The sequence below is a fragment of the Magallana gigas genome, chromosome 1, assembly GCF_963853765.1.
Source record: "Magallana gigas chromosome 1, xbMagGiga1.1, whole genome shotgun sequence".
Lineage (NCBI taxonomy): Eukaryota > Metazoa > Mollusca > Bivalvia > Ostreida > Ostreidae > Magallana > Magallana gigas.
In genome coordinates, this window is record NC_088853.1 from 39690437 (window position 1) to 39814733 (window position 124297).

General features: G+C 33.2%; 9 protein-coding genes across 14 annotated transcripts; 6 read left to right on the forward strand and 3 right to left on the reverse strand.

Moving 5' to 3' along the window:
* The first annotated feature begins 2567 nt into the window (after nucleotides 1-2567).
* On the forward strand, nucleotides 2568-7130 carry LOC105331848 (uncharacterized). Its single transcript, XM_066086279.1, has one exon. It carries the CDS (start codon nucleotides 2568-2570, stop codon nucleotides 7128-7130), a length of 4563 nt encoding a protein of 1520 aa, XP_065942351.1.
* Nucleotides 7131-13659: 6529 nt separating this feature from the next.
* Nucleotides 13660-21776, reverse strand: LOC105327052 (uncharacterized). The gene is made up of 3 exons (XM_066086282.1): nucleotides 21418-21776; nucleotides 18440-18527; nucleotides 13660-13922 (listed from the first exon to the last, which is right to left on the reverse strand). The coding sequence occupies exons 1-3, from the start codon at nucleotides 21715-21717 to the stop codon at nucleotides 13660-13662; spliced, it is 651 nt and encodes a 216-aa protein (XP_065942354.1). The 5' UTR covers nucleotides 21718-21776.
* Nucleotides 21777-32400: 10624 nt separating this feature from the next.
* On the reverse strand, nucleotides 32401-46118 carry LOC105327050 (uncharacterized). Its single transcript, XM_066066969.1, has 6 exons — nucleotides 45741-46118; nucleotides 42436-42535; nucleotides 41277-41450; nucleotides 38940-39053; nucleotides 37104-37328; nucleotides 32401-32795 (listed from the first exon to the last, which is right to left on the reverse strand). Exons 1-6 carry the CDS (start codon nucleotides 46047-46049, stop codon nucleotides 32581-32583), a joined length of 1137 nt encoding a protein of 378 aa, XP_065923041.1. The 5' UTR covers nucleotides 46050-46118; the 3' UTR covers nucleotides 32401-32580.
* A 12219-nt stretch (nucleotides 46119-58337) lies between these two features.
* LOC105322823 (perlucin-like protein) lies at nucleotides 58338-60685 on the forward strand. The gene is made up of 6 exons (XM_011421724.4): nucleotides 58338-58431; nucleotides 58576-58736; nucleotides 58881-58943; nucleotides 59722-59789; nucleotides 59873-59963; nucleotides 60322-60685. Exons 2-6 carry the CDS (start codon nucleotides 58613-58615, stop codon nucleotides 60552-60554), a joined length of 579 nt encoding a protein of 192 aa, XP_011420026.3. The 5' UTR covers nucleotides 58338-58431; nucleotides 58576-58612; the 3' UTR covers nucleotides 60555-60685.
* A 3195-nt stretch (nucleotides 60686-63880) lies between these two features.
* LOC105322824 (hepatic lectin) lies at nucleotides 63881-72637 on the forward strand. 4 transcript variants are annotated; one of them, XM_066067089.1, is made up of 7 exons: nucleotides 63881-64043; nucleotides 64228-64290; nucleotides 66179-66241; nucleotides 67101-67154; nucleotides 67341-67411; nucleotides 68631-68706; nucleotides 69160-72636. In XM_066067089.1, exons 1-7 carry the CDS (start codon nucleotides 63920-63922, stop codon nucleotides 69372-69374), a joined length of 666 nt encoding a protein of 221 aa, XP_065923161.1. In that variant the 5' UTR covers nucleotides 63881-63919; the 3' UTR covers nucleotides 69375-72636. The 4 variants fall into 4 exon arrangements, with proteins under 4 accessions (XP_065923161.1, XP_065923164.1, XP_065923177.1 ...); XM_066067092.1 differs by lacking the exon at nucleotides 67101-67154 and having other exon boundaries at nucleotides 69160-72637; XM_066067105.1 differs by lacking the exon at nucleotides 66179-66241 and having other exon boundaries at nucleotides 69160-72637.
* Nucleotides 72638-82569: 9932 nt separating this feature from the next.
* Nucleotides 82570-86705, forward strand: LOC105339708 (hepatic lectin). 2 transcript variants are annotated; one of them, XM_011445415.4, is made up of 7 exons: nucleotides 82570-82668; nucleotides 82819-82978; nucleotides 83892-83954; nucleotides 84093-84146; nucleotides 84544-84614; nucleotides 84908-84983; nucleotides 85437-86697. In XM_011445415.4, the coding sequence occupies exons 2-7, from the start codon at nucleotides 82858-82860 to the stop codon at nucleotides 85655-85657; spliced, it is 606 nt and encodes a 201-aa protein (XP_011443717.3). In that variant the 5' UTR covers nucleotides 82570-82668; nucleotides 82819-82857; the 3' UTR covers nucleotides 85658-86697. The 2 variants fall into 2 exon arrangements, with proteins under 2 accessions (XP_011443717.3, XP_019927563.3); XM_020072004.3 differs by lacking the exon at nucleotides 83892-83954 and having other exon boundaries at nucleotides 85437-86705.
* A 3939-nt stretch (nucleotides 86706-90644) lies between these two features.
* LOC105339710 (perlucin-like protein) lies at nucleotides 90645-101528 on the forward strand. Of its 2 annotated transcripts, none has more exons than XM_066066996.1 (7): nucleotides 90645-91775; nucleotides 94643-94726; nucleotides 95038-95106; nucleotides 96160-96213; nucleotides 97113-97183; nucleotides 99103-99178; nucleotides 101055-101528. In XM_066066996.1, the coding sequence occupies exons 3-7, from the start codon at nucleotides 95046-95048 to the stop codon at nucleotides 101285-101287; spliced, it is 495 nt and encodes a 164-aa protein (XP_065923068.1). In that variant the 5' UTR covers nucleotides 90645-91775; nucleotides 94643-94726; nucleotides 95038-95045; the 3' UTR covers nucleotides 101288-101528. The 2 variants fall into 2 exon arrangements, with proteins under 2 accessions (XP_065923068.1, XP_065923057.1); XM_066066985.1 differs by having other exon boundaries at nucleotides 90651-91775; nucleotides 94643-94826.
* Nucleotides 101529-102364: 836 nt separating this feature from the next.
* LOC136270186 (perlucin-like) lies at nucleotides 102365-104616 on the forward strand. Its single transcript, XM_066067004.1, has 5 exons — nucleotides 102365-102997; nucleotides 103386-103448; nucleotides 103692-103759; nucleotides 103844-103934; nucleotides 104267-104616. Exons 1-5 carry the CDS (start codon nucleotides 102874-102876, stop codon nucleotides 104494-104496), a joined length of 576 nt encoding a protein of 191 aa, XP_065923076.1. The 5' UTR covers nucleotides 102365-102873; the 3' UTR covers nucleotides 104497-104616.
* Nucleotides 104617-108037: 3421 nt separating this feature from the next.
* LOC136273778 (uncharacterized) lies at nucleotides 108038-114069 on the reverse strand. The gene is made up of 3 exons (XM_066079176.1): nucleotides 113929-114069; nucleotides 111595-111736; nucleotides 108038-110741 (listed from the first exon to the last, which is right to left on the reverse strand). Exons 1-3 carry the CDS (start codon nucleotides 113941-113943, stop codon nucleotides 109702-109704), a joined length of 1197 nt encoding a protein of 398 aa, XP_065935248.1. The 5' UTR covers nucleotides 113944-114069; the 3' UTR covers nucleotides 108038-109701.
* Between the last annotated feature and the right edge of the window lie 10228 nt (nucleotides 114070-124297).

Sequence of the window (124297 nt, forward strand, 5' to 3'; positions counted from 1 at the left end):
ACAAAACAAAGAGTTTGTAGTCCACAAAGCAGTTTGGTTTAAATTAGTAAAATAACGATAACTTCTCGTGAGAAATCATAGATGAAACCAATTTTATGATACAGAATTCCCGGAGAAGGCATACGCTTGGAACAAGTTCGTCCCAGCACACGTTAGTCCAAACGTTTAACCTTCTACTGTTCTTACCATCAGTTCTCCTCCGTACACAGGAATTATTCTAATATGAAAATCATGCATGGAATAAATATTAGATACGATTTTCTCATACATAATAGTGTATGCGTTAACTGTTTTTTCGTTAATACGGAGTGAGTTAATGGCATTTCCTTTCATCACTATCGTATTCAGATGTAAAAGGAACCATGATCTTGTAGTAATTTCGGTAATGGTGGATTCCAGGTACGATTGACATAGACAGTTCGCCCACGTTTTCAAATGAAGAGGATAATTCGAAACTCGCAACCATGATCGGTTTACCCGATTCAATATAACATGATTCGTTGTTCGAAATAACAATATCAACATATTCCAAACGGTTATATAACTTACTCACATAGATTTATATGTACAATTGTAGAAAATAATTGAAAACTCCGTTGCTATAATGCGTATTTTTGTATCGCTGTTCATATGGGGTGTGCTGCTCTCATAACGGAATAATATGTTCCGTCCGGTTTGGTTTTTTGTTTTATCGGTAATGGCAGCCATGACCCTGGCCTGCTGTTTTTGTTTGCATCATTTTTTGGAATTCGGCCTATCTAAGGAGTAAGTTTTATTTTATTCATGTCAGTTTATGTCCATTATGATCTTGTGTATCTAACGATGTCATGCAATATCTCTTACTTTGTTTATATTCTGCAACTGCATTGTTTTGTGTAAGCGCGTGTTCGCAATGTAGGATAGGCATAGGCCTGTTTAGCTAGCATGTTCTAGTCACACATTTATCTGTGTATATGTCGTCGGGTAAAGTTTTGTCATATAAAATTCAGTATTGTCACAGCTTAATTACTGCCATATTTTTGGAAATTGTTATATTAGACAAAATCTGACTTTTATTATTGTACTTTTCAGTTTTTCACCCTCTCACGAGGTCTGGATTTTAGTAATAAATAGCCGATATACATCACAGTGAAAAATCTTTTAATTCGGGCTATATCCTATGGATCTTCGCCAGACTAGGAAGATGACTGATCTTGGATTTCAGCAATATGAACAAAGTGTTTCAAACTTTACATCAAAGTTGTTAGACATTAAAAGAAACATTGACTCTATCATTGCAAATACAAAACATGTGGACTTAGCACAGGGTCAAAATATCATTGACAATATCCATAAGCACTTGGAGTATTACGAGCTTCTTAGTGACAAGTATCTAACTTATTTAAGGGGTCACAGAACCGTGGAGAGTTCAAATGAAGAGGCCTCTCACAGACTAGTCCGCTCATCTCTATGTGACAAGACAGCAGCCTTTGTCAATCAGTTGCAGTCTGCACTGCCGAAGATGGAATCATCCAAGGCCCCATCGCTTGTTCCCTCAGTCATATCGGGAAAATCAGGATCAAGTCAACTTACTGCTGTCTGGATGCAACATTCTGCCAATGTTGAGAAAGCAAAAGCACGTTTGAAGTATGCTGCCGAGGAGGCTGAGCTCATCAAACAGGAAGCTGCCTTGAAAGCCAGCAGGAATTTGTTGACGGTGAAGCGTGAACTGGAAGAAGCTGAATCCGGGTTGAGTGCTATCTGTAAAGTGTTGGACTTTTCCCAGTCTGCCACAAAATCCATGGAGAGTGATCATGGCAGTTACAAACCCCCTGTGTCATCCAAGTTTCATGTGCTTCGTTATATGGATGATAACAGAGATGATTGTACCCCCCCTCCAGATGTTCCTCCTGAAGTGAACGTTCATGAACATGATAATGACAAACCTCTTCCTCAAAAACCTACACATCCATGTACCGAGCCCTCCTTGTGTGCACCAGAAAATAAGACAGATGAAACAAACCCAAGTGTCGTTTTATCCACTCCTAAGCAGAATCCGACTGAAGCCGCTGACTTGGCAAAATTAGTTGCCAAGAACCAGTTACTGCCTAGGAGACTCTGGAACTTTAATGATGATTCCGGTCGATACCTGACATGGAAATACAGTTTCATGAATGTCATGAGTGAAATCAGTGCAACAACTCTGGAACACTTGGACCTGTTAGTGAATCACCTTGGACCAGAGTCCAAAATCACAGCTGAAAATATACGAGCAACAAATTCGCGGAACCCAGAGAAAGCAGTCAATAATATATGGGAGCGTCTGGACCGTGAATATGGTAGTGCAGAGACTATTGAACTGTCACTTAAGCAGCGCATTAGCAGTTTTTCTGCTCTTTCAGATGGTGACCGCAAGAAAGTTTCTGGACTTGTCTGATCTAGCTGCAGAAGTGGAATCAGTGAAGTGCGATCCTGTGTTTAGCACAGCATTTTCATACTATGACACATCCAGTGGCATCAACGAATTTGTACGTAAACTGCCAAAGCGTTTCCGTGAAAAGTGGGCTTCAGAATGTGACAGATATAAGATGAACAATCATGTTTCGCAAGTACCATTCTCTGTGTTTACGAAATTTCTGAGTGATCTCGCCCGTGTGCGCAACGATCCTAGTCTTCTGTTTGAGAGTTTCTCTACCCATACTGGCCATGGAAACACACACCCAGCTCAGCAGAGGAGCAAGAGTGGACTACACAATGCTTATCGTCAAATGGCTGTGTCAGCTAAGAAGACGGATGTTACGACAGATGTGAACTCTAACATTGTCAGTGTGAAATGCCCCATCCATGGAACTAGTTCAAGTCATTCGCTTAAAGACTGTATGAAATTCCGCGGAAAAACGTTCAAGGAACGCAAGGACTACCTTTTCAAGAACGGCTACTGTTTGAAGTGCTGTGGCTCAAGACGTCACCTTCGTAAAAACTGTAAAGAAAGTGTGAAATGTGACATGTGTGGATCTACAGAGCATGTTACAATCCTTCACCCGGAACCTGAGTCCAGAAGTGAGCATGAGGGGGAGCAGCCTAGAGTGAGTCACGAGGGGGAGAGTCTCCATTTAGGCACCTACTGTACTGAAGTATGTGGAACTAAGTACAGCACCAGCAAGTCATGCGCAAAGATTGTACCAGTATATGTGTACCCAGTTGGTGAACAATACCGTGCGCGCAAGGTGTACTGCATGATAGATGACCAGAGCAACAAATCGTTAGCCACATCTGCCTTTTTTGATGCCTTTAGGGAGTGTGGTGGGCAAACTGAATATGTTTTATCTTCATGTGCCGGAAAGTTTGTTTCCTCAGGACGCAAGGCATCTGGATATTTCGTCCAATCGTTTGATGGATCATGTACTCTAAGTTTACCTTGTTTGATAGAGTGTAATGACATTCCGAACAATCGGCATGAAATACCGTCTCCTGCAGTGGCAGATAACTATACGCACCTTCGTGACATTGCACCCTTCATACCTGATCTTGATGACGGTGCTGAAATTGAACTCCTGATCGGAAGGGATCTAGTTACTGCACACCACGTGTTGGATCAACGTGTTGGAGAAGAGGGACTTCCTTATGGCCAGAAGTTACCCCTTGGTTGGGTTGTCATTGGAGATGTGTGTCTGGGCAAAGTGCATCAACCAGATGTGATAAGTGTAAATAAGACTTCAATTCTCATGAATGGAAGATCCACGTATTTACAGCCCTGTGAAAGTGAATTTATTGTGGAAGAGGAGCCTATCTTTCAACGTATACCAGGGGATGAGAAACCAGGGTTATCGATAGAAGATCGTAAGTTCCTACATATCATGGATGCTGGTTTCCAAAGAACGTCTGATGGCAAGTGGCAAGCTCCGTTACCCTTTCGCCATTGTAGACCTGTCTTACCTGACAACAGGTCACTTGCTCTTCGAAGAGCCAGATCATTGGACATTAGCTTGAGATGTAATCACCTCAAATATGAACAAGTTAAGGAATTCATGGAGAGACTACTCATGAACCAGCATGCTGAGTTAGCACCTGAGTTACCTATGTCAGTGGAGCGATGGTACCTACCTATGTTTGCAGTGTATCATCCCAAGAAACCAGACAGTGTGCGTATTGTATTCGACTCATCTGCCAAGTTTCAAGATGTGTCCTTGAACAGTGTTTTGTTTCAAGGCCCTGATTTGTGCAATAGCCTGCTTGGTGTCTTGCTAAGATTCCGAAGAGAAAAGATAGCAGTCACCATGGACGTTGAGCAGATGTTTCACAATTTCAAGGTCCCAGAAGACCAGCGTCGTTACTTACGATTCCTGTGGCACATGGACAGTGACTTAGACCAGCCATTGGTGGACTTTCAGATGACGGTTCACGTTTTCGGCAATAGCCCGTCACCGGCCGTGGCAACGTTTGGTCTCAGGAGGGCAGTTGAGGGATCCCCAGAAGATGTGAGGGATTTAGTATGTAACAACTTCTATGTGGATGATGGCCTTTTATCCTGCGCAACTGAAGAGGAGGCCATTAGCCTTGTGCATCGTACCAAGGAAGCACTACAAGATGGCGGAAACATTCGACTTCACAAGTTTTGCTCCAATAGCAGGAGAGTGTTAGATTCATTTGCCCCAGAAGACCTGGCAAAGAACTTGAAAAACCTTGACTTTGTGTCGAATACCCTTCCAGTACAACGCAGCTTGGGATTATTATGGAACACAGAGATGGATGAATTTACCTTTAAAGTCAACACAGTAGAAAAAGCATACACTAGACGAGGCTTGTTGTCTACTATAAACTGTTTATATGACCCGATTGGCTTTGCCCAGCCTGTCGTCATCAGAGGCAAGTTACTGTTACGAGAGATGATGTCTGTGACGACAAATACGGACTGGGATGAACCGTTGCCTGCATTTCTGCATGATGAATGGTCATCATGGGTTGATTCCCTGAGTCATCTGGAAAGCTTTTGTGTGCCGAGGAGTTACAGCAGTTCGTTTGTCAACGCCACCAGACGTGAAGTGCTTGTGTTCTGTGATGCTTCGAAGGACATTATTGCTGCTGTGGCATATCTCAAACTTCAGGAAAATGAGACGTCAAGCATCAGTTTCTTGCTTGGAAAAGCCAAGGTTGCCCCCGCCCATGGGCACACTATCCCTCGGCTCGAACTGTGTGCGGCAGTTTTAGCAACCGAAATTGCCGAGATTGTGAGAGATCAGCTGAACATCCCACCACAGGACTTTCATTTCTTTTCGGACAGTCAGATAGTACTTGGCTATATCTCAAACGAAAGTCGTAGATTCTATGTGTACGTGGGCAACAGAGTGGCACGCATTCGTCTCTTCAGTATGCCAACCCAATGGAAGTTTGTTCAATCTGAACTTAATCCAGCAGACGTTGCCACCAGGCCTGTACACCCTTCTATGCTGCAAGATACAAGCTGGATATGTGGACCAACCAGCCCGCTCAGTGCTCCAATTGAACACTTTGAATTAGTGGACCCAGGGTGTGATATGGAAATTAGCCCATTGTTAATCAGCAACAAGACAGACATAATAGATGTAGCACAGTCAAATCATGAGACAAAGCCACCAACTTGTCAGACAGAAGTATTCTCTGAGAGGTTCACTAGATTTTCCAAGTGGGACAGGCTTATACGTGCAGTCGCCCGTCTGAAATTTATGATTCGACAGTCTCAGAAAAACATTGACAACTTACCTGATAGTCCCAGTGATTCGGAACTCTTGAAGGAGAGTGAACGTTCCATCATTGCGTCAGTTCAGAGAGATGTATTCAGCACAGAATTTCGATGCATTGAAAACTGCCTGGACATTCCACATTCTAGTACTATCAGAACTTTATGCCCAAAAATTGGTGCAAATGGACTGTTACGTGTTGGTGGACGGTTGAACAATGTGTCTGTTGATGTGCTAAACGATAACATGCGCAACCCTATTATCCTACCAAAGAACCATCATGTTAGTTATCTCATCATACGTCATTTACATCAGAAGGTATTCCATCAAGGTAGACTTTTTACAGAGGGAGCTGTACGTTCTGCCGGATTCTGGGTAGTGAATTCAAAACGGATGACCACTTCAGTGATAAGGACTTGCGTTGTATGTCGTAAACTTCGGGGACAGCCAGGATGGCAGCATATGGCGGATCTTCCAGAGGATCGTTGTGAACCGTGCCCCCCATTTTCGTATGTGGGAGTTGACACTTTTGGCCCATGGCCAGTTGTGCATCGTAAAACAAGGGGTGGAAGTTCAAATCAGAAACGTTGGGCAATATTGTTTACCTGCCTTGTAACTCGAGCTATTCATATTGAGGTCATCGATGAACTTACCAGTGCTGCATTCATAAATGCATTGAGACGTTTTATTGCAATTCGTGGTCAAGTCACACAATTCCGCTCCGACAGGGGAACGAACTTCGTTGGCGCTGTAAGCGATCTCTCCATAAATGCAGAATTCATCGAGAATGGTCCTGTTTCCAAGTTCCTGTCAGATTCCCGGATTGTGTGGAAATTCAACCCTCCTCACGCTCCACACATGGGAGGAGCATGGGAGAGACTCATCGGTGTTTCAAAAAGAGTTTTGAATGCCATGTTACTTGATCACCAGCAAAGAGACATCACACATGATGTACTGACCACATTGATGGCAGAAGTGTGTGCTATTGTTAACAATAGACCATTAACAGATGTTTCTAGTGATCCAGAAGCACCTACTCTACTTACCCCGTCGATGCTGTTGACAATGAAGACAAAACATGATGTTCAACCTTTCCCTTCATTTGGTTCCAAGGATGCCTTAAAATCTACCTGGAAACGTGTGCAAGTGATGGCAGATGAATTCTGGCATAGATGGAAAACTGAGTACCTCCATAACCTACAATATCGCAGGAAGTGGCAGGGCCATGCTGTGGATTTGAAACACGGAGACTTAGTTCTATTGATTGAAGATGATTCCCCGCGAAACGAGTGGCCCACCGGTATCATACAAAGAACATTCCCTAGCCAAGACGGAATGGTCCGCAAAGCTGAGGTTGCAGTTTTTAAGGACAATAAACGTGTCACTTATGTGAGACCAGTCACCCGACTCATAACCCTTTTGGAGACTGATTGACATTTTGTGTACTTATAATTTGAGTTTTGTTAAGTCAAGACTTGTGTACCGCTACATGAAGTTAGCTCAGTATATGTAGCATCGGATTATGTAATTACAGAAGTATGTAATGCAGAGTTAATTCTATCTTGTATATTTTTGGGAGCTAAGTGATTTCTGGTAGAAATCAGAGGGGGAGTGTGCTGCTCTCATAACGGAATAATATGTTCCGTCCGGTTTGGTTTTTTGTTTTATCGGTAATGGCAGCCATGACCCTGGCCTGCTGTTTTTGTTTGCATCATTTTTTGGAATTCGGCCTATCTAAGGAGTAAGTTTCATTTTATTCATGTCAGTTTATGTCCATTATGATCTTGTGTATCTAACGATGTCATGCAATATCTCTTACTTTGTTTATATTCTGCAACTGCATTGTTTTGTGTAAGCGCGTGTTCGCAATGTAGGATAGGCATAGGCCTGTTTAGCTAGCATGTTCTAGTCACACATTTATCTGTGTATATGTCGTCGGGTAAAGTTTTGTCATATAAAATTCAGTATTGTCACAGCTTAATTACTGCCATATTTTTGGAAATTGTTATATTAGACAAAATCTGACTTTTATTATTGTACTTTTCAGTTTTTCACCCTCTCACGAGGTCTGGATTTTAGTAATAAATAGCCGATATACATCACATGGGGAGTGACGACATATGCTGTATCAATACTTGATGTCGCTGGTAGTTGTTCAAACATGTGATCACAAACACCGTGACCAGCGACAGGGTTGCAATCGTTACCGAGAAAACAGCTATAGGTGACGATGATTCAACGACTGTTCCTGTCATGTCTACAGTATGTTCAATTTGGTAAGTCTCTAAATGGTTGAGTTTCAATATTAAAACATCCCCATTCTGATATGTTTCCCCGTCAATTTGTAGTCCTTCTTTCATTTTTAAAGTTATCCATATGTTTGTGTTTTTATGAAGTGATGCAATCGCAAATTGACTGAAATATTTCACAGGATTAGACAAAATAATTATATATTCAACTGCGAGTTTATGAACAGGGATGAGAGTTGCAGTCCCGACTGATGAAGACCCATGGGTTTGACTAAAAATCATAGCATCACCAGACGTTTCAATTGATATGCATTTCCTTTCCTTTGTATAGCTTTCTAATTCCATTGAACTTGAAATGGAAAATTTTTCAGCAGAGGATGTGAAGACACTTCTGTCAACTAATGCTTTGAAAGAATTATTCAGATGCCCAGAAGTTGTCACGTTCATTTTGACCCCGTGGACTGATGTGACGTATAAAGTATTTGTCGTGTTTATGGCAATTTTCATGAACAGAACGATAAACTGTCTACCCAAGCTTCCTTGAATAGACAAAATTTAGAAAACGATAAATTTCAATTCAAATCGAACATTTATGTATAAGGACATACATTCATATATTTAATTTTAATATATAGACATAATGAGTTATTAATAATTCAAAATATGAACATTTTTTTAATTGATCAGATATACCAAAAAATTATTTTTAAGCTCTTGTAAATGTGTAGAAAATTAACAAAAAGCAAAACAAACCTGTGAATGGTTCAGGGGTAGGAAATCGCAAATTTGAGTCATCTTTTGAAGAAAAAAAATATAATATTCAGTATAGTACAATATGTATATTATATTATACCAACGTAAAGTGCAACAGTTTATAGTGATTTGTTGTTCCATTTTATAAAATGATTGCAATAAATACCACTAACAACAAACGAAACTGGTATAAAATTCATTTGAGTTCTCTAGTCTAAAAGGAACAAAATGAAAATTAAATTCCAACAATATATCATTTTATCTAAGACAAGGTTAACATCACTATATTGTGTTGCCACCAATAACTGAAAATTTACATTTCATTTTGTGTTTTACAACGTTTTTTGATTTATATTTTGAGCATTTCAAAATCATATGGATCAAACTTGCAATCTTTTACCTTATCCTGTTCTATTTAAAACAAAATTTAAGTAGCTGTGTTATAGTAAATTTTCTATAAAGTTAATTTATGAATTATGAATTGCAAATGTATACGTAATCGTATTTAAACAACTGAAGTTTTCTATGTTATCATATAGATGTTTGTGTAGGTATAAGTCATTTTTATAAAGACCCTTGGGTAAAAAATAGATTTTTTCTCTTAAATTTCCTTTTTTTCTATCTACCAGCTTTTAGTAACTGCTTTTATTATATTTGTTTAAGTCAATACTATAAGACGACTGACATTAATTTGGCTAAATTTCCCTCTTGCTCAGTTACGTTTATATGCTCGTTTTGTTAAAAAAGTAATGCTAATCATATATATGAATTTACCTTTGTATTTAAAACGTACTTGATATCCAACTTCTATGGCAGCAATGGACACAGTGATTAGAATAACTGCACAGATTATGTAACATCTGGTTTTTCTCTTTGTCTTCCTTGATTCATCATTCATTGATTGAACTTTTAGATAATAGTAAAACACCTTGATGAATATTATAAAAGATACGAAAACAGTAAAATGGTTCCGTTTAAAAATTTTAAAACAAAACACAAATACAGTGAATTTACAACAATTGAATTTTTTTCTCACAAAGAAGCGACTAATCTAATGTGGATCTTTTGTTTTAAGTAAATGAAATGCCAAGTGACCACCTCACATTAGTAAGAGCCGCTTTATTATTCAAAGCAATGACATGCATACATAATTTAATTTAGCTGCGTCTTTAATTATAATGTTACACTTAAATCGTATAAAAAAGAGTATATGTCTCAGATACGCCTCCTTTTTGAAATACATATATGTTCATGTAATTAAGACAAATAAAAAAAAATCATTCTATAGTATTGTCAGCTACATAAAAGATAATATATAACTCATTTTTTTTTAATGAAAAAGGATTATTTTTAAAATCTATTATTTTCATAAGGTTACCTTAGTATTGTGGAACACTTGGTAATTGTCTTATTGATTTTTTTTGGAATAACTAAAGTGGCTGAATAAACAAAATGCTTACTTATGAACATTTGGAATTGGAATTTTCAAACATATGCAGTTGTCATCACTTTATTATAGCTTCGCTGTATATTTTGTGACTTTCTCTTCGAGATGATTGCAAATTTGTGTATACTTGTTCTCTGGAAATTGAAGACCGCCTTCCAAACAAGGAATCGTATGTCTAAAACAAATACAATTACAGTAATAAATTTCCCTATGTTTAACCATAATACGATGCTCTTATAAAAACTGTTCATTTGTGGTAAACTCACCGGTGGTCGTGAATCCCCAGGAATTGGTGCCGACCTTCCAGATAAACTAGAAAAGTATATCTGTTTTAAGAAAAAAAAATATTAAACGTTCCTTCATTAAATTCCCTACCATGTTACTGCTTGACTTGTTTCAATTATTTAGGGCGTCTGGACGAAAGGAATGACACCGTTATTATGAACATTGTGTCAGGACTAATTTCGTTGAGACATATATGACCCGCATTAACACCTACTTGAACCCAAAAGAACACTATTTACACTTTACATTTACTGTTGTCATTACTATTACAATTACTGTTGGTTTATCAGGCAATAACAAATCGATCCATATCTTTTACAATTTCATTTACATTAGGCATATAGGGAAAAACGTTCGGTTTATCAAGTACAAACAATTGTGAATATATCAGATATAGTGGTTTATAAATGATCACTGGTTTTATTTTTTAGCTGACTACTAGTATTTCGGGAGTACAACATCACCGAACCAAATGAACAACATGAAGTTCACTACATTGGATCAAGACAACGACCTTCGGTCAGGAGTAAACTGTGCTATCAGGACAAACGCAGGGTGGTGGCACAAAAGCTGTAGCTGTGCTAATCCAAATGGTCTCTACCTAAGAGGGGAAAACTCATTGGGTAATGAAGGTGTCACCTATGTACCGTGGCGAGGTACTCTTTATTCGATGAAAGCGACCCAGATGATGTTCAGAAGAGTAAGTAAGGTGATGGAGCTATGTGGGTCCGACGGACTGCAGTCAGTACTAACTCATTTTTACGCTTACTTTTACTATAAACATTTTTATATCCTGAAAAAACATTTCGTTTGTATATCAGAAACGTTCACGTATAATCAGTGTAACGATGTATTTGAATTGTTTAAAATTTCGTTTTCAAATTATCATTTATCTTTTTGTTGTGAATATTTATCAAAAATTGTTCTGACACGAGTTGGTTTTATTAACTATCATATATTTTGGGGTGATATTGGACACCTCCGTATTGTGACGTACTTCATGTAGAAATAAATAAAAGAACTAGAATATAATTTTAAAATGCTTTCTTTCCTAAAACTGCGCGAAAACTGCTATTCGTTTATACAGTCCAAGGTCAGACGACACGTTCCTCGAGCATCTTTTTAGTATCTCCTCGTAATAAAGAGTTCCACAAAAATTATCATTTTTATAATTATTTTTAAAATGATTAAAATTTACTTGTAAATGATTGTGTGCCTAGATGGCCGAGTGGTTAGAGCCATGGCAGGTCGCTGCCAGGTGCGTAAGTTCTGCAGGTCGTAAGTTCAAAGCCCGGGCCTGGCCGAGATAGAGCTTTAAAAAAAAAATAAACAAACGCTTGTTTTTCCGGGGATTATATTTAGGGACTAGTCGTCACTCAAACATCATAGCTACTTATAGCAAGGCACGTCAATATATTTAACAGTCGGCATAAAAAAAACAATGGTGTTGTGTTGTGCATGTACTATGCCTAAATAGTAGTCAGGGTTTGATTACTCTTTAGTCATAGTGCATGCACAACACAACACTATTACATTACAAAATATCTGTGAGCCAATGCTTACTAGTGATATCCCCGCTCTGATGTTAATATGCAAAATAAGCAAAGTCGACATTTAACAGAAAGCTGGCATCCGATTGGTACAGAAATATATCCCACAATATGGCATGCCTAAACAAATAGTGTGTTAAATTTTCAAGCATCTGCGATAAATAGTTGCTGTGAAATCTTTGACGGAAATTTGTTTGAAAATTTTGGCTAAGAATAAACAAATTACTCATTTAACAGGAAGTTGACGTCCGATTGGTACAAAAATATATCCCACGATATGGCATGCCTTAACAAACACTTTGTAAAAATTTTAAACATCTGCGATAAACAGTTGCTGACAGAATTTTTTGTTACGGACGGACAGACAGACAGACACACAAGGGTAAAACAGTATACCCCCTCTCAACTCAACTCGGATGCAGCTCAGTCTGAACAGACCACTATGATGCCCAAATGTTCAAGGAAGTTAAGGCAGACACTCTGATGCCAAGGGTTGTCAAGGAAGTTAAGACCGAAACAAAAGGTTAGTCAACGAGAATGGCCTTTTTTTACTGTCATATACATGTAAAACATCTGCCTGATTTAAAGCAATTTTGCAACAGGAATGAGTATTAAAATATTATATTATTTATATATTACAGCACCAAACTAACTCAACTCGGATACAACTCAGGATGGACGGAAAGACTGATTACTATGGGTACATATTCTTCAACTGGGGAGTTTCTGATGCCTTTTTTTACGTGATGTACGCGTACATATTTTCAGTAGTATAGATATAAATAACAAGCACTTTAATTTTGTTGTCATTAATATTTGTGGTGATCAGCTAAAGGAATTTGTAATGCGTATATATTGGACTAACGTTACAATGTTATCAATACAGGTGTATGTACATTACTAGTTTTTATGTAACCTCATCAGCACACACACAAAAAGACTTTAAGCTTCAACATGTCTTCATTTGCAAGCTAAACGGCACATCAGAAATATATATATATATATATATATATATATATATATATATATATATATATATATATATATATATATATATATATATAGAAATTTCTCTCAACTGTTCTGTTCAAAAGATAAATAAGAAAACCCCCTTATTTTTTTAATTTAAGTGGTAAGCGACACCTCCACGAGTGTTTATCGAAATAAATAATAAAATGAAGTGTAATTATAAAAGTAGTTTCTTTCCCTATATTGTCACCTAACAGCGTAGCGCAGCGCAGTTGGTTAGAGGGTTTAATAAGAATCTGTAAATCCTGAGTTCGAATCCCGCTGTGGGTTTTAGATTTTTTACCTCTGTTATTTACCTCTAATATTTTTGAAAGCTATTTTTTGATTAAATATTGTAAAATTTAAAAATTCAAAACCGGTAAAAGTATTGTTAGTATAATGTACTTTAATCTACATAAATATCAACAGATGTCCTATACAACCTTAATAACTACATAGTTATAAAACAAAATGTTATTGCACATATGCTACATGCTAACTAGAATGGGTTTTTTTCTCAAACGCTGTATAAAATATGAAGATACACAATTAATATATATACTGCATGGACTATTACATATGAAAAAAGGGGAAAAAAAAGAAAGGAAATTCAATGAGCAACTTTTACAAAATAATTGTCAATATTACATGTAAGAAACAACTAGAACAATTTAATCTGACGCGATAAGATCATTTAATGGTGCAATGCCTCCACTATAGTCTATCCCTCTGTTGAGTATTCTGACAGATTTGATGGAATACACAGTCAGTAGATCCACCCTCCACCAGGGATTTGTGTCGCCGTCCCCGGTGTGTGTACACTTGTCTTGGTAAATGTCTGTACCTCTGTTGCCGTCTACTGCATGTTCAGCCCCATAGGCCCCATGTGTTGACGACTGTTTCGTTTGTTTACCCAATGCAAGACCTAGCAGAGCTGTCAACGATATTACAGATTGTGTGAGTAGAGAAGATGATTTTTAAACATATTAATAAACACTATACATCCACCCCCATCCCCAAAGTCAAAACCCATACCCCCTAGGACATAAAATATACAATTTTGAGCTTCCTAGTTTACATAATTATGAATTTAGTTATTATGAATTCTTAGAAGTAGAGAAGATGTTTTTAAACATTATATGCATTCACATAGGTGACCATTTTAACCCAACATTACAGTCAACACCCATATCCGGAGGAAAATGAAATATATAACTTTAATAGAGCTCGTCCTGGTCTGCATATTTATGAATTCAGTTTTTAAGTCGTGGAACTACAGTACCGATCAGACCCAACCTAACAGAAAGTAAACCCCAACTAAACCGTGGGTTTACTTTCTGGGTTTACTTCGGGTTTACTAGAGTGGACCCAGAGTAAACCCAAAGTAAACCCAGAGTGGACACAGAGAGTAAACCCGGTCAGAAGTATACCCCTGAAAGCAGACGCTAACTGTGTATTCGGAATATACATGGGTTAGGAATTACAGGCAATAGGATAGTAAGATTAAAATACTAGTCTGCTTCACACTTCAGTGCATACAGTTGACCTCAAAAGCAATTTCAAAATACCCAAAGTAAACCCCGAGTAAACCCAAACTAAACCCCGAGTGGACCCAAATTTTCACAAAGTAAACCCAGAGTAAACCCCAAGTAAACTCAAAAAGTAAACCCGGGGTTTAATTGGGGTTTACTTTGGTGTTAGGTTGGGTCTGATCGGTACTGTAATAATCGGCAGTCTACTCGCGATTATCTGGATTGGAATTGTCAGATTTTTCTTCTTCACCTCCTTCTAAATGCGCATAAGATATAAGTTCTTCAAAGTATTAAAAGTATTACGAGATTTTCGTTCAATTTATTCAGCTGATGTGTACAAATATCCAACTTTGCCTCCCTGGTTATTGACAACTCATTTCATAAGTAATCAAGAAATGGCGGTTGAATACAATTAGGTATAAAAATTCACTAAATATTATTTTAATTTATCGCTTACAATCTAATTGGAGACCGTGCCCGATCGAAATGAAATTTAATATGTAAATGTATTTGTTATCGGGCACGGTATCCAAATAAAATATAAGCGATTAAGATATCAAGTGATTTTATTTCACTACGTAAACATAAATATGCAGTTGGTTTGGTCCATCATTATCGATAGCAAGTGGTGTGGATTTGTAGGTAAACAAAAACACCAATGATAATCTTGTTCAAACGGGAATAGGATTTAATACAATTAGGTTTTATTATTATAATAAGGGACACACTGGTAATGTGTTGTATCCTCGTTTTCAAATTATAAACATGTGAAAATTGCTGAAAGGCTGTTTAAAGAAGAAAGAAAATAATTTAAAATTTCTTCGTTTTTGTATCCATGATGGGTTATTGTATTATTAATGCAACACTTCGTATCTTATAAGAAAATATACTGAGTTTTTTACAAAGCAGTTATGTAGATGTATGTAGTATCGAAATTATTATTTTTTTTATAAATCAACAATTGACCGCTTAAATATTTAGTTAATATATTTTACGTCAAACCTTTCAATCTGTGTCAAATAGAGTTAAGTGAAAATGATAGGTTCACTTTAATGACCATATTTGTCATAAACCTCAATGGAATTGGCAATATGTGGAATGCTTTTTTCTTAAAATTGCAAAAGTGTTTTAATTCCAAAACAAAATGTCTTTTCAGTGTAAGTTAAAGAAGGCAAAGGACAGCTTCAAAAACGTACCTGTCAATATTTTTGTAAAATTGAGAGTTGTTACACTCATAAGCCTATGAGTGTTGCAAAAATTAATGAAATGATTTTTTGGAGTTGATTTTAAATCAACTCTCCTATGCAGTTACTCAGGCAAACCGAAAGTGAAAAAGTGTTTGCTACTAAGCACAAAATAACACCGCTGATAACATTTAGTCCTTGAAAATAATCAATAAATTCGATGTAATGTATTCTAAACCATTGTTTTTCAAGGAAACTTATTCATAGATGCCTTGTAAATTGTCAAATTTTAAATGGTACGAACAATTTAGATATTTGTTGTAGTCGTACATTGTATGTATTCCTACGCCAGAGTTCAATACATCCGTAAATCTCCGACAAGCAGAGTCTCTCTTGCTTATCGTAGATTAACGGAGAGAGCCGAGCGTCTGGTTGAACGAGACTAGAGTTCAATATTACTTGGATCTATACCATTTCTTTGAAATATCGATTATTGATACGTAGTTTGATGGAATTAATTCTTTGAATATTACACAACATGATTCATATGGGGTTTTCGCGAAATTCTTGTCGGAAAATAATTCATTTCTTAAAAAAATGTGCATAATTCAAATACATATAGGAAACTATACTTGCCGTGCAAAATAATATATCGTTGATTCTAAAATAAATAATAATCAATAAACTCAACTCCGGTCAGTTCTTCAGTACTTTGATTAATACATGTAATCAACCTTAGTGAGAAGGATGTCTCTTGTTCAAATTGATATACAATATGTAGACCCCTAATACTAAATACATGAGAATCACAGGTTAAATGCGAAAATCTCAGAAAAACAACTATGTAGAAAAATTTACTCATCCTGACGAGGAATTTTCCTCAAAATTTGGTGATTGGCGTTATGTTGGGTGAATTAAAGGTATTTTTCCTGAATGGAAATTAAGGAAATTCTAGGTACACAGTTCTGAAGACACACATCACCTGGCTACAGTGAATATAAAAAAAAATTCTGTCTCCTAAATGAAATGATACAATTACCCAGTACTCTGACTAAAATCTTTTACTATTGTATTGAACATACATGTTAATCTATTAAGGAATTGGATTTTGTACCTAATAAATGAAAGGTCCTATATTCTTAATCATGATATCATTTTGAAGGTGTTATCATAAAAAGATACCCATCCAAAGGAATTTTCAAAATTTTGATTATGGTCCAACTAATTGCATCTTGAATTTTGCATTGAAGTCTATGGGAAACGTATGTTTTATTAAGATATCGTAAAAAGTCTGCCTACTCCAAAAGGGGGACGATTTTATACCTATATAAATGTATCTTTGAATTTTTGTGGAAATCTAAGGTAGATAGAGTTAAGAGATCAATTATAACACAAGACTATTTTTCAGGGGGTATGAAAATGGTTGATATAAACAACTTTATTACAGCCCTTAAATGTTCAAGGATAAAAGGTTAACAAAATCATATAAACCTTGGATGGATATTTTTTACACCATCAATGGACATGATTTTTTACAGAAATTATATGATTTTGGAGACACTTGTGTATTGGAATGTCAACATAAAGAAAACAATGCTTTTTGGAAAGATGTTCTCTATTCTTAATCATGTTACATAAAAACTATTAATAACCACCAAACCATTAAAGACAACATTGTAAATGTTCCAGTATGGTGTAATTCCAATAAAGAAGTAGCCAACAAAACAATCTTTTATAAATCCTGGTATAAAAGTGGGGTAAAGGTAGTGCAAGATTTCCTTGATGAGGATTGTAATCTTTTAGCTTTTGATGTATTTAAACGCATATATAACCTCAATGGCATATTAGTATGCAATATAATAGCATTACAACATCAATTTTTAAATATTTGAAATTATTATCTATTGACAGGAGTTCTGTCAAAAGAATTCCTAATCCATGTATGCCAGTTTTTTTCGCAACCTGTTTTAATATCAGAAAAATGTACCAAAATTATTTACAACTATTTGAACGAGAAAGAGGATGTCCCAACTGCTATAAATAAATGGATGACAGAACTAACTCCATATGGTGTTGATGATATTTCAGTAAATGATGTTTTTAAGATTTGTTTCAAAACAACTCATGATTCTTCTGTTCAGTGGTTACAGTTTAGAATTTTACACAGGATTCTTCCAGTTGGGTATAACCTTAAAAAAATTAATATCAAGTCTTTAGACAGCTGTTTTTACTTTTTTTTTTCAATCAAGTAACCACTGCTTAGCGCTATTAATAAAGTTAATTATTTAAAATATGATGGCGAGGGTGTGAGTTGGTGTGTTTGTGTGTGGTTTTTGTGGGTGTAATTGTGTGTATGCTTGTATTTCAAAAATAAATAAAAAAGTATCATAAAATTCGTAAAACTTTCTTGGTTAATAAATGCATCAACTTTCTCTTTATCAAAATATGAAATAAAATGAATCATTTATCGCAGATACTTTGACGAATTTAATTTTTTTTCCATAAAGGGGAGATAATTCTTTTAAAAATTTTAAGGTGCAAAATGACCGGCTTCTAATATGTTGTCAGTCATGTGAATTTGGTTTATCCTGCCCTGTCATCTAGCAATATCTACTTAACTAGTTTTAAATGATTCACAATTGGTCAATATCCCTTCATTATACATTGAATACCTTAATACGGCTATATAATTGTGATATAAATATAATGCAATGGTATATAACAAGTAAGACTACCTCGAATACAGTGGACTTTCTTACTGGAGAGCGTCACACACAGATCGTCAGTAGAACATGACAGGCATTCATCTGGAATATGGCCAGTCTACAAGAGAATGAGGGTGTATGATTTTTGGGGGAAAAGATAAGAGAGGGACCTTGTTCAGATATGCATGGCAGGGGCGGATCCAGGATTTAAAGTGAGAGTTGTGCCAGTATTAGGCAGGGGGTTTTGTATGGTTAAAAAAAAGTAATCAAATAATATATTATCTCTCAAGATTTGTAGATAAAAAACAATTAGTAATCTCATCAAAACACTGTGCCTTGCAGAAATATAAGAAATATTTCCTTCTTTTCATCTAACGAGTAGCTGTACATGTACATTAGTCAGTAAAGAAAAAGTTTAATGAGATGATTATTTAAAAGGTAACAACGCTAACGTGTACTATAATAAATGTAGGAGTCGTTAATAATACTAGCTAGTATAACCGATATTACTAAGAGGTGATTGACAAGTCATATGTGAACCTGATGAAAGGGCCCTGTAACTTAAACGAGTTCTTATGTACTTTACACCACTGAGCATGTCTTATGTTAAGACATTCACCAAGGGCCTGAGTTCCCCTTCTTGAGTCCGCAGTTGTACAGTGTGTTCTTTAGAGACAACATCAGCATATGAAACATTTATGAAGGACTGTGAACGCTAACGCCCGTTGCACGCCTACATTTTGCATCCAAATATTTCAGAATTTCTCTCATATATTCAAAAAACAAATTTATCTACTAAAACGTATGTTCAAATCCTAATTGACTTATATCAAAATAAAATTTGTAATCAAATTATTAATTTTTAAACAAAAAATTTGCTTCCGAGGGGTCTAGAAAATTTTCATTGAAATCGGTTTCGTTGAGTGAGGAAAATATTTAGCGGCGTTATATGCATAAAACCTTAATTATCACATGTTTACGTTAGATATTAAAGTAAATTTCAATTTAATTTATATCTGTTAATCATTTATCAAAAATTTACAAAGCAAAATTCTTTTTTGGAATGTATTTCGGTCTGTAGACATATGCCCCCTCCCCTGTGAAACAACAAATCCTTTGGTATAAATATGCTAAATAACAATATACAAAACCCCTCAAAAGGAATTTTTGTTTGTTTCACGGGGGGGGGGGGGGGGGGGAGGGTATTTTAACATTTCCGTTTTTTCGTTATTTTCTATTAATATGAGGTATCTTTAAGAAAAATACAAGGTAAGCTCTCCTTGTTTTACCAAATCATTCATTTTCAATTAAAATATACATGTATACATGTTTACATTATTATAAAAAAAAATAAATTTAACTAAAACAAAGCAACGAGTGGGTCTTCCGTTAATGTGGAGAGTAAAGCTAGATGTTCTTAAGTCAATAACATAGGTAACTTAAAACAAAAAGAAATGAATAATTCTTGGTGCAATTTAAAAAAATCCGAATGATTCTGAGTACGAAATAACAAAAATCTTTACGATTTCAAGAACGACTTAACAAAAAAATCCGAACGTTTAAAAGTAAGACTTAACAAAAATCGAACCTTAGATGGGAGGGGACAGTTTTTTTGATACAATTCATTGTAGCCAAGGGATGCATGTCTTCCGAACTCTGTAACTAGAATTTCCTCAGGTCCCATTCAGCACAAATACCTTTAACTGTCAATTTCTGAAGAAAATTTCTAGTCAAAACCTGTAAAATTCTCTACATACTGGTTTTTATGAGATTTTGACCCTTTCATATTTTGCTAATTTTTCATGATTTTTCAGCTTTTTAACCCTCCCCCAGCTAATTCCCTGCAGAGGGTTGACCTTCCGTACCGCGTGCATGTTGCACTATCACATGTCAGAAACTTACCGGTGTATAGTTTACAATGTCCCATCCACCTACTTTTCGTGTTATTTTACCTCCCGTCTGTAACTTGCAATTTCACTGTGTAAAGTCAACAGAACAGTCATAGCCGCAGGTTTCGCATTTTACTTCTGATTCTGATGTACCTAACATATGGGGCCTACATATTGCATATCAATTTCAACAAGAGACACCCCTCTAACTAATGGTAATCATTAAAAATCATTTCGTGAATTTTAGCAACACTCATAAGCCCTCAAGAACAGCAACTCTCAATATTACAAAACTATTGACCGGGTACTTTATCCGAAACTGTCCCTTGCTACCTTACTCTATTTGTTAAACATAGAACTCGGAAACAAAATTTCCGGAAAAATCGATTTTTAATCTCCAATAACTCTGCAATGCATCGTCTGAATAAAACAGATTTCAGATTTGAAATCACCATGGCAAATTCTATAATACTAGTATTGTCTTATTTTGTTAAAAAAAAATGAAAATTTTCAAAAATAGGAAATACTTCCGGTTTTGAGCAAAATTAATGAATACACCATAGAATTGATACACCTATCATCAATAAAAATTTCAAAGCGATATCTTTAAAGTTAAGATTTCCTCCGGACAAAATCACTTTTTAAAAAATTAAAAATGGCCGTCAAATTTGAACAGAAGTGACGTAAATGTTGAAACTTTAACATGTTCGAGGCACGGTAAATTTACAAAAGCTCTGGAAGTTTCATTGAAATCGGATGAAAACTTTTTGAGATATAAAGCCAAGAAGGAGTAAAAAAAAATAAAAAATAAAATCATGATTAAAAGAAACCGAAGAAAAACAAGAGTGTCTTCCGTTGGAAAAATTATAAATATCGGAATCTACTAGTATATGCATATACACCAACTTTGTAGTAATGACATAAACAAGAAATTGTATAATCACAATAATTCCCTCCATAAACAAAGGGATAAAACTAACCTGATGCAGGTTAATTGAGCAAATAATTTGTAAAACTCAGTTTTGTTCAATGTGTAAAAGACTTGGAACAGAAGATTCTCAGAGAGAGAGAGAGGAGAGAGAGAGAGAGAGAGAGAGATAAAGAATGAATTGCATGTACCTGATCAATTTCAATTCTAACATAGTCAGATTTTGATTCCGTTTCGTTGATGGCCGACACGAGATCACACAGTAGTTCCTGTTTCTGGTAGTTCACTCCCCGGCACAGCTTGGGTCGGTGTGTACACTCCCGGACACACTGCTGTTGTCCAATGATTCCCACCACCCGTACAAAGGGACCATGATACCTCTCACCATGAACAACGGCAGCTGTCGCTCTTTCGTATAATGATTTCAAACAAAGTAGTATTGTTGTAAATATCACGATATTCAAAGATTTACTAACCAGAGAGCCAACCATTCTCTGCTTGTTCTAAAAAATGAAATCAATTAAGAAAACTGTTTTCTATGCTTTGCTGACGATTTAGTAAAGGCCAACAGCGTATTATCTTATAACTGGTAACTGATATTGATTTCTTTCTTCGTGGCTTTTGCGCAATCTATACTACTATTTTAAAATAATAGACTCGAATTTCCATAAATCGGAAGAGTACTGTCTTTTGTTTTAAATATTTTAAAAATCATTGGTACTTGAAGATTACCAATTTGTTTTTATTTTTTCTCAATCAAGCTTCGTTAATTAATAATCAACGAAAATTCCTCAAAAAATTCCAGAAATCATATGAATTTTTTGGATTTTACAATCTTGCACATGCGCATTACATTCACGATTCATCACGGGAGGCTCTTTATTTTATGCATCCACAATATCACATTTGCATGGATAATCTTGGAAACGATAAAACAAATGCGTATTAATTTTCATTGGAAATTGTTCTGTTCATCAAAGAAAATACGGGAGATAACTCTAACACAATGCATTTACTATTAAAAAAAAATCCCGAGAGTTTCGACTGTAAACATGGTGTGTAAAAAACGTGGTTGAAATATGTTGAATTCTGCAATTATAGAATTATCGAAGAAAAGTATTTACAGCTTCAAAATAGTTTGTTGTGAACAATTTGACTGTTATTTTCAATGCAACTTTATTAATTTTCTCCAAAATATTTTGGAGCGACTCTGCAATTTTCTGCTACATTACGGGTATATGGGAGGCATTTTAACTGTGGTGAAGGCCTTTCCAAAGACACAGTTAAGTTTTTCCAACTCAGCAGAGTGTAGTGGAATTAATAGCATTATTAGAGGCTTGAAGTTTGGTTATGCAAATGTCAACAATATTTTTGATACAATTCATTGTAGCCAAGGGATGCATGTCTTCCGAACTCTGTAACTAGAATTTCCTCAGGTCCCATTCAGCACAAATACCTTCAACTGTCAATTTCTGAAGAAAATTTCTAGTCAAAACCTGTAAAATTCTCTACATACTGGTTTTTATGAGATTTTGACCCTTTCATATTTTGCTAATTTTTCATGATTTTTCAGCTTTTTAACCCTCCCCCAGCTAATTCCCTGCAGAGGGTTGACCTTCCGTACCGCGTGCATGTTGCACTATCACATGTCAGAAACTTACCGGTGTATAGTTTACAATGTCCCATCCACCTACTTTTCGTGTTATTTTACCTCCCGTCTGTAACTTGCAATTTCACTGTGTAAAGTCAACAGAACAGTCATAGCCGCAGGTTTCGCATTTTACTTCTGATTCTGATGTACCTAACATATGGGGCCTACATATTGCATATCAATTTCAACAAGAGACACCCCTCTAACTAATGGTAATCATTAAAAATCATTTCGTGAATTTTAGCAACACTCATAAGCCCTCAAGAACAGCAACTCTCAATATTACAAAACTATTGACCGGGTACTTTATCCGAAACTGTCCCTTGCTACCTTACTCTATTTGTTAAACATAGAACTCGGAAACAAAATTTCCGGAAAAATCGATTTTTAATCTCCAATAACTCTGCAATGCATCGTCTGAATAAAACAGATTTCAGATTTGAAATCACCATGGCAAATTCTATAATACTAGTATTGTCTTATTTTGTTAAAAAAAAATGAAAATTTTCAAAAATAGGAAATACTTCCGGTTTTGAGCAAAATTAATGAATACACCATAGAATTGATACACCTATCATCAATAAAAATTTCAAAGCGATATCTTTAAAGTTAAGATTTCCTCCGGACAAAATCACTTTTTAAAAAATTAAAAATGGCCGTCAAATTTGAACAGAAGTGACGTAAATGTTGAAACTTTAACATGTTCGAGGCACGGTAAATTTACAAAAGCTCTGGAAGTTTCATTGAAATCGGATGAAAACTTTTTGAGATATAAAGCCAAGAAGGAGTAAAAAAAAATAAAAAATAAAATCATGATTAAAAGAAACCGAAGAAAAACAAGAGTGTCTTCCGTTGGAAAAATTATAAATATCGGAATCTACTAGTATATGCATATACACCAACTTTGTAGTAATGACATAAACAAGAAATTGTATAATCACAATAATTCCCTCCATAAACAAAGGGATAAAACTAACCTGATGCAGGTTAATTGAGCAAATAATTTGTAAAACTCAGTTTTGTTCAATGTGTAAAAGACTTGGAACAGAAGATTCTCAGAGAGAGAGAGAGGAGAGAGAGAGAGAGAGAGAGATAAAGAATGAATTGCATGTACCTGATCAATTTCAATTCTAACATAGTCAGATTTTGATTCCGTTTCGTTGATGGCCGACACGAGATCACACAGTAGTTCCTGTTTCAGGTAGTTCACTCCCCGGCACAGCTTGGGTCGGTGTGTACACTCCCGGACACACTGCTGTTGTCCAATGATTCCCACCACCCGTACAAAGGGACCATGATACCTCTCACCATGAACAACGGCAGCTGTCGCTCTTTCGTATAATGATTTCAAACAAAGTAGTATTGTTGTAAATATCACGATATTCAAAGATTTACTAACCAGAGAGCCAACCATTCTCTGCTTGTTCTAAAAAATGAAATCAATTAAGAAAACTGTTTTCTATGCTTTGCTGACGATTTAGTAAAGGCCAACAGCGTATTATCTTATAACTGGTAACTGATATTGATTTCTTTCTTCGTGGCTTTTGCGCAATCTATACTACTATTTTAAAATAATAGACTCGAATTTCCATAAATCGGAAGAGTACTGTCTTTTGTTTTAAATATTTTAAAAATCATTGGTACTTGAAGATTACCAATTTGTTTTTATTTTTTCTCAATCAAGCTTCGTTAATTAATAATCAACGAAAATTCCTCAAAAAATTCCAGAAATCATATGAATTTTTTGGATTTTACAATCTTGCACATGCGCATTACATTCACGATTCATCACGGGAGGCTCTTTATTTTATGCATCCACAATATCACATTTGCATGGATAATCTTGGAAACGATAAAACAAATGCGTATTAATTTTCATTGGAAATTGTTCTGTTCATCAAAGAAAATACGGGAGATAACTCTAACACAATGCATTTACTATAAAAAAAAAATCCCGAGAGTTTCGACTGTAAACATGGTGTGTAAAAAACGTGGTTGAAATATGTTGAATTCTGCAATTATAGAATTATCGAAGAAAAGTATTTACAGCTTCAAAATAGTTTGTTGTGAACAATTTGACTGTTATTTTCAATGCAACTTTATTAATTTTCTCCAAAATATTTTGGAGCGACTCTGCAATTTTCTGCTACATTACGGGTATATGGGAGGCATTTTAACTGTGGTGAAGGCCTTTCCAAAGACACAGTTAAGTTTTTCCAACTCAGCAGAGTGTAGTGGAATTAATAGCATTATTGGAGGCTTGAAGTTAGGTTATGCAAATGTCAACAATATACGGTGTTTCGATGTATCTATTTTATAAATGCCCGATATCATATGCAATGTCAACCCGTGCACGCACGGGTCAAAGTCTAGTTAATTTTATATATACATAAGGACGTTTTCTATAATACATTGTAATTGTCGTTAAACGGTTCGGAATATTAGATCAGTAAGCACACGACCGGAAATTCTCTATATAAATGATCAACGTTGTCAACAGGATGAATTTATTCATGGTCCTCTGTTTCTTTTATATTTTTCAGTATATTTGAACACCCTTTTTGTTTAATCTGTACTCCTACAGTGCCAACGTTTTGCAAAAAAAAAAAAAACATTCTCAAGGAACGGCGCCGTGATCACGAAAAACGAGGAATGGCGTAGAACTATTACCCTTAATAGTTTCAATGCATTTAAAAAAAGTTTCATCTTCTTCCTTGCATTTCATAGTTATGAAAAAGGTGAACGTATATCTACCTGCTTTAAATTTACAAACTAAATACTAGTAAGCCTTACAGTTTCAAATCAGGTAAAATATATTTTTTTCACTGAAGACCAAGTACCGTAATTTACTCTAAATACATGCATGCATGTAATTTTTAAATTCAATTTAATTGATTGTTGCAAGCTGAATGGAAGTCAAAAGGTTTTCAAGAAAAAAAGTAATTCAATAGCCAATGATCTATAGGAAATAAAAACCCCCGGTTAGATATGAGTCGCTGTGGGGCAGTGGAAGTGAAGAGTACACGAAGGCCCCGGGTTCAATTCTCGTCCTGGGCGTTTTGATTTTTTTTTTTAGAGCAAAAACCGTTTTTAATACTTTTCCTGTCTTAGAATCATTGAAACTTGCGACAGAATATACATTATTTACTTATCTATTGTGCATGTTCATTTATAATCAAATTCACTTGTTAAAATCACTGCGTTGTGTGTCGAGACATGCTTGTATTTCTTTGCATATATCTAATTAAAATCTATTGTTTGTTAAACCTCAGAAAAACCTGGAACTAGCACAGGATATACAAGATATACACAACAGGTGTATTTTTTTAGACGAACGACTATTTTGATATAATTACTTTGCAAATATTTTGAATATACATTGAGCACAGCTAATTAAATTGTCATAAAGTTAATACATTTTGTTGGTAAATTAAGCACAATATTAAATAAGGTGCTTTTTTTTAAATGGCTTAATGGTGGCTTAAAGAAGTTTGGACATTAAGGACCAATAAGTTGTCCTTAAAGGTAGCTTAAAGATAGTCTTTAAAGCTTAAAGATAACCATTAAGCTATCTTTACGCTTTCATTAAGCCCCCTTTAAGCAGCACATACAGCTTTAAGGTGGCTTAAAGATAGTCTTTCAGCTCCCTACAAGCTATCTTTAAGGAGAACTTAAAGATGGTCAACATCCTGTGAAAGTATCTGCTTTATAAAACCACAACAGTCAACATTTCTTTTAAATGCTTTCCAGCTTTAAACACGATTGTTTCGATAAAGTAAGAATAAACAACCTTCGAAGAAATTCTAAATCTTGATCGTTATATTTCAGTAAGAGAGAATATAATTTTTTGATTTCTTCATGGTAGTCTTCTGCATCTTTATTGATTTTATTGATTTACAAGAATTGGTACTTTATGAGACAATTTCCCTCCCCTTCCACATCAAAAACCTTTCACTTATAATTCTGAGGTTCAGTGCAATTACCTGAACTAATTATTATTCTATATAGTAAAACATAGCTTTTTCAAAGTTTTGATGTACAGCTAATAACGTTTACAAATCGATATTTAAACCTTATAGTTCCATTTATGATTCAGGGCTGCGTTAAACAAAATGACTTACGACCAAACTAATGAACGGTTATAAATAACCAGCTTATCAATGATTTATTCTAATGGCTAAAAAATATAATCATGGGACTTGAAATATTTGTAAACAAATGGTTTTATGTCAATATTGTTCTTTAAAGATCATTTTACGAGTCTGTAAATATTTACGACTTTGTCGTAAGACCTTTCGTTAAATGCCGCTCAGGGCCTCTTTAATTACAACCCTTATCGTGCTTCATGGTAATTTATTTTAATTGACTTACAGGATTGGTGCATTTTGAAATGAATGTTTTATAAGTCAGACAAATTGTCTAATTAAAATTTTGGTCTTTTTTACAGCATTCCCTTGATTCATTTGGATATATTTATACGAAATGTAAACACTTTTATTGCCAGGTAATGAATGTCAGCAATGTTTGAATCTATTATAAATCATTTTAGAAGTGACGCTATATCACGATCATTTTAATCCTCTCTTGCTTTACAAAAGACAGTCATGTAGATATAGAAATCAATGACACGGGTTGGTTTTTTGCATGTCGTTTCGGTGCATGTAAAACTTACTATAGCATTGAATCATGATTTTTTGAAGTATACACTCTCATAACTGCCGCGGTGTGTGCATACAAATTGAGTAACGCGCGTTAGCGCGTTATGAAAATTTGTATGCACACACCGCGGCAGTTATGAGAGTGTATACTTCAAAAAATCATGATTTAATGCTTATATTTACATTTTTTTAACTTCTTGCCTTGTCTGCAAATGTGAATTATACCTTAAAATTCCGATCTTATCCTAAGGTTAAGTTAATATTAATGGAAGAGCCGCAGTAACAGCCACAAGCGTGAACTTTGATTTTCGCTTGTGACGTTGCAGTTTACAGCGTTCAACGTTTGTGACGTCATAAAAAAACTCGTCAATTTGACCTTTGACTACTTGTTGCATTTAGAGGCATTTGAAGATCACAGAATTTAATGGGAAAACACAGTAGAATGTAAATATAAAAAAATAAATTAAAAATGGTTAGTCTTATAAACCTAAGTTAAGATCATAATGGTTTTATGAATGACTTTATGATAATACCCCTGGCGAAATGAAGTAATTCAAATCAAGCTGTTTTTAGTTTCCACTTTAATTTTCCCGGATGATCACGAGATACTAGTTCACACTCAATAAAGATCAGCAGCAAGTAATTATTCAAATGTTAAAATGACCGTGATTTATTTTATGATATGATTTTAAATGAATCAAAACAGATAACAAAAAAAAAAAAAGTAATCAACAAAGTGCAAGGGAAATGTGGTGGATTACTATTTAGCTAAAATTGCAACGGTTATCAATGCCAACCGCGCACTTCGTCCAAGAACCAAGAGAGATAACTTTAAATAGTATTACAGTTCCACTTCATTGATATATTCAAATCCCAGGTTTCCACTTTAAACATAATTTTCAAAACAAAGTTATTAACGCATGGTGCACGACGACAGACGGAAACACATCATTCTAATAAACTCCTGTAACAAAGTCATCAAAAGCAAAAAGCGTTAAGGTATCCAATCCATATTAGGACCTAATTTTTCCAACCTTGAATATCCGCCATGTATTTAAAACTTTGATATGAATTAAAAGCATTTTAGAGTAGAAAAAGATTTACCGAGAGAGATTTTCAAAAATATTATTAACTAAGCAGTAATTGATTAATGAAGATTGCATTATGGTCTATGAGAACAAGCACCTTTTTTGTAAAATATAAAATTAAATACTTTGAATATCAATAAATTCTCTGGTGGAAAGATGTATTTTATCATTAGAAATACAAAAACTATTGAAAATAAATTTTATATCATATAGATTTTTTTAGAACTAATTTTTATAGTATATAAGCAAAGGGGAACAACTCTTCAAGAAAAGGAAAAGGTCATTAATTAGGACGCATTCCACTTTTCCATATTGATACTTAAATATGAAAATTAGTTTCAAGTATACTGAGTATTAAGCCAATACATATCTGCTATGCATCCAGATTCATTGAATCTGGGGCTTTTATGGATGGGATACCTTAAATCGAAGAGTCACGATCAGGAATGAACCCCCTATTGTGTAATTAATAAACGTGTCATCTTTACTGTCTGTTTAGAAGATCATCACCGTAGAAGTTTAATAGCTCACCTTCGCTGAAAGCACTAGTAAACTTTTCTGATCACTTTTCGTCCGCCGTCCGTCTGTCCCTTCCTTTTCATGAGATCGAGGATACTATTTCTTATATTTTCAGTTTGAAATAATAAAAGGTGAGAATAAAAAACGATCTTCATTATTTTCTGTTTTATATGTACATTAGGTGTAATTAGGGTGTGGGGGGAGGGGGTGCGAGCGTGGAGAATTTTTTTGTGACGATGGGGATTGTGATTGGCATGGGAATGGGTTGTATGATAGACGTATCAGCAGTGAATTTTTGAGGTTTGGACATTTTGGGGTTTGGGGTGCTTGTAGAATAGTCGGGTTTTGTTTATTGACGAGATAAGTCTTTCATATAATGGCCACTTCATTCTAGTAAAAACAACAATGATCATCTACCTATATGATGCAGCACGTGTAAGTAGATTTTAAGATCTTTTATATTAATTAGCGTTAAATACTTTCATCTTCACTTTATCTGTTTTAACATCTTAGTTTGCAAAGTATGACTGTAAAAGGTGCATATTCTTTGACGTACTCTATAACATATAAAAATCCACTGATCTGCACTGAAAAAGAACATGTTTTATTTAAACACTTCAACTACCTCCAGCGCAAGAACCCACACCATCATCATCAGTCCACTTGATTCTGACTCAACCACAAGAACTTTCTTTACCTCGTCTTCTAGCAGCCCCATTGATTATGATAGCGACCATACAAGCACAGTTATAAAAATTGTTATTATAGTCTGTCCCAAGATATTTATGCTGCATATTTGAACGTTTTTTAATAAAAAAAAAGAACACATACCTGTGACAGAAGTGCAATTAAAATCGATGAAAGGGAAAATTCCCAAGAAAACTTCATTCACACATTATCATTTTTCCGTCGTAAAAATTTACAGGAACGAAAACAGATTTCCTACGGATATTTATAATGGGGAATGTTGACATCTTTTCTCCATTCGGAAGTACTCAGGACACCTCGCGCAATTTTTCAACGTTATCATCCGGGCATCTCCATTTCCTTGGCAATAACCCCCCCCCCCCCCCCCCCCCCCCCTAGATTTTTATTTTTAGCTGTGTATTAATACCTGACAAGCTAGTGGGGGCGGTTAAAGGGGGAAATCTTGGGATTTTTTTTTTTTACATACTATTGAATGAACATCGTCTGAACCAAGAGGTATTTATAAATATCGAATAGTTTAAGGAAATATGCGGCAAAAATATCTTGGGACAGACTATAAAATCTGCAATAATTTTTACAATGATTTTTTTTTAAATTATAGTAAAGATTGTGAGTGATAAAAGAAAAAAATAAGTGCTATTTTAATCATTCACATTTTACTCCATATGGTGAAAAACATTTATATTATACCGTATTGCATGATTATATTTCCACCATATTGTAGATTGCTAACTGTACAAAGTGGTGCATACTATATTTAGAATGTAATGCATGCTTTTTACGCTGTAGTCAAGTGAGGCTCTTAATAGCACGATTTTTTGTACAGTTAGAAGTCTACAATATGCATATACTACAGTTAGCAAATTATTTATATTTAACTTTTCTTTCAAATTGATCATAAACCTTTCCTACTTTGACAATTTTTACATAAATTCAAAATTCTTCTGCTTTTCATAAAAAACAAATTGCTAGCACAAACATTTTTGAAAAAAAAAATTGAAAAATGTAATGCTTCAACGCGTCATTATGTATTTTTAATCTAAAGAAAAAAGTTATAAAAAAATATTCTCTTGGTCAATGGTTATAATGTCCTATCCGGTCCACTGTCCTATTTAAAAGAAAACGAAAAAAAACCACTGTTGTTATTTATTGACACAACATTAATAACACAGAATAAAAACGAATTGATTCAAACGAATTTTGTAAATGTTGATACATTTAGAGGTACATGGAAAATTCACAGACAATATATCCAGTGTATGTAGTATTATACATGTAAATGAGATAATAAGATAGAGTCATCACGCGAGATACCGAACATATATATGTAAATAATCATTTCATGCATGTCTTTGACAATTATAATTACGCTATGCTATGGTTATGATTTTGATGATATGCTATACTTTTTTATGATATGCTATACTTATATAATGATATGCTATGAAAATTTGAAATGAAAGGCTTAATGATAAAATGTGTTATTGTATGCTATGATATTTGCACGGAAACGCCTCTGTATACAAAAGAGTTCAACACATTTGAATTAACATGAAAAGAAGCTAAAACCCACCACTGTTCTGTAATGTTAACATCATTTCTGGAAAATAAAAATATTTAAAAGCGAGTTAAATCATGCTGTATGCTATGTTTTTGTATGATATGAGGATTTGCAATCATGAGATTATATGTTATGGTATCGGATTCCAAAGCAGTGGTATAAGATTGTAATAATTCCGGATATTTTAGGTTCGGCCCAGACCGGGTTTTTCTTTTAGTTCCTTTGTTTATGTCACGTGATACAAGGGTATAAATACGACAGTGAATCAGCTGTCAGCTGCTTAGTTGGAAATCAGCCGCAGAGAGAGAGGAGGTCGGTGAAGTTTAATAAAAGGTATTGTGTCAATACAGAGCTTGTCCGTTCGTAACGGCGTTAATTGTTTTTGATAGGTCATAGAGAGGTTGTCCTCTTGGTACTGTAGGCATTGCAGTCATTTTGGCTTGTCAGTCTTTCACAGTAGGCTTTCCTCGGAGAGGCTAGCCATGGTTCCTTTCTCTAGTGGCTGATCAGACTGTCGTCCAGGCCGTTGTGCCCACTGTCCGTCCTGAATAAGGCAGCCTACAGTGTGCACAGTGGTCGAAGGACTACCACATATACTGTCCGTCCTGAATTAGGCAGCCTACAGTATATGCGGTAATCTGAGGATGGTCAGTCATTTTAGCTGAGTGGTTGATCTCAGTGGATTGTCACTGTGGGTGTGTACTGTCCGACCTGAACAAGGCAGCACCAGTACATCACACACAGTGTCAATTATTTGTTTATTGTACCCTTGTTGTGTTTGTAAATATTCTAGATTCCCTGAAATTACTTGTTGATTATTAACCTAAGGAAGGTTAGGCTATACCAATCATTTTTGACAATCAATAGAAAATAATTATATTATAAGACTTTGTTAGTGTACACCCAAACCCTGGAAAAGACCAGGCACGAACCTTTCCCCTTGCAGTACAAGTAGCTCGGTACGTTACAAGATTTCAGTGTGCTGTTACATTGCATGCTTTGGTTATGTTGTAAAAGATTCATGTATGCTTGAACTAACTGAAGGCATAAGTACGACTTGTCCAGCTGAATTAAAAAAAAGATACATAATAAATTATCCGGGATGCACAAACAAATGCATGTATTTTTATACGGTAACTTCTCATCTATGACACCAAATCATTTGATGATTAGACGGGGACTCCAAACACGTCAACTTCACATAGAGCGAGAAACTCAGTTGTCTTGGAGATCTTTACGTATTTCCCTTGTGTTGATGCCGGACAATCGATGACGACCAGCTGTGACGCAGTACCGGGACCAACAAAGAAACCGCAGGGAGTGCTGATGTCCGATTCTTTCAGACCTACGGTGACAGTAACATCCTGCAGCCGGAATGACACATCTAAATAAAAGACAAATTATGGTCGTTAAAGTATGTACAGAACACAACAACATGCTACTACACTAGTTGCACGGGTCGATTCAGTTTGCTTTTTAAACAGAACGCTTTATTTTTTCCACGGTTCTGTTTAAAAAAATACAGCTGCAAGCTTTGTGAATGGTGTGCTTGCTTTTACGATGAGGTGGTCGTGGCCTGAAGCCTTTGACTTTTTGCGATAATGATTTTAAAAGCAACATCCATGTACATCATTACAGGGGAATATATTAATCTTTGTGATAAAAAAAAATTACTTTTCACTCCTAAAGTCTAGACGTTATCAACTGTTATAAAGTTATTCAAGTCATTTTTTCCTATTCAGGTATTAATTCTATGTGCTCACGCTATCGGATATTTTATCTGAAACGACATCTTGTGTACAGTCAGACATTTCGTTTTCTCTTCAGGCTATATGTATTTTGCATGTATTAACAAATTTCTTTTGATATATACAATTAGTTCATAGCTTTTTTTCATTTTATGGACACGTGTTATATTTTCATTGTATGCAATCGATTGAACATGCATTTCAAATTTCGAGTTGAAAAGATGATTTTATGGCCATAACTTGGTGAAATGCGGTAAGGTGCTCATGAAAGCATCGTTTCCCAGTATTGTTAACTTCTGCATAATGCCGAAACAAAGTTATCATCCAAAGCTGCCATAACTTGTTTTGTTACGAATCTTTGACAGGTCCTCAACGTTAACATTTAAACAGTTTAAATGTTTATTTTTTTTTTTCAAAAGTTGTATTGCCCAATTAAAACTCCAACATGCAAAATAAAGTAAAATGAATCATTGAAAAAATGATACATTTCCTGAACAAAACCAGGAGCTTTAGTTCTCCGATGCATAATAAACTCGAACTACAATTTCCTTTAATAGCCAACCCGCGTTCTTACTCCCCCCGTTCCTATTAATTATGTATAACAGTGGAATGGACCTTTTCCGAATGGACATACAATGCAAACATACATGTACTATCGACTAACGTTTAGTATATATCAAACAGTGAATTGTTTTTTAAATTCTAAATTAATTTATGGGAAAAATGAAATATTTTGAGGTTTTTTTTTTTTTTTTTTTAGATATTTGAATTTAAAAGTTTCATGGAATTTTAGTTTGCAAAAAAGATACTCTACAAAAAACCTTCATGCAAACCCCATTTGTTTTTGGGATAAAGCATATATACAGCAGCCCAGGTAAAAACTAAACATGCCTAATGCCAATTGTCGACAAGTACCTGTTCATATATTCTAACAACTACGTAATTTCATTAGTTAGCCTAAATAAATTGTAACCTTTAAATTGCAATGGCAAAATCAATGAGCACTTTTTACGATTTGTCAGCTAGGACAGTATAAGATGTCTTCTGTAATGTTGCAAACAAATTTTGTGATGGCAATGGAAGTTTTAAAACAACAAAAATATTTCAACCGCACAACAATTTGGAAAAAATCACAAACAGCAAAATTTGCAATGTAATAATACAGCGTACAAATATGGTATGTGGTTCTAGATGACGAACTCGTGATATAATGAGAGCGAGTTTGACAGGCAAAAATTTACAATCCTTCATTTCAAGTATTATACATGTACTTACAACAAATGAATTCTTTAATGCTTAGGTAATGCTTAGCGAACTAATTCACGACCAAAAAATTAGATTTTCGGAAAACTAGCAACACGAGAAACAATTAAGAAATGCATGGTTTAGTCCTAAAAGTGTTACAGAGCATGATGTCCGGAGAATGAAAATTCCCTCAAAAAGTTTTGGATGGAACAATTATGGCGGTTTTGAAAAAAAGTTTGTCTGGACAGTCAAAGTGCTACCTTTGTACGTATGACATTCTATGCCTATCAGAATGTTGAATTCGTAAAGACTACGTGAAAGTCGAAGGCTACCAAACATACTTATTTCACAGAGAATCTCCGTCCATGGAGGAGGGATTATTTGATTTAAACAAACTTGAATACAATCTACCCAAGGATGCTTTCATACACGGTATGTGTACATCTTTTCTGGCTGATTGATTTTAAACAACAAAGTTAAATCTGCACTTCATGAGAATGCTTCTACACAAGTACATGTAACAGTATTCTGGCCGATTGGTGTTTGATAAGGTTTTTTAAACAAATAATCTTTGTATTCCTATCTTAATATTTGATCCCTCATTGAAGCATACCCCTACACAGTGAAAAGTGGCTCGCACTATCTTCATGCGTATTACTTTTCGTTAGAAAATCATGCGGAAATTCGATGAAAGGTTTCACATGCGAATATGTTTGCATGATATTTGCATGAAAATTGTATAATTTAATTGCGATTTTTTGGGCATTTTTACATGCAATAAGATATTTAGTGTCAAATTTATATAAAATTATGCAAAATTCACATGAAAATTGACTGGTTTTTTTCATATAAAAAGTATTTATAACAAATCAATCCATAAGACTTTTAAAACAGTCTTTCATTCATATATATTCACATAGTAGTATTTTTTTCAAACAATATTGTTATAAAAGTTGATATTAAGGCAATAAAAAAATTATCATGTGTTGGACTTAATAGAGGTATAAATCAAACATTAGAATGAAGTTTACATTTTATCAGAATATACCTGTGTTCAATACTTTTTTATGTCTTTGTTCATGTAAACATGTAAAACTTTTCCATTACAATGATCATTTTTACCCACTGAGTTATATCCCCATTTTTAGAAGGTCAGTAAACATTAAGATTTTATTATACGTATGGTACATACTGATTGGATTGGTAATCATTGTAGATACATACTTATGTATTCTTAGGTATTTTAAGTACAATTAAAGAGTTTGCGTGTACATGTATCAAAACTTGCTAGACAATGAAAATTCGCTTAAAACTCTTAACAATGTGATACACGTTTTCCATGACTCCAGGGTTTGAATATAGCAGTCGCCCACTCGCCATTTGCGACTAAGTTTTCGTGTGGGCGATTTGAAAATGCAATTCCAGGGGCCCACATGGCGATTAAACAATTCCTGATACCAACACATCTTTTTTCCAAATTTGTCCGAATGTTTCGTATTTTCATTTAGGTTGATCATTCAGACGCTTATCTTTACCTATCTTCACTGTGAAGCCTAAACGTCTTGAGGATCAAGACTACTAAAGGTCTTCATCAGTCAAGCGTTTCATAGTGTATCAGGAAATATTAATCTTAAAGCGTCTAACTGATTTCGGCATTGTTATACATGATAGCCGAAAAAGAAAATGATTTTTAATTGTAATAAGAGATGGATTAACCAAAGAAGACTTGAGTTATGAATTTTAGAAAATGAAGTGTTTGAAAATTTTAACAAAAATCGAAATTCAATATGAATGAATATATATGTACATGTACAATGGCATTTTATTAAATGAAATAAAAAAAAATTCCTCTTTTTTTATCTTTTTTAAATTAAAAGTGTGGGCAACTAAATTTTGATGTGGGTTCCTGGAATGACGAAGTTTAGTAGCTCACATGGCTAGCAGTAAAATTCAAGTTAGTTTAAAAACCTGGACTCCAAGTGAGAAATGCACAAACCTGTCATACTGTTTCAGAAGGAATGAGATTAACATCAGCAGTACTTAACCTGTAGGCATCATTAGTATTATAACAATAAACATGTGTTTACTGTCAGAGAAATCATTTTTAAAGTACACTTGTATTGTCATTTTAAAGACAAAAACGACTACATACTAATCACCGCTATAATATTAATTTTCTGTTCCTGACTGAACCCCCTTACATTTTATATAACGTGTGTGTTGGGTGTATTCCTCATACTCATTAGTATCGAATATCATAAAGGGGGTTAGAGCCAAAGGAATCTCGAATTCCGTATAACATATCAAAAAAAAAACCTGTATCTTTAATGTTATGATTTTCAATATACTTACGAGCGTATTCAAAATCTCATTTAATCCTATCCGAATGTTCTGATTCTATAAACTGAGTTGACATATTGTCCCATTCATGTATGTCATGCAGTAATTGTTCACGCATTAATTTCTTTATCGTGTTATATTATTGCAAAATAATACCAATTATACAACTTTTATTTGCAGAGAATACAAAAAAACCCCAGATCAACACTGATTTTTTTGTGGGGGAGGGAGGGTGGGTAACCATTTTAATTTCATTTATTTGATCAAAGGTATGGACATAAAAACCCAAATCAAAACTTCAGTATTCTCTTGATTTACTATATTTCAATTCAATTAACAATAGTTTTTTTTAAACTTACCTCCGAATTTATCTATTCCTCTGTTGAGTATTCTGACAGATGTAATGTAATACACAGCCTGCAGATCCACACTCCACCAGGGAGATTTGTCGCCATCATCTGTGTGTGTACACTTGTCTACAAGAAAGGTTGTTCCTCTGTTGCCATCCACTGCATACGCGGCGTTAAAGTCAGATTTCGTTGATGATTGTTTGGCAGACTTTCCTAATGCGATATTCGGCAGAACTGTCAACGATAATCCAAAACTAAGATATGATAATGAAAAGAACATACTGCTTATTACGTGGAATGCTTAATTTACTTTGATAGATAGAGCTGTAATTAAAAATGTTCAATTTCTGAGGATAGCTAAATGACTTGTATGCAACACTTTTTAGCATCAATATGTTACATGTTGAACATAAAGGTCCCATCTACATTTTTTGCACTGTTTATTTTCTGCATTTGACCTCTATTTAGAATTTTGCAACAAAGTAAATGTGGCAGAGGACAGTTTTTATTGCACAATTCACTGTACTCAGGGGATGTTTTTCAAAATACGGTAGCTAATTTTTTTTCCTATTCCCATTCAGCACAGATACCTTTATATCACTATTATAAGGCCAATCACTACTTTCTGTTGAAATTACTAGTCAGAATGAGTACATTTTTCACCATAGTGATTTCTCTCAGATTTCAACCCTTCCTAATATCCGCGTATTTTTCTTGATTGTTCAGCTTTTTAGACATACCCCAGCTAATTCCCTGCAAAGGGTTTACTTTCCATACCGTGCACATGTTACAATATCACATGTCAGAAACTTAATGGTTAAAAGTCTAATGAAAAAATGACAATAACAAACCGTCAACCATCTCAAAAATCCATAAAACGAAATACAAATTAAAAGCATAGCAACACGGACCTCCAAAAATCATAGAAGTAGGATCAGGTGCCTAGGAGGAGTGAGCACCCTCTGCTGACCGGTCACTCCCGCCGTGTGCTCTTTGTCATAATCGGAAGAAAAACACCCCGGTAAGGTCCGTACACAATTAAGTGATTAATCATGGTCTAACAATTAGTATGAAAAACGACAGTCAGCATGCGAACCAGTGGAAGATTGTATTTGCTGACAAGGTCCTTGTATCGACCATAGAACTTACGAAAAGAAGACTTCAAACGAGACTGTTGATAGTCCTGTTTTATCAACCTGTTTGTCAGTAGCTTGCCTCGCCATAGAAACTGTTCATACGAAGAGCATGCCCTTGCGTATCGAATTTACTTAGGGACAAAAATACCACATACAGGTGATGAAGGTATATTCCTACTTAGTAAGGAAAGATTGAAGGCATTTTTTCATTTGATAATCATGTTAAACATTAAATACTTCAGTATCAAATAGAGCAAAAGCTTATGTGATGGTTTAAACGTCGCCTTAAATTTAATACATAATACATACTGTATACAGGGAAATGTTCGCCCACATTTTATTTTCGCCCCATTCGCGGCGTCGTTGTCAGCGGGCAAATTCAAGGCTGGGCTAATTCCAATATTTTAAATTATCTTGCTTTAATCACAACTGTGTCTGGGTGAAATCAAGACGGTGCGAATCCGTTTGCAAGTAAAAGGGGAGGAAATAACACTGGGCGGAAATACCCCTGTATACAGTAACAGTATTTTTAAATGAACATAATTTACTAATACGATTATATATAAGTTTTCAGACTGATGTAGCTTATATATATAGGCGATAACAATTCAAAGAGAAAAGAGGGTACATATCAATTATTTTTTTAACGAGTCAGAGTGATAAACAATTGAGAGATAGAGACAGAGATAGAGAGAGAGAGAAAAGTTACCTTGAATACAAAGTGTCCCTCTCCAACCATCTGGACACATACATGTGAAAGATCCATCGTTGTTAATGCACGTTCCTCCATTCTGACATGGGTTGCTCAGACATTCATCAATATCTATTACGATTTAGAATTAGAATAAATAATGACCAGTTTTTGCTTCTTTTAACTAACATAACTTAAGATGCATGGGTTTATATTCGAATTTATATTTAACCATTGCGAATATATTATCATAAACATTGTATATAGAGAGAAACTGTAATTTTACATTTTGCTTAGAGATATGCTTGCATTGTCACATATTAATGAAGATAAACAAATTCATACAAGGTTGAAAAATATTCTCCGTAAAAAATCGATTAACTTAGTAAAGAAAATTTCTTTTGCTAGCATATTCATAATTAATTGTCTGCGTATGTAAACATTTTCGTAGTAAAATTTTCATCAGTTAACAATTTTGCAGGGACTAAAATTGAATATTATAACCACATTAACAGACAGCCCCCCCCCCCATCTTTATTATACCCCCGCAAACGAAGTTTGGGGGGTATATAGGAATCACCTTGTCCGTCTGTCTGTCTGTCCGTCTGTCTGTGCAATCGTGTCCGGTCCATATCTTTCTTATGGAGAAACATTGGAAGTTCTTACTTCACACAAAGATTGCTTATGACCTAAGGGTGTGTCATGACCTTGACCCAAGGTCATTTGGGCAAGGTCAAGGTCGTTGGGAAAAATAGTGCAAAATTCGTGTCCGGTCATTATCTTTCTCATGGAGAAGCATTGAATGTTCTAACTTCACACAAATATTGCTTAGGACTAAAGGGTGTGTCATGACCTTGACCCAAGGTCATTTGGGCAAGGTCAAGGTCACTGGCAGAAAAAGTGCAAAATTTGTTTCCGGCCCATATCTTTCTTATGGAGAGACATTTGAAGTTCTTAATTCATACAAAGATTGCTAATGACCTAAGGGTGTGTCATGACCTTGATCCAAGGTCATTTGGGCAAGGTCAAGGTCGTTGGGAAAAATAGTGCAAAATTCGTGTCCGGTCATTATCTTTCTCATGGAGAAGCATTGAATGTTCTAACTTCACACAAATATTGCTTAGGACTAAAGGGTGTGTCATGACCTTGACCCAAGGTCATTTTGGCAAGGTCAAGGTCACTGGCAGAAAAAGTGCAAAATTTGTGTCCGGTCATTATCTTTCTTATGGAGAAGCATTGAATGTTCTTACTTCACACAAATATTGCTTATGACCAACAGTTTTAAAAATAAATAGAGCCGTTGTTATTTAAAGAAAATAGACGATGAAATAGATTCATCCAATATTTTCTATAATTGGAAAAATACACGCATTATGATTTTTATCTTAGCAGGGGGGGGGGGGTATCAATTGTGAGCTTGCTCACAGTACCTCTAGTTTTTTTACAGAAAAAATTTTTTTTTGTATAAGATCGACATTATTATGATATTCAGTCATATTTAATACACAGTTTAAATTTTGTTTAAAAAAAAACTCTGCTTTTCTTTCTTTTCCAAATCAAAATATAGTAACATGTACACGTTTCATATTTTTTTACAGGAAAAAAAAGTAATGTTACATTAATTACAGAAAACATTCGTATTTTAAAAAGATGTATATGCAATGTTCAGACAGGCTAATCATCTTCCATTTTTAATAGAAAATATTGGGTACTTGCGATAAAATGAATTGATAAAACCCGAAGACATTGGAAGATTCAATGTTAAAATAAATTTATGTGTGCTAGATTTTTCATTTCCTCAAAAAGTTTTCAAGTTAAGTGCAGACTGGAGAAGTTTGTACCTGATGGTGTTTTAAATGAAGACCTTTATCTCAAGAGAAAAAACAAAGAAAAGACATTGTAAAAAGTACAGAAAACAAACAGTTAAAATATTTAATACATGTAGATATGAATGCATTGTTTTTCCATGGTCTACGTATATCATTATTAAAAAGATTTGTCCTTTAAAAATGCTATACACGCTTTAGTACGTAATTTTTTCCACAGTTGTACGTGTTTTATTTCATGTTGGAACATTTCCAATCATTTTATTTGCTAAATATAACTATTTTCAAACAATATACATAACAATACTTTCACTGCATTGTTCTAAACTGTTGGCATTGCTGGTGCTGTGAATATGGCTCAGTACTCGTGATATCGAAAACAAAATTATTAAACCCGTTTCATTTTACATTTTGTGCTTTTGAAACTAAAACAAAAAAGTTCTTGGTTTCATTTACATTCTTTTAAGATAGCACTTATCATTCAAAACTAAGGCATGAATAATTTACTTCCTCAAATTAGCATATTCACCTGTACAGACAATGTCGTATCTCCACTCTCCGTTTGACTGACAGTTCAGCCGTCCTGAACCAGACTGGGAGTATCCGTCAGAACACGAGGCATGTATTCTCCTGTGTATACCAATGGCGTCCTCACGTTTTATTGAACTCAGATCTATTCCTTTTTTATCGGGAATTCCACAATCTTATCAATAAAAGCACAATAAATTTCAACACTGAAATTAAATTGATCAATACCTAGGATTAGAGGCTACATTTTACTTTTACAAAAAGGTACGACAAAGTTGTCAATTTTTCTAGTCTGTTGTGGTTAAATTTCTGGACCTATTATTAGTATATTGGTATTTTTAGTAAATAGATTTTTATTAATTTTGTTTAGATGAGTTCTTTTGTTTAAAAAAACCCAGCTCTTTTCGACACTTGAGTTTTGTCAAAATGCATAAGGATAACCAATTATGTAGATGTAACACATGTAGATTTTGGGGAGTTGACTTTAATCAACTCTCTTATGCAGTTACTCAGACAAACCGAAAGTGAAACAGTGTTTGGAACCTCAGTACAAATCATTCCTGCTGACAAGACTTAGTTCTTGAAAATAATTGATGAATTCGATGTAATGTATGCTTAAGGATTGTTTTTCAAGGAAACTTATTTATAAATACCTTGAAAATAGTCAGATTTTAAATGGGACGAACAATTCAAATATTTTTTGAAGTCGTATGTATTCATACGCCAGAGTTAAATAAAGTCTCGTTTAACTCGACGCTCGACTGTCTCCGTAAATCCTTGTCGGAGATTTACGGTGTCAGTCACGCGCTTGGTTGAACGAGACTAGAGTTCAATATTGCTTGGATCCACACAATTTTGGAGAAATATTTCTATCACTGATAAATAGTTTGAATGAATTAATTTCATCTTTAAATATTATTTAACATTATTCATTCAATGGGGGGTTTCTCGACATTCTTGTCGAAAAAGTCCAAAAATTCATATTATAAAAATGTACGTACATGTATTTCAAATTAGAAAATACACGTACTTGTCATGCAAAATAACATATCATTGATTTTAAAATAAATAAACATCGACAAAATCAACTCCCGTCAGTTCTTCAGTACTTTGATTAATTGTATCTAATTGCATTAAAACAAGTTACCGGGTGATATTACCTGACAAAACACATTCAAAGAATTTGTCCTCAGAATATCTCTTGTGTTTACATGTCTGGTTGATTTCACAGGTTGAGTTCGAACAGGATCCGGCCAGTTCCTACCAAATAAAACACTGATGAACACAAGAGCGTATTGTAAATAAAACCTAATTAACCTACTCTGAAATAAAAAGTGTTTATCAAAATGTACAGTATATATGTATATTTGCGTGCTTATATCAAAAATTGTATGCAACGGACTTTTGAACGTTTTAAAGTGGTCCGATAACATGACAAATTTTGAACCGCATGCCAATTTTTGTCAGATCGTAGATGCGAAAAGATATGTTATTCAGTCTGAAACTCCGCGGTGTGTAACAGATAACATAATTGGTTACCCGTATTCCTCCATTTTATCAGTCTATGTATTAATAACATGGAGGCTTGCTCTTTGTTATGATAACATCTACAATATTGTTTTATTACATACCATTTTTGCCAGAATATTTGCATAGCTACATGTAATTAACTTATTCTATTTCATGGTCAAATGGGTTAAGACTACTTTTTAAAAGACATACCTCATTTCTATTTTTTGGTTATCAAATTGTTGATTTCGGTTTGCAGAGGAAATGAACAGACCTGGCTTGATTTTTGGTTCATGTGTATTTACGGTGTAAACAAACTGTCTTGCATAAATGGCGATATACGTTTTATAACACGTGACCGGTCGACAAAATTTATTATCTTTGTTAAACAAGTTTTGCTGCGTCAAATTTATTTTCTCTATCATCCAACAATTAAATTAATTATGCAGTAACCGTGATATCGATAAAATATGGTGATTACAAAGCACATTTTTTTTCACGCTTAAGTGCCCGCAGTACCTTGATGATTTTACTAATTTTCTGCTAGCTGCTTCAACCTGCGTGGTGGCAATAAATGGCTGCTGGATCAATTTTTTTAAATGTGACGGTAGATTTTATTATTATTTTTATTATTTTTGCTGCGGAAAACACATGAATTGTAAATTATTAATGTGTCTGAACGTTACACGTTACAGTAAATTATTACTTGAAAAACTGTTCTCCGTTGCAAAATTGTGCTGATTTCTCGTCTCAGTTACGTCACCCCACTCACTAATTCATTTAATACCCGAAATGCACAGAAGCTGAAACAAGTGTATATAAACTAACACATGTGTTTAGAACACATTTTACTCATGACATTGAACTTTATAACAACCCGAATTTGAGAACTTAAACCCTGAGTTAACAACGTCTTTAATAACAAAATAAACAGTCAGATGAAACGAGGCGGATAAGAGGGACAACTTGTCTCTTGACTCTCAATTTCTAACTCTTAAACTCTTACTACGACTAACTCATCTTGGAAAAACATATAATAATGAGATTTTATTGGCGTGACCTTCTAAATAATTGACATGTATAATTTATCCAAACAGATAATATTTATTTATCTCTAAACTGACCAACGTCCAGGTAAATGACTATTTATTCACGTACGTTAATAGGCTGAATGTTACAGTACCGATCAGACCCAACCTAACAGATAGTAAAACCCAACTAAACCCTGGGTTTGCTTTCTCGGTTTACTCTGGGTTTACTAGAGTGGACCCAGAGTAAACCCAGAGTGGACACAGAGAGTAAACCCCGATCAGAAGTAAATCCTGAAAGCAGACGCTACATGTGCATTCGGAATATACATGGGACAGGAATCAAATACAGGTCTGCTTCACACTTCAGTGCGTATAGTTGACTTCAAAAGCTATTCTCGAGTAAATCCAAAGTAAACCCCGAGTAAACCCAAAGTAAACCCGCAGTGGACCCAAATTTTGAAAAAGTAAACCCAAAAAGTAAACCCTGGGTTTAGTTGGGGTTTACTCTGGTGTTAGGTTGGGTCTGATCGCTACTGTATATAATAACATTGATTCCTTTAGTGTCAAACACACTTGTGAGCGTTTCATTAGGAATCTATAGTACATGTAATACCCCCAATTAAAGTTTAATGAAATGTTTACACCATTAACTTTCTCACCATATACAACTTGATAACGCTAAACCCAAAGTACATATACAAAAGCATCTATTGTTATTGACGATCTCTTTTTTCATAGCAAATATAATCATCTTGTGAAATCTTACTAGTTTCTTTTTAAGTACAAAAACACTTGAATCTAGCATAAAACCGGTTCTTCTTTGGTAATTTCATTAATAAAAATTAATAGGATTGAAATTCATCATATAATTCAAACAATATATCTTAGCGCGTTTGTCAACCATTTTAAGTGCTTAGCTGTTTTAAAACATTTAAGGATTTTGTTGCACATTTAAAATTAATTAAAATTAATATATAAATATATAATAAATTAACTACTATTCTGATTTTCAAGTTACAATAAATATAGAAAGTATAGAGAATAATCAGGAAAAAAACATACCACAAAAATAGTCTTATTATTTAAATAAATTATACATGATTCGCTGGTAGTGTCACAGACCCCGAGTTCCCGAAACGCACTGGTCCACCGGGGATCCCCGGTAAAATTTGAATGGGTCCCGTAAAATCTAAATTTAATCGGTCATAATGTCCGATAAATTTTACAGACCAGCACTGTATAAAAAAACAATTTACGAGACAGAAAGTCTAATACTGTTGATTATTTTATTTCAGAGATAATTTATTAGTTGAGTATTTCAATAACATGCAATAAAAAATATTAAAACGTGCGTTGTTGTTAATCCGGATTTACGTATTTTTTCTTTTACACACGTTAGTCAATATCCTATTTGATCATGATTTCGAAAAAATGTGGCCGATTAAATGGACACCGAGGGGAACAAAGAGTACTGCGAAAAGAAAAGTTAATGTAGAAGAAGTAGAGAAAGAGCAACATGGTGAAAAAGAAAAGAAGAGGGAAAGAAGGTGACATTATGACTATGAGTCTTTAGAGAGTGAAAGTGACATTGAGCAGCCAGAAGAATTAAATAACTATTTGATACACAAAATTGTTCTTGAAATTGAAAGGGAGTTTGAATGATTTGAGTAAGAAATTGAATAAATTAGTCTGAAACATTTTAAAACAACTCTTTTTATTTTACTTTGCATATTTTTGCAATAGTTTTAATGTCCGGTAAATCTGACAAATGTCCTGTAAATTTTGAATATTTAGAGGACAATTGTCCGACAGATTTTGGACTGGTTTCGGGAACTCTGCAGACCACATGAAAAGTAAACATGTGCTGCATAAATGTCTTTGCACAGAGTATAGATAGTTGTTTTTATGGATTTTAACAAATTTACCTTTGGCCAATGCTCCTTTTCACTGTACACCCATCCAGCATTGTCCATGTACCTTGTCTCCGCTGTCGCCTTGTTTTCGTAATTGATTTCACAGTAATTAGCCCCTTTGAAATAGTTGACTGATTTACACCGTGGTGTCACCATACACTCCGTCACACAGTCCAAGAAACTGACTTCTGTGAATGTCTGGATCAGTTTCCTGTCCAGTCTGTGTCCTCGCTGAAGTTTAGAGAAGCCCAGTTTTAAGCTGCAATGACACGGCACAAGGAAACTTATTAAAAACCACGGACATCGAAAGAACAGCAACATTGTACTGCATGTATAAATATACAGTGTACAGTGCGAATGCACACTTCGAAGTAATGATAATGCACCGTTTGAGTTTTTAATTGATAGAGAGTTTTTTTTTTTTTAATTTTTGATTCCATTATATGCAGAAATTGGAAATCAATATGCACTGAATTGGTAAAATGAATATTTGATAGATAAACTATGTAAAACATTTCGAGCTTCAAAAAAAAATTGGTTGTGTCGTTGAAGCCTGAGAAATGCTATCGACCTGTCAATGGAACGTCTCACCCCCACCTTTGGCGTTGAACTCAAGACGTACTCAGTCGTACGTTTCTTTTTAAAATGAACGCTGTATATCTATATGCATTTATGTCTAGTTTTGTGGATAATGTTTGACATCACAGAGAAGGAGAAGAAAATTAGAACGGAGTTTTTTTCTCCCCAAGTCTATTGCATGGCTGAGGCAACCTCTTTGCCCAACTGCACGAGACTCTGCCTTGTCCAATTACAAGAAAAAAGTGTAAGTGTAAAAATGATGTACGTCGATGTCTTTTTAAGTGTGTACAAGTGTATATAATATATATTTATATTTGATTTATAATTCAGATTGGTGAGACCGGTGTTGTTTATACCAGGTCAAGGCGGAAAGAAGTGCAGTTAGCAATGGAGGGTAGATCTGCTATCCTTACCCAGAGGGTAAGGACACAGATCTGGAAGTCGTTGCTGAGGAGCTGTATATCGTACAAAAAATAGTCCCCAGTTACGACTTCAACACACAGATATGTTTGTCATTTACACCCCTAACCAAGTTTGAGGTAAAATGCACATACACTATCTCATGGCAATATCTTATCAAAAAACCTTTGTAAAATCAATGCATTTAGACAAACAAATTGCTTGAAAATCAAATAAACTCCATTTTTTAAGCATTATATTGAAATATTCTAAAAGAATATCATCATATAAAAATATTATTTTGATGTCCGAGCAGATTTTGATCTATAATCATAGACTTACGAATGCACAGAGCTGCAGGAGAGATGATTCAATCAGTGTCGTTTACCAGGTATTTACTTAAGCTTTCCCTTTTGTTTTGATTTTTTTTAAAATTGCATTTCCTTTCTCTTATACTTTAAGAATACTGCCGCTGTTTTTTGCATTGATCAGTTTTATTCCTTTGTTTTTATTATTAATATCTAATTTTTAAGGGCATATATTGACGTAATTTTTATAGTGTATACTTTTACTCTCATTATTAACGTTTAAAAGGGCATCGCTAATCGAATCATTCCTTCGCGACATGAGCAGGTTTGGCACAACCCCCCAAATGGTAGTTCGAGTCCCGTTTGGTGGGCAATCAACCATGTCATATACTTAGTATACTAGCCATTTGGGAGTAAAAAAAAAGCGTGCGTTTTCTATCACCATAAAAGAAGAGAAAAGCACATGATGTTGAGTCGTCTGGTGACTAGTTCAGAACTCGTACTGTAGATATTTTGAGGTTTTCTTTAAAATTGTATGTGGAAAATTTTTGCGCTTAGTTATTACAATAAAAATACATTATAACAGTACCTTGCTAGAACCACTAAATTTGCATCATTTAACCTCAAAATCCGTTTTCAGAGGCTGTTATGAGCTTGAGCGTTTTCTTTGACTTGACTACTTTCAATTTAATACATACGGTTGACGTAAAACAATCATAACCAATTAATTGACTTGAAAATTAACGGGGTTTGTCCTTTTCCTATGCCAAATATGTGTATGAGGTTTGATAAATATCCGTACAAGGTTTTTCTTTTAAACTTGCTTCGAAGATGAACACACACACAGAAGCGATGCTACAAGTTGCGCAAGGGGATACAAATGAATAGTTTTTTTGTAGCTATCTCATGGAACCAAAGAAGAAATGTTTGCGATGTTAAAGGACTTTCAAAAGCCCTTTCACAATTGGCGCACGACCACTTTACACCACTTTTCGATCGAAATTTTTGAGCTTCGCGCGAGCTCTCGCATACGTTGCACGAGCTATCGCAATCGTTGCATACGTTTCACTGGTCGCATCAAGTCTCCTCTGAATAGTGGACATGCACACTATTCAGACGCGACCGAACGCGATCCAAATTATTGCAGTGCAACGCACGAACATTAGTACGAACGTTTTGTGTACTCGCAAGAGTGATGCACGATTTTTAAAGGTCGTAAGATGAATCGCAGTTTTTAATGCGCGTATTGTGCGACCATGAGACTGTTGCTCATTAACATGTCTCATGTTATCTTGCAACGTTTTACTATCATTGCACGACTTATCAGTGTAATATGCCTTGCTTTGCCATTTGAATATATACCATGTATAAGCATCTCTGTTTCAGACCACAATTCAACAATATACATTTATTGCATGATGGTAAGGGAAATATGAAGATTTATTTCTCTAATAAAACTTATATTTCCCCAGGGCATCGCCCGAAGGAAATTTGTTTTTCTGGGGGAATAAATCTTCATATTCCCTTAACATAAATGCAATAAAAGAACAACATATGATTATACAAAATACGTTGATTTCTAAAAGTTGTTTGATTGTTTGATTTCCTCTGTTACTGTCTCACTTTTCTTTCTTAATTTCGAATCATAGATAGTTAAGTTGATTTTGTGAAATATGAAGAATCATAATAATTAAATAATTAAAAGCTTTTTCATTCCTATGAAATCACCCTGCCACGTGACTTTCTAGATCAATCAAAGATAATACAATAATCATATTGAGGTGTAATAATAAATGCTGCTGCATCTCTGTTTCTTCTTGGGCGGCATGTTCTATCGCTTTCAACTATGTCTATTGAAGAGCGTCTGAAATGGGCGGTATATATACCCCCTCTGACTCGCACGAGCATTCGTACCATGGAACGCATGATCGCACGTCCAATCGCATTGGCGCAAGTGCAATCGCCCGATCATCTGGTCTTTCGCGCGATCCTATCGCATTATCTTTCAACAGTCGCTTTCATTGTAAAACAGTCGCATATAGACGCAAGATATATCGCAAGATTTAATGCGTTTACGTCGCACAACGCTCGCTTAGATCGTGCGAATTTTGTACGAGTACTTTTTTCAAATGCGATTATTTCGGCAACAGTTTACGAATCATATCTAATTTTTTCGGTTGCACGAATATTCAGTCGCTTCTGCTCGTGCACCAATTGTGAAAGGGGCTTAAGATGTTTCCCGACAGACAACTATGAATTTAAATTAGTAGAAGTTGCTGGACTGAAACGTAATAGCAAGGTTTGTGAAATGTATAAATAAGGTACGTTGATCCGAGGGATTTTGCTTTGTTTTAATTCACTAAGTTGAATAGTTTTCAAAAATGTTGGACAGTATTTTAAATGGCGGGTTTATTTTTCTGTTTTGCCTCCTACTCCATGTAATTTTTTATTCTTCCAGTTTTTAATTCCGATCGAATAACTTTATACCTGTATAAGTTTGCATACTGGGATCAGGGTACTTTTTACTGTCTGGATGAAATAAATGAGTTTGAAAGATTTCCTGTATTTAGAAATAAATTATAAAAAAGAATCCAAATTATATTTTATTTCAATAAATTGGATAGGACATCGTTTTCGTAAAGTAGTTTCGTGATACTATTTTATTGTTTTGCAATAGGGTAAGAGTTGGCGTTAAATGTTTGTTAAACCAACATGGTTAAAAGGGACTTGGACGCGATTTGACTTAAAATTTTCAAATTGTAGTTTTCCATTTTCAATGTTTATACTGATAAATATAGAAGTTTACAATGCTATGTCATATTTTGAAAGTCAAATATCAAGTTATAAGCAAGATACAGAGTTCATAAAACTTTGTTTTGTAAACGAACTCGAATATTATCATTTTTACATATGTGTTGTATTGGTGTTAGTTTCAATCAAATGTATCTTTCTTTTGTTGATAAAAGTATTTATGAAGATAGTTTATTTCTTTTACATGTCATTTTGTCTAAGAAATGGTAATTCTTTACATTACATTTTTTGTAAACAACTATAAGACTCGAGCTTTGTTTACAAAACAACAAATTCTTACCTCTGTATCTCGCCTCTAACTTGACTTTAACATTCAATATTTGGTCAATCATTTAAAATGCACCGGTTAACCATTTTATACATTAAAAATAAAAATAAAATTGTTCATCTTAAATCGTGTCCAAGACCCTTTAATATTAAAAAGGTATTATATCATGGTAAAAGTATATACTGACCATTTCCAAAATGTAGTGTAACAATATAGATGGTTTTTATTAAGGTCTGTTGTACAGATAAGATAGACCGGGATTTTATATGGGCAACAAAATACACAATGTTGTAAATTCAATTACTGGTGGTCGGAGAGAACAGTTATCTATCGCCAATATCTTACAACTACTAACTGCAGCTCATGAAAAGCCAGTGCTAGGATTTCAAATACAACCAGCTTTTTAGTTTCCTAAAGTGATTATTTCGTTTCTTTCAACAGCTAAAACATGCATTAACTCCTTTTCAACTTCCCCTACCAACACCAAAAGAAGAAGCAAATTTTACTGAAGATGTACGTGAGTTTGCATTGCATGATTATGCATTTTCAAACTTTTAATATGATTTGCGATAATGTACTGATTTTTTATTGCAAGTACTTAATTATGACATTTTTAATTTTGCTCATACATGCATAAGAAGCTGAGCACATACATTTTGTAAGGAGGCTTTATTTCTGAGTTTAACATCTTAAAATGACCCGTTTAAATTCTGAAAAATAAGATGTAACATATCCCAAGACTTTGCTTTAACATTGACCAATGACCAAGCTCACTGAACGCCCTTTTAACAGTGTTTAATGGTAAAATTTACAAATTGAACAAGGGCGCCGCTAAGCGGAGCATCCCCTCGCAACATAAATTGTTTGCGGGGAAATGCAATATTTAAGAAAATTCATGTAAATTGCATTGCACTAAAAACCTGCTAAATTCATTTCAGCTCCCTGAAGAAAAGCAGACAACAAGGAGGATCAGGCGATAACAAAGTAAGAGTTGTTGTTAATAACTGCTGATATCTTTATTCTATTTGACTTATTAGTTAATTTATAAACGGGTCAGAGTGCAAACAAATGCCTAATAATAAATGTGTGTATTTAATTCATTTATTATTGACACTTGTCTCTGTCTGTCTGATATATGTTTGATCGCGTGGTTCACGGATTGACACGTCACTCAAATCTTTCGAGGAACACGGTTTATTTTCGGCTTTCCGTTTCTCCTCGTCTTTTCAATTCACCAACAGATGATGCCAAGGAAGCAATATTGTTTTGCATTTCCTTCATCATTGTCAGTATTGATGGGTTCACTGGAGCTTCTTTTTCTTCCGAAAGGCCATCAGTCATTTCAGAATGCTCAGAGTTGTCACTCATTGTATGAAAATGCGTTAAATACGCAAATGTCAATGCGAATAATTCGCAAAATAATGCGTCAATACGCAGTTCAGCGTTAATACGCAGTTTAGCGTTAATTACACTATATGTTTTTTGAGCAAAGTTATATAAATTTCACAAATCAATACAGTCCATAATAAAACTTACAATGTAAATCCAGATACTTGATAATAATTAATACACGTCTGCTGCTGAACCACGCTAACTTATCTATCAACCAAGCGATAATCGTATCATGTCATTTGAGACAGAGGCACTAATTGGGGGAGAAGAAATTGTAGATTGTCACAAAACTTGAGTTTGGAAGTTGTATATACATGTTTGCTGTCAGCTAGAAGAATAACAGAACTAAGTCATATTTAAAAATCAGGATGCTGAGCTAATGCACCTTCTGGGCTCATTTATGTAGCACACATATTGCTCACACTCATTACAACAATTTAGAAATTCATACGTGCAAGAAAAAAGTCTTTTTGTCAAAGTATATTTAGGAGTTGAACATTGACATTTTTTCTAATTTGATCTTGAAATAAAATTTTTAGAATGTCAAAAATGTTGGTGGCGTGCACTCCTCAATTCCATCTACCTATGTTCCAAATTTGAAGTCATAAAGTCAAATGGTATTCAAGTTACAACCCAGACAAAATTTAATTATTTTTTTCTTAATTTGACCTTGGGTAAATCAAGGTCAAGGTCAAACATAAATCAAAAATACACTTCAGAGTATCATAATTATTCTTTGTTTAAAGTTTTAAGTCTTTCTGTCAAAGTATAGTTAGGAGTTGAACATTTATGGGTTTTTTTATTTGAAGTTGAAAAAAATGTTTAGGTTAAGGTCAAACATTTTGGTATGGTTCAACTCGGTTATATACCATCTATCTATGATGCAAGTTAAAAGACTGTATGTTGAGAGAGTCTTGTGTTATGGTCCGGACAATTTTTTTTTTTGGAAAACGCTTAACCTTGAAGAATAAAATAGGTTAAGATCAAACATTTTGGTGGCATGAACTCCTTTTCAATACCATTTACCTATGTTCCAAGTTTGAAGTCTTAATGTCAAGTGGTATTTAAGTTACAACCCAGACACAATTTTATTATATTTTGTTTATTTGACCTTGAGTAAAACAATGTCAGGGTCAAATATTAATCAATAGTACACCATCTACCTATGTGCCAAGTTTGAAGTCTTAATGTCAAAGGGTATTTCAGTTACGGCCTGGACAAATTTGGATGAATAAGAAGAAATAGACACGATCTCGTTGGGAGCAACGAGGTCTTCCGTCCGATTTTTAGAATTATTCCAATTGAGATAGAAAAGGTTAAAACTTTTTTACCTCTGGTCCCTAAAGACCCTATTTAATTAAGGCATTAGAAAATCATTACATTGTTGGGATATATAAACGTATTATACCGAATTTTGCTTTTGTAACCTATTACAAAACATCTCTCAGTAAATGACTATAAAGATAAAAAGACTTTTAGCCCATCTTGATCCCTAATTTGAGGAGTCAGTCCATTTTTTCTGTAAACCGGCCGCGATTAAAAAAGAGACTGCTTATGATTAGTGAGAGTTATCTCTCGTTGTCCGGCCACTTATCGATCGATCGACCTTCTGCGAGATATCATCGACCAATTTTTGTGTCGTTGCTATTGATTTAAACAACTGTGAATATAGATCCAAACTAGCATTCATTTAAGTTTATACTGTTAAGTCTTTTAAAAATAAATACGCATTTTTTGGCCAAAATAAGATAATTATATTATAGTTCATCCAATTTTTTTTCAGGTTTGATTCAGGATACTGCGGCCGGGAGTAAGACTGTCGATGTTGTTTGTGTATGGCTACACGTACAGAGTTGCATATTATTCTGTCACAATGCCCAATTGTTTTTCAAGCTCTTATTTATCCATTGTTCCCTGCATCGAAACAATTCTTGCCATTAAGTATTCAGCCACCTGTTGACTTGTTAATGTTTGTTTAACAATTTCCTATGAACTATGCACTTAATTTCAGGTAAATCGGATGTTTGAAAAATTATCAATTTCGATTATTTGATTGAAAAAATATTTCCGTCGTACATGTAAGGATTCCGTTATGGATTTATTGTTTTCATGAGTATTTGTACATCAATTCTACCAAGTCGTTGACTGTAATTTTTTTTTAAGTGTCACATTGGTGAATTTATCTAAGTTTGCCCGAGAACCATATCCTACTGTTAAGAATTTGCAAGTAAACTTGATCTGTCTATTTCTGGCGTTCTGTGTTTTGAGTTAGATTGGTCATTAGGAGACAATGTCAGTTAGCAATGAGCTTCGCATGGATAGCCGAAATTTTAAAAATCAATTTAAACCATACTAAGTCATCAAAGGAGATGCAAAATAAAATATTTTTGACAAATTTTGAGTGATATTTTTTTGTGTTTCGTTTCCATGACAGCAATCGAATGCTTTTGTTCCATATGGTCTATAAGTTTACAAAAACTTTGAAAATTGGGATCTAAATATACAAAATGGCCCACTTTAGAATTAAAAATATTCCTTTTCGATATATTCACCTAAAAGGACAGTCATTTATTTAATATAATTTGGTTAGAATTATTATTCAAAATCAATAAAATGATACAATAGTTGCTATGACAACCTCAAAAACATGTTTATCTAGATACAGTATTGTCAGGAAATAATACATTTTTTTTCTTTTTAAAAGCCACGACCTTTGCATAAAAAAATTATATCAGCATAATGACAATGGTCAATATTACAAAAAAATTGGGAAGTTTTATGCAGAATGATAAATTTTTGGGAGTTGATTTTAATCAACTATCCTATGCAGTTACTCCGGCAAACCGAAAGTGAAACGATGTTTGGACCTAAGCACCAATCATCACCCCTGACAAGACTTAGTTCTTGAAAATAATAGAAAAATTCGATGTAATGTATGCTGAAGCATTGCTTTTCAAGAAAACTTATCTATAAACCCTTTGAAAATAGTCAGATTTTAAATAATACGAACAATTTAGATATTTTTGTATTTTTGATCTTTTTCTCTGACAGCAGCATCAGCACAGCTAGAACGTGTTATATCTTCGAGGGCTTCACCTATTTCTCTTTCTCTTTTCTTGAGTGTTGTTTAAGAACATGGTGGAATGTACAGTGTCGACAATAAGTTGGACAACTTTCTTTCCCCTATACCACTGTGTAACATACTAGTACCTGAAAGCAAAACAAAATGATTGTTTGAAAATAATCTAATAAGAAAAATGCAGTAGTTGTTATGAAATAGTGAGGGTTTTTTTTCAGGACTAAACATACTGGTATAAATCAACAAAAATATACTTCTTCAAATTCATTATATATTGAATGATCTAAATCATTTTTACCTAATGCTAACTCTGAGTTGACATCCAAAGCTCGTTAGGCCCAGTATGTCTCTTCTTAGTTGGAACAACCGTCTTTCCATCAAAAAGGGCATACCTGATGGTTAATAAGCTGCCTAATCCATAACGTATCTCGTGTACCGTGTTTGTTATATTAAAGGGACGGAAGAGTGGCAAATAGAACAGCATTCAGAGAGTTTGTCTACAATAAATCCCAACTCCACTATTCGCTGTCCCTGTCGCCAACTAATCTCTGTTGTATCGTGAACATGGTCAATCTGTCTATCTAAACTATCACTGGATGCGTAATTGTTTTCCTTGCTATCTTCAACTACCGGTAAACACTCATCAGTGTTAGAGTCATTATCAGCATGATCACACAGCTTAGATGAATATGAGTGGTCATTAATAATCTTTCTTACGTTGTTTGCTTTAAATACGTCGATTCTTTTCTTTTTGGAAGCTGAAATAAACCTACCAGTCGATGTAGAACGATGCCACTTCATCTCTCATACTTTCTGTTTACTTCGGAAACGCTGTTTTTATTACTCTAATATACTAAAGAGTTCGTGTTACGGGAGATAACTCACAATTAGAAAAAAAACCCTCAAGATTGGTAACTGAAATTCGATGTATAAAAGAAAAAAAAAAGCAGGAACTGATTTTTTATTTCCGGAATACTTCGTTGCCAATGCCCTAAAGCCTAAGCAATTTTTTACCACTGTAATGTAAAAGCGTTTTTCTTATTTTTTTCAGTAATTTCGCATTTGTCCTCATTGCGCCTGTCCACAGATGCCAGCAACAATGGCGTTGGTTGGATGTTTGATAGAGAACGGTTTTTTGGGGGAATTTTATGAAATTTTCTGATTATTTAAATTAACCATATGTTACAACTAAACTTCCAATCACCTTTCTCAAGTTTGACAACTTTATGTCCTCGGGTGCAGGAGCAGGCACACCTGAAAGATATCTCTTTTAAAACATTTTTTTAAGGTAGCAAATACAAATTACTTACCCAAAGGACAAGTGCAGATATACAGCCTTTCGTAGACTTGAATCCAAAGGATATGTACAAGGAACAATGGCGTAGATTACAATATCTTGCCGAACGTTTCTGGAACCACAGGAAGCAAGAGTACTTGCACCCTTTACAACCTAGAAGGAAGTGGCAGTATGACCAAACTAACTTGAATCCTGGTAACATTGTCTTGCTAAAGGATCCCGAGAGTCACAGAAACAACTGGCCGCTTGGAATGGTGGAAAACGCTATCTGTGGAAAAGATGGTCGCGTTCGAAAGGCAGAGGTACGCATCACCAAAAATGGCCTGTCAAAGATTTATACAAGACCGATGACCGAACTTGTTCTTCTTTTGAGTGTCAACGGAGACCATAAAGACACCTTAACAGTGACAGAGAATAACGTGTTCTATATGTGTGTTATATTGGACTGTAACGTAACATGTTTGTATGAGTTGTGAAATAATAATTGTCAAGTGCCACATGTAATTCATTGTTTACATCCTATTACATTTGCACCTTGCTGATTTCGTGCAACATAGCTGTTATAGTATGCACCTTGTTGATTTCGTGCTACATAGCTGTAATAGTTTGCACCTTGTTGATCTCGTGCTACATGGCTGTAATAGTATTACACCTTATTGATTTAGTGGTACATTGTTGTAATAATTGTAGTGATATCTTGTAAGATATCAGGCGGGGAGTGTGCTGCCCCATGCCGGAGTATTTCCGGAAATACAAGTTATTGGTCCTACTTTTACCTTACTTAAAGCAAATCAGGCAAGAATATTTTGCCATCCTTTTTGGACAATTATTCGAACTGTGAACTCCATAGAAGATATAAAGGACAATGATGACAAAGTTTTGTTTTTTAACGGACTTTCAGATTGTGACACATACAAAGCATTATTTGATGGCGTAATACAACAAGAGCAAACAAAATTGTTTTGGATTCTTCTGGTGTGAAAACTGATGCAAAGAAAGGGAGAGCAAAATTTAGGATGCTTTTTATGGTAATATATATTTATGATAATCTCCTTTTCAGAATTTTTTGGTAGCATTCTGTGTATTGTTGATAAAGTTTTGTAAAATTGAAAGAAAACTGTGTGTTGTTGGTAAACTTGTGTAAAATTGAAAGAAAACTGTCCTTACCGTCAAACATCATTCTTAATTGCTTTCTGCACCAGTGACACAAGGTCCAAACTCAACACAAAACTTTCTGTTTGACCGCTGCTCTACCTTAACGTCCAAATTCATTACGCCCTCAGTGTGAAATAAACAAATCTTGATAAAAATCGCATCTGGTTTCCGTATCTAAGATAAAAAATATATCTAGCAAAACGATGTTATAATAAAGTATGAAAATGACGTAAAAAATCTAATTTGATTTCCCATTGGCACTTATGTTTGTCATTCCGTTATTAAATACGTAGTAGTCATATTACATTACTCACTGATGTTCTGACTACCTCTGCCATCAATTCATCTAGAAATTGATTTGCTGCTATTAAGTGTAAGGGGCTATTCGATTTTTATGCCATTTTTTTAACAAGTCAAAGAGAAAGAAAAAGCAGAGTGTCTCAATTCCAAACAACGCCCGTATATATAGTCCGTAAATGTACATGTCTGATGTAAGAGTCGATATCATGACGTACAATGTAAATAGTGAAAAAAAAAATGTTAAATAACTGTTGTGCATTTAATGTAGCTGCTTCGAATTAGAGGTTCTGCTTTGAAGATTTATTCTCGGTTTTAAATACATTTCAAACAAACTAACCTTTCACATTTTTTTCTAATTAGTTTATTTTACCAACAATGAAACACACATTCCAAAGTAGATTTGAAATAACTTTCAAATACTAGTAATTAAGTACATGTCGTTTGAATTGTGAATTAAGAAATAAATAAATGTAATGATGTTAAGCACATTTTCGTTATACTTCTCTAAAAAAAGAAAATAAAATAAAACAAACACCTAATTAGTGAAAGAATTATGTCTGCTTTAAAAATCAAAACAAATTCACGCAGAAATAAATTTTTAGAATGAGATCAAGGTTGTTAAAATTTATACCTCTTTTTTTTATTAAATTTCATCAGCTTGATAAAGGGAAAGAACATAAATGTTCTGTGTTAATATATTCATAAGACATTTACACCAATGCCATACATGTAATGCGCCAGATAAAATGAACTTAATAATGTATTTCCTTCTTCATCGGGAGCACACAATGTTTTGTTTGTCATTTACCAACCACTTAATCTTGCAAAGCGTTACAGTATATACTACAGGTTGAGGGATGCTAAATCTAATTAAAGCATCTGTGGTTTATACACATTGTGTTAAGTGCCTAGCCACCATCAGATCTTAAAGGGCTTTTAACCTTTGTATTTTGTTTCCATGTCAGTGTTATGAAAATGACCGTGTTCCCCTCTTGAATCCACTCGATTTTATAATTAAGACCTTAATATGTAAGAATAAGACAGAACAAATATCATTATTTTAGATAAACGTCCTAGCCGTTTATGTGCATTATAACCCAGAGCAGGCTCGCATGGTATGTGTGTAATTAAACATTAAGTATTCATGCATGTATATACATTGATTATCATTTTAGTATTGCGTTAACCCCTTTTATGACAGCTTCGACTAAAATGTGTAAAAAATGAAAAAAATACATGTTTTTGGTTCTTTTCTTCAGCTAATAACCACGGGTTGCAATCTCATAAATCCTAATAATGATTTATGTCATACTTTTTATCATCACCCTTATTGGTGACAATATTGGTCAAATCATTTACGAGAACATGGGGGATGACAAATCTACTGATGCAATGAAAACCTGTTACAAGGAATTTCATAGTAAGTAAGTAAGTTTAGTAATAAAACACATATTATGGCATGAACAAGTCTGACCTTATCTTATAATGAATTAAAAACTATACGTATTCAAAATTCGGCTCAAAGCAAGATACGTGTATAAAAAAATGTTTGTTTTATTTACAGAAAGAGAACTGTTTCTTGAAAACCAAGTTAACAAATTAACAAAGGAGGTGAAGTCCATAAAAGGTATATAATTTTGTTAATACCTGGTTATGATTACAAATCATTTGACATTACGATCATAAAATTCTAGACATCAATATGATGTTCTGGTTTTTTTTATCAGGTATACCAAGTTTTTAAATGGTATTATTTGCAGCCATGTCAGTTCTATAAGGATTCCCTATCAGCTTGAATATTATAAACATATTTATAGGTTGCATGAATTATAACATTCATATCAAGAATCACTCCATTATGACCCCACTTACAAGTCGTAAGATTAAGAGCGTTTGGTGGTCGTAGTCATTTTTAGACTTTGACCGGTTTTAGACGGAGCGTTCTGTATAAAAATATAGAACAGTGCCAAAATAGAAAAATGTGAACTTTATGATCTTAATAACAGTTTATTTCAGGCAGATCTTATGGTTAATTTGTTCACAATCTAGCACGAATCATAACACAAGTGTTCTTATGTGACCAACTTATTTTTTTTACTTCTCCGATTTCAGTCCGACTGATTTAATTGTATGATTCGCATTTTTTTAAGTTCAATTTTTAAAAGTCTTTTTAAAGTAACTCTTCCTTTAATTTAATAAAAAAGGAAACAAAGACAAATAAATCCCCTTCCAAAATTAAAAGAGAAAAAAGAGAAAAAGCACCATTTTTTAAAAATCTGGTCATTGTACTTTGCTTTAAAGGAAGTTATGCACACTGTAAATATGTACTACATGCTAATGAACAGTATGTTTATAGTTTGACAACCCTTTTTTTTAATGACAAAAGAATTTTGTTTTCTTTCAAGGATGGACTGTGTTCATGAACTCAGAGTATTGGTTGGGTCGCAATGAGGTTACTTGGGATAAAGCCAAGGTAACAGTGAACGGTCTTTGGTGTTTGATGCATTTCAAATGAAAATTGAATAAGAATTGTTTTTATTTCATACTTTTCCCTAGTTAAATTGCATGGCAGAGGATGGTAAATTAGTTGAAATTGAATCAGATGCAGAAGATACCTTCGTTCGGGCTTTAGCTATGGAGTTAACAAGTAAGATTCCAAGTACATGATTTATGATTAAAATGAAACAATGTCCTTACTCGCAAAAATTGAATTATGATTTGTTTCAATGAAATTAAAAAGATACTCAGTTTAAGCAACATCTTTACTGTATATATTAAAGTACTTAGTAAACATCCTTAACTATAATTATCTTGAGTTTCTAAGAAATAAACAATACATATGAAAATTACTTCAAGCAGTTACTCATATCTGTATATATGAATCTTTTACTTTTTTTCTAACAAAAACAAAAAAAACCAAAAAAAAAAAAGGCAAGAAAAAAGGCATGTCTTAAATATAAATATCGTTACCATATATAATGATCTGATATTAACTTTGTATGTAGAGACAGTCTGGCTAGGAGGAACTGACGTCGGGACAGAAGGGCGATGGGTGTGGGGGTCCGACAAATCCCCATTTACATACAGCGCATGGAACAGAGCCAAAGGACAGCCGAATAACTACAATAATCAGGACTGTCTCAGTCTTTATCGTCCATACAACCTAACGTGGTGTGATGAGAAATGCGAAACAAGATACCAATACATCTCCGAAAAGGGGATTGCTCAAGATTCATAGAAAGCAAACATCTTCTGTTCGACAAAGATTGTGTTCATCATGTTTTGTTTGTTTTGATTTGGGTTTTTTTTTCACAAGTGTTTTTGTCGTCTTGCTTTAAACATTGACATGTTAATTAAAAGTGACGGTCTTAAAAATGTCTTTTAATTCAAAATAAACTTTAAAATATATTTACACAACTGTGTTTTTTTTTCTCATTTTATACTAGACACTAACACTGTTTTTGGGTTGGCAACTCATATATAACAAATATCTTAATGCATATTCACTATATCTCTGCTTCAAAGCATATTTACTGTTTTATAATTGTATGGCTGTCAGTGTTTCTGTCTGTATGTCTGTTTGTTCGTAAAATATATCCGTCACATTTTTCTCAAACAAACACAGATATCAGAAGGTTAACGAAATGACTTAGGTGACCTAAAATACAAAGCCTAAATGGCGTAACAAACGTATTTACTTTGAAAATGTGCTTATAAGAATGCAAAAAAAATGTTTTTTGAGTATTTTACAACGCATTATTTCATGCAAAAATATAATTAAAAGTACAGTTAAACTCGGTTATAGCGAAATCCTAGGACCAAATGATTTATTTTGTTATATCCGTTAAACAAATTCGTAAAAAAACTATAGCAAATTCACTATATACATGTTTTCTTCACCAAACTAATTTTTACTAATTGAGGCTTAGAATAAAGATATATTACTTTGATACATATAATGATTGGATTGTGAGTCGAAAAATGTATATGAAAATATATTCATTTAAACTATCATGTTAAAGAGTAATTTTTTAAACTGTAAAGAAATCCGTTATAAAAGTGTGAGCTTCCGTTATTATTAACATCTACGGGACTCAAAATCAGTTCGCTATATCTGTAAATTCGTTAGATCCGAATTCGTTATAGCCGTAACATTTTTCAAAGTTGTGTTAAGAATTTTACCGAGGGCTCAAAAAAAATTCGCTACATTCGTGTTCGTACTAAACCACTTTTACTGTAAAATTAATAAGCAATAAAATCCGTTTTATAGTAGTGGGAAAAATCAATTTAGAAAGGACAAAACCCACTGCAGTGAATGGACTTTTTTCTTAACTTCTCAACGTCATTTCGTAATTCACCAACTACTTCCAATTTAAGCGATTTCTTCACGGTTAGGGGCAAAATCTACTTATGGCCTTGTGAGCTCCTTAACATAAGATTATATGAATCGAAATCTTTGAGTCATGCCGGATATTAAACTTTCTATATTTATTTTCTATTCAATGGTATGACTTCTGTCTACTCTGAAATCTACTCGACTTACAATACACATTTTAATTTTAGCTCACTCGGGTCAAAACTTTTCATCCTAACTAGGCAGAACTACTGAACTTCAGATTCGACCTTTTGTTATATATCCATAAAGAAATTGTTTCTCGTATCGTACTTAAATTTATCGCCAAACGAATAAGTAGAGTACAGAAAATCTCACTTGGTTATTATATGATTAGGACAATAATTGAATAAATGTTATATATAAGGATTTAATATAATCGATGCACAGGTAAATAAGTTATCGTGTCAATTTTTGTTCTCGGATTTAATTATTAATCACTATATTCATTAACAATTAGTTGATAAAATTACTGAACTCTAAAACTTCGATTTATTTTTTTAACTTCTATTCTTATATATGGATGCTATAAGATACGATAAAATAGAATTTTGCTTATCTGTAGTAAACGATGCAGGATAAATCATATAAGATTGGATTGTTCTGTTAACTTTCACGATAGCAGCACTGTATTTGTTTCCAAATACCAGTACATGTATTATCAGAATTACCGTTTTTTTCCCTCTTGAATCCAATCAAGCTACAATGCATTCTGTTATAATTATGACAAATATATATTAGAACGAGTCGGGTAAAAAAGAATTTTTTAAAAACTAAGCTGAACTTCTGAGCCGTTTATGCCCACTCTAACATAGTAAGTTGCATGCTATGTGTTGTATCGTACATTCACCTTAGTTTTAGCACTTTGTTTATCCATTTAATGCTTCAATTACGTTTTCACAAAAACTACCATAATGAATCTAAAAGCCACGGGTTGCAATATCATATATTCTAATCATACCCTTTTATTAAAACTGCATTGGTGTACCATTGGACAATGCTTTTACAAGAGAACAGGACATGAACAATCAATAGATGCAATGCAATAACTGTTACATGAAATGTTATATTAAGTAAGTGTAATATTAAGACATCATATTTGGCTCAACCGAGGCTCAACTTTTTTCATAATGAATTGAGAGAAAATAGGTCTAAATAATATAATAAAAAATAAAGTATTATTAGTGTATGTCATCTATGTACGAATAAGTACAGCTACTAAGTGTAAACAACATCAAATATCTGTGTAATATAGAATATTTATTTATAAAGCCCTTACTCTCAAAACACTCAAAATGGTTTGAACTACACTGTGTCATTTGCTGATCCAAGTTGTTATTGCTATTGATACTTACACATTATCTATGTGTGTGTTTTAGAAAACAGTTATATACATGCATTTTTACTCTTTTCATTAACTATGTCATTCTCCAGTTACAATTCTGTAAACATATGAGTTTGTATGTACGTTAGTGACAAAATTTGAAAAGACTGACTGCCTATTTTTGCCTGCATTTTTTTAACATTGTTCACCATTATACATGCAATACAGAAATTGAAGTTCATTCTTAACTCCAAAGAAAATTAGCATTCATTGACAGCAAACGTCGCACCATTGTAATATATTTATTGGGAAACTCAACCCCATTCAGCTCTAAACTCGCTGACATGAATGGGAATATCTGAACTTTTCAACGTTATTTCATCATTCACTCACCACTTCACCTACTTCTTTATAGAAACGAGGCTTAATGTAGTTGTAACATTATTGCCTCTTAAAACTACTTGACTCGAAAAGTTCAGATTAAGGCGGCGTGTTTTTTTTAGTTTTCTATTAAATGTATAACCTTATGACCTCTTAAAGCTACGTGACTCGAAAGGTTTAGATTATGGCGGCGTTTCTAACTTTTCTATTTAATTTTTTTTTCACTGTTATCAAAATGGCTCTTAGATCTTCTTGACCTACAAAACTTGACAACAATAAAATCATATAACTCAAACAAATTACACTTCATCATAACTAAGATATCCTTAGCAGGTTTACATGCTATGCTTTTTATTGTGATATTCTTTTTATAATCTGTTGATCTTAGTATATTTTTCAAAATTTATAGAAATTTCTACCATAATGTGTAAAGTGGAACAATTTGGTATTTTTTTCCATTGCAGATAAAATCCACCCACTGGTTGCAGTATCTTATTTCTTTGGAATGATTTATACCGTCGTCTTAATCATCACTTTAATTGGTGAAAGCATTGGTCAAACCATTTACAAGGACAATGGGGATGACAATCCAATTAATGGACTGCAATTTGACATCGATATATTTCATTGTAAGTAATACTAAGACTTACAACATTTTTGGGGCCAAACTTTAGGTCGAGTTCTGTAGCAGTGAACAAATATGCAATTTAGGTTTTATTTTTTTTTTCTTTTATTTTAGCGTATTATACAAAGAAACACCTTTTACTAAAGTCGTATACATGAATATTTATATTTTTTTAAAATGTATATTAGACAGAGAATTATATTTGGAAGACAAAATAAAGAGTTGTAACCAGGAAGTAAAATCCTTGCGAGGTAAGTACACAGATAAGTATAATCTCAACCGAAACATAGAAGGTCGAAATGAATTTAACATATAAAAGACAGACAATAGTGCATGAATTTGAATTGAATGTGACAGTAGATCATGCAGTCATTCATTCTTTATAAGCACAGGATTAATTAAGGTCAAGATCTAGTAAATGAAAGGTGCCTACAGGTTTATGAAATTCAAGATATAAATTCCTTTAATGATGCTTTATAACAATAACTTTTTTTCATAGGGTGTACCGGGCCTTAAATTTTTGGTAATCACAATAAAAAAATTTAAACAAGCTCTTGACTTCCTCTTTAAAATGATGTCAAATTGAATAAAGGTACCGGGATTACTTTTCCCATGATTAAATATACAATGTCAAAATATTGTTTGATTTTCTACATAATTCCTTTAAAGCTGTAAAATACGGGAAAAGATTCATCAAATCAATTATGACGTCATAATGGTTCTAGCACCAAAAAGACACTCTGGAATCATTTACTAGATCTTGACCTTAAACAGAAGGTATAAATTAACTTCGAAAAGTAGTATGAGAGATTACTAAAAGTTAGATACATTGTAAATTGCATGGATACATTATTCAGTCTACTTTCTGGACCGTTCAATTAGCATTCAGTCAAAAGAGTAACTGAGTTTCATCCTCAGAATGACATTAATACGAGAAAAAGTTTAGGAAGCAAGAATTATTGCAGACATTACTAAGAAATTTTAAAATGTTTGTACGATGAGAAGCTTAATAAATTTTAACAGTCTTTACAAAAGATGGTTAATTTGAATATGCTCACATCCTTATGAATATAAAAAAAACCAAAACAACAGATATGGTACTAGTGTGTTATCCACTACTTAATTATATTTATTTCTATTTGCGTTACGTAATGAAATCTTAACACAAGGAAGTAAACGAATATCCGAGAGATATTTATTTTCCTTTTAAAATGATTACATTTAAGAGGCTGACATTCAACCAAAGTTGATAGAATATATGCATATAGTTAAAACGTTTTATACACTTTCTACCTTTATATCATGTTTTATATGTAAACATTGTAAAATACAATTTTTTGGCATTTTTAAAGAATGGTTATCTTTGCATCTTTAACTAATATATTTGTAAGAAAATATCCAAAAGAAACATATATACTGAACATTTAAAACTTCAACTTTTCCAATAGACTTTGTTGTGAATTTTAAAACGTGATAATTTTTTTTACATATACTACATGTACAGATCTTTAATATTAGACAGAACAGTACACTTAAAATCACACAAATCCTTAGAAATCAAATATTTGAAATCAATTAAATATGCAGTATGATTAATTGATTGAAACCCTTGGTACATTACATGTATTAACTGAAATCAAGCGCGACAACTCTTATTGACACTTAATACCGTTAGTCTATATAAACTTTTAATTTAAGAAGTTATGTCATATTCAGTTGCACACGATTGTATTGATCGACATGTGGACTAGAATTGACTGCTGTAGAAATATGATTTCTTTTCTTTATTTTCGCGGACACACTGTATTACATTGTTAGTAAGTAAAGTAAAGTCAACACTAATGAAATGGCGTATCATGGTAGATATTTATTTATATAGTTGACCTAGTACAGACAAGCTCGTCAAATTCTTGATTTGGTTTGAGTATTTGTATTATGTTTTAAAATTTTTTGGGTTTTTTTGTTTTTGTTTTTTGCTTTGTTTTTTTTTTTGGCTTTTTTTTCGGTTTTTTTGGAAGGGGGGGGGGGATGGGGTTCTTAAATTAAATCTGTATAAGATCAGTTGATGCTTAATATATTTGTATTGTACACGGACACATGAAATAAATGATATTTCTTAATCACATTTTCTTTTCACAGATAGAGACGTGCAATTGCAGAAACAAATGAAGAATTTAAAAGATCAAAATAACTTGATTAGAGGTATTTTACTTTGAACAAGCAATTCAGATTTTCTCACTGGGAACATTTTCTATAGTTTACGATTTCACAATCATATGTAAATACTAAACTTAATAAATACAATACGGTGGTTTCATCAATATTCGTTGAATATCAATTTTCGTGGATTTCGTTTTTAAGTTGATCCATGAAATGAAATGTTCATTGAAATGTAATTTCTATTAACATTTTGAATTGATGGGGTCATTGGCCACGAATTTACGTATCCTTGAAACTGTGATTTTCACTTTATACATGAAAATTGATACCCTTGAATATTGAAGAAACCACAGTACTAGCAAATAAATATAAAACAAAATTAATTATTTTGTGCTGTACATTTGTATATGTTACATTCTTACAACACCGATCAGACCCAACCTTACAGAAATTAAACCCAAACAAAACCATGGGTTTCTTTTCTAAGTATACTAAGTCTACTACATTGTACGAGAGTTAACCCTACACGTAATTTAACCAAAAATGGGCCCAGAGAGTAGAACCCGATCAGCAGTATTGCCCTTAAAGCAGATGCCACATGTGTGTTTGGAATATTCATGTGCAAGAGTTACAGGCAGTAAGGTGGAAAAAATAAATTACTTCAGAACGTTAAGTGGTCCCCAAAATTCGAAGTAAACTCCGGGTGGACACACATTCTTTAACAAAGTAGACCCAGAGCAACTCCAAATAAACCCCGAAAGTAAACCTAGTTGGGGTCTACTCTGGTGTTAGATTGTGTCAAATCGGTGCAAATATGTGCATAAACTGATTTTTTTAAGGATGTATCCTCATTGTTACTGAACGCATTTATAAGTACATACTGGTTTTTCCTTCTTTTTAGAAACAGATGACATTTTACAATTTCAACTTAGATGTAAAAATGAAACAGGAACATGCAAGTCATTCATGTTGATATCTATCTATCTATCTATGTATCTATCTATCTATCTATCTATCTATCTAATTCACAATATAATATTAATGTATAATTTTTTTTAAAAGATCCAATATCAAAATACATATAATGTAACATGTGTCTGTTGTTCGAGAACAATATGAACTAACGCTTACATAATTTCAGATCAAGAGAGAAGGGTTGCAAATGCCCAGTATTGCTTTATGAAATCTTCTTTCACGTGGAATGCAGGCAAGGTATTTAAACTTTAACATTTAATGCCAAACTGTCAACAAGTTACACTTTGTACTGTTATACGTGTTAATATAAATGTACAAACATAAACTCATTGTAGGTTAGGAAAAAAATCTTAAGGACCAAACGGAACAAAAACTACTTTTTCAAAAAGTGTATAAACTATAGCATTTAGAGGTGATGGAGAAGAATAATAAAAAAAAATAAATAGAAAATTGTAAATTTACTTAAAGTATTCATTATCAATTAAACATTTTTATATAATTTTTTTTTTTTATCTTAATCTATATTTGCTGATTAACCAAAAACACACCATATAACTGGATGTAAGGTGTTTAATTTTGCAATTATGTTGATTAAGATGTCATTTAGATACAGAGATCCACTTTAAAAAGGCTGACGTCCAACAAAAGAGTGCATTTCTTAAATCATCAATATTATTATATACATGTAACTATAATAAACATATTTTCAGAATAACGTCGATGAAAATATGCTTTCCAAGGGCATTAATAATAATGATAAGAAAAGCTGTATGACAATTCTAATTTGTCTTAATTAAATAAAACTATATGCAATATGCACAAAGAACATTGAAACAGTCACATTACCAGCTTCATATTTCGATTACTAGTTCTCGCTAAAAATGTTAATTGTATTTGTTTTTTAATTTGCGTCGACCTCAGTGCAAGATACACATGTATTTTGCCAAATTCAATATTAGGAGATTGACACTGTTTGCGTTATTACTACATTGTATGTTGATTAAACAGCCCAAATACATTTTTACCGCTTTTTTTTACTCTCAAGTGATGCAGCGGTTTCTAAAATCTAAAAAAAAAAATACTTTATCCTCGCCTTGACGTTGCATTGTCGTATCTTCCGTTATTAAGAGTTTTTGACCTATTAGTAGATATATCATGAAACTTTTACATGTTACCTGCTTCACTCACGCTAAACAATTGATAGCATTACTGTAACGTCTTGTGTCTTTTATTAGTATTATGAATATTAAAAATATTTCTCTATTGACGAAGTAAAAAAAAAAGAAAATAGGTTCGAAAAGAAGGAACTTTAAAAAACAGTATCTGTAACAATTTGTCCTCTGAAATTGTATTTAAAGCTTTTTAACATCTAACTTCTGCTTTGATATTGAATAAACAAAGGCGTCATGTTGTGTTTATTAAAAGTATAGATATGAATACGATTTTTGTTTTACAGACAAAATGTCAATCATTAAAATCGTATTTACTTGAGATCAACTCGGAGGCAGAACAAAACTGGCTAATGGATAAAGGTATTTTGTATTTTTTTTAATCTTAATTCATTTACACAATATATTGTAAACACGAAGTAACCACCCAACACCATCCTAAAACTTTTTTTTTTTTATTTTGCAGTAAGCTTGTTACTAAAACATTCCTAAAAAGATAATGGATTTAATGTCATTATTACATATTTAGATTTATTTTATTTCAATGGTGATGTCATTAATATTCTGACAATTTTTTTTTTTTTTTTTTAATGCATCATTATGATCGTGGTTGAAGTAAATTTTAAACATTACTTACAACATTTAAACAATGTATATGTACCGACAAGTTCATTCTATTAGATTTTTTGAAGAAAATGGTATAATCTAGCTAGAACAACATTATTACAGATATCACGCACTGTACCTCATTTATTTAGTAGACTGACTTTATGTTTGTTACACATACTTTTAATGTTTTCTTTTTTTAAAATAAAGTTTCCACAGGCAAATGGTGGACCGGGGGAATTAAACACCCACAATATGACGACTGGGTGTGGGATCACTCGGGCAATGACTTAACCTACAGGAACTGGTATCCGAATCAACCAAACGGTGGCAAAAGCGAAGAGTGTATGTTGTCAGAGGATGGTTCGTGGCATGATTATCCGTGTGATTTTAGGTTTAAAATAATTTGCGAGAGAGGAATGTGAGATGTTTACGTGTCAATTGTGATACCTATGCTTAAAAATAATCAACATTTCAATCTAACTATATAACGTTGAACCCAGTTCACGAAGTTTGTGAGGAGGTTAATACATTCGTGTTTTCATTGTTCAATTAACTGTTATTAAAAATGCAGTGCTGCTATCATGAACGTTGACAAAACAATCCTATCCTTTATCCTGTATCCTGCATCCACCCTTCAAAAAAGGTCATCATATCCTATGCCATAACATCCATATTTAGGTATGAAAGTTAAAAAATTGCAATTTAAGAAAAATCATATATTATTAACTGTCTTTCGACTTTTGCAGTTAAAGAAACGTCTAATTAATATAACAAAATCGAAAATCTTTAAAATGAGGTAACTTATTTGCATCGGTGATATAAAATCGTACGCGGAGTGTACTGTGGTTTCATTAATATTCAAGGGTATCAATTTTCGTGGATAAAGTGACAATTACAGTTTCAAGGATACGTAAATTCGTGGCCAATGGCCATATCAATACAAAATGTAAATAAAAATTGCACTTTTATGGACGTTTTATTTCGTGGATCAACTAAGCAACGAAATCCACGAAAATTGGTATTCAAAGAATATTGATGAAACCACAGTACTCAATTACATAAACAAACAAGTAAGAGATTAAAGCTTTTTTTTATATCATATATCTAAAATAATGATTAAAAAGGATATAAAGAACTTCTATATATTGCTTGAATCTTGTTACGGTACTTTTTATTGCTTGATATAATATACAGGAAAATTATCGTTAATCGGCTGATTCGGTCGCCGATAAATGTAAACACGATTTAGAAAAGCAGCACATTATAAATTAAAACTTTGCATTTGTTGCTGATTCATTTGAATCTATTGATAAAACATAAATTCGTACGCATCTGTTGGTTTGCTTACATTTTTTAATTTGATATGTTCAGTTTATTTTCGGGTTTTATACATTCTAGTGATCGGACAACGAAGAAATTATATGAAACGTGATAAGTACACAGAAACAACGGGCGTTTCTTGTTAAAGCTGACATGAATTCTTAAAAGCATTTGGTCGCCATGTTAGTTTCGATCGCTCCTCTACTGCCACTGGGGTATAAATACCGGTCGAGAAAGTTACGATCGGCTGCTTTCCGATCGAGGCATTCAGGTTGTACGGACTTCTTAATGCATAAACTACACATTGTAGTAAAATGTTTGTAATAAAGAATAAAGGAAACAACAATCAATAAAATACAAAATATATTTATTCTTTGAGAGAATTTCCAAGGAACTAGTATCTGTATTATTTTGCACAGATAGTGCTGCCTTACTTCAAATGCACATCAAACACGTGTGTCGTTGATACAGAGTGCACAACGTCTGCATCTTATTTGAAAACACCGGCGGCACTACATCCAATCCAGTAGCTAAATGATAGTAAATCCAAGAAAGTAACAACGTAACAGTGACTCTTTTCCATCGGTTCTATAAAACGCTCCGTTTCCATGCGATCATATATTGACATTGCTCGATCACCCACAGCGTGTAGTTGCGCATGTGCAATGTTATAACATAAACAGGAAAAGGGTCAACAATTATTGAGGATTTTTGAAGTTTATATGCCTGGATTTCGGTATGTCTTGTTTCGTCGTTCATTGGATATATTCCTTGTCAGTGCAGTGGTTGTCATATTATTTTTGTTCAAAACGTGTGTCTACTCGTCTTTTCGTCTAAGGTAACGTGTTCGGGTGTATGAAATACCTGAATGCGGTGAAGCATGAATTGTGCTCTCGGTCTTATATAGGGGGTGTGTAGCGATGAGCAGAACAATAGAAATCGGCAACTAATATGGCGGTAGTCGGAGATAAAAGGGAAATAATGCGTATCTATGAATTCATGTCAGCTTTAAGATACAAGGTACATACTTTTATGTCAAATTGGTCACAGACTGAATGTCAATGTTTTTATACTATTGAGGTTTTTAAATAAAGCAATAAGACTTTATTCATGTATTGATTTAACGCTGCATTTATCAGTCTAGAGTTTACTTTAACTCCATACTTACGCTGTATACGAGTTGACTAACATGTAGCGCATATCAAATTTCTTTACCGCTTGTTAAATATAAAACATTATATTTATCTAACAGTTTTAATTTGTATTACAAATTAAAATGATGTTGTAAAATAATGTATTTCTAAATTATTTTTAGTTTCGCAAAACCATTTTAAAATTTATACTCGATTTTGATTGGCAACAGGATCCAGGATAGGATAGCGTTTGACTTCATTATTTTATCATGTATCGTGCATCCTATCTGTATCAACTTCCAGGATAGCAGCACTGTAGCAGCATGCTTATAAGTACTATTACTAGCCCAATATGTATGCTGCTCGAATTCCTTGAAATATTTGTTTTTTTGTTTGTCCGACGCCTCCTATTTATCTGTAACCATCGACTCTTTTTGTGTTTGTGATTTCTGTATGTCTAGATGAGACGTTAATAAAGGTATGGTTTTTAAAATTTAACATAAATATACAGGTGCACTTCAAATACACTTACATAGTTTCTTGTTTTGAAATTAAATAAAATCAAGTCACAATAGTTAGTCAAATAGTATGTGACTGAAGACTACCTGAAGAATTACATGAATAGCTCTACGATATTCAGCTACTTTTCTAGAATGTTTTGTAAAGAATCACTTTACTGAATGGCGTAAGTTGCTGTGATCTCATCATGTCACTATCCCGGCTATTGATTTGTTTCTCAAATATTATGAATATCATCAGCAAGCTGCATTAATACATGTAACTGAAATATGCTACAATTTTTTTTATATCTGATGAGAAAATTGCTGAGTTCAAGGCAAAAGGATTAAAATAAAGTTTAAAAATTTTCAAGAAATGCAATTAAGAAATGCATTTAGAAATGACCAATATAATATCTTTTTGATTTTATTGTTAACCGTGTTGACCTTGTTTATATTTGTGTCAATCATGTTGTAGTCTTACATTAGAAATTAATTGTTAAATTGACTATTACAGAAAACTATAGCATATTATTGAAAAATGCGTGGGTAAAAGGGGTTCACAATTTTTTCATCAAGTACGTTTTTTTTAACAACAGATGTAGCTGAAGGTTCTTTCTTCTTGTTGAATTTTGTGTCGATCAACAACGTCGTTTTGTACTCTAGAATCCACTCAAGTCATGCACGGATCCAGAAAATTTTTCCAGGGGGGGTCCGAAGGATAATTGTGTTTGCCAGGAGGGGGGGGGGGGGGGGGGGGGGGGGGGTCCGAGGCATATTTTCGCGATAATTTTACTATGTAAATTTAATAAATTTTCATTTTCCAGGGGGGGTCGGGACCCCCCCCCCCCCCTAGATCCGCGCATGCAAGTTACATAATGAACAATAATAATTCGAATATATAAGTATAAAATGAAATATATAAAGCTTCAGTTATTCTATCCAAAATAACCACAGAGTCCAGACAATTTTTAGCATTGATCAACACAGTTTTTTTTATCATAGTTCATTATAACGCCCCTTAATATTATGAAATCATGACTTTCCTCATAATCATTCATTTCTTTTCATCAGTTTTCACTATGATAATAGTCTAGTGAATTACACGACAACCTCGAAACATGAAGACTCAATATGTAATTGACTGTTTAGATTAATTTTAATAATCTGCTCATTTTCGTGACTATTTTGATCGGTTAACGTTATATTAGGAACAATAAATCGGATGAAACCACACACGCCTGTTATGAAAAATGCTATAAAATTGCAAAATTAGATGTAGATTTTAGCAGGTTCCATCTATAGTGCATTGTTCGATGGAATGAGGATGGCAAGAGTGTTTTTGATATGAACTAAATGTATTAAAAAGTAAACGACAGAGACTTCGCCTTTTCTAATTGGACATCGTAGTTTTCTACCTTATATGACAATACCTATTGTGCCACATATCTGTCCTACAATGTACAAAGTTAAAGAAAATTTTTGTGTACATATAATAATAAAGATCGGTTTGTGTATGTTTTGATGTTGTTGAATATCTTGATATTATGATTTTTAACTCTCTATGAAAATGTTGGGGACTGAAACAGTAAAAGATGACATGAGTTCTCCGTTGGTCAGGCGCGGCACCAAGTTTTTATAAGTGGTATTCGACAGAACAAAAGCTGAAGGACTTGGACAGTTGACTTTTTAGATTTTTAAAAATTATACAATAAGTCCTTGCAAAATACCCCATATTTCATAAAAATATATATTTTAATATATTATTCCAGTGTCTCTGTCTTTGATAACACAAGGAATCGATAACACTAAGAATCAATTTTGTACTATTCAGTCCAATGACTTTAAACTTAACGATGAATGTTGGGGTACAGGCTGTACTTTGATAAAGAGCACTACATAATAACAGAATTATTCTTGCAATGACCTGTTTCACAAATTAATCGTTCATCTTGCGTTCACTGTTTACTTTGCGCTCCGTTTGCGCTTTGCGTACGCTCATCGTTCACTGTTCATTAGCGTTCACCACATTCCGTTCAGCGTGCGCACACCGTTTTTTCAGAGTGCGCTCATCGTACGCGCACCGTTTAAATGGGAAAGTAGAACGTTTCAAAGACTGTACTTTCCGCTGTGATGTCAGAATTCTTATAATGTTGAAAATTGAATTTATTGTTTTAGTTAACATTAACCACCCTTTGAAAACATATGATAGGAACTTATTTCTTAAGAGAAAGGAACACTCGTTCTTAAAACTGATGTGTTTTTGCGTATTTATGATCTCTATACATACAAAAAAAACCCCCAAAAAACCGAAACAAAAAAAAAACCAAAACAAATATTTTTAAAGGAAGTACAGGTACTTACTTGTAATTAATGTGTTTTTTTTTTGCCCTAAACATTGTTTTTAATACTAAGCAATCAAAGTGAATCGTTATGTTGATAACATTTATATTTTGCATATATGTGACGTCACTTTTATTTGCAACTTAAAACAGACCAAAAGCTTGAAGAAAATTCTACGAAACCGGAAGTGTACTTTATAATACTAAGCAAAGGTCAAGGTCTCGGGTCACAACCAGGAGACATCGTTTTTTAATATTTCAAATTTAAGTAAAAATCAGACATCCGAACGAAAAGACAAAAAAATTTGCTTATTTCATATAGCAATTACAATATACTGGGTGAACATTAATTTTGTTGAGTGCACACCGTCTTATCTGTATGTATGTCTTAAAAATATCTGAATTTGATTTTTAAAAAAATAATAACTTTATATCAAATATTAAGACCGTATATCTTATACACTGGCAATAATAAATAAATAAATAAATATATATATTATATATATATATATATATATATATATATATATATATATATATATATATATATATTCTCCTAAAACGTTAGGTATTATCAGTTTATCCTTTGGTAAAAATATCTACTATTGCTAATTCTAAAGTCATCTTTTAATTTCTAATCAATGAAAGCACACCATACCGTCATTAGGTACACGGCTAGTACTTAAGGAGGGTTTCACATTAAACAATAAAAAATATTTGATAAATAGTAAAAACTCAATCTAGTTAGGCGATATGTTGCGTTATGAAACCAAAGTCGTAAAGGTTTACTTCTTTGCGTTCAAGTTAACGAGAAAAAAAAACATCATCGCAAACTGGAACAACACCATATACATCTCTCTGGAGCAAAATATATATCAGATATGCGAATCGATCCCCATCGATCCCATATCTTAAGCCACAACTCCTTAATGTGAGAAGCAAGCGTCACCGGACGACGACAGGCCGTCACCGAATGCCAGGAACCCCTGCTTGCTTTCGATGGATACAGAAAAGACTCAAGCAGGAAATACAACCACAGTGTCCTGCGGATGTCCAATACCCCCATCTCCCAAAAGCGGGGACAAACCCTACCCAAACCGTCCCAAAGAATATCGCACAATATTCCGCCTTTTTTCACAAAAACCATTTCAGTTTTCAACAGGTTCAAGTTAGCTCCCATTCCAGTACAGTTGTGTAGGCCCAAGTTCCAAATAAATTAAGAATAAAATCATGAAAAGGTCAGTTTATTGACTTATCCATTCTCTTTAAATCTGCTACATAAAGATCTACGTTTTAAAGGGTGCATGGAACCTAAAACTAGGTCCAATACCTGGTATTAACATGACAAATAGGGTCATCTTTGTAAAACTTTTAAACCTGGCACCTTCCGGGAGGGGGGGGGGTCATTGCAGAATACTTCTTAATGCATGTGTTTGCGACACAGGTCACAGATTAACCACAATCCACAATCATCACATTGCCACCACGCAAGATCCAGCCTTCAATAGCACATACGTCGTAAGCAGGCACACATGCAAAAGTAGTCTTGTTTTATACCTACAATTCAGGTTAATCTTGTCCTTTCTTACCCAGATTCAAGTTCAGCCACACATGGAACCGGTAAAAAGGAAAGCACCCTTAAATTAAGTGCTCTACATAGACACTAAATTTAGTCACTGAAACGGATAACACTTAGCAGTACTTCTTTGGAACATTGTTTGGAGGGTTACATGTACAACCATGCAAAGAGTTTACTCCATTGCTTTGCGTTTAGCTTCCGATTTCAATATCAAGGCCAGCGAAGGGAAATGTGGAGCAATTATATAGCTGAGCCAAAAATCAACAAGACAGTTATAATACAACGGCTAGCGAATCCTTTTATTAATCCACCTTGTGTTAGTCCGCAAATTTCTCAATTAGTTTTATACAATTATTAAGATGAGTTGATCGAGTGAATTATTGCAACTATGGCAGATAGGCGGTCTCCTACTTCTTGGTTAATTTTCCATCTGGAGCTAATTGACTTAACTTTTTAACGATTTAACCTCTATTTTCTTAACCAAACGGCACACTGCACATTGTACAGAAAACTTGAATTTTGACCCAACATCATGTTGGTTTGTTCTTCTATGCCACCCAGACGATATGGCAATATTAAACAGTTGTTGACTGGGGTCGAGGGCAACAGCTGATCTGTTGGACCGCCTCGCAAACTGTTGCCCAAGGCCGAAGGCCGCGGGCAACAGTTTGCGAGCCGGTCCGACAGATCAACTGTTGACCGAGACACAGTCAACAACTGTTTTGTTATACCCCTTCTAACCAATAACATGTTTTCGCGGAATGTGACGTCACCGGTCAACAGTCTTTTTTAACAGTCGATTTTAACAGTTCCAATCTAACAGTTCCAGTCCAACAGTCAAAATGCTAGACTTTTTTCGTATAAAGTTATATAGTACATGTAACTGTTTTACAGGGGTATAACAATCACCATTAATAGATAGGCCAAAGTCAACAGTATAAGCGTTAGAATAAACAGAATTATAAAAAGTACATGGGAATTTCGGGAGACATTTTTTAATGTCTTTGGTGAAACTGGGAACTTCACAGGGGTACATGTAGCTGATCACTTATCCTCCTGCAAAACCTGGTGTCTCCTCAAACTAGCTACTAAAGCCTGAAACGATTTTTATATACACTTAATTTAGCCAAAGAATTATACATGTACAATGTAATGTTAATTTGGTGGCGCACACCTAGGTCGATGTTGTGGCCACATCCACCTCCTAACAAGGGCAGAGGATGTTATAAGCTGGTTCGTGTTACCTTGGCATTAATAGTGCTGTCTGCATGCATATTAGTCCCGGTCCTTTTTCCATTTCAGGAAGTCCTCTGTAGACGGACCAGAAGAGCAGGCATCACCTGCCGCAGTAGGCTTTGAGTCGTTCAGTCTTTATGTTCATACAAGGCTTTCAGTGAGTCTCCTTCATTATTTAGTTAAATTGGATCACATATTTCTTCCCCAGTCTCCCTCAAAATTTATTATATATTATGCAACATACCATTCTAGTTCTTGTGGTTGTATTGTTATGTCTGCTCAGTGATTAAGATGCAGGTTTAGGTTTTTTTATCATTTCTACCAGTCATAAATATATTGGGTCTTCTTTATCAGTATGTGTGAAGGTCACCTATCTACTTAAATGATATTTTACTAATATGCTCTCAATTTAATTAGGAAAAATCTATAATTAATTACAAAATTCTCCAGAACCAGCATTACAGATTGGCTTTTAATTCTAGAATTCTGTAAAGTAATAAATGTTGAAATCCACAACATCATTTTTTTTATTTATTTATTTTTTTTTTTGGCAAAGTATGTTCTCTGTTGTTCACACAATTAAATTTAGATGGAGTTCTTTATTCTTACTCCTTTTTTTCTTTTTGTCTTGAGCTATAGTACTACACTACACTACAATGTGCCTACTTAAAGAATTGTGTGGTGTTAAACATTGCTCATACAGTCATTACCTATTTGTTTTTGTTTTTTTTTTGTTTTTTTGTTTTTTTGCATCTTATTCATCTGGTTGTTTGTCATAAAGATGCAGTTTATAAAAAATTGGAAAAACGATGAAGATATTGTCATCTAAATGTGTACCCTATTTATGTATTATGCAATAACTTCTGGAATAATTTAAAGCAGAGTAAATGCATTATTAAAAACGGTTATGACCTTGGAATTGGATGTTAAAAAGCATATTGTTGAACTGCAAAATAAAAAAAAAAACTATCTGAATCAAAATTGTTAAATCTATCAAGCATTTTCACATTTATAGCTTTCAAGTCGACCAATTTAAATGTTACTTCATGTTACGGTTTTTGAAAGAGGTACAGGGTTACACAACATACACAAACTCATAGATTTTGTGCAGTCAGCTATTGCGGCTTCTACCAAAAAAAAAAAAAAAAAAAAAACCACTTAAACGAAGCGATGCAATTAGGTGTTCAGTATACATAACTAGAAAACAGTAACCATGAAGCAAAATGTCGCGAATGAATTTAATCAAAATATAGGATACAAATTGTTTCTAGTCTCAAACGACTTGTGTTTAAATATACATGATAATATATTATTTGCATGACAAACGTTTTGTTTCAGTCCTATAAATGTATTTATATAATGATTGTATAAATTTATTAATAGCGAGCACAGCGAGGCGGCGCCAAGCGCCGCTCGCGTAGCGAGCTCCATAGACAACGTGTACGAACGGAGAAAATTCGAGTTGAAATCTGCACATTGTTCAAAGAAAATTTTGTGGACCCGCGTGAAAACGTTCTACTATCCCAGTGATCCTTTGCGGTGCATAGCAACATGGTGGAATAGGAAGCGTTTCAAAGGAAAATTCATCATTTTCATTTAACAATAAAAAATCCATCTAAAAACATTAAAGTAAATAACACATAAGCCTGCGTAAAAAAAAAAAAAACTGTACCTATCTGAACATTTGCTGACATATGACGTCATTTCCTTTCCCGAATTTGTCCGACAATTTACGATACCTGTCGAGCGCAAAAGAAAGTTAACTATGACGTCACAAAGATCTCGCGTTTTAATTTCCCGCGATACATTTAGAGCCGGATCAAGCATCTGTACTGGATGTAACATGTAGGAAGTACTCAGTATCAGTGTTAACGGTGACTCTTTGGCTGATTAGTTTTGTTTAGATGATTATTTTTTTTTGCTTAGTAAAATTAAAACACATGCAAGTTCCATGCTAAATTTATTGTCATATTTATCCAACATATATGCATACGTTAGGTAGGTGACAAAAAATTATTAAAAAAGAAAAGTTTAATCATTATTAGATCTTTGTGCAGCCACGTCATTTTGTAATGAATAGATAAAAGAAAAGAATTAAACTGTAAAATATCTACATGTATTTGTTATATAGTTGCATATGTGCGCAGTACAGTTAAGGCGGTCAATAAAAATATGGGCAAATTTTTGTGATGAAAACACGTATACTTTAGTTAAACTGGCATGTCATTTTTAAAACCAATAACAGTCACTTAAATGCAATATATTTCTAAAATATATGTATAACAGTACAATATTTTATGTTCATAGTGGTCATCTGATATGGCAGTCGCATGGTACAAGCAGATGTATTTGTGGTTTTGAGGTCATTTCAAAAATTCAATATTGCAAGGGCATAATCATGTCAAAATTCACAACTGAATTATGAAATAACTTGATGTTATATCGTAGATTATGAAAAACGGTGCGAACTTTTTAAGATAAGAATATTTGTTAGTAGAAACCGTAATTTATAATGAATATGTTGAATAATTTTGAAGGTCACAGGGTTAATTTCATTAAAAAATAATTAATTTGTAAGATTTTACAAGGGTCGTAGAAGTTTTTAAGTTACATAGCATATTTCAAATTCACATGTAATGCCCTTGCAATTAAGTGATTTATTTAGGTACTCAGATTTTAGATATACGATATTTTATACAAAACCGAGGTGGCTTCTTTATACGATGCATACTTTTAACAAAATGAAAATAAGACTATATAGGTAGCATTCCACTAATAATAATTTTAAACAAAATATTCATTTATACTTTTCCGTTAATGTATGACATTTTTTTTTCTTCGCTATAAAACTGCACGATAGCCTTCAATGATTTAACTTAATGCGTCATTTTGAAGCATATGACGTCATATTTTGTAGTACAGCGAGAACGACATCTCGCTTATTTTTCAGTGTGTACGATATAACGGACATCAAAATTGTAAGTAATAGCATTTGTTGATTTTAATTAAAAGATTAGTATAAGTTAATTTTACTAATAAATAGATTAATAAGTACTTTCGAGGTTTGTAATATACTGTGATGTCATAATGCACATTTCCCGTACTTTTTGTCTGAACGGAGTTTATTGACAGCCTTAACTGTGCTGCGTGGTCAAACCTTTCAATAATATTGGATATCACACACTAAAAAGGGCACATGTCTACAACGCTTATATAGCGTATAAAAATTGAAAAAATTAAAAACAAAATTGATGTCACAGAGGAAAATAGTTAAAACACAGATAACACAGACACACAATTTATTGTTTACTGATTTTAATGATCATTATTAAAAGTAAAGCAATGATAAAACATAATTGTATTTACTTTAAAAAAAATCAAACGGCTTTGTGTTTATCTAAATATTCAAATAATTCTGCTTACCATTTTATTAATGCTCAGTGGTAGTTTGATTAAGTAAATAAGCCTAGGAAGGGACCATCGGAATAAAAGTTTAATAACTTTGGGTTCCTTGCGGCGGTAAAAGTTTTCAAACAAAGCCCAAGTTTTTTGGTTAGGGCAAGTCCATAGGTTGCATTTAACAATGATGACAGATGTGTGGTTCCTTCTGCGCTCGCCCCAACGGTCACACCGTAAAACATATTATTATGATACATACAGTAAAAAGATATTTCATTCAAAGGACAAATGGGGCCCCAGTTTGCAGTATATGGTTAATATGGGAACTTTACAGAATAAGTTACCCTTGCAGTCTAGATTTCGATGTGGATTGTATATAGAACTTATTTTTTCATTAACCTCCCCTGTAGTAGCAGTCAAATGTTTACGGTAAGAATGTGTCTATCAAAACAGTCGTTAAAAAATAACGTTGTTATTTAACAACGAGTTCTACTGTTTCTTTAAATACGATTTATAATGATCTTCCTGCTTTTGACCTTCCAAGCCTCATAACTGTGTTACATGTTATAGATGTTTATACTTTATTTTTAAAACCACATCCTTTTTAAGCATGTCAAACAGGTTTGTGACATGTAACCATGTAATGATTTCCTTCCGCTTTGTTCTTTCTAAAATCGCAGTTTTAAAAACAACTTGCATCAAAATTACTTTTCTTATTTGCAACACGATTTTTTTTTCTCAATATTCCTGTTAAGCCTTATATATCTAGTTATCTAATTGTATGTAATTGCGGGGGTCGTCTAATTTTATCTTTATATTTATTTTTTTGCTGCGTTATCATGAAAACGAAAAAAAATTACTAAGATGGTTGGATTGTATTTAATTAATTTAAAAGGATATTTTTATATGTTTTAGTGCCTGTGTTGATTAGCAAGCTTTGTAGGAAGAAAAATGCATAATTAGAATTGTCTAAGATGTGCAGCGATTCAATAATATTTTTTCAAGGTTTTTCCTCTTTACCGTTTACTTCATTTTCAAGAATTGCAAGGTGTAATATATTATATATTATTACTAATATTATTGAATATTAAAGCACCCTTATATCGTTGAATCATTAAAAACGCTAGAAATGTAACAATGAATGGATTTAACTTTTAACTCCACTTTCAACCAGCTTATAATAAAGTTCTGTACTAAAACTAAAATGTGTTCCTTATTTTGATTATTAAACGGAAATGATTTAAAGGTACAGCTGACCAGGATAGTGACAATGTTGTGAATAGTGTTGCTATTCGTTTTCAATACATGTTATACATATCGCGCTTAAATCTTGAAACGTTTTCTTTCAAATCATACTTTAAAGGATATTCCTTATCTTTCTTCTTTGAATAATCCAACACTGTTTTGTTTATTTCGTCCACCTTTCCTCAAACAGAAGCATTTTTTTCCCTTAATTAAAAACAAATATCATGCGAATAATTAGAGCTTTACAAAGTTTAATCGAGTAGGTGATTATTCAACGATGAGTTTCGCTGGGATTTCGTTTTTTATTTTATCTCCCATAAACAGGCGCATTTACTTCTCTTTAATTCACTCAAGTTTCGTAACATCCGATATGAATCTGCATATATATATAGGAAGGTGTTGACACTACCGCCGATCGCTCTCAAGACTTGAGAGCTGGGATTTTGTTTTTTAATTTATCTCCAATAAACAGGCGCATTTACTACTCGTTAATTCACTCGAGTTATGTAACATCCGATATGAATCTATATATATATATATATATATATATATATATATATATATATATATATATATATATATATATATATATATATCGCTCTCAAGACTTGAGAGCGATCGGCGGCAGTGTCAACGCCTTCTTAAAGGATGTGAACGAAACTGTTTATAATGTAGCTGCTCTTTTTTTTAATGTTTCTTGAGTAGTTTAGTAGTAGTGCTTGTTTTTTCAGTTTACTGGCTTAGTATCTACACTTTAAACATGCCTAGTGTTGATTCTCTTCCGAGCTTCATATATATATATATATATATATATATATATATATATATATATATATATATATATATATATATATATATATATACACGTGTGTCAAACAAAATACAGTGACATAACGCTTAATCTGTTCTTCCTAAAAGAACGTCTCGGTCATTTTTATCGAAGATCACCACACTTCGTCTCCACGGTATGTGTTTGTTTAGTGTTATGATACCTGAATTTCAGATAATCTTCAAAAATATTGCTGGTGTCTCCAATGACATGGAAATAATTTATAATTAAACTTGCATCAGCCTCGTGAGGAAAAGGAGCACTGAAGCCGTTCATTTCTTTGCAGCTTCGTCAGTTATTGAAAGATTAGATCTGCCCCCCAAAAATGAGTCTTATCATTTTTATGGTTACTCTGATCGCTTATACTGAGGGCCAATCTCTGTACAATGACATTGAGAACGACATATCGTTTTATACCACACAAGCCTGTTATAAAGAATGCTATGGTAAGTCATTAAAAATATATTTTTCTCACTTTTTAATCTGTCGCTTTTTATTTCGTTATAACGTATAATGATTTTTTTCTGATTTTGAATGTACTTAAATGGACGATAATTTAGTTGATTCATTATATTACATTTAATTCCTTCGTTACATCGTATAATGATGATTTTTTTTCCTGATTTTGAATGTACTTAAACGGATGATAATTTAGTTGAATTCATTATATTACATTGAATTCATTAGTTACACCGTATAATGATTTTTTTTTCCTGATTTTGAATGTAATTAAATGGACGATAATTTAGTTGAATCACTATATTACATTGAATTCCTTCGTTACACCGCATAATGATGATTTTTTTCCTGAATTTGAATGTAATTAAACGGATGATAATTTAGTTGAATTCATTTTATTACATTAAATTCATTAGTTACACCGTATGATGATTTTTTTCCTGATTTTGAATATACTTAAACGGATGATAATTTAGTTGAATTCATTACATAACATTGAATTCATTAGTTAACTCGTATAACGATTTTTTTCCTGATTTTGAATGTACTTTAACGGACGATAATTTAGTTGAATTCAATACATTACATTGAATTCATTCGTTACACCGTATAATGATTTTTTCCCTGATTTTGAATGTACTTAAACGCATGATAATTTAGTTGAATTCATTATATTACATTGAATTCATTTGTTACACCGTATAATAATTTTTTCCTGGTTTTGAATGTACTTAAACGGGTGGTTATTTAGTTGAATTCATGCAACAGTTGCTAAGCTTTAAATTATGTCCGTTTATTTAGAGATATAAATGCTGATTATGTGTTTGTACAAAGAGAAGCAAAAATAATGAAATAAAGAAAAAAAGTTCTTTATACAAAATCTGGATTTTCTTTCAACAGATAGAGATGTGCAATTGCAAACACAAGTAACGAATCTAAAAAATCAACTGAATTCGCTTAGAGGTATTTTTGTTCCAATTTTAAAAAGGAGCTCTAAGTGTTCTCATACCCATTTGTAAATTGAGTAATAAGTATAAGGACTGATTTTTTATCTTTGCTAATGACACTTCACAATAAAATAATATTGTTTATATTTTACAGAAAAGGAGGAGATTTTGCAATTTCAGCTTAAATGTGAAAACAAAACAGGAAAATGTGAGTTTTCTACTATTTGTCTTCCAATATTCAAAGATTTTCTTTCTGTTCATTAACCCCAGACGTATATGTTGTTCAAGGGCAAAATCCAAATACGTAATTGACAAATTACCTTGATTAAGTCAACATAGGTTTTAAATCATATGAGATATATTCAACAACGAATTATAAGATAATTTCATTGTTTCAAAGACAGTATTTTTATTTCCGTAAAAGTACACCATGTTCATCGTTGTATTTGATTTCACGAAAGAGTGCATTATGTGTCAATATTAGTACATAAATGCACATGTATACAACTGCATTGAAAAAAAATCTCATTATAAAAGTTATGGAACATGTAAATGCTGTGTTAAAACTAAGTGAAAAACAACGCTTAACATGTATATAATTTTAGATCAAGCAGGAAATGTTACAGATACTCAGTATTGCTTCATTCGTTCATCATTAACATGGGATGATGGGAAGGTATTTCTGCTTACGCGTTTCTTACATCTATTTTCCGGTTCCGGTACTTTTTAAAATTATTCTTAGGCTTTGTTCAGCAAACAAATATTTAATAACAAATAATATAACGAATGCCAACATACAATGCAAATTTTTAGAATTAATACGTTATATATATATTTCATACCACGTCGAACCTTTGAACATACAAAACGCATTAATATTATTTTTTACATTCGATAAAATAAGACAGCGTAGAATATAAAAAAAAATATGAAAATATGTATGCACTTTGTGTTTATTTGCATTTACAGACGAAATGCCAATCATTTAACTCGTATCTTCTTGAGATCAACTCGGAGGCAGAACAAAACTGGTTAATGGAAGAAAGTTAGTCGCTTGATTTTTTTTTATCTCATACTGTTTACGCTTGACCAACATTATGTAAGCTTAAAGTAAAAAAAACAACAAAAAACAAACATTTCTTTTTCCTTTTTTGTGCTGTAAGTTTTTCATTAACAATGGTGAGGCAAGGGATAAAATTATAAATTCTATCAATTTGATTTAACTAAGTAAAGTGACATTATATGTAGCAAAGTATCAAAGGAATATATGCAATCAAATGCATGTGTATTTGTAAAGAATGTGTTATAAAATGAGATTAAATAGACCATTGCATAGACTAGTGCATTTTTGTGCGCCGTAAATTGTAACTTTTCAACATGAACAGAACTGTAGCTCTCAGGTTCAAACCGCAGCGCCTATAAAAATAACTCACCTTTATCAATGAATAGAGGAACCTTAGCTTTGTTGCACATAATTCTATAAATTTAATTCATTTAGTTTCAGAAGACAGGTGGTGGATTGGAGCCAGAGAGGACACAGACAATGAAGTTTGGGTGTGGGATCACTCAGGGGATGAGCTGGTCTTCCAAAACTGGGATACAGTTGGGTCTCAACCAAGCGGTGGCACTGCTGAGGATTGTGCTTTGTCAGATGAGGGCCTTTGGCATGATTATCCGTGCGATTCAAGATATAATATAATTTGTGAGAGGGGCAAATAATATAAGAGATACACTGATTATTATGCCAATGCTTATAAAATGATCAACACAAGTTTTTACTCATTAAACAATGTTGAAAACGCAATTCGCTAGCGGAATAATACATGCAATGCTAAGGTGTACCGAAGAGCTTTTTTTTGGGGGGGGGGGGGGGACAGTGAATCATTGAAAAACAATTATATGATTAAACGTACTTCTATTTCATAAAAATGAAAGCAAAAGTTCTTTTTGTGACATTGTATATAATGATTAATCAATCAGTTTGTCACTCCTGCACGTAGCATACACCGTGACCTTTGCTAATTGGATCAGCGTTGGAATTTACATTATAACTGCATTCAATCCATCCGTAAATAGGGGAAATCATAAATCATGGAGCATGCACTATCTATATTTTGTTGATTATAAAAAAAAGTACTAACTATAGTTGATGACGCATTTATTAGAAAATTGGAGTATGATGTCAGTTTTGATTGTAGGAAAGAAAAAAAAAGTGATATGGCTTAAATAAAATATATTCTATGAATGCAAACTCACTTTATTCCTTTTATACATGTTTAGGCAGTTTCTACAATGAAAAAATACATAACCCGCGTTAGCGCGTTATGTAAATTTTTACTGCAATGATTTCTACCTTCATAACCCGCATGAATCATCAAAGAAAGCATTTTATTGTTTGTATTAAGATCCTTCTTTTAACTAATTATTAAATTGAGCGTAAAAAGTAAAATTCACTAAATTACTATTTACTAACATAAGTACTGTAGCTAAAAGAAACAGCCAAATCGTCTCATGTGAGACTTTAAGTCAGACACCATCATGACATGATTTTTCTCAGGTAGTTTTAGGTCCCGACCAATCGATAAACAGGGCGTATCACTTTCTGTCCTGTCACTTTATTGCCAGTTTCAGCCGCTGTATATGTCGACCAATCGAAAAATGGGGCGTGTAAATTTCAGTCTTGCTCTTTCTATAGAGCTATGAATTACGTATTACTTTCTGTAAGAAATAGGGGAAATACTTGGTAAATGTACAACGTAAACATTATATAAATAGTGCCTATTTGGGAGGGTAACAAATGAAATTGACATTCCGAGGAAACCGTTGTCAACCTCCGCTTCGCGTCGGTTGACATTGGTTTTCGAGGGGTGAAAATTTCAACTGTTATCCTCCCAAACAGGCACTATTCATTTTATTATTTGAATCATCAAAGAAAGCATTTTATTGTTTTCAATAACAACTTAAACTAATTAATAAATTGATTATGAAAAGTAAGTAAAATCCACTAAATTACTGTTTATGTACAAAAGTACGCTAGCTAAAAGAAACAGCAAAATCGTCTCCTGTGAAACTTTGAGTCTGGCATCATCACGATTATTTCGTGCAGTCCGTGATTTTACTATTATTAAACAGGTCGTGGCAATTTCAGTCCTGTCACTTTCAGCTGCTGTAAATTTCGACCATTCGATAAATGGGGCGTGTATATTTCAGTCTGGCTATTTCTATAAAGCTATGAGTTACTAATAACTTTCTGTAAGAAATAGAGGAAACAAGATATCTGTGAGCCAATGCTCACTAGTGATACCCCCGCTCTGATGTGAATATGCAAAATAAGCAAAGTCGACATTTAACAGAAAGCTGGCATCCGATTGGTAGAGAAATATATCCCACAATATGGCATGCCAAAACAAATAGTGTGTTAAAATTTCAAGCATCTGCGATAAATAGCTGCTGAGAAATCTTTGACGAAAATTTGTTTGAAAATGTTGGCTAAAATAAACAAAGTCGTCATTTAACAGGAAGTTGACACCCGATCGGTACAGATATATATCCCACGATATGGCATGCCTATACAAATATTGTGTTAAAATTTCAAGCATCTGCGATAAATAGTTGCTGAGAAATCTTTGACGAAAATTTGTTTGAAAATTTGGTTAAAAAATAAGCAAAGTCGTCATTTAACAGGAAGTTGACGTCTGATTGGTACAAAAATATATCCCACAATATGGCATGCCTAAACAAATAGTGTGTTAAAATTTCAAGCATCTGCAATAAATAGTTGCTGAGAATTCTTTGACGGAAATTTGTTTGAAAATTTTGGCAAAAAATAAACAAAGTCGTCATTTAACAGGAAGTTGACGTCTGATTGGTACAAAAATATATCCCACGATATGGCATGCCTTAAAAAACACTGTGTAAAAATTTCAAGCATCTGCGATAAACAGTTGCTGAGAATTCTTTGACGGTGATTTGTTTGAAAAGTTTTGCTAAAAATAAACAAACTCGTCATTTAACAGGAAGTTGACGTCTGATTGGTATAAAAATATATCCCACAATATGGCATGCCTATACAAATACTGTGAAAAAAATTCAAGCATCTGCAATAAACAGTTGCTGAGAAATCTTTGACGAAAATTTGTTTGAAAATTTTGGCTAAAAAATAAGCAAAGTCGTCATTTAACAGGAAGTTGACGTCTGATTGGTACAAAAATATATCCCACGATATGGCATGCCTTAACAAACACTATGTTAAAATTTCAAGCATCTGCAATAAATAGTTGCTGAGAAATCTTTGACGAAAATTTGTTTGAAAATTTTGGTTAAAAAATAAGCAAAGTCGTCATTTAACACGAAGTTGACGTCCGATTGGTACAAAAATATATCCCACGATATGGCATGCCTTAACAAACACTGTGTTAAAATTTCAAGCATCTGCGATAAATAGTTGCTGAGATAAATGCGACAGAAATTGTTGTTACGGATGGACAGACAGACAGACGGACAGACAGACAACCAAAGGTAAAACAGTATACCCCCTCTCCTTCGGAGCGGGGGTATAATTATACTTGGTAGATGTAATTCGAAATATACTTATATCTTGATATTCTGGTTACAATTAATTGTATTAATGTGAAGCATCAAGTAATTTACACCATCTCTATAATCATTTGTAATTTTGTATATTTCCGGATAAGTCTTGTGTTCCGTACAGATTCCTGTATAACAGAGTTCATTATCATAATCACGTGGACTTTTTATCCACAATATTCGAGTAACAAGTATATTTTCATCGTGTTATTAGTACCCTACCGGTTTTTACCGGAGGGGACTATAGCTTTCCTCTCCGAACGTCAGTCCGTCTCTCTGTCTGTCTGTCTGTCCGTTCGTCTGTCTGTCCCACTTCAGTTTTCCACACTTTTTTTTCTTTATGCGTTTGAGGAATAATATGAAATATGCTGAACAGCTTCAAAATGTCAAACTACAGATCAAGTTTACTCTTTTGTTGCGTCTGGTTGACATATTTTCGAAAAAAATAATTTTTTATATTCCAATTTTTTTATGTTCGGGTTCGATATTCTGCATAACAGTGCATAATTTCACAATTTCCACAAACCGGTAGGGGACGTGTATTGCTTATGCAATACTCTCAGGATGCTTGTTTTGATTAACAAGGCATCAATTTTCTTTGTGAGACTTCAGCAGCTCGGCCAATGCAAGTCGAAGCAAATTTTGCAAATTGGTGAAATTGGACTGACCTATCATGCTATGGCTCTTCTCGCAACCTCCCTTTCATTCAATTTCATGACATAAAACATATTTTATGATTGGTTCCTCCGCTGTGCGAGGATTTAAACAATTTGTTTCAAACAATTTAAACAGCCATGTGAATGGAAACTTGAATTTAAGCTGTGATGAAGTACAGATTAGTTATAGTGGACACGGAAGGTTCTTTGGAGAAGATTTGCCGCTTGGCATAACTAAGGTAAGTAAACAGCACCTGGATGTGGTCATTAGTCAAGCTGTGTCTAATTATTTGTGAAAGCCAGAAAAAAACTGTGCACTTGAGTTTTCAGACGTTTAGCTGAATTTGTTGTTGATTTATGATATGTAGAATCTGTAAAAATCATTAATAGTTGTTGTAACTTTACACAGAATTGCTCCGTTAAAGCAAATACGATACGAAGTTGATCAAAAGCAAGGTTGAGGTTTTAACTTTCGTTCGTCTCTCAGGATTCTGGAATCCCTCAACTTGTTCTTAAGTCTACCTCGATAATGGGAAGAGAACGATCCATTATGGTTTACAGAAGGATGCACTATCACAATTAGCTATGTCTGTAACAGTTCGCAAATAACTGCCAGTATAACCCAAAATACACTGAACATCCACTTTATTGTTGCATGTGTATTTATAAATGGTAAGAAACTGAAAAAATAACAAAACATAATATTACAATACAATCTCTGATAACAAAACAGACAATAGAATCATACAGGATTGTGACAGGTACTGGTGACCATACTTTTAAAATTCAAACAAGGTTTCTCTTAGAAATCTAGTAAAGTGAGCAAAATACACAAATTTAGCTATTTATACAGCTCAGTTATCTCCTACACAGTAACTTATGCAGACTAAATAAAATACAGACAATATCATGTCACAATCTAGCAATACACATTTTTTACCTATGTATGAAAAATAATCACCTAATCTAGCATATGTTTACAAAAAGTTTACACGTGTAAGACGTAGAAATAAGTCTCGAGAATAAAGTTATTATACTTAGAATGAGATAAGAGTGCAATTTGTTCAGCTACGTATCAAGACTAAAATCGTTTCGAGTTTCCTCTTCACACTATGTAAACAATAATACTATCTTTTTGCATGTATAAAGTAGTGAATAATCAATTTACACAAATTCTAATGAAGAAAAACATTAAGAAAAACACTTACGCTGTGCGGGACATATATGACTGTAACAGTACTAATAGATATAGATAGGACGAGAGAGATGTATGTGTGCTCGGGAGCACATGGTTCAACGTACATACAACGTTCCTTTACGACATGACTAAAATATCAAGACCGGACAAATTTGGAAACAATAAAAAATACTCCGGAGACGGAACAATGTCCCTTTCCGTGACAACATTGACTGCATAAAAAAACACCCCCCCCCCCCACGCACACACACACAGAATAACCAAGTTGGGAAGGGGGCAGTGTTTTTTGCTTACAGAAGAGTGTACCATCAAATTTAGCTAAGTCCCTTTTCATGAGAATATTGGCTGCATAAAAATGCAAGTGCTTGTCTAAGTTTTGGAAGTACTTTTTAGAAATACATTTTATGTTATGCTTACTTTTACTGTGATACTTAGACACCTGCTAAAGTTCATCCGCTTATCGTTTTCCTTCATTTTCACCAATCAGAATAATGATTAATGTAGGATCGGATTGGAATATTTTAATAAATGACACAACATGACGTAAAAAACTCCCCAAACATACGTTTTTCATAGGAATGCGACTTCAAGGCATAATCCAAATCATAAGTGTTAAGGAAGCATATCAAATCTTAATAGATTTGTATGTCCTAAATGAATAATCAGCATCACAATGATCTCACTTGTCACCTTGACCCTGAAGGATGATCGTCTCCACTGTCTGAACAAGAACCAGTTCTGGTGTATATTACTTTTTCCATCATTCAAATAGAAAAATGGCAAAGCTTACAAGGAGAAAGCATTTAAGAACAGCAAAGATTATTATTTAATTAGTAAATTAATTCAAAACATGTGCATTGTATATAAAAAAATCTTGGGATTTTGTACAAAATAAATGCGACAAATATCTAGTCTGAATTTGCAGTATATAGTTCATATAAAATATCCCCAGCGTGGATACACTGCCTGCCTACATTTTGAAGTAAATGGTATATGATTGTTTTCATTTACCTCCCTTGCGGTAGCAGTCAAATGTTTAAGGTTAGGGCTCGTGTATAACCTATAATGATTAAGCTCAGTTTGCTATTTTACTAACGAATTTTACCACATCATTATAGATGATTAATTATGTCCTGTTTGCTTTTTACCGTTCAAGAATTACAACCTTGTTACAGATAATATACATTTATACTTAATTTTGAAGACCTCATCCTGTTTAAGCATGTCTAACACGTGTGATACAATCAATACATAATTTCCTTCCGCTTTTTTTCTTCCTAAAATCACAGTTTTAAAACACCTTTTCTGGTTGGTAACATGATTTTTTTTTTTAATGCAATATGTGTGTAAAACATGATATACCTAGCTATCTGGAGCAGTTTAATTGCGTGCATAGGTAGCTAAACACAGTTTCGTATAAAATCCAGGGGGTTTTTCTCTGGGGAAAAGCATGATGGGTAGGGATTTTCCTGCTATTTTTATGCGGTATACATGAAAATAACATTTTTAAACTCTCAGTTGCATAATATAGTGAATTATCTTTCGAATACATGAAAAAAGTATGTAGAAACATTTTAAAAATTAATTTTGTGAGACTCTAAAATAAAGGGCGGTAACTCCAAAAACATCCCGATTTTACACATGCAGAATTTCATGAATTTTTTAGCGGGTAACATAGCTCTTTAAAAAGCTGGCGAATGTACCCTGAAAATACTATGAAATGATGCCTAAGGACTTGTTCTTGAAAATGTACAGAAATAAAAATGGCTGATTTGGTTGCATTCTGCTTTTAGGGGGAGCCTAAAATGCATGGGTGTACTGCATTAAGAGGCACCCTTTTGTCTATTTTCCGCATGTTTTGAGTGCCAAATAAATTCTAGCATTAAGTTACATGTGAATTATTTTTAAATATTTACAAAATTCACGATTTTATCTTTCTATTGATATATAAATATATATGTAACATATTTTAACAATTTATTTTTATAGGGGTCAGTTTTGCTTGCCCCTCATCTGAAAACGTCCTTATAACGTTACATATAAAACTGTGTTTTGCACCCTTAAGGGAACACATAATATAACGTTTGTCTGTCTTTATCTTACAAAATTGCTGCGTTAGCATTTTTGTTCAGTCAGTAGAGTTTTAGTTTGACCCTCAAGCATTAAATAAATGTATAACATGCTTTGTGCGTGTTTCATTTCTCACTTTATGACGTTGGGTATATGATTGTGTATTGTGACGTGTTGTTTTACATTGTGATGCATTAGCATTGTGACATTTTTAAGTGTGACGTCATGTCAACAAAGCCGCTCCGATCATGAGTTCATAACTAATAGAATAGAGAGAATATGATACACTTATTTTATGTGTATGTGTATTTAATTATGTGTTAAAATGAGTATCCGGTTATGGAGTTTTGAGCCGCTCTATTGATTCAACAAAATTTCATATGAAATGATTACACATGTGTGCATAATTCAAATAGACAATTGTGTTAAGTATCCGAAATTGTATTAGACCGGGGGGGGGGGGGTGTAATTATTTTTTGAAAATGTGTTTGTCATCAGTATCAAATGCGCAGTGCCATTGGTTATGTTCAATTCATTAAATAAAGTAGAATTAGTAAGTGGAAAGTCAGTTTTGAATTTTGAACTGCACAGTCGTGTTCGAAAGGTCTATCTATGTATTTGACACATCCTACCTAAATGACAATATCTCGGCCATTTTTTCACTAAATTCAACTTTGTGTACACCAAAATGTTTGTAATATTCTCCTCTTTGCATCAAAGCATTAAAAAGTGGCATACAAAAATATTTTATTTCCTTTAAGGGAACACATAATATAACGTTTGTCTGTCTTTATCTTACAAAATTGCTGCGTTAGCATTTTTGTTCAGTCAGTGGAGTTTTAGTTTGACCCTCAAGCATTAAATAAATGTATAACATGCTTTGTGCGTGTTTCATTTCTCACTTTATGACGTTGGGTATATGATTGTGTATTGTGACGTGTTGTTTTACATTGTGATGCATTAGCATTGTGACATTTTTAAGTGTGACGTCATGTCAACAAAGCCGCTCCGATCATGAGTTCATAACTAATAGAATAGAGAGAATATGATACACTTATTTTATGTGTATGTGTATTTAATTATGTGTTAAAATGAGTATCCGGTTATGGAGTTTTGAGCCGCTCTATTGATTCAACAAAATTTCATATGAAATGATTACACATGTGTGCATAATTCAAATAGACAATTGTGTTAAGTATCCGAAATTGTATTAGACCGGGGGGGGGGGTGTAATTATTTTTTTAAAATGTGTTTGTCATCAGTATCAAATGCGCAGTACCATTGGTTATGTTCAATTCATTAAATAAAGTAGAATTAGTAAGTGGAAAGTCAGTTTTGAATTTTGAACTGCACAGTCGTGTTCGAAAGGTCTATCTATGTATTTGACACATCCTACCTAAATGACAATATCTCGGCCATTTTTTCACTAAATTCAACTTTGTGTACACCAAAATGTTTGTAATATTCTCCTCTTTGCATCAAAGCATTAAAAAGTGGCATACAAAAATATTTTATTTCCTTTAAGGTAGCTAAACACAGTTTCGTATAAAATCCAGGGGGTTTTTCTCTGGGGAAAAGCATGATGGGTAGGGATTTTCCTGCTATTTTTATGCGGTATACATGAAAATAACATTTTTAAACTCTCAGTTGCATAATATAGTGAATTATCTTTCGAATACATGAAAAAAGTATGTAGAAACATTTTAAAAATTAATTTTGTGAGACTCTAAAATAAAGGGCGGTAACTCCAAAAACATCCCGATTTTACACATGCAGAATTTCATGAATTTTTTAGCGGGTAACATAGCTCTTTAAAAAGCTGGCGAATGTACCCTGAAAATACTATGAAATGATGCCTAAGGACTTGTTCTTGAAAATGTACAGAAATAAAAATGGCTGATTTGGTTGCATTCTGCTTTTAGGGGGAGCCTAAAATGCATGGGTGTACTGCATTTAGAGGCACCCTTTTGTCTATTTTCCGCATGCTTTGAGTGCCAAATAAATTCTAGCATTAAGTAACATGTGAATTATTTTTAAATATTTACAAAATTCACGATTTTATCTTTCTATTGATATATAAATATATATGTAACATATTTTAACAATTTATTTTTATAGGGGTCAGTTTTGCTTGCCCCTCATCTGAAAACGTCCTTATAACGTTACATATAAAACTGTGTTTTGCACCCATAGTGTAATTATATCCTTACATTTATTTGTTTTACAGCTTCAAAAGCAAATGAAGAAGGAAATATGGCTGGACTGTATTTAATTCAGGTGACAATTTTGATATGTTTGATTGCCTGTGTTGATGGACAGGCTTTGTATGAAGAGATATGCGTGAACAAAATTGTAAATGAGATGCACCAATTTTATGGTAAGTAATGTGGATTGTTTTCACGTGACTACATATAGTCAACATGAAAAAATAAAATATATTCTCATTCAGATTTAGAAGATAAAAAGGGGTTAAGATTACAAATATATCTTTAAATTCTTAGTTGAGACTTCAACCATTATTTTTTTCTGTTGTGAAAGCAAAATTAAGACAAAGAAAACAATAAATTTTTGAAATGTACATATAACAGATAGAGAGATGCAACTCCAGACACAAGTGAACAAACTAAAAGATCAACTTGGTTCTTGTACATGTAGAGGTAAGTTTTACTTTTAACAAGACCCTAAAGTATATGTAAGATTAATCACGAAGCTATATCTCGTACATGTACATGTATATTTTCATAACACCGACTCGTTTAATGGTTAAATTGAAACTTAAGCTTCAGAACATAATTACCACCCCCCCCCCCCTTAAAAAAGTTCAACATGTATAAAACGTTGTACAATTTACTAAGTTATTTCCCCAAACTTTACAAATAAGCGTCAATGTTGTGAGTATGTTTTCTAATCCTTTAGGTAATATATATTCGGCATATATCAAATTTAGAACCCTAATATGAATAATGAAAATAAAATACCATTCATTTTTATTGTCTATGCTTAGTGATTTTTTTTCTTAAAGCTGCTTGGTCCGATATTTTTGTAATTACAGTATCAAAATTTTTTTCATACAAATCATTTATCTTAGAAAGATATGGACTTTCTCCTATTTACACCAGCAGAATCAGTCTCCTTTCAAAGTTAGAAATATTCAAAGTAAATAAAAATAATTTCTCTTTGGGCAAACGAAAAAACAAACCAAAATGCATCACGGGAATGTTTAGAAAAGGAAACCGCTTAGTTTCGTCCCCCGAATGATTTGGGTTATTCAACCCGCATGCTATGCATCCATTGTAAAGAAAGCAGGCTTTGGAAATATTCGCGAAGAAAACGTACACATGTTTATTTGTAATTTGTCTGATCATTTCGACCTTAATTTAAAGCGATGTAAAATTCGTAATACAACCATATCCGTATCGTCGTCAGGGGTGAAATTTAACATGAGGCGAAATAACGCGGTACCTTTTAATATCGTTTGTTTTGTTAGCAAATTTTGTACGTAATTTTCTTCATTGAAATTTGGCATAATTGACGGGTAAAACTACTGCAATGTCTACTATTATACATATACTAAGCATAGCCATCGTTTAAAAGCGTGCATAAAATTTGATATAAAATCGGACCAAGCAGCTTTAAAGTACAAACATGAATTGATCATCTGCATATATATTTTGTTGAAATTTTGTATTGTTTGGTTTCTTTTATTTCAGACAAAGTAGAGTTTTTACAATTTCATCTGAGCTGTTTAAGTGAAAAGGGAATCTGTAAGTGAATAATTCATTATATCAATATATCCGCCCGTTCGTTCGTCCGCCTACCTGTTTATCTGAAAGTCTTATAAAATAATAATTGTAGGAAGAATGTCACGGTTTTTTTTTTAAATATGCATATCTCGTAGTAAAATAAAAAACCAGTGACTTATATTGTGTTTTTTTTTCATTTGCACTAATTTCGTTTTCTTAAAATTGTTGCACTCTAAGGGAAAAAAAGTATCGCTTTAAAACAGGATATATGAATAATCATTTTTTACAAATCAACATTATTCATAAAAATAAATGTTTTTGGAGTTCTTCAAAATATTTTAATAAACTTGTAAATGATATATGAAAAGGATTGGACTTTCAAAAAACAAATGATGTTTTACTAGAATGTATTTAAAGGGGCATGTCACGATTTTGTTCAAATTGTGTTTGTTTTATTATTTACAATGCTTTATGAATGCATTTCTAATGATCAAATGTTTGGGCGCCAGTCAATGAGTTTTAAGCAAGGTTCAGTGCTCACAATTCTTCGTATTGTAAACAAGGCTCGTGCTCTGTTTCTGTTTAAATAGGTTCAATATACCGATTAAAAATATTTTTCAAGCTGATTTGTCTATCTTCTTAATTATTTTAAGCATACATAAACAGTTCCTAATGATTAACACTTTCATTTGAGGTCTTAAACTGAAATTTTCACTTCAACATTCAAAATGTAAACAAAGGCTTTGTTTACATAGCGAAGAATTGTTAACCCTGTAACTCGCTTATAACTCAACAAATGACACCCAAATTTTGGTTCCCTATTAAAAATGCCTTATTAAAGCATTGTAAACATTGAAATTGAAAAAAATTATTTTCGACTAAAATTGTGACCATGCCCCTTTTATAATATGTAATTTCAGATCGGGAACAAAGTGTTGCAAAGAATCAGTATTGTTTTATAAAATCGGCTTCTACATGGACTGACAGCAAGGTATTTTGTAAATATGATTATTTTCACTATGTACCATAGGAATGTGATATCGTTTTGCATAACTTGTTTTAGTATTTCGTATGTTAACTGGCCTATACATTGCATAGTGACATGTTATAGTCATAGCAAATCGTGCATGGCTTATAAGAACAACGACGGATTAGCTGTTGCCAGAAACTGCAAATGTTTTCCACCGACAAACAAAGTTAAGCTGATGTTCTTCTATTATGTCTTTTAATGTACTCAATAAAATAAGAATTATAACTGTTTTATTAGCATATATGGAAAAAAAATGAAAGGACCTTAGATTGTAGGACATAGATTGTCATTAAGAGAATTTGTATGCGTGACATACATTTGGTCTGAAGCATTTTAAGACGTATGCTCTTTGAAGTTTTTTTTTTAATTATATTTGAATAACGAGACGATTCCTACATTCAAAACACAAGGATTCCTAGATTTTATGAGAGATATTAAACGTTATCACGCCACTGTTTCATTTCATTTTGATTTTTACACGGCAAGAAAAGTCATTGCATTTTAGATGTCTTCATATTTTTGTACATGAAAAAATGACAAGAACAAACCGTCAACCATCACAAAAATCCATAAAACGGAAAACAAATTCAAAGCAGATCAACACGGACCTCCAAAAGATAGAGGTAGGATCAGGTGCCTAAGAGGAGTGAGCATCCTCTGCTGACCGGTCACACCCGCTGTGTCCTCTTTTTCTGAATCGGGAACATTTCGTAGACATTTAGGTGATGAATTATGGTCTAACAATTAGTATGAAAAACGTCAGTCAGCATGCGCCCAAGTGGAAGATTTTATGTGCTGCAAAGGTTGTTGTATCGACCATAGAACTTACGAAAAGATAACTTCAAACGTTGATAGTCCTGTTTTATCAACTTGTTTGTCAGCGGCTTGCCTCGCCTTAGAAACTTCATACGAAGGGCATGCTCTTTTGTATCAAATTAACTGAGACACAAAAACACCATATGCGGGTGTTGAAGGTATATTGCTACATAAATAAGAAAAGTTGACCACAGAAAATTAAAGTCATCGCGTTTATCATAAAATTTTGTTAACAGGTTACCAACAATGTCCTTTTCCAGTAAAATATCAAAATATGAAACAAATGACGCATACTCGTAGTATCTTTTTTTCAAGTTTTTTTTATAAGTAAATAACATTTTTAAAAAAGGCAAAATTTCCGCAGAAATTTATTCTAGTCAGAGCTAAACACAAATAGGTGACAATCGTTTATGAATCATTTACATTTATTCGTGAATTAAAAAAAAAAATGTTTGTACAGAGTCACTTCTTTAAATACCGCTTAAACCATTCTAGTTATATGAAAATATGAACAAAATATCCCTTATCATGAAATCCACAAAATTAATATATTGTTAATGCGAAATTATTGCATTGTGGTTATATTAAACTCTTTAATAAGACATTTTATGGCCTAGGCAGTTAAATATTTCCGTAAAAGTACATGTTCATTTCCGTAAGAATTCAATCGCGTATTTCGTTGAATTTACTTTCTTATTTCCCATTTTCGACTTCAAGTGCCATTAAATGGAAAAATTATCCCTCTTAGGACTGAGTATTTCATTGAAAAAAAAAACCCTATCGTCTATGTTTTAACAATAAAAGGATTCTGTGCGATGACTACAATATCCTGTTCTTGCAACTCATCAATATCAAGTAACACTGCATTATACATGTACCATGTATATTTGTATTTTTGCGTCCGTGTAATGTTTTGGTCTATATATAAACACCAAAACAACTGGCAACAAAACGCTACCTTGATTTTATTAATTAAAAATGAGTAATATATTACAAATTAATACAATGTATATTAGAAGTGTAAAATGATCTGATATGCATACTTGTGTATCTTTTTTCTTTAGACAAAGTGCCAGTCGTTCGGGGGACACCTTCTCGAAATTGAAACACAGTCTGAGCAGATCTGGTTAAAGGGAAAAGGTGTGTTTAAACGTATTGTACATGTAGATATTATACATTTGTACAAGATAAATAATTGATGAATGCAGAATTAAGTCATATTTTGGTCACGGCACTAAGTTTATTTATCGATTAGATTAAAATTAAGTAATTGCGCTTTCTAACATGGTATATGAAACCGACACTATATAAAAGTTGCATACATACTGCGATATAGCATGTGTGCATAGAGTGGTCTGCAAATAGAATGCATATCATTTTTTGGTTGGAAGCTTGTTGCAATATAAGTTACGTGTTGCCTTAAAATCCACACTGTATACATGTATTTAACCACATGTGGTTGAAGACAGGCTCCTTAAGCACCTGTGGTATTTGACTACTGAGACATCATCATCATTGCCTCCCCTAAAATGTCATAGAAAATCTACCTTAATTGACTTAATCGAACCAAAAAAGTATATGTAAAAAATTGTATTTGTTTTTAATATGAACATGGACTAGAAGGGGTTGTATATCCCCCACTTGGAACGATAAAGACGAGACAATTTCAATTTAAATTAAATTAGCATATTATTTCTTTGTCTGTATGCATTGTTTTTAGTATAAATTTCACGAGGGAAGTCAATTCTGTGCGTTCATTCTATAAAAATGGCAGGTATAGTTTTCAAAATTAAGCTGCACATCTTTTTTTTTCATAAATCTTTGATCATTTGCTGTTTTAAATTACAAAATTTAGGTACTGATGGGTCTTGACTCCATCCTTAAAGTACCTTTTTCTAAAGAATAAATTTTTATTGATATTTATTGATTTATTAAAATAATGTCTAGACTCATAATAGGTCAGATTCGTGGTTTTCAACAAATTTTTTTAATTAATTAAGTATTGCAAAACAGTTAAATTTATTCAGCCGTATTCCAATGTATCAATGTGATAGGGGGAGGCTCTTAGTTCTTATTTCTCGATTGACAGGGTCTTCGAAACATACAGACGACGTTTATGTTTCCATTCATTTGCTTTTGAATAGCATTTTTGCTTTTTTATTTGATAACTATGAAAAAAAATACCTACTACAATTCTTGTTATGGTAACAATAACGTAATGTTTATATTCTGAACACACAATGTCTGATAAAAATAGCGCTAGCACAGATATAAGATAAGAAAGAAAACAAATAGAACAAAGGAGATAAGTACCAAGTGCATTCATTAATGTATATTACTTATTTGTCAGAATATGCAGTACTGTATTATACATGCACATGTACTGATGCACACTTTCATATGTACAGATTTTTAATATGTTCATATTCCATTTCAAAATCCTAGGCACGGGGGATTTTGTCAGGCTTTGAACGCTCTTGTACTATATGCAAACGTCATGTATTACATGTACATCTGTAACACCTTAAAAACATTATATACACCGTTGTTACGAAGAAGACACTAAAGCTGAAAATCTTCAAGGAAAATATATGCTCTTTATTGTAAAAAATTAGAAAAAATGAATATTTTGAGGGTTTTTTCCGCAATGCAAAAATTAAAATTGACAAATCACTTTGGCAATTTGTACAAAATAACAAATTAACTTATGTATACCAATGTTTTCTCATATCGGGTAACTTTGACATGTATTGCTAAAGAATAAAAACATTTCTTTTCTTTTTCTTTTTTTTTTTGGGGGGGGGGGGGGGTTGGTTAAATGAAAGGCAAATATACCCAAGAAACTAATTCAAATCAATTATCATTATTTAATAAAATGTTGTTTTATTCCATATCTGTTTTTGTTTGGTAAAAAGCCATTTTATATGGAAAATAACTTGGAAAATGTATTTTTTGGTTAAAATTTTTAGTCGCATTTCCGGACAAAAGTTTGTCATATAACATCTCTATGTTTTAGTAAGAAATTCAGGCTCCAACTTGGAAGAACGGTGGTGGATCGGCGCAGTTTTAGACCCAGTAAAAAATGTATGGGTTTGGGACCATTCAGGCACTGCAATGAATTTTACAAACTGGCATCCAGAAGAACCAAATGGTGAAGGACGTGAACAGTGTGCTCTGATGTGGGACGCTGACCTGTGGCAGGATTATCCTTGCACTGACTTGTTTTACATCATCTGTGAAAGGAATTAAGAACGATGCTATAATGCGAACAAGTAGCCAATAACTAATATTGTTATAATCTGCAGTATATTTTCTCATTATTGATGATCTATTTTTTGTTACTAAGGTAAATTGTCATGTGCAACTCTCTTTCAATTTCAGGATGTAATTATTGACATCAAAATGCGTATCCATGTATATTCTACAAAATATAATAATTTCCACAAATTCATAAGCTTTATTTGATTCATAGGATATACCTACCGCAAGATATCTTTTAAAATCGCTTTTTTCTCTCCAGAAGCTGTTGTCGGCTTTCAAGTCAGGAAATCCAGCCTATGAAGACTATATGTAATAAAAATAATCAAACGAACGAACATAGCTCTGCCTGGGACTCTGTCCCATTTGTATATCATATAGACTTTCAAATCATGTCTTTTTTGGCGACCGGTGTAATCGTCTATTCCGTTTCTGTACAGTACATTTAAATCATTGATATGACATGCTCAGTTTCAAGTTTAAGTTTAACCAAAAAATCTACTTTTTTGTTGGTCTTCATTACACAAGTCAAAAGCACGTTTGTCCATTTTAACTCATTACATTACCTTAAAACAAAAACAAAAACAGCATATAATAATGATAATGCAAACATAATACAAACATATTTACGAATATGAAACCTGTTTAATCTATGTTTTTATTATTCAAAAGTGTACCAGTTTGTAAACAATTGAGCGTTTTCCGTTTGGATTAATTATTAAAACAATGGCCTTATATTGACAATTTCAGCACTAACCTGTGTCTATACGTAAGATGTTCCATTCATCTAATCAACTCAGAGCTTGGGATTAAACCGTTAATTAACCTTTTCAAAGACAGCGGATTTTCGGTCACATTATTTGCACACGACAACTAAAAGGCGTAACATTCTATTGCGATGTTAGGTAAATCTACCACGTTTCCCAATGTGATTGAGTTTATGCATTTGCCGGGGCCTCTTTAAAAGCAATGTGTTTGTTTTGGGTCACACAAATCAATCATTACTTTTTTTTAGATATGATAGAACAAGAACAATTCCAAAGGAGCAAACATACATTTTATTAATCACCCAAATCTTTTCTTTTTTAACCGTTTTTAAAGTTTTCAATAAAGGCATACTGTTGGATTATACGTGGAAAAACTCGACAAAACCAACGACATGTAGCCTTACACAATATGATCAACTGAAAAATATTCCTGTTTGTTCTTTTTTTTAAGTTTATTTTAGATTTTATGATAACAAGGTTTTACTCTTGAACAATTTCAAGCTACAGTATACACATTGAACAATAATGACCTACATCAATAAGGATGTGACACATATATGTAAAATATATAATGGTTTCATTAAATAAATCTCTACTTAACTAAACACATTAACGATGTTTATTTAATCTCACTATATCGAGTCTTTGTTTTGCACGGTATGTTTTAATGAGTAAACGTTTCACTGAATATCTCACGAAAAAATTGTAAACTATTTGACCTGGAAAATTTTATCTTAAAAAAAACACATAGTGAGGTTAATAGTTTAGTTAAAATTCCTTTGTTCAATAACGATAGTTGAACAGTTTAAAATGGCATATCTTTTAGTTTTAATGATCATGTTGATCTGTGATAGCACCGGTCAACCTCTCTACAACAACCTTGGGTATGAGGAATCGGTTGATAATACGCTGACCTGTTATGCGGAATTTTACAGTAAGTCAATAATTCTTTATATCATCTGGGTTTTTTGTAGTGCGAAATGAAATCATTCAGTTGATGTTATTTTAAACTTGGTTTTTGTTTGATGAGAATCTTCGGACTGATATGAACATGCATTTTAAAAGTAATTTTCTATTTCCAAAGAAAAAAAAATTATATGCTACGAAGTTTGGCTTTTATAGATAATATTATTGAAGTGGCGAAATGTTCTTTTAGATTCAGTAAAATCGAAAATCATTAAATTTACGACTTCCATTTAAAACAATGACTTAAAAAACACACACTAGTAACTTACTTTAAAAATTAGAATTCACATCATTTTTTTAATATATAACGTGGACGTACAGCAGTGGTATTGATGAATAAAACTGTTATTTTACAGGCAGGGAATTACAACTTGAAAAACAAATTAAGAAGCTTACAAAAGAGATTGACTATTTAAAAGGTGATATCGATAATACGTATTTAAAACTTGTTTAACTCTTCTCTTATTTTTTTTTAGATATCAAAAAATTTAAAAAAAATAGTAGAATTTTGATCTGTACCTTATTCTGATATGATTGCCATTTTAATTAAAGGTCCATTTTTGCCAATATCTATGAAAATATGTTAAGAAATAATGGTATCGTAGGCTTTGGAGAACAGTAGGATATCTATTATACTATAAAGACAGCTTTTGTCCTTATAGATTGGACTTCTTTCATGAATTCCGAGTATTGGTTAGGACGCGAAGTGGGAACCTGGAATGACGCTCAGGTAATCGTCAACGCTAGCAGTCTTTATTAAAGATAAAACAATGAAAATATATGAATTTGTAATTACCAAAGTTTTACATTCTAGGCGAGTTGTAAGGCGGTTGATTCTAAATTAGTTGAAATAGAATCTAAGGCGGAAGACGTTTTCGTTCGTGCTCTTGCCATGAAACTGACCGGTAAATCTATTTTTTTATACGTACATGTAGGACAAAAAAAATAAATAAAAGCACATAATTTAGTATTCGTATAGGTACTTATACCGTTAGTGGTTTTAGCATGATGTATAAACATCTATTAAACAGATACGTATAAAGATTGTTAATGCTTTTAAATTTTGCGTTTGTTTACCTATTTCTATATTTGAACAGTGTATTTAAAAAAAATGTTCAAGTTGATACAAATATATTTTATTTATTTTATATTTAGATTTCTACTGAATCTGTCGATCTATATTGAATCCATACAACAAAGAAATAAAAATAAATCCAATATGTGTTTATTTTTTAAGGAAGTGTTTGGTTAGGTGGTACTGACTTCGGGGTAGAAGGACGATGGGTCTGGGAGTCTGACAGATCAGCATTTTCATACAGCGCATGGAACACAGCAAAAGGACAACCTAATGGTTATTTTAAACAAAACTGCCTCACACTTTCTCTTAATAACAACCTAACTTGGTTTGACCAGAACTGTGATATGACATACCAATATATTTGCGAACGAAATTTTTTTCCAAATTGATAAAAAAAAGTTTCATATAATCTGATTGTTAAAATGCTTATAATATTTATCTAATTGATGGTTTTGTAAATGTCATTGTCACGAAACACGTTCTGTAAATCAATTAAACAGTCACATAAGTAGAGGCTAATGAACTGTTTAATTTTGTTATTTTTAGCACTTTTAACTTTTATCAACTTGAATAAACTTTAATATATGATATCCTTATTTGACCCCCCCCCCCCCCCCCCCCAACAAAAAGTGACTTTATTGATGTATATCATGTGTATTGACAATAAGGTTTTAATGAACGAATGTTTCATAACACTTATAACTAATATCAATGGTCAATTGATTAGAACCTCTGAATAGCTGTTGTGATTGTCAATTTATATTTAGAACTAGTTTCCTTCCGATAGTACTCCAATACTATTCTGATAAAAACAGATTTCTGTCCCAAATTATATCCTTTCTCTGATCACGCGTTTGCGGTGTCCTAAATTTCTACTATGATAAGTTGTACCATTTTGTATATTCGTCTACGAAATAATATCTCTTTAACGATAACCTCCAGCTTTTTTCTCTTTTTTTTAAATTAATAAATGGAAAAAAAAGTGTTTGCTTCACCTAAAGCACAACCAAAATTTACCGACTGTCATTGACCGCTGATCGAGGGAAGCAAATTTAAATCATATAAACTTGAGTTTAATTATTAAGACTGAAGTAAGGGGGAAAGGGGGTTAAGCTCATAAAAAAATCAAATTTCGCTTGCCTTGGTTGATTTTTTGTTTTTGCCGAGAAAAGTCAAACAAAATCAAGAGTGTCTTTCAAACTGAACATTAAAATTAATAATTAATTTGAAAAAAAGAGATCATAGCTGATTCTTAAATGAATAGAAGCAACGCATTTTTCTATACAAATAAAATCTATTTTATCTCGGGAATCCGCTACTCATGTCTATTAGTACATACATGAATGATTTAGTTGTAACACTACAAAGATGACATTTTTTTTTCTAAAATGAACTTCAATCAATTGACTGTTAGATATCAATATGACATAAGATTTGTTTTGATAATAATAACAAAGAAGAACAAAAATGGCTTTTCATTCTCTTAAATATACATGTACTCTTAAAAATGAATAAAATATATACCCAGTTTCACTATGTTGAATATTTTATGGCTTCTCATATTTGCCGTTAAAATATTTCTTCTTAAATACATGTATTTTTAAAAACTAATAAAAATATATCCAGTTTTACGTTTTATGTATGATATTATATCCATAACCATCTGATATCACATGTATATTCTGAAGGTAAGAAAGCCGTCGGAATTCCAATCCTTGGATTGCATTGTAAAGTACATTTGCTTCTTAACACATTACATAGTTACATGTAAGACAACTTTGTTTAATTAGGAAAACCCCTAGTTAGAAATAAATCAGTATATTATAGGCATCGGTATTTTGTATCATTGCATTGTAAACTATATTTGCATCTTAACATATTACAAACCGTTAAAAATTAGGAAACCCCCATTTTTAAAAAAATAATCAAGATATTACAGGCATGGGTATTTTGTAACATTAACACTATCTAGTACATGTGCGAAAAGGTATTCAAATATATTTTCAATCAGGTACTATGGTGTAGACAAAACTTTAACACTATCTTTAACAGATGACTTTGGCAATTTTGTAATTATGACGCAGACTCCGTTGTTCTGTTGTTTCTTCCTTTCCTTTGTATGACAAACCAGTTGTGGAGTGTGTATTGTATATGTAAGTTGTGTTGATTGTTAGGTGTTTCGAGTCAAAAAGATGAATTATACTGGTGCTTTCTCTTACGTTTTAAAGCTCTAAGTAGTGAGTTTAGTTGTACAAGATTAAGTTGGGATTAATAATTGCAAGCGTGTAAAACAGGCTGGTACTGAGATTGTTTTTTTTTCAAAAATGTTTTTGTCCCGGTCGTGTCACTGATTTATTGTATTAAAGAGGTTCGCTCCTCTCATTTTGGGTTACTATTTTATGTCACCTATTATCAAAAAATTCTGCATCATATATTGATTCTATTTGTAGGTTTATATTTTGAATTAAACATAAAAAAGAAAATTGTGTATTTAAAGAGTTTTGTAACGGTCCATATCTTGGGGGGGGGGGGGGGGTTCAGGAAGGAAATGAACAATTTCAATAACTTAATTGTAAATTTAGCGTCCTAATTTTCAGCGCAGACTAAACTTTTAGATAGATTGTGTATTACAATATATTCTTATTGTTCTGAAAAAGATACTTGAACAATATTTTGATATTTCTATCTATATATTTTGGCTTATTTAGCTTATATTTCATAGTCAAGAAAAAAAAAATACTCCGTTTTTTGCCTAAAATTAGCTCATTTAATGTCAAACCTCAATTTTTTGGGATTTGTCTGCTACTTTATTCATTTTTATATTGAACATTTAAAGTATGTCTATTTGTATACAAAGTTTTGTAAAGATGACATTACTATGATTTTTTTATATGCCTTATAATTTGATTCCTTAATTACAATTTTTTTAAAATCGTTACCTTTGCTGTTATATTCATTATGTACTGGCATTTGAAGCCATCAGTAAAAACAAGGTTTTTAAAACTTTGACTTAGATATTACTTTTATTGTCACTGAATGAATTCAACTTCATACCGTTTTGAAAAAAAATAACTAAATGATAGTAAAAACTATAAATATTTGTTTTATTTCTTCCAATAATTAATCTCCATACACAATTTTAGCAATAATTTCCATAAATGTTTATTACATTTTTGGGCCCTGTATTTATCACAACAAAATGGCATGTGACATGGGTCACAAATCACATTAATGCATGATCACTTTAGGCCCCCATCTTTATTTCTTGGATGATTGTCATTACTATTATTTCAGGTGCCAACCTCCTTAAATTTCTAGTCTTGGTTGAAGCAGTGTTAGTCTTGGTTGCAATTGACGCATGCCCAGTTTTAGTTGATTTGGGGTTTCTAGTAAAATGGATGAAATCTGCCGGGGTTGTCTTGCAATGATTTTGCCATCGGCTCTAAAACACATTAACTAACGCTAACATAACTTAAAATAAAATGCACATTTTGCGTATTTAAATAAATCCAAAGTTTGTATAAAAAAAAAAAAACCAAACAAACAAAAAAATACAAAAAAACCCACAAACGCTGTCATTGTCTACATATTACATGTTTACAAGTACGCCAGCTTAAAAATGTTGCACCTTTACCAGTTGGTATCAATCTTTAAATTGACAATGTAATTGAACATGAAGTTGTGTGATAAGAAAAATTCGTTATGTCCTCACTTTGGTTGAAGTTAATGATAACCTTATATACACCCTAAAGATAACATTCCAAACAGTACCAAAATGCATGTGAAAATCCAAATTCATAGATATTATATTAAAATCGATTAATTTTATAGGAACATTTACATAATAATAAAAGCATTATTTTCAACCTGCTCTAGTATACATGCTCAAATGGTATGGGAAAAATCCATTATCAACAAACGATTATGTATATATATCTTAAATGTTGATTTATTAATGTTGATATCATTTTGCAAACAATGTCCATTTTTTGCAAATCAACAATATATAAGGTGCATGTAGTATTAAACTATTTAATGCTTGAGCAGTCAATAGACTCGAATATTTTCCCGATGTGCAGGGAACAGCTCAGTATGATCTATTGCCCGAGGCTAACGGACGTGGTCACAATTATAAACTACAGAAGGTTTTCATACCATTATGCATTCAGGTCATTGTAACTTAATACCATGATGGCCTAAAAGAAAAATTTTAATGGCAATAGTAAAATAAACATAATAAAGTTATCGATTAATTTTGTAGCAATTAAACTTTTTCTAAAATACGTTGCCGGTCCAATAGATCGCAGTCTATTGACCGGCGGTCCAAAATATCACAGTTTATTGACCGGCGTCTAATGGATCGCAGTCTATTGACCGGCAGTTTTATTGATCAATTTAAAACCTGCATAAAAATACAAAATAGACGATAGTATTTAACCTGTAATAAAACAACAAAATCCCTTTGATTAGGTAATATTTCAACATATCAACTTGTTGCGATTAAATAAGTTTATATTATTAAAACATCAAAGAGGCATTTCAAAAAACAATAGTGATCATCATTTATATTAATGATATTCCCTTTTTTAATAAACAAAGCCTTCAAATATTGCATGTCATTACATAATACAACATGCGTGAAAAAGGCGCTTTTTCAAGCGACTATGCTCAAGTATGTATATCCGGTCTCATACAACCTCTGATATTGATGATGTTTTTTTCACTTTTTTTCTCCCCTCCCCCTTTTGGGGGGGAGGGGTCTCTATAGTTGAATAAATAGTAGTGAATTATCTTAATTGACATCATTACTGTTCTGGAATAGCTGTAGAAGTAATGTCTTTTAAATAGTAATTGCAAGCGTAGTAGAATACATGGAATTGTACAGTTGTTGCCTTGGTAGGTGAAATTGAAGAAATATATGTTAGATAATACATTGCTGCTGTTAAAGATGTTCATGTAGCTCTAGAAGTTTATGTAGAATGAAAAGCTGTTGCTCATGTGGATGTAGCATTATACGTTGGCTGATCCGTTGTTGCTAATGTGACTATACAATAACACGCAGAACGACCCGTTGTTACTGAGGCTGATATATAAGTATGCCTTTGCTTATCCATTAGCTGTAAGAAAAAAAAATATTTGGGATTGTCTATTGTTTCTTGTGTTGCTGTAGAAAAATACGTTAACTATGTCGTTGCTGTTAGTTTGACTGAAGAATTATACATGAAATACTCCAATGTTTCTGGTGCGGTTGTAGAATTGATCCTGGGATAATCTGTCGTTCTTGGTTTAGCTGAAATATATTTCGAGATACGATCCCATGTTGCTTTTGTAGGTAAAGTTGTAAAGTTGAACGTTGGATAATAAGCTGTTGCTGCTGTAGGTTACATTGTTAAACTGTACATTGAATTTGAATGTTTTGCTGGTGATATTAAAGAGTTGAACGTAGAATGACCGAATGTTTCTGGTTGAAGTCAAGTTGTAGAAGTGTTTGTGGAATAATTAGTTACTGATTGTGCAGCTGTTGTAAAATTTAGCATAAATCTGAAAGTTGTCACTCGTGTAGTGGTTGTAGAGGGCAAAAGAGATATTTCTTATTATTCTATGTTTCTATCTGTTTTTGATAATCTGAAAAGTATGGTGGTTTTGGGGGATGATTTACCTGTCATGAATGCTGATAATTGTTTAATTGATGTTGTTGCCCTTGTCAAAGCAAGTGATGTAGTATCTGTTGTGACAAGATTTGGCGATGGTGTGGCTTTTGTTAATGACAAAGAGGTACTAGAGGCTGGTAAATGCATCGAATTAGATATGATTGATGTTTTATTATCTTTATCACAATAAATGATATATACTGGTCCTGTTCCCGATTGTATGGTGTTTGTTGTAATGGTCTTATTTCCTGACACGATATGTACAGGTGTGGTTGTTGGTATTATTGTGTTCGAAAATGTGGATTTTGTTGTAGCAGTGTTTATTGACGTCGATGAAAGCAATGTTTTTGTTAACGGTGATGTTGTATTGTTCATAGAGTTACGGTTCGTGTAAAACAGAGTAAAAGATGGTGAACTTGTATTAAGAGACGATGGATTATTTTCGTCAGATGTTGATGAAGGCAGATGTGTAAATTGAGCTGATGTGTTAGTGTTACTACTAAAAAACGTAGTATTTAATGATTTTGATTGTGTTCCGGATGTTATTGGATATGCATCAGTTGTTTGGTCATGTGTTGCATTAAGATGTAGTGGTGTGGTGGGTGTGGTCAAATTAAATGAAGTCGAGTTTGGTGGATACAGCTTTGTCAGTGAAATTGTTGATGTAGCTTTACTGTTGTTAGGCGTTGAATAAAGTGATGTTGGTGAAGCAGTTGTGAGAGTGGTTTGTTTTGAAGTGATGGAACCAAAAGGAATTGACTGTGACTGTGTGGGAAAAAATGACGTATTCGTTTTAGTTGAACTCATTGACGTCATTGGTGGTCTAGAATGCAATGTATTATTTGAGAACGTTGACACGTGCGATGTAGTTGTATTTCCTGTGGTAGAGACAATTGGTTGAAGTTGATTTGTCGTCCTGATTTCCGATGTTTTCAATGAGTAGGTGGCAAACGCCTTGGGTGCATCAGTATGCATATCACTTTCTAGATTTAAAAAAGAGAACATTTTGAGAGAAAAAAAAAATCAATGGCATAAGAAACGTCACCGAGAAGTGAACGAACTTCGTTGGAACCTGATCATTATTTTGTTAAAAATTGGATGACATCTTGGCAGATGTAATCACTTATCAACCAAGATTACATCAAGATTACATCTGTATTTTTTTAAACATTTTTGTCTTTAACTTATATCTACGTTTGATAAGAACTCTGAAGATATGTGTATTTTGTTGGTTATGATAAGGCAACATACAAAGCATGAGCGAGGTGGTCATTTCATTTGAAAGTTATTACCACTTGACCCGTTAAATATTCACACAGAAATGAGTGTCGTAATGGTATGTACATGTATGATACAATACATTAAAGATGCAATAGATTGGATAGGAATTAAGGCAAAATTTTATCAGCATTTGCATGTTTATTGATGTATTTTTAAAGCAAACTGTTGCACTTTATATAATAGTATGGTATCTTTAATCACGTAATTGGTAGTTGTGAGTTGATTTTACACTATATTGTTTATGATTTGTTGATACGTTTGTAAGGTAGAGCTATAAAAACAGCTCTAGCCGACCAAACACTACACTAGTCTTGATAAAACAAATGTTTTATTAGTCAACGCATATATGCCATACTAGAATAAATAACATATTATACATATTTATGTGAAACAAAGTTACTTTTATATGTTGTGAAGAATTTGCCAAGTGTTTTCATGCATCGTTCTAATATTCAACGTACTCGATTTCAGTGCAAATATTCCCACACACTGATGTTTTCATTTAAAGAAAATAAAGAAATAAACACACGTGGATTTTGTTTAAAAGCAACATACCATTGTCCTTTGAAGCAAGTAAAACAGCAGTAGTGATTACAGCTGCTGCTACAATCAATGTTGCTATCACCAGGAATGGTAGCCATATTTTTCGTCTTGTTGGACTTTTAACTGGAATGTGCTCAAAATTCTTTTCAATGTCCTACATATATAATATAAAGAAAAACAACAAAGATCAATAAACTATTCCGAATACATTTTTGGATGGTCAAAATTTTGAATCGGACATTAATCAACCCGAAAAAATTGGGATATTAGTTAAAATAATTAGATATATGGTTTCGTCATTTTCTTTACACCCGATAAAAGTACATGCACAACACTGCCATTCGACATTTTCTGATATGGATGCGAAAGCGTGTGCGTAGATATGATATTGCTCGACTCTGAAGTACTGATTAAATTATGAATTATACAGTCAAAGTGCCATACTTTTAAGCGTAAAATTAAAAATAATGTTGAACAAATATTCTTCAATAATATTTATATTCCGTGTAGCTATTCCCCTTCTTTTCTTGTTAAAAAGCTTTTAATACCCTACTATCAGTTCACTTGGTGCTTCAATAAGAGTCATGTGGCGTCATTGTAAACTGAACAGCTATATAAGCATCCCGCTTTTATTCATTGAATAGAATGTTCAAAACTAATGCACCCACAGCTATGTAAATAAATTTATTTGACGGTAATGGTTATCAGAATAGGGATATCCTGGTTTCGGTAATAAATGCATTAATGAATATAAGCATTTTAAAGAATAACTAATTCATTTGACGTCATAATGTAAATTTTCCTGACCTTTTTTGTCTAAACGACTTTATAGACAGTCATAACTGTGCAGGGAGTAACTAGCTATCCACCATGCTAATATTGGACTTCATTTAAGGTCAATATGTGGTTGCATGAATATGTATATTGACCCATGTCAAGTGATATCGACCAAAGACGCAGAAAGTGATATCTAACAAGCCTTTAAGGTCGAAATCACCGTCTTTGTCTTCGGTCGATATCGCATGACATGTGTCCATAGAATCACACAAATGTAATAATCAAACGATGAAATCCCTAAGTGTATAATATCAGTAAATATGTCGTGGTGAAAATTGGTCATCTGCATCTATTCTTTCCTACTACTAAAGAAGTGTTTGCCTTTTTTTATAAGGAGATTAACAATGAAGAAGAGATTAAAAAACAAACCCAACAAGCTTATATTTTTAAAGTAGTACTGAGCAAATAATGTATCAATTGGTATTAAACCGATTTTTTTAATCCAGGGTGAAGGGCACTGAAAACTAGAGTGATATGCATATATGGTAAATAAATTGTGCCTTATGCCCCAGTCACACATTCACGGATCAACTCTACGGTTCTACTACGTAATATTTTCCACGGTTGACACCGGAAAATCTAATGATACGGAAATTAGTACGGATGCACTACGGAATGGATACAAATTGATACATACGAATTACTACGGATTTTTACGGAGTTAAAACGGACTTCTACGTTCTAAAACGGTTTAGTAAGTTTTTCTAAGGAAGTACTACGGTGGTTTCATCCGTAGTGGAATTTTGAACATGTTCAAAAATAGTCGCAGCTATACAAGTATTGCTACGTTTGGATACGAATGATTCCGGATCGCTTCCGTAGCTAATCCGGCATTTAATCCGTGAATGTGTGACTGGGTCATAATGAAGTGATGTGATGGAAATGACTGTGTTTTATAGTGACCGAACAAAAAGTAATAATAATGGAATACACTTAACATATAGGAGCATAAATGTGTTAAAAGGTGATTTACAGATATAAGATAGTGACATTGACAACTAATTGTTCTTAATGATATCACTTCACTCTTCTGAGGTTGCAAAAAAAAGTATCTAATATATGTCTTTTCGTATCATATTTCACAAATTGTCAGTGCATGAAATATAGGAATATCCTTACATAATAAATTCAAACCAACAATATTATTTTAGTTGATTCATACGTATAACTAATTGATTTATATTTTTACTTAAGTATGAAGTCTTTTGCAAAGTATACCAACTTTCGAATTTGTTATTTTTTTTATAGAAAAATAGAACTGTTTATTCCCAACGAAATACATTTTTCAAATTTTCAAATAGCCGAAATAATGCACTTATAATCCAAATTGTATTGTGGTTTGCAAATTCAGTATTGTTAAAATTCGACTAGAAAACGTATATTTTTACTATTAAAGAAAAACCAACCAAATGTAGGCCAAAAAAAAAAACAAAAAAAACGTATAAATATTAATTGATATTCATTATTAAAGAAACCTCGTTCCTTAAAAATGTATTTTTGTTTTCTTACCGGATTGCTTTCCATCTTGTATAATATATGCCGATATATGTAAGACGTGCAAGTTGTTGATTTAGAACGACCAAAAATCAGTAAAACACCAGCAAGATGTCTTTATCGCTTACCGTCGAAAAAACAGTCATTGCATGTAGATATCTGGTGTTTTTTTAAGCGAGCACTTTAAAAGATTTATGATAAAAGAACTTATACCGCTTCTACTCTGATTTAAGCTCTTGAAAACCTAACTACACGCCTAAGATACCGTTTCAAACAGTTAATGTCATTTTTTTAAAACAATACTCCTTTAAATATTTTTTTTAAAGATACTAGATAAAAGCCCAAGCCCAATCAACTCATTTTAGTAGGCCATTTAACATCATTCTTTTGCGGTAAAATGCTTTAGTTTCGCGAAAAAAAAACATTCCTTTCCCATAAAACATGAAACTTTCGCGATAAAACGCAAAACTATCTCGTAAAAAATGGTAGCTTTTGGGATTATACGCGTAACCTTCGCGAATAAACGTCACTTTTTTTTTTTCAAGACGTTTACTCAGGGTTTTCCATTTAAAAACAGTTTTTTTAAATGCTAAAAACCTGAAGTCAACAATTGATCATTAAGACATATATGACAATGTTATAAACAAATTTTGATGTTGATATCAATGTTTTGTTAATTTCAGGACGATATGTTGCGACAATGGTGGATTTATATTAAAACACAGTAAATTCGGACTATTTACTTTCTGAAGCAATGAAAGAGTTAACGTTTTTTACGGTTTTCGACTTTCTAATTAAATTGTAACGCGGTTGATTTAAGATTAGTTGAAATAGAATCAAAGGGGACTTTTCCGGATGTGCTTTTGCCATGCAACTAACCGGTAAAACAATTTCACTAAACGTGCATGTATGTTCAAATTTATGCATTTTTTTGTTTCGTTCATTTACTCACACCGTCAATGGTTTTCACATAATATGTTGATGCGTATCAAACAGATATGTCTGTCAATCATTGAGGTGGTAAATTTTACATTTGTTTTCGTATTTTAATATTTGAACAAAGTATTTACAAAAAAGTTAAAGTAAATTTGCTTATTTAGGATTTTAAAATAATAAAAAATCAAATTCAGGATCCCTAAAGCTGTGTCTACGATATGTAAAAGCCGCTTCGCCTCCACCGATCTAATCGTGTTTATCTGAAATACAAAGGTTCTGATTTAAACATTTGTTGGGATGTCACATTTTGGTGATTCATTCGGGAATAGAAGGTAGAAAACATAACCCGTGCTGGGAGGTTATGTAATTTTTTTCTGCAATGATCGCTACCTTTAAAACCCGCATGAATCAAAAGAAATAACACAATTTTATTCTTGTTATTAACATATTTCTTTAAACTTATTAGTAAATTGATTATGAAAAGTTAGTAAAATTCACTGAATTACTATTAATAAACATAAGTACGTTAGCTAAAAGAAAAGACCATATTGTTTCCTGTGAGACTTTGAGTCCGACACCATCGTGATTATTTCGTGCAGTCCGTGATTTTTATTAGGTCGCTGTAGGTTTCGACCAATCGATAAACAGGGAGGGTTAATTTAAGTCCTGTCAGTATCTTGTCAATTTTAGCCGCTGTAGATTTCGACCAATTGTTTGTGGGAGTATTTAGATTTTAGTCTAGCTGTTCCTATAGATCTGTGAATTACCTAAACGTTTCCGTAGGAAATAGAGATAATGGCACTTGCTAGCTGTAAATATTGACCGATGACAGTTCTATCAGACTTTTTATTTGTACGAGTTGATATTTCATTGCTCCTAACGTTTAACGAGTAGTTGTTCCAGGAACTCTTAGTGTAAATGCGTTAGAATTTGTATAATAAATAAATAAATATCTAATCAAACTTTTATGGTACGAACCAAGTTTCGAGTGTTTAACTCTTAATTGATAAATAGTCGTAAGAATGTGTCGTACACCTTACCTTTTAATGCATCGTACGGTCTGTACAGGGTCAGGTAGTGAATTTGTCGTCGCTCCGCTACAAGCGCAGAATCGAGCCTGGTTGACATATTAAAAGAAAAAATCCAAGTACCGAGAGTACCGAAAGTCAGGGTCTTGAAAGTTTGAATAAGTGATTGTCCACGTTTTCCTCGAATATGCTTTCAAAAATTATAAGTTTGAATATAGCGTTTCATTTTATGTTAAAAAACGATTTTTCAATTGCCTGATACTTTGTCTAAATTTAACTTATCCCGACTGGGACTGTCCCTCATAATTTTTTTAATTGACACAACGGTATTTTATTTAAAATGAAACTTCAAGAAAAAAATATAAAAAAAACTCAAAGAGAAAATCAAAACAACAACATGAATATCTAGGTATATAATTAAAATCATTAGTTTTATATAATTTTGTGATCCAGGGGAAAATCCAAAAGTCGGTACCCGTTATATAATGTTATTGCTAGCGCTCTCGAGTGCTAGCAACTACGTTAGTCTTTTTCACTGGAATACGCATGCTCGACTCAATAGTAAAGGATTCTGGGAGTACTGTACTACTGTAGATAAACTGTACCATTTGAATTTCGTTTTTATCATTTTAACATGAACTTTTCTGTTTTATTGTAAATGTCAAAAAGAAACAGTAGCTTAGGTCTTATAATGCAAAGTTATTTTCAATATTATAATAAATAGCTAGCTTTATCTTAAATTTCTTCAACCTCGGAAAACAACTTCGGATATGTTTTCCGAGCTTGCTGGAAAGGCCCGAGAAGATACGATTGCTACAAAACAGTACCAATGGCAATCGCAACTTCTCGAGCCTTTCCGGCAAGCTCGGAAAAACACCTCGAAAGTATTACCTAGGCGTCCATGACAACCCCCCTTTTTGCAAAACTTGAAATAAATAGAACGCATTTTACGATCTGTTGAGATGTGAGCTATACACTAAAATATAACACAGAAGCGACATACAAGACTTTCTAGCCGATACTTATTTTAATGGGAAGCGACTCCATTTTGTATAAAATTCTAACATCCGGTGATGTTAATACATTCGGGGTGTTTTTCCGAGCTTGCCGGAAAGACCCGAGAAGTTGCGATTGTACCAATGGTTCTTGAAAATTTACAAAATTACAGTTGATACATAATGATTAAGGCACATTCAATGAGCTATGCCATGCCTCTAGATTCACAGTTCTACATGTAAATTGAGACCCCACTCCAGTACAATTCCATAACGGTGACTACCGTGCCTACCTATATTTAACTAATTTATTTAGAAATATAAACCAATGTTCTAGAAATCTGCTTCTGTGTTTTATGATGGCTACAGCGCTAGCTCACCAATCTTTTTAAAAGATAAGCTTGTAGAAATACAAATAACAAACACAAGCATCTGACATCAGAAATATTTCTTTTTACAATAAGAATATTCAAAGTACTTTAACAATAAAAAAGTTCGTCACGATCGCCATTTGGATTTTTTTAACTTTTCCGACACAATTAGTATTGATATTATATCTATTTTTGGGTTGTTAATACAGATGAAACCTTTTTTGCTAGTGTAGTTGTCGTTGTAGACGTTATTGTACAAAAAAACCGTTTTGTACAATAAGAATAAAATTTTCTGCCTGGTGTAATTGTCATTGTTTACAAAGTTTTAGGGTGAAAGTTTGTTGCTGGTTGATTTTCCGTTCTAAATGTGGTTGTAGAATAAACCTTGTTGCTGTTGTAGTCGTCATTGTAGAATTAATTGTATGATTAAACCATGTGGCTGGTGTAGTTGTCGTTGAAAAAGTAGTTCTAGGATAAAACCTTGTTGTTGATGTAGTTGCTGTTGTAGAAATAGTTGTATGATAATTCCTTGTTGCAGGTGTAGTTGTCTTTGTAGAAGCTTAGGTAGTCGTAAAAATAAACCTTGTTTCTCGTTTAGATGTCGTTGTGACAGTAGTTTTAGAATTTAATTGTTTTGCTGATGTAGATTTCGTTGTTGAAGTGGTTGAGGATAAAACTTTGTTGTTGATGAAGTCGTTGTAGATGAAGTTGTAGGATAAAACCTTGTTTTGGTGTATTTGCCGTTCTTCATGTAGTTGTAGAATAAAACCTGATAACTGGTGTAGTTGGCATTGCAGAAATAGTTGTAGGATAAACCATTGTTACTGGTGTAGTTGTCGTTAGTGAAGTAGTTGTAGAATAAAACCTTGTTTTTATTGTAGCAGTATTTGTAGTAAAAACCTTGTTGCTGGTGTATTTGTCGTGGTATAAGTATTTGTAGAATTAAACTTTATTGCTGGTGTAGTTGTCGTTGTAGAAAAAGTTGTAGGAATAAACCTTGTTGCTGGTGTAGTTGTTTATATTGAAGAAGTAGTTGTACATGTAGGATGAAACTTAGTTGCTGGTGTAGTTGTCGTTGTAGATGTATAATTTGATAAAAAGTAGTTCTCGGTATAGTTGTCGTTTTAGAGGAATTTGAAGGATAAAGCTTTGTTGCTGTAGTTGTAGGATAAAACCTAGTTGCTCGTGTAGTTGTCGTTGAAGATTTTAATTTTATATACAGATGTTCCCTATGTAGTTGTCGTTTTAGATGAATTTGTAGGATAAAACATAGTTGCTGGTATTGTTCTCGTTGTAGAAGTGTTTGTAGGATTAAACGTTGTTGCTGGTGCAGTTGTCGTTTTTGATGTATAATTAAGATAAAAAGATGTTGCTTGTGTAGTTGTCATTGTTTAAGTATTTGTAGGATTGAGCAGTGCTGCTGGTGTAGTTGTCGTTGTAGAAGTATTTGTAGAATCAATGGTTGTTGTTTTTGCATAAGTAGTCGTTGGATTGATAGCTGTAGTCGGTGTAGTTGTAGTAATTGTAGAAGAAAACCTTGTTGCTGGTGAAGTTGTCGTAGGTGAATAATTTAGATAAAAAGTTGTTGCTGGTGTTGTTATCGTTGTAGAAGTATTTAAAGAATAAAGCATTGTTGCTGTGGAGTTGTCGTCGTAGAAGTATTTGTAGGATAAAACCTTGTTGCTGGTGTAGTTGTTGATTTTGTTGAAGTTGTTGTTGGAAAAATAGCTGTAGTCGGTGAAGTTGTACTTTGTAAAATGTAAAATTAAACTTTGTTGCTGGTGTAGTTGTCGTTGTAGAAGTAATTGAAGGATAAAACGTTGTTCCTGTTGTATTTATTGATTTTTGTTGAAGTAATCGTTTGATAAATAGCTGTATTCGGTGTGGTTGTAGAATTTAACCTTGTTGCTGGTAAAGTTGTCGTTGTAGGAGTAGTTGTATGATAAAGCGTTGTTGCTGGCGGAGTTGTCGTTGTATAAGTATTTGTATGATTAAACCTTGTTGCTGGTGTAGTTGTCGTTGTAGATGTATTTGTAGGGTAAAGCGTTGTTGATGGTGTAGTTGTCGTTTAAGAAGTATATGTAGGATAAAGCGTAGTTGCTGGTGTTGTTGTTTTCGTAGAAGTTGTCGTTGGAAAAATAGCTGTAGTCGGTGAAGTTGTAGTATTTTTAGAATTATACTTTGTTGATGGTGTACTTGTCGTTGTAGAAGTAGTTTTATGACGTTGTTGCTGGTGTATTTGTTCTTTTTCTAGAAAAATTCGTTTGGTGAATAGCTGTAGTCAGTGTAGATGTAGTCATTGTAGAATTAAACCTTGTTGCTGATGTAGTTGTCGTTGTAGATGTATCATTTAGATAAAAAGTTGTTGATGGTGTAGTAGTTGTTATAGATGTTTTGTAGGATGAAGCGTTGTTGTTGGTGTACTTGACATTTTTGTAGAAGAAGTCTTTGGATAAGTAGCTATCGGTGTAGTTGAAGTAGATGTAGAATTAAACGTTGTTGCTAATGCAGTTGTCGTTGGAGAAGCAGTTGTAGAATTAAATCTTGTTGCTGGTGTAGTTGTCGTTGTAGATGTATCATTTAGATAAAAAGTTGTTGATGGTGTAGTTGTCGCTGTAGAAGTATTTTTAAGATAAAGCTTTGTTGCTGGTGTAGTTAACGTTGTAGAACTAGTTGTAGAATTAAACCTTGTTGCTGGTGCAGTTATCGTTGTAGATGTATAATTTAGATAACAATTTGTTAATGGTGAAGTTGTCGTTGTAGAAGTATTTGTTAGGTAAAGAGTTATTGCTGGTGTAGTTGTCGTTGTAGAAGTAGTTTTATGATAAAACATTGTTACTGGCGTATTTGGTGTATTTTTTGTAGAATAAGTCGTTGGGTAAACTGCTGTAGTCGGTGTTGTTGTAGCAATTGTAGAATCAAACCTTGTTGCTGGTGTAGTTGTCGTAAAAGAAGCTGTTTTAGAATTGAACCTTGTTAATGGTGTAGTTGTCGTGTTAGATGTATTTGTAGGATAAAGCGTTGTTGTTGGTGTAGTTGTCGTTTTAGTTGAAGAAGTCTTTGGAGGAGTAGCTATAGTCGGTGTAGTTGTAGTAGATATAGAAATAAACCTTGTTGTTGATGCAAATGTCGTTGGAGAAGCAGTTGTAGAATTAAATCTTGTTGTTGGTGTAGTTGTCGTTGTAGATGTATCATTTAGATAAAAAATTGTTGATTGTGTAGTTGTCGTTGTAGAAGTATTTGTAAGATAAAGCGTTCTTGCTGGTGTAGTTGTCGTTGTAGAAAGAGGTGTAGAATTAAACCTTGTTGGTGGTATAGTTATCTACATGTATGTAGATGTATAATTTAGATAAAAAGTTGATGATGGTGTTGTTGTCGTTTTAGAAGTATTTGTAAGATAAAGCGTTGTTGCTGGTGTAATTGTCGTTGTAGAAGTATTTGTATAATTAAACCTTGTTGTTGGTGTAGTTGTTGATATAGACGTATTTGTAGGATAAAGCTGTAGTTGTAGAAGAAAAGTTTGCTGCTGATGTAGTTGTCGTTGTAGAAGGATTTGTAAGATAAAGCGTTGTTGTTGGTGTAGTTGTCGTTGTAGAAATATGTGTAGGATAAAGCGTTGTAGCTGGTGTTTTTGTAGAAGTTGTCCTTGGAAAAATAGCTGTAGTCGGTAAAATTGTGGTATTTTTAGACTTATACTTTGTTGATGGTGTAGTTGTCGTTGTAGAAGAAGTTTTATGATAAAACGTTGTTGCTGGTGTATGTGGTGTTTTTCTAGAAGAAGTCGTTGGGTAAATAGCTGTAGTCGGTGAAGTTGTAGCAATTGTAGAATCAAACCTTGTTGCTGGTGTAGTTGTCGTGATAATCTAAGTATCAAAACAATCTATTGTTTTTAAAAGGTGCTAAACACACCAATCAACACCCTTCAACACCCTTCTATTGGCTGTGTTCCATTAGAATAGATGACAAACATACACCCGTAAAAGCAAAAATGAATGCATAAAAGAGAATGCATTGTCCAACCATGATCTCTTAAGGCTTGAAAATTACTTCCAGTATTACAACCCAATTGAAAATAATTTTACACACTCTCTCTCTCTCTTTCTCTGTTTTATCCATTTTTATTATTACCTGAACGTTTATACACATGTATATCTTAGATTTTCACACCTGACAGGATGCAGTTAAAAGATGAAACCTGTGAGATTTTGATGACCATAAAGTGCAACAGCAATCTTGTATAATTCATTAAATTTGAACCTGATAGTGGACATGAACTTGTAAATATGTTTAAGCATGTTTTATTTATGAAACATTTACAAAAACTCTATTTAGCTTTTAAATTACTTTTTAAAAACATTTTGACTTTTCACAACAGTAATGGTAATGGTATTACATTACTTGACCCACGTAATGGTAATGTAATGCATTACTTCAAGAAAATTAAGTTATAGTAATGGTAATTTAATGCCCGAAATCATGAAGTAATGTTAACGTAATGCATTACTTTATAATGTTATTTGCCCCAAACCTGACTCATATCGTATCGTCATATCGGTTTTTTTTAATTTATAGAGCAAAATGAAAACATTCAGTTGATGTTGTTTAAAACTTTTTTATTTGTTTGATGAGAATCTTCAAACTGATATTACATGCATTATAAACGTAGTTTTCCATTTCAAAAGAGAATATAATGCTTTGCAGTACGGCTTTTAAAGATATTCCTTTAGATTCAATAAAATTGGTATTTCTAAAGAGGGATGTATTATACAATTATTTAATGCTTGAGCAGTCAATAGACCAGAATATTTTTCCCGAGGTGCAGGGAACAGCTCAGTATGATCTATTGCCCGAGGCCAACGGCCGAGGGCAATATATCATACTGAGCTGTTCCCTGCATCAAGGGAAAAAATTCTGGTCGATTGACTGTTCAAGCATTAAATAATTGTTTTATTACCTAATTCCTTTTTTAGTTTTCGGGGTTTACAATTTGCATATTGCAGATGGTTTTTGTGCCATTATTCAATGTACTCAGATTTTTTTCCCATCTTTTACATGCACAAAGCCTGTTGCATGCATTACAACATCTCAATTTAATATTAGTTTACTCAAAGAAGGGGGAGTCTTCAACCCATTAGATTTTCATTAGTCTTTTACCTCATATAAAGCTTTAAACCTGTTGATTATTTGATACTCCATTTTGATAACATTGTATTTGGTTTCACCAAGTACTAAAAACAGCGTCTATGTAAAGGAATATACATTCCCTGAGAACTATCAAAAGGATATAACATTAACATACCCGCGTTCTGAAATACTTTGCCGGTCCAATAGATCGCAGTCTATTGACCGGCGGTCTAATAGATCGAAGTCTATTGACCGGCGGTCTAATAGATCGCAGTCTATTGACCGTCAGTTCAAAATAGACGCAAATATTTAATTTGTAACAAAACAACAAAATCCCTTTGATTAGGTAATAATTAGTGTTGATGCGCATACTTATGGCCTCCTTTAAACAAGAGGCCCATGGGCCACATCGCTCACCTGAGGAACAATAGGTATGATAAAATCAGCTTAATGGAGTCATAATACAAACTATCTGGACAATGTACAATAATACATGTTGATCCTGTATAAATAAAATCCATTTTTCCCCTGGTTATTCTTATGTTTATAATAATTAGTCCCTTTTCTAACAGGATGATTTTATAGTCATATCATATGTTGAGTATTGCAGTTCTCAAAAAGATCCTTAACAATTGTTTATATATGGGATATAAACGTACATAAACTCTGAACCTTCTTATGAGACCAAATAATTGTCCTGGGGCCAAAGTCTTAACAATTATAAAGAATCATCTGGCTGATTAATTTCTGAGAAGAAGATTTTTAAAGATTTACTCTATATATTCCTATGTAAAACTTTGACCTTCCATTTTGGCCCCACCCTACCTTCGGGGGTCATGATTTTCACAACTTTGTATCTACACTACCTGAGGATGCTTCCACACAAGTGTCAGCTTTCCTGCCTGATTAGTTTCTGAGAAGAAGATTTTTAAAGATTTACTCTATATATTCCTATGTAAAACTTCGATCCCCCATTGTGGCCCCACCCTAACCCCGGGGGGTCATGATTTTCACAACTTTGAATCTACACTACCTGAGGATGCTTCCACACAAGTTTCAGATTTCCTGGCTGACTAGTTTCTGAGAAGAAGATTTTTAAAGATTTACTCTATATATTCCTATGTAAAACTTCGATCCCCCATTGTCGCCTCTCCCTGCCCCCGGGGGTCATGATTTTCACAAATTAGAATTTACACTACCTGAGGATGCTTCCACACAAGTTTCAGCTTTCCTGATCTTATGGTTCAAGAGAAGAAGATTTTTAAAGATTTACTCTATATATTCCTATGTTAAATTTCGATCCCCCATTGTGGCCCCACCCTACCCTTGGGGGTCATTATTTTCACAAATTAGAATCTACACTACCTGAGGATGCTTTCATACAAGTTTCAGCTTTCCTGGTCTTATGGTTCATGAGAAGAAGATTTTTAAAGATTTACTCTGTATATTCCTATGTAAAACTTCGACCCCCCATTGTGGCCCCATCCTAGCCCCGGGGGTCATGATTTTCACAAATTAGATTTTACACTACCTGAGGATGCTTCCACACAAGTTTCAACTTTCCTGGTCTTATGGTTCAAGAGAAGAAGATTTTTAAAGATTTACTCTATATATTCCTATGTTAAATTTCGACCCCCCATTGTGGCCCCATCCTACCCCCGGGGGTCATGATTTTCACAAATTAGATTCTACACTACCTGAGAATGCTTCCACACAACTTTCGGCTTTCCTGGTATTTTGGTTCATGAGAAGAAGATTTTTAAAGATTTACTCTATATATTCCTATGTAAAATTTCGATCCCCCATTGTGGTCCCACCCTACCCCCGGGGGTCACGATTTTCACAAATTAGAATCTACACTACCTGAGGATGCTTTCATACAAGTTTCAGCTTTCCTGGTCTTATGGTTCATGAGAAGAAGATTTTTAAA

Coding starts and splice junctions, on each gene's coding strand:
- LOC105331848 (XM_066086279.1), top strand. CDS start 2,568: ATGAACAATCATGTTTCGCAAGTACCATTCTCTGTGTTTACGAAATTT.
- LOC105327052 (XM_066086282.1), bottom strand. CDS start 21,717: ATGGTTGGCTCTCTGGTTAGTAAATCTTTGAATATCGTGATATTTACA. Junction 18,528..21,417: donor TTAGAATTGAAATTGATCAG/GTACATGCAATT, acceptor ATTCTCTTGTAG/ACTGGCCATATTCCAGATGA. Junction 13,923..18,439: donor GAAAGTCCACTGTATTCGAG/GTAGTCTTACTT, acceptor TATCGTTGACAG/CTCTGCTAGGTCTTGCATTG.
- LOC105327050 (XM_066066969.1), bottom strand. CDS start 46,049: ATGTTGCTGTTCTTTCGATGTCCGTGGTTTTTAATAAGTTTCCTTGTG. Junction 42,536..45,740: donor AAAAGGAGCATTGGCCAAAG/GTAAATTTGTTA, acceptor TTTATTTGGTAG/GAACTGGCCGGATCCTGTTC. Junction 41,451..42,435: donor CTTTGAATGTGTTTTGTCAG/GTAATATCACCC, acceptor TTTATTGATAAG/ATTGTGGAATTCCCGATAAA.
- LOC105322823 (XM_011421724.4), top strand. CDS start 58,613: ATGATTTATGTCATACTTTTTATCATCACCCTTATTGGTGACAATATT. Junction 58,944..59,721: donor GGAGGTGAAGTCCATAAAAG/GTATATAATTTT, acceptor TTTTCTTTCAAG/GATGGACTGTGTTCATGAAC. Junction 59,790..59,872: donor TTACTTGGGATAAAGCCAAG/GTAACAGTGAAC, acceptor ACTTTTCCCTAG/TTAAATTGCATGGCAGAGGA.
- LOC105322824 (XM_066067089.1), top strand. CDS start 63,920: ATGATTTATACCGTCGTCTTAATCATCACTTTAATTGGTGAAAGCATT. Junction 64,291..66,178: donor GGAAGTAAAATCCTTGCGAG/GTAAGTACACAG, acceptor TTCTTTTCACAG/ATAGAGACGTGCAATTGCAG. Junction 67,155..67,340: donor TAAAAATGAAACAGGAACAT/GCAAGTCATTCA, acceptor ACATAATTTCAG/ATCAAGAGAGAAGGGTTGCA.
- LOC105339708 (XM_011445415.4), top strand. CDS start 82,858: ATGAGTCTTATCATTTTTATGGTTACTCTGATCGCTTATACTGAGGGC. Junction 82,979..83,891: donor CTGTTATAAAGAATGCTATG/GTAAGTCATTAA, acceptor TTCTTTCAACAG/ATAGAGATGTGCAATTGCAA. Junction 84,147..84,543: donor TGAAAACAAAACAGGAAAAT/GTGAGTTTTCTA, acceptor ATATAATTTTAG/ATCAAGCAGGAAATGTTACA.
- LOC105339710 (XM_066066985.1), top strand. CDS start 94,703: ATGGCTGGACTGTATTTAATTCAGGTGACAATTTTGATATGTTTGATT. Junction 95,107..96,159: donor TGGTTCTTGTACATGTAGAG/GTAAGTTTTACT, acceptor CTTTTATTTCAG/ACAAAGTAGAGTTTTTACAA. Junction 97,184..99,102: donor CTACATGGACTGACAGCAAG/GTATTTTGTAAA, acceptor TTTTTTCTTTAG/ACAAAGTGCCAGTCGTTCGG.
- LOC136270186 (XM_066067004.1), top strand. CDS start 102,874: ATGGCATATCTTTTAGTTTTAATGATCATGTTGATCTGTGATAGCACC. Junction 102,998..103,385: donor CTGTTATGCGGAATTTTACA/GTAAGTCAATAA, acceptor GTTATTTTACAG/GCAGGGAATTACAACTTGAA. Junction 103,935..104,266: donor TCTTGCCATGAAACTGACCG/GTAAATCTATTT, acceptor TTATTTTTTAAG/GAAGTGTTTGGTTAGGTGGT.
- LOC136273778 (XM_066079176.1), bottom strand. Junction 110,742..111,594: donor ACTTGCTTCAAAGGACAATG/GTATGTTGCTTT, acceptor TTTTAAATCTAG/AAAGTGATATGCATACTGAT.